The sequence below is a fragment of the Poecile atricapillus genome, chromosome Z, assembly GCF_030490865.1.
Source record: "Poecile atricapillus isolate bPoeAtr1 chromosome Z, bPoeAtr1.hap1, whole genome shotgun sequence".
Lineage (NCBI taxonomy): Eukaryota > Metazoa > Chordata > Aves > Passeriformes > Paridae > Poecile > Poecile atricapillus.
The window spans coordinates 66,047,408-66,179,368 of NC_081289.1; the positions used below are offsets into that span (position 1 = coordinate 66,047,408).

A 131,961-nucleotide genomic window follows, 5' to 3' on the forward strand; every position below is an offset into this window, starting at 1 on the left:
GCCCTGTGCTGCCCAGGCCTGGGCTCACCCTGCCCAGGGTCCCCATGCCCCTGGTGACCCTGCCCAGGCACTGTCAGAGCCACACCATGGCTGGGGAGCAGCCCTGGCTGGTGCCATGAGCTGGGCTCAGTGTGACCCCAGAGCTGGGCTCGGTGTGACCCCAGAGCTGGGCTCAGTGTGACCCCAGAGCTGGGCTGAGAGTGACCCCAGAGCTGGGCTGAGAGTGACCCCAGAGCTGGGCTGGGTGTGACCCCACACCTGTGCTCAGCCTGGCCCCACACCTGGGCTCGGTGGCCGTGGTGGCAGGGCTGTCCCAGCCCCTGCTTGGTCCCAGGGCTGCCGGACGTTCCCCAGTGCTCCGAGCTGCCCATGGGCCCCACTTGGCAGTGCTGGCTCTTCGACTCTCAGAACTTCCCAAAGTGGAAATTTCCTCTGATTAAAGCTAAACCCCTGATAAGCACCTCAGGAAGAGCCTGACCTGGTTAATTGAAGCCATTTATTGCCTCTTTTGCTGCTGCAATTCCCCAGAATTCACACAGACTGAGACACCAGCTCTGTGGGATTGGCTCCTGCCAAACACCACAAATGATACAAGAAAAACCAAAGATCTTTTCAGAATGACAGAAGACATTTTAGCTTCTGAATAAAAGCTAATGCCCTGAGATGCCCTGAGAAGCACTGCTTTGTCAACTTCTTGTCCTCCTTTTCCCATTCCTCTCACATGACTCCTGTGGAAATTTTGTTAACTGAGATACTGTACACAACATTTTACAGGCTGTGAGTACTGAAGTAAATTACAGTAATTTTTGGTTCTTATGTGGCATTGGTAATGGTGTGATAGAAAAATCAGTTACATTTCTCAATTCTAAATCTTAAATTATGGTGATTTCACATTAAATTTCAAGTCTCCCTTTTGTTTCCTATAGCTCCTTTGAGAGATTTATCTAATAATTGTTTTCTGTTTTTGAAGGGTAGAGCTTTCTTCGTTTTGGTCATCTGCTAAGGTGTGCTTGGCTACAATTAGGATTGATGATACTTGGGATAGCTAAACAGAGTACTTGATTTAATTTGCAGGTCCAGATGAAGTGAGTGCCAGTAAATACCAAAGGGTCAGGCTTGGCTGTGTGGTTTCTATAGTGAGTTTGGAGAAATGATCCATTTTTCAGTTGAGGTTTGTTGCAGGCAGTTGCATTCATTGATTTGCAGGATTTCATCTCTCAGTGGTAGGCCTCTTTGGGACCACAGGGACACATTTTTTTGGCTATTTAGAAATCCTCCCAGTGAGCAGTTCCCACCTGAAGTACTGAGATTTGTTAAAACTCATTAAACTATTCAGTAAAATCTATCAACAACCTGCCAGAAATATTTTTAAGGAAGAAGAACATCTGAGCGATATCTGTGGGTGTCAGTAAACAGGGATAATCAAATAAAATCAAAAGAAGAAATCATGTGGATTACCAGGAAATGGCTGTGTGGTGAATTTGATTATGCTGTATGGATTAGCCTTTGTATATGAATTTCTGTATGTAAGTTTTACCTATGGGTCTTTGCCAGTCCCTGGTGAAGTTGTTTATGTCAGTCTAGTCTGACTAGCACATAAATAAATTAATTTGATTTTGTTTCTCTGTGTTTATTCAAATGCTCTCCTAAAATAAAACGTGTTGCTGTGGGGCTGGCAGTGAGACAATAAAGGACAGATGAAGTCAGGTATTTATTCTGGTGGGAAGAGCATGTCTCTGCTGTTCAGCTGTAGCTGTCTTGTATTTTAATATTTTTTCTTTTACCTTCTTTCAGGGATCTGTGTCTCATACTACAAAAACATTTGTAATTTACTGCACTTTCAAGCCTTGTATTTCCCTGTGAATTTGAAGGATATTGGTAAATAGATGATGTGGTGCATCAGAGAGTTGTCATTGTGTTCTGCCATGACAGGGAAGCATCCCAGTGGGAGCAAAGCACCAGGTACTCTCCAAGGTTTCTGTTGTCTAAATGTGCTCTGGAATCCAAGGAAATGCCCCCAAAGACACATTTTCCAAACGTGGTTCTCCACCTGATGTTCTCCCCTTCTCCATCTTCAGCTTTCATTCAAAGTGTGACACATTTCTTAACCTGCTCTCACTGAAATAAAACTCAACACAAGGTGTTTTTTTCAATTCATACCTTCAAATTAAAGCTGAAGTTATGCTGAAGGATTTTAAAACTCATTTAATGACTTGGTGATTAAATGGACCCATCGTTTTCTTCAAGGAAAAAATACAGAAATTAAGAGTGTTGGGAATTAAAAATATTTGGATTCATTAGTTTTTAAAAGTTTAGGGAGAGCCTATTGGAATACATGAATTATTATTACCTACATTATATCCAAGAAATGGGGGGGGGGGCTTTTCCATAGATTTCAGTTTTCATCTGAAGTTTTTTGATTAAAAATGTCTTTCAATTCTCAGACTATGTCTTTTAAAAAGGGTAAGGGTTCTAAGGTAGTAAGAGACCTTACAATAAGAGGAAGTGTTTGGACAGTTGTTTAAAGAGTGAATTATTGATCCATGATCTTGAGCTCTTTTTCTAGCCAAAATATTTAATTTCTTGGAATTTTAATTGAATGCCGATTGTGTTTTCAATTTGTTGTTGTATTTTGATTCTCCCAGACACCTGTTTTTCAGTTTGCTCTTTTTTTTTGGCAGGAATATCTGTTTGCTTCCAGTGAAATTAAAAGTATTGTACTATATCATCTTCGGAAGTTTGAAATTACATATTTTTGGGGTAATTCCATGGTAATTTTCAATATCATGATGCTTGGGCTTAATTTCTTTGAATTCCCTTGAAATACTACAGGGTTTTACAGGTTTTTTGGCCTAACTGCCTTGGCCTGATTCCCTGGAGTTTTCCAGTGATCCCTTCTGTCATTGTTGGTTCCAGTGCCTGGTCGTGTTTTCTCCCCTCGTTGTAGGGAAAAAACAGTCACAGATTCATAATCTCAGTGGGGATCTGCCCAAGCAGAATTGGTGTGTCTTTAAGAGGTGCTCCCATTAATGTGTTTTTAAAACAGATGTACAGATTTATATTTTGAAATGGAGACATTCTTGAGAGAAAGCAGGCTGTAACTCACTCCGTCTGTGAAACACGCATGGAGGTGTTCAAAACTGCTGATGCTTTCGGGGAAAAAAGACAGGAACTTACTGCAGTTCCTCAGCGTGCCTCTGTGTCTGGGTTTCAGGAGCTTGGGAATAAATAGCCCTATGTACATTTCTAGAGGACATCTCTGGTGTTCAGCATAAGATATCAGCGTCATTTTCAAACAGCTGGACAGAAACTTGGGGCAAAACCCCTGGACTGACATGAGATTTGCAGCTGCCTGCATCAGCAGTCCAGGAAATGCCTGGCTCAGGTAACAGGTGCTGCTGAGAACAGGAATTTTGAACATATATATATATATCTATATCTATATCTATATATATATATATATATATATATATATCTATGTTGGGTTATTTTGCAAGAAAGGTGAACTTGTGTACAGGAGTAAAAGACCTGTTGTCTGTCCAAGGGGATTAACAGCTGGGTTTTTTATTGGAATATTTAGTGATGACAAATGGAATTTTATCCCTTTGACTCTGAAACTGGCCCCCCCTGAGCTTTCTTGAGGTGTTTCATTATGACACCTGATTTTGAGGTTAGTGCAGTGCCAGTAATACTTTACAGTGAAAGTGTAAGAATCTTTATTTATTTATAAATACCTTGCTTTAGCTGCGAAAGTAAATAGTTCTGCTGTGTATCACATGCAGAGAGATAAAGATCTTACATGGGATTGATGAGGAAAAAAAAGAAAGTAGTGCCTACTCAGTTTACTGTTTTTCCTGTATAGCTGCTCCAAAATACAGCAATATTCTTTTGGAAGTGCTGAGTAATTCTAAAAGACAAAGATCAAAACAAAGCAATTACTCCTTAAAAGCAAAACCAAATTAAATGTGTGGGGAAAGATATTTTGAAGCCTGTATTTTGAACATTGCACCTTAAACACAACCTTGAAAACTGCTCGTTTACGACATTTTTGTGTAGTGACTTGCTGTTCTTAAATATCTTAAACCAAAATAATGGGAGTTCTTACAAAATCACTGCTTTTTGTGAAGCCGCCAGTCTTTGATTTGAAGTTACTTTCATTGTACGGTTTCACAGCATTTTGCAGAGAAAATGAAGAGCAGAAGTAAAAAAAAAACCTGAAAAAACCCTGGAATTGTTTTTCATCTTTCCAAAGTAAGCAGGTGCGTTTCAAAGCCGCTCTGCTGCGGGTGTGTGGCTGTCGCTGGTGGCAGCAGGGTGACAGCTCAGCCCAGTGTGGCTGTGTCACCGCAGTGCCTCGGGGCTGGGAGCCCTCTGCAGCTGTGGAACAGCCCTGAGCACCAGCCCGTGGAGCCTCCTGGGCCACCAGGGACCCCTGCAAGGGCTTGTTGCCAACCCAGGAGTTAACATCTGGAACTGGGGTCGGGCTGACCGTGCTTTGCTGAAAAGAACATCGGGGTGGCTGGGAAATGTCATGGATTGAGGCTTTAAAGATAACACAAGTGCATCTCTGCTGCACAAGTGGAACCACAGGAAGCTTCCGGCAGGTGGAAAGAGCCTCTCTCACACCGTCCTTTGGACAAATTTAGCTGTATTGGATTAAATCGAAGTAACTGTTCCCATTTTCTTGTACGGAGGCAGCCTGAGAAACACTTCTGAGTGAGTACCTTTTGCAATGACTCATCATTTCCTGAGTAGTGAATAAAAGCATGTGCTTATTTCCATGTTCCCTCTGAGGGGGAAAAAATAACTTTTATTTATTCAGCGTAACAGCAGCAAGAGAACAAAGCTTTTTCCTTTGAAGGTCACTTGTAACAGTAACACAAACAATAATATAAACACTTCACGCTACTTTGCATCACAATTAATCACAAAATACTGGTAACACTACTGAAAATCTTCCCTTTTCAAGACACTGGCCACTTCCCTCTGTTGTCTGAGCATTTTGTAGAAAAATTATGGTTTCGTTTAAGGGAGCCATAGTCCCATATGCATAATTAATTTTAAAATCAGAAGAGCATAAATTGGGCCTTATACCCTCAGCAAAGATACTAGTTCAAACACCTGGTGATAGTCAATTTCTTCTAAAAAATAATTTGTATTTTTTTAAAGTTCTATTTTCCCCTTCAAATATTTAACTTCACTATGAGATGAACAGACGAGAACTTGCCATTTCCTTTTATATTATCATGAAAACATTTGGAAAGTGTATTCTGTGCAGGGACTAATTTGTATTCGGTTAATACTGACATATGTTGTTCCACATAATTTCTGTATCATAAAAGTATGTCCACGTAATCCTTTTTTGTACCTGGTGTACACAGGGGCTGATCCAGGAAAATCTGAAGGAAAAGGCAGAACCTGAATGGAAACAAATACTCCCAAATAGTTATTTACAGAGAGTATATGTTTATAATCCCCTTTAAGTGGTTTAATGTTTAGAATCCCCATTAAATTGTTTTATGGTGATGATCCCCATTAAATATTTGTATGGTTGTGATCCCCTTCAAATTGTTTGATGTCTGTATCTTCTTTGAATTGGTTTATGTTTAAGATCCCCGTAGCACTGTTTTATGCTTAAGATCCCCGTTAAATTGTCTCCTACTAAGTGCAAAGCTGAATAGCATTACAGGCTTTTGTTAGGCAACGTCAGATTTGGTGAACTTTGACTGAAGCTGCAACAAGACAGGTAGTACCCACTGAGTATTTTCAGGAAAAAAAATAACTAACTTCAGTATACTGAAATTCACATTACACAGGCACAATTTCAACACAACTAATTCCTGTAAATTACAACAAAACAGAACACATTCACTTTTTCTCAAAATTTAGAAGATGAGATTTAAATGCTAAATGCAATACCAGAAATCCAGCATCTATGGGATGCACACAAAGGCAAGGGAGATCACAAGACACTAAAGGAAAGGAAAGAAAGATTTTTTAGATTGAGATACTTAAAAATACGCAGTAGCTTGGAGGCTGCAGAGGACTTCTCTCCACTTGTGGGAAATTCTGTCCTCTGTTTCAAATTAGGCAAAATGTGGGTTTCCATCTCCCAGGTGAGCTTCATAAGAAGACTCACAGAATCACAGAATGGTTTGGGTTGGAAACCATCTGAAATAAAAGCTTATCTCGTTCCAAGCCCTCTGCCATGGGCAGGGACACCTTCCAGTAGACCAGGTGGCTCCAAGCCCTGTCCAGCCTGGTCTGGAACACTTGCAGGGATGAGGCAGTCACAGCTTCTCTGGGAAAACCGTGACAGTGCCTCACCTTCCCTTAAGCTGTTGTGTTGTCTGTTTTAGTTCTGTCTGAGCAGGAGGACAGAGCTCTTCCCTGCTCCTAAATGTGTGTCTGTCTGTGTCTGTGTGTCTGTCTGTGTGTGTGTGTCTGTGTGTCTCTGTGTGTGTCTGTGTGTGTGTGTCGGGGTGTCTGTGTGTCTGTGTGTCTGTGTGTCTGTGTATCTGTCTGTCTGTCTGTCTGTGTCTGTGTGTGTCTGTGTGTGTCTGTGTGTGTGTGTCTGTGTCTGTGTATCTGTGTCTGTGTGTCTATCTGTCTGTGTCTGTGTGTGTGTGTCTGTCTGTGTGTGTGTGTGTCTGTGTGTGTGTGTGTGTCTGTGTGTGTGTCTGTGTGTCTGTGTGTCTGTGTATCTGTGTCTGTGTGTCTGTCTGTGTCTGTGTGTGTATGTCTGTCTGTGCCTGTGTCTGTGTCTGTGTGTCTGTGTCTGTGTGTGTGTGTCTGTCTGTGCCTGTGTGTGTGTCTGTCTGTCTGTCTGTGCCTGTGTCTGTCTGTGTGTCTGTCTGTGTGCAGTGCCCCTGCTCACGAAGACAATCTGGGTGTGTCCCAGCGTCCGCACCCTGGTGGAAAGGGCTGCGACTGGGGGCGAATTGCTGCAGCCTGACCTGGGGGTGTCCTTCTGAGGACCCCAGGACTGCAGAAAGTGACAGAGCCCGTTTCAGGTCTCGGCTGTGGCTCCCTGCTCTTCTGAAAGGAGCCGATCGCGGAGGCTGGAGCTGGAGCAGCCCGAGCTGTGCCGCGCCCGGCGGCAGAGTGAGCGGGGCTGGCTTGCGGCGCTCGCCGCTCGCCCTGCTGGGGCTGCTGCGGAGAGCTCCCAGAGCCAGCCGGGCGGCTGGAGCTCGCTGCCAGCCCTGAGCAGCACAGCTCCCAACACGAGTTACCAACTCGGAGCTGTCTGCTCGCTGGCAGTGAGGCTGCTGAGGGCAGTAGACGCTGCCGGTGTGCGCCTGCTGCCACCCACCCCACTGCACGCTGATGTCTCCGGGGTTTCTGCGTATGTACAACCTGGACAGAGGCAGTCTGATGTCCAGCATCGCAGTCAAATGCCTCAGGTTCCCGAATTCCACGTGCTCCACCTCTCTGGGTGCTGAAAGGGTGTGCGTGTTTGGGGAAATCTAGGAGGGGTAGTATTTACAACCTACAATGAGAACTACAAGGCTTAAGGACCATCGTGGGTTCAGTCTGACACAGGCAAGTTGGAAACTTTACAAAACCAGCAAAATAAACGCTCCTTACTTTGCAGAAGACAGCCCCACTAGGTAAGTATTCTCACTTAGTTTCTGAGCTATTCCAGTCATCCTGAGGCAGACACTACTTTACATCACAGACCTGCTCTATTTTGTGATACATACCATTACAGTCAAAGACTGCAGTGAATATTTACATATCATAAAGATCCCCTTTGCTCTCCTGTTAAAGATTCAGTAACTGCTGAATCTGCTCAGACAGTAATCTGCTCATATGGCTTCCTCCGCAGCAGATTGGTATCTTTGGTCCCTTTGGGGAACGCAGATCCTGGTGGTACTAAGTGAGTTTGTCCATAAGAAATCATTCCAGAAACTGTGTTTATGACAGTGAGCTCTGGGACAGGGGGGCGGGAGTTCACATTCAGTGGTGGCAGAAAACCTGAAGCCGGCCTTGTCTGATCCAGCGCTAAGGCTCCTGCACCCTCTTCCTCTAGAGGAGCCTGATTTCTGCCTCTTGGAGAAACAGGAGACATCCTCTCCAGACCTCTTCTCGGGCTTGGTAACAAAGTCTGGTAGGTAGAAAGAATCTCTTGATTTCCTTTTGGTGACTTACTGCCTTTTGTATCAAGAGGGATTAAACTGTTAGTTAACTGAGAACTGGAGATGTTGTAATTCGATTCTCCGCTTCCTTTCTTGATAATACTGCCAAGGTTTGAAAGTAAGCTGATTTGTCCCAAACTGGCATCCATGCCCATGGGAATCTCACTGGGGTTATGCTTCTCTTCAACAAAAGGAGTCTGATAGTTTATTGCATCGCGTAATGCTTTCCTTGACATGGTTTGATCAGAGGTTTTCAGTACCTGAGCGGTGTCCTTCCTGTCTCTACTTCCATGACTGGTGGTGACACTCCTGCATAAGTCAAGGCCAGTCACTTTACAGGAGAGCTCTTCTGTGGGACTGATACCCTGAAGTTCTTGAGAAGAAGTGATTTTCCTCTGCTGAAACACTGCTGGACAGCACTTTAGCCAGGGATCACACTGCAGCACCTGTGTCAGCTTGAACCGTGCTGGTGTTGAGCTGGATTTGGTCATCAGTGGCACTCTTTCAGATGAGTTGTCCCCCTGCTGTCCACCATACAGCTCTTTGTAGCTGAATGGGTCTTCTGGACCCTCGTTCGCTTCTATTTCCGATGGGGAGGTGCAGTCAGCTGGGGAAGCGCATTCCTCGAGGTCTGGAGGAGGCACGTTCAGGTACTGCTTTGTTTTCTGCCTCCCTGATGCGGACTTGTCTGTGGTGATGATGATCACTTCCTTCCCTCGCGCCTTGCAGGCCTTGAGCAGCAGCTCCAGGGTGTCCCTGTCTGCAGCGTTGATGGCGTACACCAGAGCAGAGCAGTTGGAGTGGTCTGGCAGGCTGGGGTCAGCCCCGCTCAGCAGCAGCAGGGACACCACTTCAGGGCCTGCTTTCTCCAGGCAGGCGTGCATCAAGGCCGTCTTGCCGGACTTGTCCTGGATGTTGGGGTCAGCCTTGTTGTCCAGCAGGTACTTCACCATCTTGGCCTTGCTGGCGCTCTGCAGGTCGCTGTGTTTGGTCATGCAGGCGATCATGAGCGGGGTCTCGCCCCGGCTGTTGCTCTCGTTGACGTAGGCCCCGCCGTCGATCAGCAGCCGGGTCAGGCGCAGGCGCCGCTGGTACACGGCTTTGATCAGGGAGTAGCCCTCGGGTGGCACGTCCACCGCCTCCATCATCCTGCTCTGCCCACCTGCACCTTCCTAGCGCTCACAGACACACCTGGCTGCCCCAGAAACCACACAGGTCCCCCAGAGAAAGGGAAAAACAAAACAAAACAAACAAAAAAACTGTAAAAAAAACTGTAAAAAACTGCTGCAAACACCCTCATATTTTGGGAAAAACTATGAAGGGAAGAAGAATAGTTTTCCCACCCTTTAGACTCACAACGAATGTATTACACACTTAAAAACCCCCAAAACTTCAATACAATTATAACAGTTATATAAAATTAACGCATGACTGTCACCTTCTTGCTTTTTGACTGACCTTTACACAGTCCTCTGCCTGAGCAGACAGTATCAGCTCTAGAACAAAAGAAACATTTGACAGCATCAGAGAGAATCAGGAGGTTTCACACAAAAAATTAAGAGCTTAATGTGGCATAAATAACAAAAGTCCTTATATGACTGCATACCTGCAGACATGCAACTAAAACTTCTGTCTTGTATGTGCTTGCTTACCTGTGTGTAGGGAAAACCTTGGGAGAAAAAAAAAAAATCAGTCTTTATTAATCGGCAGAGTAACATCATTTCATTGCAAGATTAGATATGGATTAAGGGATTACATTCATTTATTTACAATATATTTATAGAGAAATAAAAATGTTTAACTGGTTTAACTGTATAGGAAATTAATTAATAATTTTTATTAATCACTGAAAACTCTAGTAATGTTCTGGTGAGTAACTGAAAAGTAGTAATTTCGTTCTGTTTTACTGTGAATACCAAATCTTAATATACTTTGTTCCAAAAGTCCAACAAGCAAAAAAAAAAAAAAAAAAAAAAAGTCAGATTTCCTCTCTGGAAATCTGGGGAGGAAATCTGACTTTGACTGGTAGCTTGTTTTTTTCACCCCTCTATCTTGATAAAACATTTTTAAAAGGTAATTGCATTAAAATTACCTTAAGGATTCACTCCATTATACTGAAAATACAGGACTCAGTACTGTCTATCTGAGCTTTCACTGAAGTGCAAATCATTATTATTATTTTTATGCATACTTTTGACAAGTAATGTATTCAAGATTATTGTAAAGTCTTTTGTAAAAGTATCTGATCAATTTGTGCATTTAGGTTTCCAGAAGGAAACTGTAGAGAAATATCTGGTAGACAACACACATGCTGGAATTTTGATTGTGTTTTCCCCTGGTTTTGACTTACCTGGAAGCTGTTGGTGATTTTATATTTCTTTCCTATTTATCTAAAGCTCTTCTGATACTTAACTGCTCACTTTACTTAAGGGATGGCACATAGCTCTTATTACATCAGCCTTTTCATCTTTCAACCTTTTATGGCCAAAAGAACATTTAATATGAAATAGGCATGCAAAGAAAATGCTACCTGCAGTTGTGCAGCAGGTCAGGCTAAAGGTGAGGCTACTTTTCTGACATCTCATCTAACCCCTCCTGTTGCTTAAATTTGCTGTTTCCTCCGACTTCAGCAGGACTGTTGATCCGAGGGGGGTGAGAGGCTGACCTAAGACAATAGTTGAAGTTTAAAAGTTAGGAGTAAATGGTGTTGGCAGGTATGCCTGGAGAAAGCCTGAGATGTTTCTGTGCAGAGAAAAGTGAAGAAACGATACATGAAATGGGGAAGAGAAGCCCACAAATACTTCAGAAACAGATATTGTACAATGAAAAGAAAGTGTTACAGATTCACAACTGAACAACATAATGTAGAACACACTCCCGAGTGCTGGATGATAGCCACAACTTCATCTGTTAATCATACCTGGACTGGGTACAACCTACTCCAAAAAACCCACAACTGCCCTCTCTGAAGTGAAATAGCACAGGTCAAGCAGATTCCCTAAAATAGTAATTTGTTGGAAAAATCATCACAGGTCGGTGCTGAACAGCTTGAGATGATACAACATTCTAAATGTAATTAACTGCTATGTCAGAAGTACTCCATGAGTTCCTAAGTTATCAGGATTGGCACAGTTGCCTCTCTGCCTTTACCTGTAAACTTTGGTAAAGGTAAACTTTGAAAGCAGTTTCCAGCTTTAAAGCAGTTTGTGAAACGAGGAACTTATGGAACCCAGTGTGTGACACTGAATCATGGACTGGTCTGTCAAATCACCCACAAATTCCTCTAATTCTTGTACAAATAATATTCCTCTACTGTGCTTTCTGCCTAGAAAGTGCTTACTTTTGTTTTCAAAAAATAATATTATCCTGGAAAACTCTGAGACAAAATAGCAGCAGGCACCTCACAGTATGAAAACCTGGTTTTGAGTCTAATAGTCTAATCACAGCACTGAGGGGGAAAGAGCCCATCGATGTTATAACAAATAAGCACAGGCAACAGTGTCATGAATACATGATACAAATGAAGGAGTTCTTGCAAAGTATTCCTCATCTATTTAATGTGAGAGCCAGATTTCCTGCCCTCCGTGCCTCAGCACCCTCACAGTTAAACAAGCTCTCACAGTTGTGTTTAGAGAGTCTAGAATCATTCCAGTAAAATTGTCATTGATTGTCATCTCGGAAAAAAAGAGCCGTGCTTGCACACTAAAAGAGCATGAGCATTTAGGTATTTTTATTATTCTTCATATACACATTAAACCTGGCAAATTCAGCCAGGGCAGTAAAAACTTGTTTTGCTAGTTTAAATTTGCCAGATACGAGTTACTTTTGATTTTAAAAAATTACCGCTCCAACTCTGCCAGAACTACTCCACCACCACCCCAAAGTTTCCACCACAACTTGCAACCTGACAGCTCTGAAGGGCTCCCTGCGAGGAGCTGGGAAAAAGCGCAAACTTCTCCGCGCACGCAGTAACAAACACCACGAACGCTAAGTCAAGGCTGTGAGAATTAGTTTGGATACTTTACCCGAGGCGGCAGCGCCGTTCCCTGCGCGCTCTGCTCCCGGCGGACGGGACGGAGCCGCGGCTCCCGGCGCTCCCGGCGGCGCCGAGCGACACCGGGACACGGCAACGCCGGGACACCGAGCACCGCCCCCGGCACCGCCCTCGGCCTCGGCTCAGCCGCTGCCCCTTCAGCCCCCACCCCCGAGCCCACCCCCGCTCCCACCGCCCCGCCGAGCGCCCCACGGCTGCTCCGCCGGCCCCGCAGCCCTGCAGCCCCACAGACAGCCCCACAACCCCACAGCCCCACAGCCCCACAGACAGCCCCACAGACAGCCCCGCAGCCCCGCAGACAGCCCTGCAACCCCACAGCCCCACAGACAGCCCCACAGCCCCGCAGCCCCACAGACAGCCCCGCAGCCCCACAGACAGCCCTGCAACCCCACAGCCCCACAGCCAGCCCCGCAGCCCCCTCACGTCCCAGTGTCCCCTCACAGCCTCTGCACCCCACAGGTGCCCACAGCTGCTCCCTCTCACACCCCGCATCCACACCCAAGCACCCCTCACACCCCTCATAACCCTCAGATCCCTCACACCCCTCACACCCCTCAGATCCCTCACACCCCTCAGACCCCTCACACCCCTCAGATCCCTCACACCCCTCAGATCCCTCACACCCCTCACACCCCTCAGACCCCTCACACCCCTCACACCCCTCAGATCCCTCAGACCCCTCAGACCCCTCACACCCCTCAGATCCCTCAGACCCCTCAGACCCCTCAGATCCCTCACACCCCTCAGATCCCTCAGACCCCTCAGACCCCTCAGATCCCTCAGACCCCTCAGGCCCCTCAGATCCCTCACATCCCTGAGACCTCTCAGGTCCCACACCACCCTTCACCCCTCCTGTCACCCCACATATCCTCACACCTGCACCCCCTCCTCTCACCCGGTCCCACATCCTCACAGTCCCCACACCCCGTCGCCCCCCCACCTGTCCCCTCTCACAGCCCGCCGAGCAGCACCTCCGGTGGGTTCCTGCGGCATGGAGCAGCCACCCTGGACAGAGACAGCACCGAGGTGTCTCTGACTGCACTTTGTGATCTCCTGTAGGTGCAGCGAGTGGAGAAACAACCCACCAAACACCCTCTTCATCACCACACTGCTTCACACACTAATGGGGTTGAGAGGAAGCTAAGCCCAAGGAGATGCTTCCCTCAGGTGTGACCAAGTTTGACTTTGCAATAATTCCTGGTTATTTTCACAGGCTAAAAGCCTGTGAAATTTCAAAGCACAAAGACACTTGGTTTCCATGCAAGCTTAGGACACCTTCACACAAACATAGTTTGCTTGAGGCTGGAAAGGATCTCTGGAGCTCATGCAGTCCAAGCCTCCTGATCGCCCAGGAGCAGCTAGAAGTCACCTGCCACCATTTCTTGAATGTCTCTAAGGATAGAGACTCCATAACATTTCTGGGCAGCCTGTGCCCATGCTTGGTCATCCTCACAGAGAAAAAGAGTTTCCTGGGATTCAGAGGGAGAGCCTTAACTGAGTTTGTGCCTGTTGGCTCTGTCCCGGTCACCGAAGCTGCTGGGAAGGGTGCAGCTCTGTCCTGCTTGTTCTGCTCTCAGGTACTGGTGTGCAGCAGTGAGACCCCTTCTGGGCATTCTCTGTTCCAGGCTAACCAGGAGCAGCTGTCTGAGCCTCCTCACTTCTGACAAAGGTCCTGTGGGCATCTTCTGGGAGACAGTGCCAGAGGCTCTGCTGAAATCCAGGTGGGCATTGTCCACAGCCTTGCCTTGGGCCACTCGGGTCATCGCAGGAGGGCTGTGGGCTGCTCAAGCACCGCGTCCCCTCGGAGCAGCCAGCCTGGCACTTCCCATCACTGAGCTGGGCACTTCTTCTGTTGCTGGGTGCCCATGGTGGTGCTTATGGAGCATTCTCACATCTGTGAGCGACAGGACTCCCTGATGGTCCCCAGACTCCAAGGGTATTTCCTCAGGGTGTCCTTGCAGACGCTTGGCACAGGGGCTGTGTGAGACCCTGCACGAGGGTCAGGCTGCCCCACTGACCCCATGTCAGCACACAGTGACACTCACCAGGTGAGTGGAGCACACCAGCACGGCAGCTGAGGGTAAACTGACAGCCAAACAAGCCACCACAGTCCTGCAATGAGCAGCGAGTCACAGCACAGCATCCAGCTGCACAGGACTGGTTTCAGCATCACAGGAGAGAGAAGGTTCCAGGAGCAATGTGAAGGGGATTTGTGCCTTGCTATTTTTTAAAAGTGCACGTCAGGATCAATGAAAAGCCTTCATGACTAAGAGCTGGATAAATGGTATGAATAAGCCACTAAGACAAACAACATTCCAAGGGCAGGTTCCTCAGTTACTCTTTAACCTCCTCTTTCAAAAACTAAGTTGAGAGAATGTCCACAGATGTTTTGGGGTTTTTTTGCCTGCAGTAGGATTCTAATTATCTTTGTTTCCTTTCCCTCTCTACCTCATCCACATTCTTAATACTCAGTCTTTGCCATGCAGCCTCAGAAAGGCATGTGTACTGAGCACCCACTCTTCAGTTTACTGCTCTTCATAGTCCTGCTGTTGGGCTAATTCTGTGAGATGGAGAGGCAGTGTACACTTGTGTATATACCAGCACTCCTGCTGCTGAAACAGTACCACTTCTGTAGTTCTTGCAGCTCTAAATGTCCCTTTTCTTATTCCTCCTTCCATCCTTGCCTGCATTGTGCTGTTGAGCTTGATAGCCAACATGAATCATTGACAAAAAAAATAAAAAAAACCCCAAAAACATGTATCAAACCAGCTCTTGGAAGAACACTTTTATGAAGATAATTAGATTTTTTTCTTATAAACATCACCATGGATACTCTTGGTTGGATAGAAAAACAACTATTGGTATCACAAAGTTCCTGCTAAAAGTGAGGAGAGTGGAAAGCCAGAGGAGGGAACACATCCATGTAGCACAAATTTTACCATAAAACAGAGAAGATGTTTGCATATGCACATGGCCTATTTGTTTATCGCACTTCTTGATATACCTCTCCTTTATTTCATTGACAGTTGGGCTACCTGGATATGTACTAGGAAAGTTTCATGGTCGGAGATTTCTAGTATTAATTTTAATTGATTAAAAGTGTTTGTCACAAATGAATGTTTAAGGTTGCTCAAAGGATCACTGGAAAAGGTATTTCCAAACCAGGTTTAATAGAAAGTGCAACAAAGTTCACTGGCATGCTTCACTCTACTACTCACTACATAGTCCAAGCACACAGACCAAAATGTAGACTCAATCAATCTGACATTAAAATCAAACAGAAGTGATATATGTGGAGGCTGAGGACAGGAGGAAGAGTGGGGGGAGACCCAGCCACTGAGTTACGGGGTTCAGAGTGGACCTCCCCACAAAATGTAGCCTTGGACTTGACCAAAGCTTTAGGCCTAGAGATTTTAACAGTACTTACACTTAATGGCACTGAATCGACAGCCTGATTTAAATAATTTAACAAAGGACCCTGTAGAATTTCCTGGAAGCATGACAGTAACTCATAGAATCTAATGCACTGAGGAATTGGAGAGCAGCATTCCTAGTGCATGTGCTGTAGTGACACGCTCAGGGCCCCAGAGCCTGCTCAGGTCCATCCCTGTGGGAAAGCCCTGAGCTCGGGGAAGGTCTCACTTTGGAACAATGTTTGTAGGATCACAACATTAGTCCAGATTGCAGTTCTGCTTGGCAGTTTTGAATGCTCAGTAATGAAAATGTTTGTCTGCCTGGACTTGCTCGTGGGCCAGCAGCAGATCTGGGAGCAGACAATGTCTCTGGTAACTCAGGAAGAGCTCAGCCCAGCTGCTGCTCGTCAAGGCCACACGACCTAATGAGCATTTCTGAGACCACAGTGTGGCCCCAGCCGGGTGATCCTTGACAAACTGTGCTCTAGGATGGGCAGGCAGGCAGGCAGGAAAAGGACATATTCAGTTTTCTGGATGGCAGTTGCCAGCAGGTTGCAGGAAGCCCAGCACTGGGCTGCAGGCCTGGAGCCCAGGAGCCCTATTTTGGGCAGGTGGTCTCAGAGCTGAAAGCCCTGGCTTGGCACCTGGCAGTCCAGGCACACCTGAGGGACTGTGGGGTCCAAGTGTCATCAGCCACGGACGGGCCCTTCCTGTGTCCTTGGGGATCCTGGGCATCAACTAAGTCAGCTGCTCCACTTTGTTTATAGGAAAGCCAAAGAAAGAAAAGGAATGTAACAGTTACATTTGATCTGGCATCCCCAGCCCCTGTCCTAGCTTTGGATTTGGCTTCCCATGAGAAATTGTAAACACTCTGTGGTGTCTGTTTGGTACTGGCCAGCCTTAGCCTACACCAGCAAGAACTCATCCAAGGGAAGGAGCCATGACTGATATGTGATGGTGATTGACAGTGATTACATATGTAATTACTTATATATTAATGCATTGCCATGTGAATTGTTGTACATGATGTAAGTCATTCTAGTAATCCAGTAACTTTATAACATATTAGTGCATAGAATTCCTTTCAAATTGGTGAATGAATGCGAAAATATAGAAGCCTAATTAACTTGGTTATGTTGGGATGAAAAAAAAACCCCAAACCCTGAAACTATTTTTATTCTATACTAATTTGGTACCTTAAATACATTCTAAACCATTAGGTCCAGAGGCAGATGTTTACTGTACTAGAACTGTTTGCTGAGAGGAATGCACTCATGTTGTAAACAACAGTGTTCTTAAAAATATATCTCTTAAATGTAACAGGCACAGCTGCTTGCTTGTTCAAAATCTTGAAAGGGGATTATGGTAGTGATGTAGAGACATCAGTTGAGAGGTCTAAGAGAGAAGTGGAGTGCTATGTTTTGTGCTTCAAAAATAATGACCAAAACCAAACAGAAGGAATTAGGAGCCTATGAAGTGTCTCACAAAATCCCCATGCGTGCGGTGTAAAACCTAGAGAAGTACCTTGTTATGTTATTGGTTTGTTTACCAGGCAATTTGGAGGCGCACGTGGCCCTGCACTGTCCCTGCCAACGGGCTCTGTGGGCTCGTCAGGCTCTGGTGTGACCCTCTGCCTCCAGGCAGATCATGCCAGGGCCCAGGTATCTCCCGGTTTCCGTCACGCGTGTTTTGATTAGCTGTTGATGACATGGAGCTTTCTGCCCGGATAAATAATCTCTCTCAAGTGTTTGGTGGTTTTTTGCCAAGTACTTCGATTAAAAAACCGAGCGTGTGTGGGAACTGCACTTGTGACACTTGCAGGAATAATTGTGGCTGGTGACGGAAGCAGGGCTCCCTCTAACAGTTTTAGAGAATATATTGCAATAAATGTCTTGTTCCATGGGCACAAGCCTTTGCAACGCTGCGCAATTCAAGTGCTGCTTTCCTGGGTGCTATAAATCAGCAGGCTCAGGGGATAACTCTCTTTCGCCAGTTCCCACAGTCTGTGAGCATCCTTAGAGCTGAATCTTTCTCATACACACGTTTATACATTGTTGTTTAGATTGCAGCAGAACGTTGTCTGTACTTTTATGTCTGGAGCAGTTTCCAAAAGAATCTGAATTACATACTAGGAAAAAATATAGTGAATTGTGCAGAAAAAAAGTAAAACTGGTCTGCAACAAAAGGAATAGAATTTACATGATTCTGTTGGAAAGATAACCGTAATTTCATGAGAGACACTGAGAGTCAACACTAAAGAAATCAATTTTGACTGACTGAAATAGCAATATGCACAAAAACACCCAGTGAGTATAGAACTCCAGTCAAATGGGCTGCCTTCTACCATGATAAACAACTGAACTGGCATGAGAAAAGAAGGACTTAAAATTAATTAGAAAAAAAATGTCTTTCTAAACTTAGATATGTTACATTAATGAGGTTTTCCACCTAGGACTGCTGATGGGACCAGATCTAAATTTTAATATTTTTGAGCAAAACCTAACAAGAGGAGGCATAGTGATTAAAAGTTCCTTCTTGCTCTCGTGAAAATGAAGCTCTTTTCCAAGCTGTTTTCACAAGAAATCGTTTCCAGGAGCTTCTTTGGACATGTTCAATGAGCTACTGATGCAGAACTAAAAAGACTAAACACTTCTAAAGTGCTCCTTAGTACAACTCAACAAGCTTTAGTGCAATTCAGAGGCCAAATCCATTTTAAATTATTGAGGTGAAGCAGGGATCTCCAGTGAAGGGCTGGTAATCCATCCACTGGGACAGCTGTCCGAAACCAACGTGAGTGTTCCCAGCAGGGTTTTGTGTGGAAAACTGCATTTGGAGGAAGGATGAACATCAACAGGTTCTGTTTTCATCCAAGTGTCCATCTCAATTAAACCAATTACATAATTTATAAACGATTTTATGGCTTCTGAATAAAGGCCTCTGCTTGGTATTAGGAACTTGTTAAACTGAACTGCTCAAGGAAGGAAAAGACATTGATTTAGGGCTCCATAGGTAATGGGGTATCATTCATTTCCTGTCCTCTCAGGTTCTGTTTATTCTCAGCTTGTATTTACTTTTTACTTTCTCCCCACCATCTTTCTTTTTTTCCACAGCGCACATTCCACAGCACATATTTTCCACAATATTTAACAAAATATTTATTTTCATACCCACAGCTTTGCTTACTTAGGCAAATATATGGCCCAGTTTCAAGAAAAAACACTTCACCACCACTTAATCAGAAGTAAGCACATACTTAGGAAACATCTATTCGAAATACCTACTTCTCTTGATCAGCCCAATTCTCTGAACTCCTGTAAATTTTCAATCCAATGGGACAGCTGAAGATATAAGGGACAAAATGGTGAGGACCACAGCTCAAGGACTGAAGATGATATACAAATGCTGTAGCTAAACCATTAAATAATAAAAAGAGGAAAACAAGATTATGAGAAAACTTAATCTCCTTTAACCCACCCAACTTAATTGGAGATGAACAGGCAAGTTTTGTAAGCTCTTGTCCAAGTCACTTGAAAAAAAGTCCTGAAAATGTAGTCAGAATAGAACTCTGCTTGAGAGCTCATCTATTCTTTTTCCAACCATGTAAATTAATCTAACAAAAGCCCTCTTGTATGAATTTTGCTTTGATGTTGCAGAAAGGAGACAGAATGATCTGCAGAGAACAGAGGGTAGAATAACCCAGGATCACCCCAGAGCCAGCTGAAAACAAGTGAAGACAGGGAAAAGAGCAGGTTTCCCACATGCAGAAGTCCCAGAAGCAGAAGCTGTGCACCGAGGGGAGCAGAAGAGCACCGGGCACAGCGACAACCCCCGGGCTCTGGGGTGGGACTCTCGACCCCGGGTGTGGAGCAGCCACCTCCAGACAGCAGCTCCAGTGGAGGCTTTCCTTGGAGCTGACAAAGGCAGGCACATAAACGCCTCAATCCTGAAAACCCCTCACTAAGGACATTCTTTGTCACAGCATCTTAAAGGTGCTAAACCCTGCAGCACTCTTAGTGTCCTCTTAGTAATTAAAGCTACAGGGCAAACTAACACGGTAGACCATGTATCCTTCTAAGAAACATCAATTTCCTCTTCCCAGCTCTCTTTCTCCTCTTCCAGTCTTCTGTTTTAAGACCTGGCTCTTCAGGTTTTCCAGCCAGCCTTACCCTAACTTGGTTGGCTTCATTCCTACAGCCCTCCAGGGCAAGCACAGACAAATAATGCACACCTGAGTAACAAGGGAGGCATCTCCCAGTTTTGTACTTAACCAGGCTTTGTCGCCTCATCTGTCACCTCTGCTCACCTAATTTTCTGTCCTGATTAAGGAACAATCCTTCCCTGCAAGTCAGCTGCTGCCTCTGCCTGCTCCTACCTTCTTCTGTTAGCGTACCTTTTTAACTACTTAAAAGTAATTTTTTTTTATAACTTTTGGTTTAGGTTTAAGTCCTTAGCAAATTAGCTGTTGTCTGATGAAGACAGCACAATTGTCTGTTCCCCATTAAGATGTCAAGTGCTACCACTGCTCTCCCCAGATAACCTGAATAAGATAATTATTGCCATTCTCCCCTTCCTGTTTCCCCCCTGCTCTTCAGTACAAATACTAATAGTATTTTATTTGCTAAATTAGCTAACTTATTTTTCAGAGTGTACCTTTCTTTTCTATGGATTGCTGTCCACGATAGAGATTTGTTGTTGGAATGTTCCCAGCTCTGACCTTGAATACACCGTGGCTTTAACACTACTGAAAACATCAGCTTTCTACTGCCAAATGGAAATCACTGTCCACTGTTAGATAAGAGATAATGAGTAATAGACAAGCAATAAAAACATTTGTGTTTGTTTTTTGCTTTTTTATGCAAACTCTCTGGTTTTAGCTATTTGTTAAATGTAGTATCATCCTTGAAAATTAATATTTTAATTTGTTTGGAACAGTTTGTTCTCAGGAAAGCATGAAAGAGGGGGATTAAATTATACCTGTATAGACTTTTCTTGGTGATTGGTAATTACACTGTCACTCATGATGCTATTCATTGCACTTAGCTGCATGAACTGGGTAAAAACATGACATTTTCCCCTGTACTGGACATAATGAGAATCTATGGCTTTTCAAGGAATCATTCATCAATGAGGTACAAGAGTAAACAAAACATGGGGAAGATGCATTTGGAACACAGGTTCCACAGTACAAGAGGCTTATTTTTACCCTGGGGACATCAGCGGGGCCAGGTAACCACGCTCACAACACACCCGACAGCAAATAGTCTGCATGTGCCTGCTGAGCACACAGGCTCACTCCCTTCTGCCTACCCATCCTGAGACAGCAAGCCTTTAACCTGGTGTGGGTAAAGAGTGGTGGTTGGGGTGTCTGTCCATGGGGTGAACACCATTTTGGGTTCAGCTTCACTGCACCAAACACATTCTCCTAGTTCTTGACAGGGCTCTGTGTATTGGAAAGCTGTGGAACAAAAGGTGCTGTGCCCCAAATGCAGTGCTTCTCCTAAAAACCACACCAAACAGAAATGCATCTTTGAGGCAGAGGTCCACACTGAAGGAACAGCGTTATGTTCTGAAAAGTTTCAAGTAGGAGACAGAAGTTCGCATTTCCACGAAACACAAATTAACTTAATTTGTTGTTCTATCTGACAAAGGACATAGTTAAATCTGGAGAGGACTGAGTGAGTCCACAAAGAATCAAGAATAACCACTTATGTTCTCAGCAGGCTTGGTTTTGCACCCAAGTTAAAAGTTCTTTGAAACTGAAATGATGCCACAAAACATCCTGGCCTCAGTTAGACATATCTCTATACTTAGGCACAAAGTTTCTAATGTATGTTGGCCTCAGCATTGCATGAAGTCTTTTCTCCCATTTTTAATAAATGCCAGTTGTCCTAAACACAGTACTTTGCAAAGTGTCAGAGCTTTCAACACTGACCTATAACAGGTATGTTTTAAACACTTTGGGGAGGTTATTCTCTTGCCAGGGTCACGGTGACTTGTATTTAAAAAAAACCCATGACATCTCCCTGGTAACAGTCTCTTTCCTCCCCTTCAACAATGTGCTGTCAATTTAAAACTCTGGAGACTTCTTGCTCCATTATGTAAGCATAAACTTGTTTTTATCGATCAATGCAACATCAGTGTACACGGAACAAGAAGATCAATACAGGGAAGTGCTTACAGTTTCAAAGGAAACAGAGAAAACTGAGACAACTCAGAACAGGTGCTGCAATAAATATGTTTTTTATCAGCTAGATGTTGTAGGAAAGTGTGATGGAAAATTCAAGGGGTGCTCATTGCTGATATTCTAAGGGAACATCATTGTAAATTATACCAGTTTATTTAAGATTTTTAGTATTTTTGTATTTAACTATATTTAATAAAGATGAAACAGAACTACTCCAATATTGCTTATAATCCATATTTGTCACATAGATTATTCAAACTCACATGACAAACGAACTGCATCTTTACTGATAATGCTTGGCAGGAACACAGACTTTTCTAAGAAATCAATGTATATTTTCTTCCACTTTGATGTGGCTGCGGTCAAACTGACACAGTGACTTTTTATGAGAGCAGCCAAGCTTTCAGACAGCTGTGAACCTAGGGAAATATTAAAGCTTCTTTACTAGATTTTGCTGGGCTTGCGTGGCCAGGTTTGGCGAGCAGGGGGGGCTGCAGGGGTGGCTTCTGTGAGAAGCTGCTGGAAGCTTCCCCCGTGTCCCACGGGCTCCAGGGCAGAGCCACTGCTGGCCAGGGCTGAGCCGAGCAGCGGCACCTTTGGGATGACAGAGTTAATAAGGTGCAGAGACACCTGTGGAGAACCACAGCTGGGGCGAGAGGAGCTGGGAGGGGAGAGGAGAAGAGCCCTGCAGGCGCAGGTGAGGCAGGAGCGCAGCAGGTGCAGCACAGACTCCCCTCAGCCCCACAGTCCCACCCGCAGCCCTGAGGAGCCCACGCTGGAGCAGCAGAGGCAGGAAGGAGGCTGTGATCCCGTGGGGAGCCCCTGCTGGAGCAGGGGCCTGGCAGGACCCGCAGGGAGAGGAGCCCCCCTGGAGCAGGTTTTGCAGCAGGACTGGTGATCCTGTGGGGACCCACCCTGGAGTGACAGGTGCATCCCTCAACTGCTACGGGACACTTCCTGATTCCCCCTCTCCTGCTGGGCTGGCTTTACCTATACACGGGTACATTTTAAAGGCTGTTACCAATGTATACAATTTGGACACATTTATAACATTTACATCCCATCAGACCTGGGAGGCTTGGTGCTTTCTCAGCCCCGGAGGTTTTGGACAAGGAGATAGATACTAAACCCCTTTGTTTCAGTAGAAAAGCCCTGACATAGCCTAATGCCTTTCATTACCTGTGGAATTGTCAGGGATGCCGCCATGGATTGTATGATCACTGCAAGGTCTCATGCAACCTTTGCTGTGGAATTCCTCAGACCCTCTTCTTCAAAGTGTGGGGTGTGGTTTTTGGAACCATTCACTACTGAGGTATTTCACCATCAGGCATGATTTTCTTCAAAAATTTAATGTATCTTTACATTCAGTAAAACTTCATGATTTAAAATACCTGCCCTTACACAGAAGTACAAAATGCCTCCCTTATTGTGCCACGACAGTTTTCTCATACACCTCAAATTTGTATTGAATCCCATTCTCTTCTTGGATATCAGCAGGGACACCTGGGTACCTAGGGAGAGAGGACAAGAAAAAGCAAAAGGCAACAAGCAGGTAAGAATATCATTATGATTCACCTGTAATTTATCCAATCAACTAGAAAAGCAAGTAGTTTGGAAAAAAAAAAATGAAAACACTGTCTTTAGAACAGGTACTTTTTTAGGAAATATAATAACTTCTATCCATGATCTAAATGCACATCTTTTAGATCAAGAAAGAATACTCTGACACAAAACAACACCCCTATCTTTGGTTAATAAAGAAATACCCAACATTTTTATTAAAGCCTCCAATATATTATTCAAAATGTCTGCCAAGGAAGAAGAGATTATGGAATGCTTTGTTTTTTTTCTCATCTTGCTTTTCCTAAGTTGGTTTAGAGGAAATGCTAAGGACAAGACTTTATAAGTGTGCAAGAGATTACTAAAGCAGGTGACTGCTACCATAGAAAGGGTTCTTCTATATTCCAGGTTTTCTAAACCACTTCTTATTAATAGACGCTTTCAAAAATCTTTTCATCTTCCCGTGAAAGAACAAGGATTTTGTATGAGTAATACGGACTTTGAGGGAGAGATACATTTTAAATTTATTTGGTAAGGTTTGGCATCGTCAGGTTTCCACTTCAGTGAGGAAATTACCTGTTATTTTACAAAATCATGTTCTAACACCAATGTTCAATTTAGTACATTGGCCAAAAACAACGTATAGCTAGGAACAGCCGAGAGAGAGAGGGAGCTTTGGGTCAGATCTCAGGACACTCAAATGAGCACAGAGTAGTTCAGAATATATTGGAGTTGGAGAGGGTGACTCATCCTCCCCACCCACCTCGTCTGTCCCGCATCCCTCTTCCCTGCCCCTGCCTATCCTCCCCCAGAGCTGTGCTAATCCATTCCTGTGTCCCCTGAGGAGAGTTCCACTACTCAGACTTTCTATTTCTTCCATTGCTGGTCTGCAACCAGCTGAGAGCCAAAACAGGAGCAGCAGGAAGAGCAACAGGTCCAGTCCTCCCTGGTTCTTTGTGAGAAATGGAATTGTAGAGGATTCTCAAAGCCTGATTCTATCAAAGATTCTAGATTCTGTCGAAGATCTTCCAACAGTTCTTGAGGCAGGTGTCTGAATTTCTGCTGCCTCCTTACTGCCTGTGGGATGTAATCTTGTTGGACAGGACATAAAAGCACAACTGGAATATGAGAAGGATAATACAGAAGAAACCACAGTGAATGACAGAAACCGTAACTTTTTGTACACCTTCTCCTACTACATTTGTTAGGAAGAAGTAATTTTCTCAATGGGAAGGAATAACCTTAGAAATCTATAAAGCTCAAGCCTCTCCAGTCAAATCCATTTAATTTGTCCCTGGCAATTTATCAAAGACATTCAGAGGCCAAATACTATTTACTAACACCATGCTGAGAGTTACAAAGTTTAGTAAATATTTGAGTAATTCTAAACCAGGAAACTATAAGGAAAACCTACTTTTGAAGAAAACTGACACTGACAATTCTTTACTGTGGAGGTCATAGGAAAGTTGAGGAACACACCAAGTTCCAAGAAAACCCGTGCAGAGCGTGGTGCCATTCCAGGCTGTAAGTAAAGCGTGACTCTGGGGAAAATTTCACCTCAAATTCAAACCATCACGGCCTCCATAGAACTGTTAAAACATTCAAATCAGATTATTCTGAAGACAAGCCTGATACACATTTTGGTACTTACTCTGCTAGAAGCTTGTAGACTTTATGGTCAATTTCTGGAAAAAATGTGTCACTTTCAAATTCTTTCAAGATTCTTGTCACAAACAATCGATGATGAATTGGCTTCTCCATTGCTGCCTTTAGAAACAACACAAACTCAGTCACAATTGTATGTATCACAGGCTTTTAGCAAAGCCATGGAAATTACACTCTGAATCTCCTCTTTTAGACTCTGCTGAAGAGCAGTTTCTAAAGGGATAATTTCACCCTGTGTCAGCTCCACCTGGTAAGTGGCAGCAATACCTATTCTCAGAGCCTGGGGTATCTGACAGAAGTTAAGAACAAAATTTGAATAGCCCTGTGAGAAGAAAGGAACAGTGGGCCTGGTAGCAACAAGCAATTTCTGAATCACACCTCTTTGGGAGACAGGAAGGTTTGAGTGGTGAGAGATGCCCACACTTCAAGGTAATTTGTTCTGATTCTTAATATCACTGCTAGGGATTTGTGCTGTATTTTTTGGAATTCCAGATATCAATCTACACCTTAGTTTAACTGCAAAGTTGGAGCTCTGGATTGTGGCAAATTGGTAACATGTGCTGAAAGATTTTACATTTCCAAGCTCCTTGGATGAAAATACTGTAAGGTAATGTTTGTTAGGTGAGTTTTTCACTAATAAATTCAGGAGTTAGGAATATTTAGGAATATACATTTTGTCTTGAGATCAAAAAAAGACAACTCTTCCAGACTTTGCAGGCATTAAAATAACCCATGAAAAGCTACACTAGGGTTGGTTACAATACATTTTTGAAAAGCTTTAGCTGTTCCTCTCTCCTGCTTAAACTGGCAACGAGCAATGCTCTTTGTGGAAGATGACTCACCATGCAAAAGGCTATTACGTACTACTTGAACAAGCACAGGAACCAAGCAATAACAAATGGAATCCAATAAAATTAATTAACCACTGCTGAGAGGCTAATTTGTGGAAAAGCTGCTCTACTAGAGAACAGTTAAAAATGACAGGGGTAAGTAACAGCACACAAGCATCGAACAGCACTGAACTGGTGTCCATCCAGTTTGTACACAAATACTAGTATTTTTCTTTGTTTAAGGACAGGGAGATAAGAAGAGTCACACCTGCAAAATGACAGAATAAAATGCTTCAAAAATCAAAACATGTGTTCTGTAAAACAGAGACACTTTGGAATTCAGCTTTGTCAAGAACTCTGTACCACCCCAATAGGCCAGAGAAGAGCACAGGGAGGGAGTGACCACAGGTGTTGCAGAGAAAGTTGAATTTAACCCCAGGGAGACCAGATGGTGACCTCTGTTCTAGGGAAATAGTTTCATTAGCTGAACGAACCAACCAGCTGTGTCACTGTCCCCACATTCATAAAAGAAGCACAAATGCTCCCTCAGTTTGTCAGAGCAGCTCTGGAGGCCTGTGTGTGTAGGTGGCCCATGACCAGTAAACAGCAAACAGAAAAGAGCTTGGGGAAGAGAAAAAGGTTCAGGCAGGTTTCAGCCTCACATTCCTCCTCAGCAGCTGGGAGTGCCCAGTGCCTGGCAGTGACCAACATGCTTTTCCATTTCACTTGCTCTTTTCTGTTCAGGGCAACCTTCCTCTGCTTTGGGATTCAGGCAGAGTTAAATCAGCCTGTGCCCACAGCCCTGCCTCGTCACCCCCAGGCCGTGCCTGACCTGGTTATGGTCATGGGGCCATAATGGACCTGTCCCACCAGGCCGGGCCCCTGCCCTCCAACTACTGCCCATGGGGTCCAGTTCCTGCTCCCTTGGGAACATCTGGTGCCTCCTGCTCTCCCAAGGCAATGTTGGAAAACTTCAGAGAAGGAAATTTGGTATCAAACATGGAAACTTCCACAGGTGGAGCCCCCAAAGGAGCTCCATTCAGCAATGCCTGGACTCTGTCTGACATTGCACCAGTGAAATACTGCTGAGGACATGGCAGGGTGGCAAAGAAGTTTCGTCATAATGCTGTCATTTCCACTAGCAATAAAGTAGGTTCTCATTGATATTCAAGTCAGTCTTGCCCATCCAGCCCACACCATTGGTTTCACCATTTTTTTGGAACTGAAAAGAAATTGGAGGAGGCACAGAGCTGAGCTGGTGGGATGCTGACATACTCACTCTACACATCATAAAACCATATAATACATATAAAGAAGTTGACACCTGGGTCTGATGATTTTAGTGGATTTGTATGTGTGTGTTTTTGTTGTTGTTGGTTTTGTTTGGTTTTTTAACACCCTATTTAAGGATGTGATGGACTCACAAATCCTATTCCTAGTAAAACCTCAATGTTGTTTTTGACCACACAGTTTAAACGTAGTTAAAAGAGACTGATACAATTTATACAGAGTGGACTCAGAGTAACCTGGTCCAGTGGAAGGCCTCCCAGTCCATGACAAGAGGCTTGGAATGACTTGAGCCTTTAAGTCCCTTCCAGTCTAAACCATTCTGTGGGCCTCTAACCCCCCCCTAAGATGTCCAGAGAGAAATTTTTCAAAGTTAAGGCCAAGACCTGAACCTCTCAAGAGACAGCACCTTCACACAGGTGCAGCTGTGTCTTCACTTGGAATAGAAACCTGGTTTTGAGATCACAGAATTGTAGAATCTCTAAGGTTGGAAAACACTTCCAAGACCATTGAGTCTGACTGTTAATGGACCTTCCAACTGTCCTCACCCAGCATGCTTGAGTTGTATGTGGGAGCAGGTTTGATACCCATGAATGAAATTTCTTGGGTATGAAACTGAGCCAGAAACTGCTCCAGGACATCTGATGAGCTCCAACAGCCACGAGGGTCCCCAGGGCCAGAGCCAATGAGTGAGCCAGCACCACAAGCCCCAGCACACAAGAAACACTCACAAGCCAGCAGACAGCCCTCAAAAGGTGAAGTGGTCACACAGAATCACACAGTGCCTGCCATCATGTGTAACAGCTTTGTAATTGTTGTAACGTGCTGAACACTGCCAGGCTCCTCCTTCCTCATCCCAACAGCAACCCCAGCTCCTTCTGGAACTCAGGAGATCCACAACAGTGCTCAGGGGATCCAGATGGCACTGCACTAAGATCCAATCAAATTAACCTGTGCTGTCAGAAGTCCAAAAGCTTCCCTGGGGGCATCACTACTGCTCTGTGGCTACCTTAGGAGGTAATAAACCTGATGAGGGGATCAGTGTCCAGTCACATTCAAGATGATGACACCCACACGTGTTTTTCTGAACCCTCACTGAACTGATGGAGCTCTTTTCAATCTTTCCTGCTCCCATTTGCCAATACCAACACCCCACCCACTGCTCCTCCCTTTCCCTGTTGCAGAGGTCAGGTCACAGTTTCCCAGAGTGCGTGAGCCCAGCGTCAGTGTGACCTACACGGGGACTTGGATGGCCACCACAGCTCACAGAGGTCCTGAGGCAGCTGATGCCAATCCTCTCACCCCCTGGAGAGAACTGTGTCCTTGAGATCCAAGGGGCAGTGGGAGAGATGGCCATAACCAACAGAGGGATGCTCTGTGTCCTTATAAATGCTCACAGATTTGGGTCTCCCTCTCCTGCAGTCTGAGGAGGAAAAGGATGTGAACAGCAGCAATCCTCTGCCTCCATCCCACTCCTGGCAGGCAGCATCCTGTGCCAAAATGCCATCCTGGAGCCCATGCTGTAGTACCTTGCTCATAAAGGCTGGACAGGGCACTGCAGCTTGGCCCAGCTCCCTGGGTGACAGCAAGTCTGGCTGGTGCTCCAGCATGGCCCTGGGACAAGCAAAAGGCACAGCAGGACAGTGCTCAGACATCCTGAATAGCCCAGGGCACCCACCAGGGGTGTGGGAAACAAAAACCAGCAAAGGCCTGGAAGGTCATGGCACACTCCCTGTTAACACCATCTTATAGAAACAGGCTTGCAGGACTGTTCCCAGAGCTTAGTGACAACAGCCCTGATCAGGGTGGACCTCCCCAAACCAAACTATTAAGTGATCTGATGGTGCTAAGGTTAGGAGCTGTGTTAAAAGGCTCCACAGGACAAACCACTGTCTCAAATAACAATGTGGACCTTGGAGGCATCTGGCAACGGCAAAGCTGCTGCTGCAGCTTCTGACAGATGCCCTCAGCTGAGCACCCTCACATCCAGTACATTCTGTGTCTGCTTCCTACTCCCAGAATCCCACTCCAGTGGAATGTCACCAGACTGAGCTCACTGCCCAGGACCACAGACCAACCTGGGCAGAGCAGCTGCAGTGCTGTCCTGAGAATCCCCACACCTTCCTCCTTCTCTGGCAGCCACAGCAGCCCCTGACAGGCTGTCAGAGCACCCCAGGGTGCTTCCACTTTGCAGCAATCCCAATGGAAAACCACTGTGCCTCAAGGAGCTGGCAACCCACAGAACAATAACCCTGCACAGACCATGTTCCTTGCCCACAGGATGACAGGGTCAGACAGAAAACCATAACAGAGAAGCTGGAGGCAGACCCCACTGGGAACCTGCAAGTGCTTCCCTTGATGCAGAAGGGCAGCAAGACACTCTCACGTGAACATCCTCTCTGTTTGACAGCAGAAAGTATAAACTGACTTGGTTTTCAGGCTGTAACAGCCTGAATAATCAAAATGGGGTAGGCCTTTCTACAGACATGCACAGACCTGTATTAATGCACAAAATCAGTTCTCAACCTTTGAGCCATGCAAACTAGTGAGATCAAAGTAATGCTTTAAAACCAAATAACTAAAATACTGAATAAAATTATTCACTTCAATTACCAATTACTATTTTACTTCCTACACATTTCTACATGATATAATGGAAATATTCCTGTAAAATCCTTCATGCTACCTTAATACAGACACTAAAAATATTGCTTGCAGTTTTGGTAGACATGTATGGTCCCCATAAAACCCTTTCAATTAACATCACAAAGGTAGCTTGAGTGCAGGAATCTGTTAGATTCTGTTAGATTTCTCCCTAATGTAATTAAACTTTCCTTTGAAATGTCTTGAGCAGATGCTTGAAAGGCAGGGAACAGCTGAAATTTTAGAACCACGAAAGGATTTGGGTTGGACAGAAAAAGCTCATCCTGTTCCATGGGCAGGGACACCTTCCTCTGTCCCAGGTTGCTCCAACCTGGCCTTGGGCACTGCCAGGGATCCAGGGGCAGCCCCAGCTGCTCTGGGCACCCTGTGCCAGGGCCTGCCCACCCTGCCAGGGAACAATTCCTGCCCAAGACCCCATCCAGCCCTGCCCTTTGCCACTGGCAGGCATTCCCTGGCTCCTGGCCCTCCAGGCCTTGTCCGCAGTTCCTCTCCAGCTCTCCTGGAGCCCCTTCAGGCCCTGGAAGGGGCTCTGAGCTCTCCCTGGAGCCTTCTCTTCTCCACACTGGACATTCCCATCTCTCTCAATGCTTTTCCAAGTCCTGGGTAACCAGGTCTCCTATTACTTTAAACATTCCCTTGTACTGATCAGCACGAATAGTACATTCCAATTTATTCTTGATCAAAACTGCCAATTTATATTGTGCGTATTGGTGAGTAATGGTCTAAGAAAAGGCATTATTTTCTTCCAAATATCAGCCAGATGCTGTAAAAATAGTTAAAATAAAAGCCTCCAAGACAGATGCTCTTGGAAGAAGCAGCAGAAGCAATAACTCTTTACAGCTGAGCCCATGGCTGTGGCAGGGAAGGGGCAAACACTGCTGCTCACAGCTGGCTCTGGCTCCTGCTGGGCAGCCCTGCCCCTCGGAGCTTCTGGAGAAGCCCTCTCCAGAAACCCTCTGCATGGCACAGGCACCGTCGTGGCTGACAGCCAAGGACATTTCCTCTGTAGGATGGTATCTGATTAGAGGCTGAATGCATTTGCACATCGAATATATGGTGGACTTCACCACAAGGAATGTGGTTATTACATACGCACCTCATCTTCTGACAACCTTAGCAATCTCTCTTTCTCTGTTTCTACTGTAAAAGATGCATTTCCTCAGACCCAGAGAAGAGGTTCATGAAAAGCACGAAGAGTAAAGGCAACAAGTACCAGAAGAACGCATTTTCCTACCCTGCACAAAGGGCACAGTATCTGCCCTAATTTCCCACAGGTGCGTTATGGCACCGTCATCACACATCAGAACAACAACTGGAGTGTATCTCCCAGCATGCTTGCAATGACTAAAGGACAGCAGCACTGTTTCTTCTATTGTTAAAAAGAATTTGCTTTACAATTCTTGACCTAGGGAGTGGGAGCAGTAGGAGCACTGCTGGATGGGAAAGCAGAGTTAGTGCGACCTTTTGTTGCATGATTATCTCCTGTTATTGCTGACATCATGACCTGTCAGCTCTCTCTAAATCCTATTTTCTCCCCCATTTACATGTATAAAGTGTCATACTCTGACTAAAAACGCTGGAGCATTTTTCCTTTTTTTTCTTTTCACATGCTTTGCAGGGTCAGTCAGCAATCTCGGTAAAATAAACATAACGACATGGGCTTAGTAAAATAAACATAACAATATGGGCTTTCTCTGAGGACCAAGCAATTTAGGTATTTATGAACAGCTCTCAAAAGCACAGCAACAGTGTGACACTGGCCTGTTGGCAAGAGCAATGTTCAGTTTCTGGACGGGTGTTCTCAACCTGAGAGTTGAGATCCTACTCTCTGTCGCAATCACTGCAGTTTGCTGGCAATGTGGAGGAAAAGCACCTCCTAAAGCAGCAGTAATAGGAACTTCATCCTCATCCCATCACGGAAAATGAGTGATTTAGGAGGAGGCTAAATGTACCTTGTACACTGAAGTGCCTCCCACGATCCAAACCATGTCTACTTTACTTTTTAACTCTGGTGAATCCAAAAGAGCTAAAGCATCATCCAGACTTTTCGAAAGATAATGTGCTCCTTTCGGGGTTTCCCTAGAAAAAGCAAAGTTCTATTATCAAATTAAAAAGTTCTATTACCAAATAAATAAAATTCATCAAGATCATCAGCACAAACTAGACACAAAATGTACTTTGTTGAATTAACAAATAACTACATGCCTCACGTCAGTTAATTATTGTCAAGTGCCTGTTATTGCCAAATTATGTTAGAAGTCTCATCTGACTGTAGGATTGTTCAGCAAATCACATCTTAACCACAATTTAGGAGGCATTATAAATTAAAAATCTGGAATTTCACAACATGGTTTTGAAAAAGTGTGACTGGGAAATTTACGTATCTATAAGATAAATACACAATCTCTAAATTAAACATAGATCATCAAATACAGATAATCAAGAAATTAAATGTAGATTTTTACTTGAATTCCAGAATTTTAATATTTCATTCAATAAAACTAGTTGAAAAGCCACTAGTCCCTGTCCACCCACATATTCACCTGCAAATCCACCAACATCCTCCAAAGCAATAAAGCACTACAAGTGGACATTTGTATTTAAAAATATTTGTCTGACTGTGGGTGATGCATTCAAGAAGAGAGTTCTGAAAAAGGACAGCTCATCCACGAATCCTAATGAAAATAAACTTCAAAAAACGGATTAAGGGCTACCAATCTAAGCTGGAACTAGAGAAATACAGTTAAATACATGAGTCAGAAGCACTATTGAAAACTGTCAAATGGTTTGTGAGTAGGGCTAGAAGTACTACTCATGATGCAAAGTAATGACAATTACCCTGTGAATGAATTAAAAAAAAAAAAACAAAATTAAGAGTAAAGTAGTTACAACACTCAGAACCAACAGCAGAGATGCTTTCTAACAAGATAGCAAAAATGCTACATTTGGAACAACTGTATGTTGTAACACTGCAGACATTTTTTGGTGCAGGTTTTTATTTGTTTCACAGGGCCCTTATTTATCATACTTACTTGAGCTCCCTGCTGAGCACAATATTAATTCTGTCTTTTAAAGGACGGTTCTTCTCAGGAATGGAGAACCACGTTTTTTTACCCATTATCACTGCATTCTGTTTACCTGAGCAGGAGAGAATTGATTTGAAATGTTTAGAGACACTGGTGGACCTCCCCTGCCCTTCCAAACCCCCCTCCAGCAGCTAGCAAACACAGGAGCTCAGGCCTCAGCTCTCAAATGAGTCACACACAGATTTATAAACCCACAATAATTTCTAGGAGAAGAAGCAGTCAAATTAAATCTAAAACTGAAGTGCTACAGGAGCTCAATCACACTCCAACCTTCACACACACATATAATTTCTGACCAAGCCCAAGCATTCATAACCTGATTACCTTTCATATGTAAATTTGCTAAGGAAAGGAATGTTTCTCCTTATGAGAAAAAGGAATTATCAGAGAAAAAAAACCACAATGCCAACATGGTCACTCTTTCCATGTTGTTTCCAGGCTGGGACACAACAGAGGCAAAGGTGACATCCCTGGTGTGAAGATTTATGGCAGCATAATCCATTAAGAAGTCTGGTTATGGAGCACTTCACCTGCCCAGCATCCAAGATCACAGCTTATCAAAGGATCTGCGGGCAGGGTAGAGCAAAATGTTTCTTTGTAATTATATTTCAAACATCTTTTTTCTTGATCACAGGTTATTTGTGCCAGGTAAGATGCAACCTGCAGACATCTAAAAAGACTTACAACTGTCAATTGTGTTCTGTCCTTTTTTTATACATACAGGGTTGCCAAGGGCTGGATCAGGTCTCCAAAACACATGCAAAGTCTTTCACTTAGAGCGGCTTCAAAATGAGATTAGACATTCCTTGTGGATTATGGAACAGATATTCAAATCAGAAAACTGAGTAAGTCACCTAACCAAAACAGACATTCAAGGCAGGAAATTAAGGCACCTTATCAAAACAAAGGAATGCATCTGGCTGACCAGAAGTGAGTTTTTACCAAACAAGTGAGTTTTAACAGCACAAAAAAACCATATGCAAACCATGAAAAAGTGGCCGAGTTGACAAATAACTGCAGTATTTCTGCTCTATGCTATCAGCATCGTCTGGATTTTCTGGTGCGTGGATTTGACTCAGCACTCAGAAAACTCAGCAAAATTACTGTCACAAGGGTCAGAGGGGTGGATGGAATGGTCACGGCTGAGCTACAGCAAACAAGGTAGATAAGCTAATGCAGACTGAAAAACCCAAACTACCTCTGCTAATTAGGCAGCTTGTGAAAACCTCCCCATGTTAACTTGGAGTTTCGTGTAAAGGCTTGTTATGTAAACTTTGGAAGTTTTCTATTCTTCTGGTGAAAGAAGGACTTGACAATTGTTTCCTAAGAGTTTGTTTCCTGCATCTCCTCTGAAATACCTGATTCGTCTACTTTCCTCATCTAACCTGAGCGATTACCAAGGGCTGGAATACAGGTGAGACTTGTGAGGGCAGGCAGGGAAATGCAGAATCCCGAGTTTTGGGAGTGCGGCGCCTCACGTTACCTTCCACACGGGACGTGCTCGTCATTCTCTGGAAGTACTTGTACTCATTCCTGCCGGGGAAGCACGAACTGCGTTACAACCTGCCTTAAGAATAAATTCTCTAATTCCTATTTTTTTTTTTTGCAAGTTCTCTAATTTCCACAAAAAACCCCACTCATGATGGGAGTGTCGCCAGAGCGTGGCGGGGAGGCGGTTGGAGGGGGCTGGGCCGGTGCCATGGCCGAGGTGGGACCTTTGTCCCCTCAGCTGTGCTTGCCCGAGGCCACCTGCGGCCACGGCACGAGGGAGAACCCACCCAAAAAACAACCCCACATCCCCGCTCCCGCCGCTTTCCCGCCTCACAAAGCATCCCCTCGAGCACTGCAGCTCCCAGCGCGCCCCGCGCGGCTCCGCCGCGCTCTCCTGCTGCCGCACGGCGCGGGGCACGCTGGGGGCTGTAGTGCGGGCGCGGGGCGCGGCGGCGGCAGGCCGCGGTACCTGAGCGGCGGCCAGGGCAGCCGCCCGTCCTTGCCGATGCCCATGTTCTGGCTGACGGCCACGATGGAGTTGAGCGAGCGCGCCATGGCCGCTCCGCGCCCCCCGCGCCGCGCTGGGGCCGTGCCGGGGCGGGCCGAGCGGGCGCATCCGGCGGGAGGCGGTGCCGCGGCGCGGGGCCCGGCCATGCCGCGGGGCCCGGCCATGCCGCGGGGCCGGCGGGGCGGCGGCGCCGCGCGGCAGCCGGTGCTGAGCAGGTTCTTCGGGGCGGCGGCGAGCGGCGGCGAGCGCGGCCCCCGCAACACGGTGCGCGGGGCGGGGCGGGGCGGGCAAGGCCCGCTATCCAGGTGTCCATCCTCGTGTCCATCCTCGTGTCCATCCCGGTGTCCCTCCCGGTGTCCCTGTCCGGCGTGCAGACACTGCAGGACGCGGTCCCGGGGCCGCCGCAGCCCGGTGCGCGGTGCCGGCTGTGGCACCTGTGAGACGCAGGGCCCTGGTACCCGGGAGCTCGGGGACAACCCGGCAGGAAGGACACGGAGCTGCCGCACAGGGCCCAGGGGAGGCCGCACACAGCATTTGGGCTCTGCAGCAGCTCCAGAGGCTGCGGGAGCCGGGCCCGGCCAGGCCGGAGAAGGGAAGGCCCAGAGGGGATCCCGTGGATCCACACCAACATCTCCAAGGGCTGCCAGAGGATGGGGCCGGGCTCTGCTGGGCGCTGCCCATAATAAAATAAACCCCAGCGAGCGGCAGCCCGGCAGGAGGAAGAACTTGTGTCCATGGAGGGGCAGAGGCCTGGAAGAGCTGCCCAGGGAGGGCCTGGAGTGTCCCTGTGTGGAGCCATGGCAGCCCCAGCTGGGCACGGCCTGGGCTGAGGGAGCTCCACAGGAACCTTCCAAACCTAATAATTCAGAGATTCTGTAACACAGGTTATGTCTGTTTCGGAGGAGCTGGAGCTTGGCAGCGGGTTGGTCAAGGGCAGCACGTTGGTCCATGTTGTTGGGGCTTCCAATATCACTTCCAATAACACTGTCCAGTGTTGAACCCCTGTGCCTTCTAGGTTTGCAGAATGTGGAATATGTTAAGGTTATCATGAGCCAGGATGTTCTCTGAGATGTGATCTTTGTGTACTTTGAAGCCTGATCAGCAGGAGGTGAGACCTGATCAGTGGGACAGGCAGCAGCAGCATCCCGTAGTCAAGGAGTTAACTAATTTTAAGGATGTAAATCCAGCTGTGGGTGTGTGTCCATGCACGCCTTGCACTCTTGCCAGGATGCTCAGGGTGCACAGCTGAACCCCGCTTTTGGGGACAGCCCCAAATCACCCTGCGGCTCCGACAGCCCCTGGCCCGGAGCAGCTGCAGAGCCGGGCTGGGGGCACAGAGCCCCACGGCAATTTAACCCCTCCTGGCCGAGGAGCGGCTCTGGCTGCCTGTAAAGAATGGAAACAAGCGCAGGGAAAGGGCAGTGGGGTGTGCTGGAACAGCCCCAGCAGCCGGCCTGCCCAGCACTGATGGAACACCCAGCCTCTCTCTGCATGGTGTCACTGTCGGCTTGTGGCAGGCAGAGGAATGAATCCCATTTTTGGGCAGCTCTGGCATGCATGGTGCTGGAGCTCAGGTGTCTTGAGGTCTGAGTGCTGGTAGGTGCAAGGCCAAAAGAGCCTGCAGTGATGCACATCCTCCCTTTGCACCCCTGGGAAAAAGTGGCTGTGTCTCAGCAGCTGGATTTCATTCTGACTTTGTGTTTTCCAGTCTCCCTGTAGTTACTGTTTCCAGCCTCTTCTGGCCCTGGCACGGTGTTTGCTTTTTTTACCTCTGACTCAAGTCAGCTATTTTGGTTGCCTTTGGTCCAAATATATTTTGAAAGGCGTTATTACAGCTTTCTGCCCTTGTAGGAAAAGCTTCCTAATTAGTGTTAATTTGGTGGTATTTAACAGTGGGCTTGAAAACTGCTACTCATGTACTTATGTGGAGGTTTTGGGTTTAGTTGGTGAGGCTGGAGTTCCTGCTTAGTTCTAAGGAAATTGAAATTCTATGGTTAAGCCATCTGAGGTTACAATATGAAGTGTGGATGCAAGCTGCTGCAAGCACCTGTGGTGTGCTTCTGTGCAAAGTGTTTATGTTTTGTTGGACCTACAAGTTACTTCTTCGTATTTAGTCAAGCTTCTTGCAAAAGTTCAGTGATGAAACAGTAAAATGGATGAATTTCCTGTTTACATAGTGTTCTAACTGCATGTTTCAAAAGACATCTAAGGAGCAGGATGCCCCAAGCTCTCCCAGCCCAGCCTTGAACAATACCAGGGATGGGAGGTTGGATTATTTTGCATTAATTTCCTGTGAAGTTGTTGGTTGCATTATTCTCTTTCAGAGGACAGGAAACAGAAAAGGTAACTGAACTTATTAGTTTAATTTACGTTTCAGGCTTCTGAATTTGGCACTAAAAGGAGCTCATCTACTGAAAGCAATGAACCCTGTGAAAAGAAGACCAAGGCACGACAAATTACTCTGGAAGAGATCTGTAACCCACTGAAGACTCAGGATAAAAGTGAGTTGACTGTTAGCAAACCTTTAAGCTTTGGCAGCCAGTAAATAAGTTTTTAATTGTCGGCTGCTCCATTGCCTTGGAAATGCCTGAGTTCCATTTGGCTTTGAACAGAGAATTTAATAATGCTGGTATGAAAACCAGTGAATATAAAGTTCATTACATTTCAATAGAAAGAATTAGCCTCTTAAGTTTCAAAGTGGGAACGGTATTAAATTTGTTGGTGTGATGCTTTGAAGTATCACTTGGACACCCTCAAGAAGCAATATTGCCTGCTTAAAAGAATGTACTGAAAGTAAATCTGCTTGGTTCCCAGTATTCTTAGCTAACTTTATGGCTCTGTATTTTCAGTCCAAAAAATAATGAAGCATCTCTTCCCACATAGAAAGAAGCAGACAAGTGAGGAATATTGGTTTCCCAGGGAAGTTAACCAAGCTGCTTAAATGCACAATTCTGTCAGGCTGGCAGAAAACTGCGGTGGGAGAGGAGAGGGAACACAGGGGAGAGGGACATGGAGCAAAATGCTTATGTTCTGTGCTCACTGATGTTCCTCTAATAGACATTCTCTTTTAGAAAATAAGTTGCTAATATGTTTTTGTTTTGAATTTTCATCAAAGAAGACTCTCAGAAGTGTGAGAAGTCCCGTATCTGTTTGCAAACTCTGGACAGGCTGAAAGAGTTCTGCAGTGATTCAAACCAGCAGTGTACCAGAGTCCGGGAGGATGGCTTTCAGGAGAAAGGATCTCTGAGTTTGGAAAAATGTCCCAGTGTTACTGGGAGGAGCTCAGAATTGAGGAACACCAATCTTCCATCTCGGGACACCAGCCCAAAGGTGGCACAGAAGGTACGCAGAGCTCTGCTGGCCCTGTGGTGTGTGCAGGTTGCTTGTTTTGAGTTAAACCAGCAGGCTTTGGCACAAGCTTCCTTTTGTGACATGGAATGGGGCAGCAGAGCCCCACAGACCTGTGCTCATGTACAGATGTTTTCCTGAAGCTCTTTGCAGGGTGAGCAGAGTGGCTGTTCTGGCTCCTCAGTGATACCAGTGAGCAGCAGCACCACAAGGGAACAGAAACCCTATTGGTGCCACCTGTGCGTGTGAGGGAAGCTGTAACTCCCTAATAACACATGTTCAGAGTGGCACTTTGCTTTCATTTCAGTGTGCTTTCAGTCCCACCAGTTTTCATGGGGGCTTTCAAACTTCTAGCAGGCTTTCTTCGCAAAAATTCTGTGTAGGGTTATCACTGAGATGTGGATTAATCTAGTTGCTGGTAAATCTAACTAGTAAAGGTATCACTGCTTTTTTATCTGCAGAAGATAGGGGTAGCTCACAGGAAGAATTGACATTATGGTATGTATGGTGCAAGTCAAGAGACTTGAGTGGAGTCACAGTATTTTGTTTCCCCTTTACTTACGGGTCTAGTTAACATTAGTTACTGTTAACTAATGGGGGTGTGGGGGTCAGCCTGCTCAATTTCACGTCCTCATGGCTTTCTGTGGTAGCTGCTCTTTAATGGAGTTCTGTGTCTGGCTTTCCGAGGGAAGGAGCTTGTATCCAAAGCTGTGCAGCTGATTTTAACCTTCCCTGTCTGAGGGCTGTGGCCTTCAGCTGGGGGTGTCTGCTTTGTGTGAATGTGGGGTCCAAATGCTGAAGTGAGCCGCTCGTGGCAAGAGAATTCTGTTGTGGTGGGCGATTGAGGTTATGAAGATGTGTGGGGAGAGCCCAGAAAACTGATTCCAGGTCTGGCCTACCTTCCTTGGAAGAGGTCCTTTTTGCTGTTTGTGTCTTGCTTTTTACTCAGTAACCTTCCTCCAGCTGCTAACGTACAACCATCTCAACGAGTCAGCTTTTGTGTTTATTTTTGCTCCTTTTTGCCTTGTTTTGTGCCCTTGTTTCACATGCTTTGCCACTACAATTTCCTGTAAAATGAGACAAGGTCATCCTGTTTGGCTGGCACAGACCTTGGACTCAAGACCGCCGTGTCTGTGGGCTGAGGATTGTGCAGCAGAGACATCTGAGCTCCTGAGGCCACCCAGGTTCTGGGTGCAGTGCAGCTTTATTTGTGCTGGGCTGGGTTCTCTTGCTTAATTGTGTGCAGTTGTGGGGATTTTGGAGTTACAGCTAAGTGCTGTTTCCCCCTGTTGTTCTCTGACTGCACTCCTTGTACATTTCCATGACCCAAAGTATATGATTTAAGCTATCTCTCTGTTTTATCTGAATTACCATTGCTGATAAACAGTCTGTTCACTTTGTTTCTCATAGTCTGAATGGGGCCCTTGGTAGAAATGGAAGTTTATTGGATTTATTTGCAGATAGAGAACTTATAGCACAACCTGATCAATTGTGTCTTCAATAGCCACATGCTTTAAGAAATTCTGGAGGGTGTTGTCTTTGTATCTTTCTTTAAACCATATTACCTGTACTTGATCTTTTCATAAGTGAGGAGGAACTTTGCTGTAAGTGAAGCTCTTTTCAGTGTTCTTCTCTGCACTTCTGAACCCATCACTCTGCTGACAATATAGAACAATACAGAGTGGTAGAGCTGAAGTTGCTTGGCAAGAATAGGCTATATAATGTCATTGTAAATGATAAACTGCAGACAGAGTGGGCTCAAAGCCTTCCACATTTAAGGTTTTAGAAACTGTAGTGTAGATTTGCTGTGTTTGAGTTATTCTGGGATATTTGCTGAACTTAGAGAGGAGGTGCAGACTGGAGAAGGAGTACAGTTTTGGTGGCTGAGACGGGGAAGTGAGACTCAAATTGTTTTATTTCTTGATTTACTGTGGGTTTTTGGAACATCATTAGTCTCTTTGTGCTGAAGTTTCTCACCTGTAGAGCAGTAATTCATCCTTATTTCAATGTATATCTGGCCGGTTTAGACTGCCCAGTCTTTGCAGCCTTCATAGCCTTGGTCTGTGCTTTGAGAGCTTATGATACAATAGGGTTCTGATTTCCCCTCAGGTATCTGAGGACAAACCAACTTCGGCTTTCATGACTTTTTAATTCCTTTTCATTTCAAACATACTGTAGTCTGTATATCCTGCTTCAGGAGTTGTGCTGCAGCTTCGGGGCTCTTCAGTGCCAGAACAGTCTTTAGCTCTGTGGTCAGTGCAAGCCAAGGAGGGGGCAATTGACTTGTTTGATGATTCCTAATTATACTTTTCCATCCTTTATTTACAGGAGGGGTTACAATGTAATCTCAGTCAGTTTTCTGCCTCTCTTAAGTCCTATGAAAATTCTCAAAATTCTTCAGATACAAATCTTAATAGAAGAACCAAAAGCATTTACACTCCACTAGAACTCCAATTCATAGAAATGAAGAAGAAGTATAAAGATGCTATTTTGTGTGTGGAATGTGGATACAAATACCGGTTCTTTGGACAAGATGCAGAGGTAATTTTTTTCCGAGGTTATGGAAAGATACTTGCATTAAGCTGATATCATCCTAGATATGTGGTCAGTTCTGGAAGGGAGACTTCTTTGGGGGCACAAATTTTGTTTTGTTTTGTTACTGGAAATCAGGATGAAAAATCTCGGCATGCTGGAAATTCAAGTCTATCCATTACGCACACATTTTTTTGCCAAAATGGTATTTATTATTTTGTAATCACATGGTAGTGCTTGCTATCCTGTATATTGAGAATTTAAGGGGAGCTCCTAGAATAATTTTTTGTCAGAGCTAAAGTTGAAAAACTTTCAGAGGTGAATTGTGTATCGTGGTTCAGAATTCTAATATATATCCAATATATAATTCTAATGTTTGACATTGGGAATCTCTCAGGTTTAAAGGCAGTGGAGCAAATGGTGTTAAAAAGGACATATCAGGTGTACCCTGGGTGCAGAGAGCATCCTGAGTCATGCCTGGATGGGGCACATGTATAGACATGGGACAGGTGGGTAGGCATGGCAGATCTGTAGGAACTGGAAAGGACTGGATAACAAACCTAAGTTTAAAGTGATGGTTCATAAATGTTTCATAATGCTTTTTCTTATGATCTATCCCAAAAGTCGTTGCTACCAACCTTTGTTTGGTGCTATTTCCACACTTGAGACCAGTGAGAAATGTTGCCTGGTTACTGGGAATTCATTTTCCCCATCATTTTTGTGCTGTGTAATTTGTCTGCTCATTTGCTGGTGTACTTACAGCCCAGAAATAGAAATATGCTGTTCAGATAGACGGGTCAGTGCTTGCCTGCAGGTCCTACCTAACACCACATTCTCTGGTCAGTGAACACCTGCCTTTTTGATAGGGGGCAAGAAGACAATAAAAATCACACATGATAATTTAGTAAGTGTTGTTTTAGTAAGTGTTGTTACTCTTTTTTATCAAGTATTCGGTTTCCACTGCTGTTCAATATTGATTTTTCAGAATTTTAGTTGATTGGCCAGGGTAATCCCATCTTTATGACCACAAACTAAGTACTTCCATTCCTGCTGTGTTTTTAGTGGCGTGAAAATCATTTGACCTTTTGCTGAGCTGTGTTCCAGACCCTGTGTTTGCAGTGTGGGTGGTTTACCTCACAGTGGTAAAGATCAAGGTGCAACCTTAAAACCTGACACCTGCAGCCTGTGATAGTGAATCCCCTGTTTATGGCAATGCTGGGACAGGCTTTCTCCTGGAATGTTTTCCCTTTGTCACCGAGCTTTTAATTGTAGTTGTGCATCACTGTTGTCTTAGAGATAAGCTCCTTACCTTCTTAAATTACTTTGTGACCCGTTGTCTGGCTCTTGTTGCAGATTGCAGCTAAAGAGCTGAACATCTACTGTCACCTGGATCACAACTTCATGACTGCCAGCATCCCAAGCCACCGCCTCTTCGTCCACGTGCGCCGCCTCGTAGCCAAGGGACACAAGGTTACCCCTGACTCCTGCTAATTGAGTACAGACCTGTGCTGAGAGAACTTGCACTGCTTGTACCACAACCTGGTTTCGTCTGAGAAGTGGGCAGCTCGTTATCACTGGTTCCTGCAGGAGAAATGGCCAACTTCTCTTTGTTTCAGTTTCTCTGTGCTGGGGGTGTCATGAGCCACTAGCAGATTCCTAGAAGTGTCTTCATTTTTTCAGGAACAGTTCCAGAACAGTTTTTTTTCTCAGTGTTTCTGTATCAAGTTTTTGCATTTAATAAGGAGAAATGTACATATCTGCTCTCTGTTTTATTATTCCTCGCATCCTTGTTTTTCTTATCCCAGCCCATTTTTTTTTACTCTGTTCCTTCCTGTTCTGAATCCCTGTAATTCTGTGGCTTTCTGGTGATAACTTCTTTTTCTGCTTCCTTTTCTAAGAAAAGGACTTGTTGATTCTAAATTGGATGCAAACAGCCATTCTCTAATAAGCAGTGACGTCCAGCTAAATTGTTTCAAAATAGGACGAGAAGCACAGGTACAGAAGTTGAGAGGGCAGTCAGGAGTGGGAAAAGGGTCAGGAAAAGCAGTGCCATATAATCTCATTAGTGGGATTGATGTGAGAGCCCTTTCTGTTGATGATATATTCCAGCTTGAATTATGCATTTGTTGTTTACACATCTTAAAAGATTACCAGATATATAGAATAATAAAAATAATAATTGATTACCAGAGATCTAACTTTGTTTCTTGTTTGTTTGCCTGTAGGTTGGAGTAATAAAACAAATGGAAACTGCAGCACTGAAAGCTGCTGGAGAAAATAAAAGCTCTCTCTTCAGCCGTAAGCTGACTGCCCTCTACACTAAGTCTACACTTATTGGAGAAGATATCCTTTTCAAATAAACTTGGTTTCAGACTAACCTTTGGGATGTCTTGATTCTAGTGTTATCACCAGGATGGAACATGAGCAGCTAGTGGCTGACATGAGTGGCAGCAGGAAATAAAGTTCCTTTAATTTTATGTTGTGGTAAAACATCTTGCTGTCTTTACAAACAATGTAATCTCCTCAGGGCTGTAGCTTTGTTGTGTAGTTGTTTTCTGAAGTCATCCCCAAGTGGGGACTTACCAAATCTGCAGTGTCCTGCAGGTCTTGCCTAGCAAATGTTAAAATGAGAGAGAAACATCTTTTAACCAATGAATTTAATTTCTTTTCTTTGATTTTTTTTTTGTTTTCCTTTATCCCGTCTTATCTACCTCACGTTTTGAATTTAGTTTCTCAGACACACTTAATAGATACCAGGAGCTGAAAGGATTGCTAGATTAATATCTGAGAGTACAACACTTAGGTCTGGAAAAGACCTAATAGTGAATAGTCCACCCAAACCTGTGTACTGTTTTTTTAACATTTGTTACATGTGAACCCTTTGTTGAAGCTGGATGATTCTGTAGATGTTGAAGAGGTAGCAGCAGATGTCCCTGATAACTACCTCCTCTGCATCTGTGAAAATGGAGACAACCTGAAAGACAGGAAGAAAGGTGACACAGTTACAGGCATCGTGGTAAGTTGGTTTCTCAGGAGTCAGTATTTTAGGGTGTGCGTGGGGTTGTTTTGTTATGCGTTTTGGTTTTCTTCCTGGGGAGGTGGGTGGCTGCCTTGTTAAATTCATGACTGTTCTGTCTTTCAGATTTTATTTTGCGGGGGAGTAGGAATTGATTTTTTTGTTTTGTTTTGTTTGTTTTTTTTTACAAAAGAGGCACTTTAGGTAAGATATCTGTGTGTGAACTATGATGGTTTTATATTTGAAAACTGCAGAAAAGATACAGAGTTGATAGCTGAACATTTATCAAACTGGTTTTGCTGCTGTTTCACTTGAAAACATATTAGTATTTTAACCAAATACATTAGGGAAATCACTAGTTCAGATTCTTTACAAATTTCAATGTTTAAACATTTTTACAGTCAATATTTTAAGTCTTGTGAGCACTTTTTGCCTCTACAAAATACGATTCTTTAGAGAAAGAGACTTAGGATTTTTTACCATGTACATTTCAGAGTTGTATTGTCTTTTATGGTGAAGATTAAACCCAGTCCTGTTTAACCAGCAAAACATAGTGATGACTGAAGCCCAGTCAGCTGGTAATGAATTAATTAAAAAGTATCTTGATTGTGTCTCTGTTTGAATGTCATGCTGCTGCTGGGAGAGAGCAACAAAAGCAAGTGTTCAAATTCCAGTTCAAATTACATGTGCATTTCACAGACTTCAGTTAATAGATTTGTCTGCTATTAAAAACTGAACAGCGATGGACTGGTAACAAGAGCACATTCGCATTTGTGAGGTATTGTTGCCACTCACTGAGACAAAGTTGTGTTAGTATTTTGAAGTTCTTGTTGTATCATGGGTTTGAAAAAAAGCACATTCAGGGTTTTTGATTTGCCACTTTGACAGTGTGTAGGGGTGCTGTATAATTTTACACCACAGATTTTCTTTCTGGTTAACAGTTTGAGCCACTGAAGCACTCCCTGAAAACGTGAATATTCAATGGATATATGTGTATATTTTTGTTTGGCAGGCAATCCAGCCAACGACAGGAGAAGTAATTTTTGACAGTTTTCGGGACTGTGCTTCCCGCTCGGAGCTGGAGAGTCGGGTTCTGCGCCTGCAGCCAGTTGAGATAATTCTTCCACCCAGGCTGTCAGATCAATCTGAAAAGCTCATCCACAGTATAACCTCCATGAGGTGAGTTCTGTGGGGGGGCTGTTGTTTGGGGTTCTCTTTCCCAGAGCCCTGGTGGAGCTGAGATCCAGAAGCAGGTATGGACGTGTAGTTCTGTCACAGCCCTTTTCAGAGCGGCTGCGGTTTGCTGCTGGGTTCAGATCTTCCCAAATCCCACTGAGTCCTGGGCACTTGCTCCTAAGTTGTGTTTAGACAGAGGTTCATGGCTTCTGTCTCTGGCCTGTGGAAGATTTGTGCACTTAAACGTTGTCATGGTCCTGCCACCACACTCCTGGTTACAGCATCCGCTGGAATAATTTCCAAGCTCACACACTTACTGTTCAGAACTAAAAGAGGTGTTATGTGGCCTTTTATTCCCTGGTTGTCATAGTTTTGAGGTCTGTAAAAGATGCAAGATTTCCTTTTCTATTAAAGTAGATAGTTGTAGAAAGCCTTTGTAACTGGTGTTTCATCCTGTTTATCCTGTTACACCATCTTGGACTTGGGTACAGACCTGGAAGTGTTGTGACTGATCATCTCTTTGCTTTGAGTTCTCTTGGCATATTTCAAGAGGAAATTTGTTACCTGTTTTCTGTGTAGCAGAGCCAGAGTAGGATGTAATTTTTAGGGTGATGGATGAAGGATGAAGCATGTTTTCTGAACAGAGGGGATGAAATCTTACAGATGCAATTCTTTGAGAAAACTTCAGTTTTTCACTTTTTTCTTTTTAACCATACAGTAGAGAGCTAGTTTAGAGCTTGACATTTCAGTTTTGAATGTGTCATTCTGGTGTGAATTTTGGAGAGTGGTTGTGATTGATTTTTCCTTTTCCTTTGTGTTTTTTTGGTTGTGCACAGTTGAGAATGTTAATGAGTGACTTCTGGTTTTTATGAAGACAAAAAATGCTACCCATTAGCTGATTTTGTGAACAGGGATTAGTTTGTAGTTTTTTCACTTCTCTGGTAATTTGCTAGGCAGCTTTCCAGCCCAAATGCCTCTAATTACATGAAAGTGACAAAAATAGAACATATTACTGTAATACACCTCACTAGCTTTATTTTAAAAACAATTCTTCATGGATTTTTTTTTTCTCTTACCAGAGATTAAGCCACTAGGGGGCTCTGAAGTATTTCATAGTAATTTAAGTGATTTCAATATGCTGCTTTCTTGTTCTTTTAATTAGGTTTGTTTTTTGTACAGTTCCTTTTGTACAGCACTAATTTCATTTTAGTGCGTATTGAGATATCTGTAGTATTCAGGTTTGGTTATTGGCCCAGTACCCAGTGATTTCATCCTTTACCAGCTCTTTTCTAAAACCACTTGTTGAGAATCTCCCATGAGCTGTAAGAAGTTTAATTTCTATAGTTCTTTGAAGACCTTTCTAATTAAATGGGAACTAGATCTTGTGGCTCAAGGCTCTTCATCTCTTTGTGTGTTAGGGATGCAGCAGAAAAACACTGAAATTATGAAAACAGGGTAAAAATTGGAGAGAAAAAGAGTCCAGGAGATTAGAGCTTGGAGAGGTTTGAAAGAAGAGAGGGGAGAGAGAAGAGAGGAGAGAAGAGAAGAGAGAAGGGAAGGGAGGAGAGAAGAGGGGAAGAGAGAAGTCAAGTCTTTCTAGTCCTCCTGTGTAGTGTAAGAATTGCAGCAGGGGTAATTTGGTGTTAAATGTTGCTTACTAGAACTTGGCACTGAGTGAGCAAGGTGATGTGCCCAGCACAAAAACTATGCTTATGATTACCAAAAGAGTGAAATAAAATGTTGAGGTAAGGTAAAGCACTGCAGCTTTGTGAGAGCAGCCCTAGGTTGGTTCAGTGCTCTGTTAACACTGACTAGAGGTGAAAGTCTCTGTGCTTCCCTTGAATTTCTGTGAGAGTTTTGTTATATTCTTCACTATTCTAGGTCAGATTTAATGACTAGAAAATAGTATTCAAGCAAACTGAGCTGGAGGCCAGTGAAGAGCCTTCCCTCAAAAGCAAAGCTTATATTAAAAGTAGGTTACAAAAACTGGCTCAGGACAAACTGTTCTGGTGGGTACTGTGTTGTTCCCAAGCTGTTAGTAACATCTGTTTGCAAGTGCTGACCCACCTGGAGCAAAATCTTTCCATGGTTTTAGTTTTCTTCTTTCTAGAAAACAAAGAAAAGGTCTTGCCTTCAGAAATTACTTGTATTTTTCCTGAAGAACAGAGTTTTGTACTCCAAGTTCTTTCTAGTGGAGGGACAGCACCCACCCTCCTTCACATGTTGGCTGCTTTAAAACTTGGCTGGTATTGCTCTCTTGACATTGTCTTTGAGGTTCCTTTGGGATATTTTTGCTCTTCCCACGTTTTTTCCTTGTTTCGTTGTAAAGTTCAGTGCATCTCTGGAGTGCTCTGTTGTTCCTCTTTTTTCCATTTGCCCTCTTTTTGCAGCGTTTCATCCTGTAGCATTCTTGTGCACCCTGTGAAAACAGGCTGATCGCACCTAACTTCTGACCCAAAGTGGTTCACCCAGGTCTGCACTGCTTGGTTTAGGCTGCAGCTCGTTGCCCTGTGATAACCCCACGGTTCTGAATATGGGGTTCAGGTTTCTGCTCCCTCCTGAGTGCTCCAGTAGTCTTTGCCTTGGAGTTGGTTCCCTGGAATTCCCTTCTCTTTCTGACACATTGAGAGATAAGCCCATCCTCCCTCTCCAGGCACTATGGAATCCATCAAGTAGCTGAACCTTCATCGTTCAACACAAGCCTTTTTAATTTGTGTTTCAGGACCTCTGCAAATATAATTTCGAGCTCCTTCTGTTAAGTGCAGTGCTAATAGCCCTCTGGTTTAGCAGTGGCCCCTGCTTTTGACTGTATTGGGTGAGGTCTCTGCAGGTTTGTTCCTCTCCAGTCTCTGTCATGGTCTCTTAGAGTGAGCTGTAGTGGATTTATTACATTTGGTCAATGGTGCTGTTCAGTGCTAATTGCTCTCATGGACAGAGTTATGGATTTATGGTATCAGTCAAGTAGAAACTCAGCTGGAATGAACTCTGACTTGTAACCCTGTAGAAAATGCTTTTAATTTTGTGGGTCTTTATATGCTGGTTGCTCAGATCAGAGGATGCATTCATGTAGTTAGTGTTGAGGAATTTGTTTTTACTATGAAGGGCATGTGCATTTATTTACACAGCTCAGCTCCTGAGGTCTCTAGGTGAGCAGGGACGGGAGGGCTTGTAGTGGCAAAAACAAGACCCCAAAGGGTTACAGTGAGAGTAAACAGCATTGCACATTAAGTGGTAGAACAGAGGAGTGAAGAGTGTCTGAAGGGCTGGTGATCATAAAAAGCAGCGGTTTCATGGTTTGTGTAGCTTGTAATGTTCCCATGGGTTTTTAAGTGAAAGGCAAGCTGTGACAAACATCTTGAGAATGTTTTGTGACAATGGAAGCTACAAGCAGTTAAATTTGCAGCAGGGAAGAAAAAAGCAGCTGAAGTACAAAACCAGCACGTGAGCTGTTTTCTGTAAATACAAACCCCAAATGCATCAGGGGACAGATGTTTAATGACCAAAGAGGTGTTTTGCACTGCTGAGAATCCAGCCCATGGTCTGTGCAGCCAGCTGCTTGGAGTGGCCATGTCAGAGCTCTCTCCTTTTGAGTGTTCAGGGGAGAAAATTCCACCACACTATGACCACCTCATGCAGTAACCTGGGAGAGTTGCTGGATGGTGTTTTTTGGCAGTTCAATCCTGTCTCAGTCAAGTGTATTTATTTGGCACACCGTCTGGGACATCCTCTGGGTGGAATTACTGTCCTCCCAGGCACATGGAGTTGTTGCTGCAGGGGCATGAAGAGGCACTTGCAAAGCCCTGTGTCCAAATGTAGTGCAGCACACTGTTCTTACCCTGGATGGTGAATTAGATAAAAACGTTAGCATTGCTTTTTACAGCAACAGCTGGCACTTGTAGGCCTTGCCTTGCCCAGCCCTTGTGTTTTTGTAAATTTCCCCCCAGGCCAAAGCTCTGATAAGCTTCCCCAGATTCACACCTGGTTTGAAGGTGCAGTTTTTCTCATGTGACTGCAAATCAGGGAAAACATGCTGTAGCTGTATTTGTGGCAATATTGCACTGATAAGTAGTATTCATGGGTTTGGATTTTTTTTGCCTCCCCTCCATTTGAGATAGAAATTATTAAATGAAGAACAATTAAGTCTCGAGCTTGATGCTTGTTCAGTTTCTTGGTATCAAAAAGTTAACTTTTTACATAGGGAAAAAACCCCTACCTTATAAACAGAAGCAGGAAAAGTAAAACTTTAAAACCTTTGTTTGCATGTTTTGGCAACTGTTTGATTTATTATTACAGGACAAATCAGAAACTGTAGGAGGTGACATATAAGTTATGGTACTTTTTTTGGTCCCCTTTAGTTGTGATGTTGCTTGTTTTTTCTCTCTGTATATATGTATATGTTGTGATTTTTCACATATTCAAATAGAGAATGATTCTTAAGCTCTTAAAACTGGCGTGGAAGTTTAAATATTTTTTAACAGATGAATGTTGGTACATTTCTTAAAGTCCTAGTGTTTTGTTTTAATGAGGACTTCTTTTTCATAAGTTACTCAGCTTTGAAGCTGACTTGGGACATACCTCTTTCCCTGTGAAAAAGTAGCATTGAGGATACCTTGGTTGTGATAACTTCTCAGGCATTACTTCCCCCATTTCCTGCCCTTGTTGTTAGTGCCAGGAGTTAGAAATCCAGCAGATTTAATCCAGGCAGTGATGCCAATGAGAAAATGTGGGAGAGAGGAGGACTGAGGCTTTGTGCCTGTTTGACATGCAGGTAACAGTGGAGTGAGGAGAGTAATGCTCCTGTAGTCATGGTTCCCAGCCCTTCCTGAGCTGGGGAAGAAAGAAAGGCCATGAATTTATTTATTTTTCATAAACCCAGAATGTAATTGTTTTCTTAATTTTGAAGAAAATGAAACTGAAGTGGGTTTTTATGTGCCATCAATCTGCTAAACTGCAGAAAGGAGCAAGATTTATCTTTTGGGCTGTCTTCAACAGTTTAATTTTGTGCTCGACTGACAACGTTTGTCTCTTTTAACAGATGTTCTTTTCTATGTATGGCAGAGGTAAGAGGCTTTTGGTAAATTAGACTCCTGAGGAGTGTGCTTTAGGCATGGACTCTTCCTCTGGGAATTTGGAATAGTACAAATGACTGTTAGATGTTCAGAATTTACGTGAATATTTTCTGGATTCTTAATAGAGAATTGGAAATCACTAGTGTAGTAATTAACTCTGTATTACTTAACAGCACAGTATTTTTTAAAGCAAAAAGATTTTATGTAAGATACTTGCTTTCAGTTTATGTGAAAGACTTTCTACAGAGGGAGATGGATGTACTTAAGAACATTTTCTAGCAAATATATTTGAGTGTATTCCTGCTTTTCACTGTGCCTGTCTGGCTGTTTTCTGTCAGGTGGAAGATAACTGTTTTCCCCTCCATCCCTCCTGCCTGTTGTTTTACTTTCTGCTTTCTGGAGTCTTTGCCACCTCCTCTTGTCCCTGTCCTTCTGTTTATGTGTCTTGGGTGTCCTTGTCCCTGTTTCCAGTCAGATTCCAGGCATTCCTGGCAGCCTGGCACTGTCCTGGTCCTGCAGCCCCCTCTGCAGAGCCCTGGCTGAGGGGACCTTCAGGTGGAGAGAGAAACAGCAGGTACAACCCAGGGGAGGGTACAAGTGACACCCTCCAAGCTGCTCCATCTGTCAGCCCTGGGCAGTGCAGAGGTGTGGAAGGGAAGGATAACTTCCCTGGACAGCTTCCTGGGCAGCCACCTGCCATCTCACTGCGTGCCTTCTATTGCTTTGTGGCTGTGCATCTTCCTTTTTACTGAGCAGGTCTTGTCAGGGCTTGAGGAGGACCCAGGAGAGCCCTGTGATGAGCAAGGTGGTGGTGTTCATATAATCATAGAATCCAGTGGCACTCAGCCCTTGACCACTGCCCTCTGGATGTGCACAACCAACTGATTCCTGAACAGTCCATCCATCAAATCCAGTCCCAGGGCAGTGCTGTATTTGCTATACAAAAAATACCCAAAACAACCAAAACCAAAAAACTTGCTCTTTTGAGAGAAAGTGAGCAAGGAAGAGAGGAAAAAGAGCCTTTATGGGAAACAGTTGTGTAGCTGTCAAAAATCCTTACTTAGAGCGTTAATTGATTTGTTAAGCTGTTTTAATTGTCTGAAAAGATAGCACATGAATTTGCATCTTGAAGTGGGGAAGTTAAGCCTTACCATAAAGCATCCTGTGTATATTGCCAACACACAGTGCACTTGTTCTTCCTCATGGCTTTCAGTACAGAAACCAGCTTGGTTTGCCTCTGACCAACACTGGTGCTTTGAGTTAATCTGGGTGAAAATAGCCCTAATTTCACCTAATAATAGGTGAAAAGCAGTCTGGGTGTGAGAAATTACACGTGGCCCAGATTTTGGACCCAGCACAAACCTGACCTGGCACCAGAACCTGAATGCCAGTGCCCTTGGGCTGCCTAGGCAAAGAAATGCTTTCACACACGTATCATCATCAAATGCACTTGTAATTAACTTCAATTAAGTTACATTTTGGAGTGCTTATTTTGGCATCTGCTGTTCAATACTCAAAGCCATGATGTAATTTTGTGAGCCGTGGCAGAGGGGAAGCTACCCACTCTATCAATTAACCATCCCGTGGTATGTAATTAGCATACTATCAGGTGTTATTAATTGCAGAGTAGCACATTTGGTTTTTAACGTACTGAGGAAAGGAGTCCCAGAGTGGAGTTTCACCAGCAGCTTTGGAGGGCTGCAGCAGGAGATAGAAACCCACAAACACCAAGAAACCTCTTTCTTGTAACATGATCCTTTTTTTTGTTAGTTTTTAAAAGAAAGAGAACTTGTGCTGTGGCTGTGTTGAGAGTGGCACGTTTGGAGCTGGCTGTTGAGAGGGGACTCAGCAGGAACTGAAGTCCCTCTGCTGCAGCCCAGACACAGGAAGGATTTCAAAAATGTGAAGGAATTAATGTGTATTAATAGGGATGTGTTTTCAGATACTTCTGGCTCGTCACAGACCATGAGCAGAATCTAGACCAGTACCCTTCATGTTAAGTTGGGTGAAAGGAATTTTTGGGATTTTATTGGGAACATTGTTTACAGACAGATTATGGCAGCAACTTCTTGCATTTTAAAAGATGGGTACTGAGCAAAAAGAAGGCCCTGTGCCTTGTGAACAAAAATCCTTTATCTGACAGAAAAACTCAGTTTCACTTAGGAGTTTTATTCCTCTACTCTTTCTAATATTGTAACTATTTAATTGGTTGGTAATAATAGAAGATTTATAACTCAGTTTCCTTAGGTCTTCAGTTACAAAATCTAGTAAGTTGGAGTAAGTATCCATTGTCTGTAGAATTAAGATACTATTTTTTTTCTTCAATTTTTGACTTATTTGAAAAACCCCAGGCAGAACAGAGACAAAACGCTGCCACCTCTGTTTTCAGCTCACTTCTTCAGGGATAATGTGCAGCTTTGTGCTACTTAAAACTGTGTTTTGAGCTGAACCACTGCCAGCCCCCAAAGTGTAAACATGAGAAATTGAATTTCAATTTAGAATTCTTTTTCATTTTTTTTCCTTAAAAGCATACCATTTGGTCCAAGCTGCCTTCACCTTTTTCCTCAAAATGTTTTTTTTTTTTTTTTCCATTTGTAAAATAATTTAAGTGGCTTTTTGCAGTTGGGTCCTTAATGGTAAATCCTTGGAAAGAAACAATAAATAGTGCACAGCATCTGTTAAGTTAAATGCTAAATTAACCCATAGGAAGAACTGCCTTGTTTTTTCCTCTTGTATTAGCTTTCCACAGAACACGAAATCAAGGTAAATAACAATTTCTGGTGAAAACATCCCACTCCTGAATTACAGGAATGTTGTGTAAGAAGAAAATATTTCATATAGAGGGTATAATTGTTAACACTCTATTTGTATTTATTCTTCTAGAGATGAGACTGTATTTAAGCATCTTTGTACATCTCCCAGGAAAGCCTGACATGATTTGTTGAAAAATTAACAAGTTCAATTCATCACATTTAATGGACTCTTAAATCTGTATCGGCTTATCCAAGGAGACATTAATTACAAGTGTAATTGACCAGCCAGATGTATTCCATTTTCTGTCCAGCAGCCTCTATTAAAACCCTTACAAAACATGCAGAGCTCTTTATCTGAGGGAGATGAGAGGTTCCCTGTGCCAAATTCTGCTTCAGCAGTGAGATCTCGATGGGGTTGTGTGGGCTGAGCAGCTCTTCCTGCATGGGCAGAGTGATTTGTCCTTTGGTTTTACAGTGTTGGTTCCCAGGCTTGGACAGGGTTGTCCCCAGGTGCCAGGAGGGCTCCTGGACCCGTCCCACGTTTCAGTTTCCCAGCTGTGAGGTGTTTGGGAGCTGCAGAGCTGCCAAAACAGGGGAATCTCTGTGCTCCTGGGGAGGGAGCCACACTTGGTGTCAGAGCCACACTTCTCATTGTGCAAGGCAAGTCATGGCCAAACTCAGCAGCTTCTTCCTTATTTCAGAAACCAGAGCCTGGCCTTCCTGGAAATTGGCACAGAGCTCTTGGGGTTTGAAACCTTATTTCAACATTTGTCTACCATTCAAAGGCCTCTTTTTAAAACATTTTATTAGACTTATAAGAGCCACAATTGTGTTCGAGGTAGAATTATTAAAAATAGTGTGCCATTAATACACATTACCAAAACCTTGGAGCCTCTTCTGGTTTTTGAGTGGAGAATGAAAGCAGTATTAATTGCTAAATTAACACATGTAACCATAAAGGTTCCTGTTCTTTTCTGTCTCCTCTTGCTTTCATTCAGATTACTTCCTAAGGAGTTTCTTGCTCTCTTCAGACTTGGATTCACATTCAGCTCCCTGCTCACATCTGAAAGGTTTTGTTCCAGGTACTGCTATGGTTTGACAGCACTGAGGGAGAATAACTCCAGTAACAGCAAAGAAGAAAGGAGTGGGGTTAGAGCAGAACTTGGCCTATTGTGTTTATATTTGAAGGTAGCATCTCACTGGGTGTCTTTGTCAGCTTGGAATTGGGAGTCTTTTTATTTTAATCATAGCTGGACAGCTCAGATGGAGACATTTCTGGAAGAAAATCAGGGGTAATACAATTTTCCAGCCTCATTCAGCTGTGAGGTCATCAGGGACAATGCACTGGAGCATCACACAACTGGATCTTCCTGGAAAAGCGTAAAAAGGCTTTGCAAGGTCCAGGCCATGTGCAAAGGCAAATTTGGATTGGTTATTGAAATGTCTTCAGAACAGTGGGCCTGATTTTTAGGATGGAGCTGTTTAATACTTGGGGTTATTCTATGGTCTCTGATGACGTCTGTAATTACTGATGCTGACGTCTGGAAGGTCCTGTTGTGGCTTTAAAATTTTTATTTCGGTAGCGTAGAGGGTACTTGAATTTGCTGGCGTCCCAAATGTTGAGCCTCCAAATTGAGGAGGAAAAAGGGAAGGATGAAGTAGTTACATAATCTACCATATCCTTTCAGTTGGGGTTGGTTCAAGTGGTCCTGTTAGTGGTGTGAGAGGAGAAGGAAATGTGAACAGGGAGTTACACTTGCCAAGAACTGAAAGAAAAGATACTTTGTGCTACAGTCTTTGCTGAAGAATATGGGTAAATATTTGGCTCAAAAGGTAGGTCCTGCAGTTCCTGTTGCAGATGGAGCTTTCCCACGGATAAGGGAGGAACAAATCTCTCCCCTTGTAGGTGGGTGAAGTCCTCTGCAGGAGGACGTGTTAAGGGAATTCCTGCATGGAAGAAATGGTCTTGCACAGAGCATCCCCTGCTCAGAGCACAGACCTTGGGCTCCTGAGGTGAGGAGCAAGCAGGTCCCCTGAGGCTGTGGTGTGAGCACTGACCAGGCATCAGACCTGTGTTAGCTGCATTAAATGTTGTGTACTCTGCTCTTTTCTGTGGCACAGAGCAGTGCAGGAGCAGCCAGTCCCTGTGTTCTTGTTCTTGTATGTGCAGCTGGTCTACAGCTGGTTTATAATACACCTGATGACTTGCACAGTTTCTCAGAATAATTTTTTTACTCAAAATCTTGGGATAACTTGGCTTGTATGAGCTTTCTGGGGCTCAGGTGTTGCGTGTTTTTGTCCACTTTGGGAAATGCTCAAGGAAGGAAGCCCCCAGCTTCGCTGTATCACCTGCTTGGGTGTTTAGTTGATCTTGTGTGAGAGAGTGCAACTCATGGCTGCTTGGTTTTGTCCATGCACCTCTCACTAGAGTCTGCTCCAGGCTTTCCTGAATGCCCCCTGGGTGCTAGAAGATGCCCTCTTAACTTTGTCCATGCCAAATGAATTTGATTTCCTTAGTCTGTCCTCATTTGGCTTAGCCCCCCAATAATGGAATGTGATCACCATGCTGTTGTTCTTTTCCTCTGCAGCCTGAGTGAATGTATTTTCCACATCTTTCTTTAATGATGGCCAATACCCAGAGGAGCAGGTATCCAGAGTTTTCAGATTCAGATATAGATCAGGTGCTTACTGTGAATATAGTTAATCATCAAAGATAATAATTCAGAATATCTGTGCAAAAATATCTGGATAAAATTGTCAAAATCCTGAAGATATATTGTGGATTTTTTTCTCCTTTTTATTTTAACTTTTTAGAATAAACAAAGAATTAAACAACAATTGCAGGTCTTCTGCCTGAGTATCATGTGTAACAAGCTTCCAGCATAGCTTGAAAACACAGTGAAGTGTATACATTCCTTCCATGTTTAAATTAAACTGAGGTATTGTGGGCTAATTTTGATTTTATGTTTTCTGATTAAGTCGGTCTGTAATCTTAGGTGATGCCTGAGTATTTATCAACAGGATTCAGCAGGGTGGATTTTATCTTTAGTTGTTTTGTTTATTTTTTGTGTTTTGTTTTTGTTTTGTTTGTTTTGTTTTGGTTATTTTGTTTTGTTTTTGAGGTTTTTTTCTCTTTTTGTGGCCTTTCAGCTCTTCCATCCCCATGTGACAGTGTGTGCAGGGCACATCTGTCTTGGCCTCCCCCTCCTCCAGGCCATCCCTGGGACTCTGTGTGTTCTGTTGGCCTGCAGGACAGCGCTGGTGGGGTTCTGCAGCTCTTTGTCAGTGTCTGTGTGTTCATCATGCGAGCTGCTGAGCCTCTCACAGGAGGCTGGAAATCAGGCAGTGGCACTCCGTGTCTCTGCAGCCCAGAGGAAGCTGTGTAAGAGCCTCAGCAGCAGCTGGATCCTGAGTATGAGCCTCAGTGCCCCGAACATCAATCATTTCAGTGATAGGTGGAAAGTCCAGGCGTGGCCTTGCTGCTTGCAGAGGCATTGTGCTTTCTCAGGGAGGTCTGTATGGGATGTTCGGTGCTCACTGTAAATTTCCACAGCAATTCTTATGCTGATTAAAGAACAGGAATGATGTTTCTGACAGTTCTTGGCAGGTAGAGTAGTGGTAGCACTGTGGGAGGTTACAGATTTAAAACAGAGACATGGACGGACCCTGTCTGTCACCATCTCCATTATTTCTTATGTAATCCGTGGAAATGACATTTTGTAAGCTGGTGGTTACTTATATTCAACTTCCTACTGATGTTGTTAGTCCATGCTTGAACATCTTTTTACCAACTCCCTGGGCAAATCTGATTCCTACTTCAGCAGTAATCCTGTGTTACAGAATCCCTGAATTATTAGGTTTGGAAGGTTCCTGTGGAGCTCCCGCAGCCCAGGCTGTGCCCGGAGCTGCTGCAGAGCCCAAATCCTCTCTGTGGCCTCCCCTGGACCCTGTCTGCCAGCTCCATGTCTTTCTCACCATTCTGGATTTTCTGTGTGTGAAAAACGAGGTTCACATAATTTTTATAGAATTTAAAAGTTTAATAAAAAAGGCAATTAGGAGAAAAAAATAAAGTACACAGATATGGCTGGGTGTCTCTGCATTCAGCCAAGAGAGCATCCCTTACTAACAAAGGATTGTCCCTTAAAAACAGAACCCTACTACATATCCATAAATTCTCATACATATTCAGACATTCTTCTTAGGATCTTTGGTGTTCTTCTTTTTAGTTTTCTCTTGCCCCCTTCCCAATAGATCAATCCTCTTGGCACCATCGAGATTTATATTCCCTGGTAACAGAAATGCAATAAATTCCTCCCCCAGAGTTCTGGTCACTGCTGTCTTCATCTGGATAAGAGAGTTTACAAAAGAAAAAAAGGGTCTCCAGCTATCTTTTTCAGTCTTTGGGTTATACAGACAAAAGTAGTTTTTGTTTTAATGCTATGTCATAGCCTAACATATATGTATTATACCACTATTTCTAACAGAAATTAAGGCAACTATGTTAATACAACAAAATTTCCCATTCTTATACACATAACGTTCATTTTAATATTTGCGAAAAGCCAACAATATAATATGTAACTATAACATGTGGCTGATACATCCTGCAGCTTTCAGCTTTGTTTTGGGGTTCTCTTTAATCCTGTGAAGAAGTAATTAACTCGAGTTTAAGATTCTTTCCAGAAGTATGTTGTGTTGTAGCCATCTGCTTTTAATTTTTAATTCGACAGCCTCACCTAGGAAACGCTTTTGTTTTTTGGACAGAGCACTGTGTGTTTTGCATATGTATGTGTATGACCCACATAATTTCCAGTGTTTTGAGGGCTGGTGCTATTTCAAATACGTTGAAATTAAAATGTCTTGGAGATTTTTGTTCTCACACACAGTGTAAGGGAAGGGGAGATAATTAAAATAGTTAGGAAATATCGTTAAGCACTGAGCTTGGCTTTGTTCAAGCTGAATTTAGACTGTTACTTCTGCTGCCAGAGAAGATATGTCTTTGAATAAGATGTTTTCTACTGACTATTTCCTCCATCAGCTTGATGCTGGAGAGGGGTTGTGATGGTGAGTGCTGATGACAGTAGGTAGAGATTTGACAGAAGCACAATGGTTACGACTTCACTGAGAGATCTGGTAGGTGGGAAGCCTTTGCAAAAATATTACAAGAGAGACAGAGAAAAGTGCTTTGTGCTCATAAGTTTTTGCTGTTGAAAATGAGAGCGTTTTGTGCTCCTGTCAGTCGGGACAAGTATGATCAGACAGCACATGTCCTTGTGGAACAAAGAGCTGTGCAGTCACTTTGGGAGGCTGTGTGATATCCTGATGGTGCTGTGGGGTTCTCAAGAGGCAGTAGAAATGCTGCTGTTTAGAACACGGTGATATTCCCACTTTTGTATTAGAGTCTGAAAAGTAATTCTTTCAAGGCTATTCTGTCATCTTTTCCTTTGCTCTGCCTGTCCAGAACTTTTTGGTTTTTTTTAGTCACACTCTTCTTATTATTTAATTTATTGGTAATATTTTTAAGCACTTCAAAGTGGTTTTTTTTTTTCCTAAAAGATGCAAGGTAAAGTGGTAATAATCTTGAGTTATATAATGTGTAATACAGAACTCAACTTTTCTGTCTGCCAACCTATTGTCTGGTGTTGTAGACTTGCTTTTAGAAGGCCCCTTTTGTTAAAATGCCTTCTAAAGGGTTTGGTAATTCAAAAACAAACTAAAATAGTATTGAGTGGTGTCCCGAATGAGTGTGCTTGAGCTCGCTCAAAAAATCACCAGCAAGGGTTTGAGCAAATGTCAGATTGAATATTGAACTGCAAAGCACAACAGCAGTGGTAACATGAAGAAGAGAAAATCAAAGAGGGGTACTGTGGTAGGCAGAAGGGGCAGTGATGTAAACACACAGAGCTGCAGCTGCAGAGCAACTGAGACCAGACACAATAGCAAGAGCCAGTGTTGAATTAAATGAGTAATCACTCCCTTTTTGTAGTTTGCTTGTCCAGCTGTACATTGTTGTGTGAAGTTTAAGACCCACACTGAAAGAAAATACAGAAAATGACCCTGATGGGAAAGAGCACAGATAATTACCCTTTTATTTATGACTTGGCAAAAAACTTGGGCGACACAGGGGTATGAAATGCTCCATCCTTGAGGGCAAAAAGGGGCGTTTGGAATTTGGAAATGACCTCAAAAGCACAATGTGTAGGGCTCATGTTTCATCACCTGTCAGTGAGGTACAAGAAAAGGAGACGCAGAGGAGCCTTCCACACCCCATTTTAGGATATACAGCATAAATGTGGAGTGTCATTCCTTTGTCACCAGTGCATTTTTCATCTTTGGTGTATAGATCTGGATATGTAGAACTACTTGCATTTACCCATGGGAATAATCCCAAGATGTCGTGAGCAAATGATTGGCTCTGTGTCCTCACTCCTTCCTCACTCCCACTTTAATTCAGAAACAGCTATTTGTCCATCTTGGGGTGTCACAGAAAGAGCATTATTTCATCAGTGCTCATGTAGTATGGCAGATATTAGGCAGGGTTTTCCTGGGCTTTGTTTCGTGGTGTTCTTGTTACCTTTGATTGTTTGTTTGAGTTACTGTTTGATGTTTTTTTCGTTGTTGTTGGTTTGTCTTCGATTTGGTTTGGTATGGTTTTTTTCAGCTTTGTTTAATTTGTTTGAAACCCTGCAAGGACAGAGATTTTTGTTGGTTGGCATAACCCTGAGTGGAGTAACTGCTGATTTTGGGGACACACGTGTGCAGGCTGTCTGTAGCACATCTCTGTCAGAGTGCAGGTGGAGGAGAGCAGTGGGACAATCACAGGGAAGATTTGGTCTTCTGATGAGACCAAACCAGTGTGAGCTGCATCCTCCCAGCATCATGGAAACTTTCATTTTTGCAGAAAGTTGTAATGCTGGGGACAAACTGTTCCTCAGGGGAAAGGTCAAGACAGATTTCATAGATATATGTTTAAATATTTTTGAAGGAAAAACCCCAGCAGTTACTTGCTATGAAATCACTCTTTCATCCCCATTCCATCATGGAAGTGGAAATCAGTCATTGCGGTTATTTTGAAAAAAGTTGTTTGTTCGAAATAAAACTATATTTTCCTGTTTATGTGCTCCCCCTTTCTTTTAATCTGTACGGCTCCTGCAGGACACAGAGGGAAGTGAATATTGCTGGAGGTGTGGGAAGATGCTGTGCTGGCCCTCGGGAGCTGTGGGTCCGATAGCTGCACAAGGCACTGCAGTTCCCTGTAAGCACTGCTGGTCACTGGGCAGTAAACTCTACATGTCTGGGGTGGTGGATGGAAAGAACTTCTCCTACAGAGGTTAGGGCTTCATTTAGCCCTCTGTGTGTTTGTTCACAGCCATACAGGGTGGAGAAAATGGGTGCCTTTTAGGTAATTTCTCTGCCATGCTTCGAGTGGGTTTTTCTGACGCTCTTTGCGGCCGCCTCGGCCTCACGCGGTGTTTGAGTGGGCTGGAGTTGTCCTGCCTGGGGCTGCCTCTGTGAGTGGTGCTGGAGCAGAGAGGGCTCCCAGGGCAGTGCTGAGCTGTGGGGCTGTGCAGAACACTCACCTCATTTCTCAGGGAGCCCTGCTGCCAGCCTGAGTGCTGCTCTCCAGCCTGCCAGCTACCGTTCCGTAAGAGCACTTCCCTGTGAATCATGCTCTGCACATCAGCTGTGAGGACCTGTGAAGCTGTGAAATAACCTCCTGAGATCAAGCAGGTACAGGATCTGCGTCTTCTCTGTCCACAGAATCAGCTCCTCTGCAATTGAGGGATATTAAATTGATGTGGTGGGATTGTCTTATTTCAGTGTTGACTATTGCTCATCCTGGCTATTCCTAGGTGCTAATAAACAGTTTCCTAGCCGTTCTTGATCCTTCCTACTTTCCAAGACATGAGTGCAATGCGTCTCATCCCGTTCTTCAGACAGGCAGATGGAAGAAGCCTGAAGAAGATTTCTTTTTGTGGGTGCAGAAGCTGCTGCAATACACCTGTGCTTGTGTTTTGTCCTGTGCTACCTAATTCTGCCGTCACAGAAGGGATGCGTTCATGCAGAGCCTGCACAGCCCTTTGCTGTTCTCTAACCTCCTTACTCCATTTCTTTGGCAGCTCCTGCCTCTCAGTTCCTGAAGCTAAAAGAGTGTTTTCTTAGAATTCCTTGGTTTCAGGCTCCAGCCTTGTCAGTGTGGTTGGAGTTCTTTTCCTGGGAAAAACAGAAAACGTGTTGAGGAATGTTGGTAGCTTGGATGGAGAAAGGCAAGCAAGGAGTTTTCCTCAAATTTTCCTGTGTGTGTATAGATATTTGCATGTATATATGCATGTGAGCAAGCAGATACACATATATGTGTTAATGTGTATTTAAGGTGTGTCAGAGTTGTTTCTGGCATTCAGGAGGGGCTTGAGATGGGGTGTTTTGGAAGCTGGAGGTCCTGTGGAGTAACATGTTATATGTAACATACTGACAGCATCCCAGTGGAGATTTCTGCTGGGTTTTCATGGGCAGCAGCACTTTGTGTCAGATATTCAGAGAAGGTGACTGTGCTGCTGTTCTCTTGTGATAGCAGTCTCCATCTCTGGCATCTGAAAGCTGCTCAGAGCAAACGTGGGGAAGTGCTTGACTCTGACTGCAGGAAAAGCTGTGCTTCCAAAAATGTGTGTTCTCGGTGCCAAAAGAACAACTGCTTGGAAATGTCCCTGTGGCTTTGCCAGAGAAGCTGCTGCAGCTCCCTGCCAAGGCTCACCCAGAAATGAAGGGTGGTTGTTCTCCATTCCCACAGACCCGAGCCCCCTGAGGTTGGAGTGGCTGGATAACAGAGGTGACACAGTGGTGACAAGTAAAGGAAATGCAGTTTCTGCCAAGCTGTTGATAAGGGAAGGTGGTACGATGTGCTTGGGTATCTGATTGCATTCAGGTTGCCTTGCCCTGCTGGGCAGTGCTGGCATTTCATCTCTGCAGTTATAGATTGGTCATCCCAGCAGAACGAACTATGAGAAATGCAGAGAAAAGAGCAGTTTGAATAAATTGTACAGGAAAAACTAAGGAAATCATTTGTGCTTTACAGATCTGTGCTTAGCATCAGAAGTAAAAAATTCATACTAAATTTTAGGAGCAGACACCTTCCCAAATTCTGCATCATTGGTGTCCTTGTGCTGTGATACAGGGCTGTGCAGGGAAATCTTGGTCCATGCACCCCTGCTTTTGAGTGTACTAAAGCAGAATGAGCACAGCAGGATAGTAGCTGAATGGTAAAATTTTGCACTTGCTTTCCTTAGGAGGACTTGGTGAGCTTTAAAAATACTCAGTTTGGATGTGTCTGTTTTGCAGTAAGTCTTTGTTCACTTTATGTCTGTTTAATTGTGAATTGTAGAGCAGCAATGAAGTGATTCCTGCTTTATTCACCAATATGAATATTGTGCTTAAAGCAAGCTCGTTCTTTATAAAAGATTTTATTATTCTTTAGATATCTTGAGTCAGATTCTGAAAATTAGTTTTATTTATGTTGCTTCCTTTTAGCTTCTAGCATTTTTACAGATGTTTTTCTTAAGAGACTTTTCTGTCAAACTGAGAGCTCTCTTTTAAATATTTTTCCTGCAGCAGTTGTTAAGCAATGAATTTTAAGTGGATGCATTGAATTGTCAGATAAATGGAGGAGTGAAACACAGCAGTGTTGATCCTTTTTCACTTTGCCAGCAGGGTGACAGATAAATCAGTCCCTCCAGTAACAGAATGGCAGAACAGCGTAGGTTAGGATGCACAGGTTACATTATTACATTATTCCATTATTATATACATTTTACATTAGATATCTATATATATATATATTGTACATTATCTAGTCCCAGAAGGAGGGAGCTTTGAGGGGTTGAGTTGATCTCTGAGGAGCTCAAGGACTGAGAGCATGGCTTGTTTTCAGGGAGCTGGGAAGAGTTGAACTGCAGCTCATTTGGAGCTTCTGACAAGAGTGATGTTTACAAAAGTTGATGGTGAATTGACTTCAGATTTAAATAGGCACTGGTGGCTGGAGAGATAAAATAAGCATCGCCATATCATCCTGCCTATAATCAGGAAAATGGCCTTTGGTGATCATCTTCCTGCACAAAGGACACACATGAAAACCTTCTGCAGCAAACCTTGTTTTCATACATCTTGATAAAAATGTAGGTTTTTTTCACACATTGAATCTGTAGCTTTCCGGTTTTTTTACTTTATCTAAAACACCAGGTACATGCCCTCAGTCAGGATGCCATACATATATTTGGTGTTGCTGTACCTAGAATACATAAAATAGGTGAAGATCTTTGCAGATCACTGAGCTAATAATTTTAAATTAGAGAGTAATTTTAAATGTTTCCCCCTCACAGAGTTGACAAACAAAAATACTGTCAGAAGTCACTCAATGTGTATTGATTGTAAGTTAGAGTTCATGCTAAGGGCTTGGATACATTTGGTTATAGATGGGAGGAAAATCACAAATGCATTTAAGAAAATAACACCAATTAATGTTTAAACACTAGAAAACAAAGAGGTGGGGCATGAACCATCCAGTTAAATACACCCCAAAGCCTTTCTTTTTGACTCCTGTTCTACAAATTAGCTCTTGTTAAGCCTTGCTTTTCTGTAGTCATTGCTATGAAGACATGAAGAGGTAGAAATGAAAAATAAAGTCTTCGTTGAAAAATATCTCTGCAGTTCCTACCGGCACATGGTCAGCAGAAAGGCCCTTCTGTCTGTTCAGGTGACTCACAGGTGCTGTGCTGCTCTCCAGGTACCATCCATCACCTCATGAAGGGGTTGAAGGGGTGTTTGCACCACTGCAGTGATTGATTGACCTCGTGCTGATTTACCAAAAGACACGTAGAGCGTGTGATTGCTGGGGTTGGAGCAAGGGGAAAGAGGCAAGGAGGAGAACAGCTGACTGGTGTTGGTATTTTCCTTTGCTTGAAGCATGTTTGCTCATTCTGAGAAGGTTTGGGGAGAGGGGACTCCCAGAGAGTATAATGAATGAAAATGTAATTTGATCAGTCAGTTGAAGCCAAGGCAGGGAAAGGATCACAGATTGAGCACGTGCTGGGACAGGTCTGGTTAGCTGGACACATGTTGTGGAAATTAACTCTCATTTTTAAGAGCTGGGCCTCAGAGATACATTGATCCTTTCAGGTGGGAGTATGTAGAATATAAGAATGCAGAAAATGTGTTTGTTTTTTCCCATGAAGTTGAAAAGCCCTGCTAAAAAGGTATTGATTAACTTCCACACAGCAATACCTACGCAGTGCCTCTTTCTGGCATGGATCCAGTCTGCCCAAAGCACTTGGTTGATTCACATCCCGTGGGGGTGAGTGGGAGCCCTGAGGCCAGACAGGTTTTGTGAAAAGCTCTCCCTGGAGCTCCCTGTGTGGCTGTGCTGGAGGCTGGCAGGAACACCATGTGTTCTTCTTTGTGTCTCTTTAACCAGCTTATCTGTTCAGTGCTTATCAACAGCTGTGCAGATCACAGTGACAAACACCATCCAGTGGTAATTTCAGCAACCAGCTGGGAAAAACAGCCAGGGGGAAACGCTGCACCTTGTGAGGTGTGCTGTGTTTGCTGGCAGGAGAGGGTTATCACTAGTATCACCAGGGGCTGCCTGGGCCGCAATAAGACTAAAAAAAATCCAGCCCTTTAGTGCCACAGCTTTGGAACAAAGTCTTCGAAGACAAATGATAATTGAATATGGTGATAGGATAAGATAATAGCTTAAGTGTTTGATCATCAGAAGTCTGTAAGAAGAGATAAGGCAAAATTACTTGCTATGATTGGTAATGACATGTTTGTGTCTACCTTGCAGGTATTCCTCTTGCATTCCCTCTTTAGACTGTGCTTGCTGCTATTTGGGTTTGCTTTATTTGCACTTTCACAGAGGCTAGAGGAAACATTTGAAAACATACAGCGCACTTGGAAATGTTTTCAACCTACTTTGGTAGCTCATCTCTTCATTCTTTATCCATCAACTCCTAACAAAGCAAAGACAAAAGAAAGTGCACCTTTGTAACATCCTTCAGCGCTCTTCATGATGGGAGTGTAAAAACTGAAAGTCAAATATTTATTTCTTTGCAGGTTACAGTATGACAGAATTAGGATAGAAAGGATGGAAAACCTCAATTTTGAGTACAGCCATGCTTTCCAGAGGGTTACTGACTTCTATGCAAAGGAGGTGCCTGGTACTGCAGGTATGTAATTCGTTTTTTTACGCAAAAGAAGTGCCTGACATTACAGGTCTTTCATTCCAAATATATTTAAAGCATGCATCCTATTAGCCTTTACAGTCATGCAGGCTTTTGGTCACCTTTGCTTCATTTTCTGCACAGTGGGATCTTATGTTGAGCTCAGAGGAAAAGGAACATTATTTAAACAGAAATGAACACAGGGCTACCATTACTTTTTTTCAAAGCTTGAAGGTGTGTGTTTAGGCAGATTTAAATTTCAATGCACATAACAGCTGAGGGGGATTACTCAACATCTGAAATGGTTCTCAAGGTCACAGAATCCCAGAGTATCTGGGGTTGGAAGGGTCCCCTGGAACAGTGACACAGGAATGTATCCAGGTGGGTTTAGAATGTCTTCAGAGAAGGAGATTTTGTAACCACCTTGGGCAGCTTGTTTCATTGCCACCCTCAATGTAAAGTTCTTCCTCATGCTGAGGTTGAACTTGTGGTTTATTTGAATGGCTGCTGCTCCTCATCCAATCACAGGGCACCATTGAAGAGAGTCTGGCACCACCATTTGAGGTATTTATATGGATTGACAATATTCCCCTCTCAGTCTTCTCGTGAGACTAAACAGGCTCAGCTCCCAGTCTCTCCTCATGAGAGATGCACCAGCCTCTTAATCACCTTTATGGCCCCTGCTGGACCCTCTACAGCAACTTCTTGTCCTCCTTGAACTCTGGAGCCCAGAACTGAACACAGCATTCTGGATGTGGCCTTACCTGGGCAGGGCAGAGGGGCAGGATCCCTTCCCTGACCTGTTGGCCATACTCCTCCTGATGCACTCCAGGATCCCGCTGACCCTCCTGGCCCCCAGGACACTGTCAGCTCATGGTCAACTTGTCATCCAGCAGCACCCCTAGGACCTTCTCCACAGAGCTGGTCTCTTATAGGTCACTTCCAATCTGTTCTAGTATTTGGGGTTATTCCTCTCCAGGTGCAGGACCTCTAGCTGCCCTTGTTGAACCTCCTTAGGTTTCTCTCTGCCCAGCTCTCTCAAGCACAGTGTCCCCTTGGTGAATCCCTGCTGGCCACTCCTGACCTTTCTTTCTGCATTCTTGGTGATGACCTCCAGAGCCATCTGTCCCATCACCTTCCTGGGGATGGAGGGGACTGGCCAGAGTGTCCTGGGCCCTCCTTCTTGCCCTCTTGGAAGACAGGAGTATCATTCTTGTTACTGGGTTCTCAAGTTCTTGTTGGTGTTATCTGGGAGCAGAACAACAGCTTTAAAAACATCCCTGAAAGAAGCTGAACTACGTGGTTTTTTAAAAAGACCAGTTTATGTTGTGGTATCGTGGAGTGAGTTTCCTGTTGTTGCAGCTGGAACTGGCTCTGTAGTAGAGCACTGTGCACAAAAATGAGGATCTCAGAACTGCATTTTTAGTTTGTATATTTAGAAGTTTGTTATGCCAACAGTTAGTGGTTTTTTTTGTTTTTTTTTTAATGAAGAAAAACCCATGGAGTCAAATGTTTTCTGTTTCTTAATGTGTTTACACTGTTGCAATGTTCTGCATTATTTGGAACCATAAGTGTTATTTTGGAGCCTTGCTTTATGTTGATTTATAGATGTCATAAAACTGTACATACATTACAGGTTTCTAGCAGAATAAATTGAAAAGCAGATTATGCTTTTTCTACAATACCTTGTAGTAGACTATGAGGTTACCAGAAAATAAACATTTAACAAGAAAAATTATTTTTTTTAGGTTCTCAAAACCTGTCTGTAGTATTGAGCTTGGATAAGCCTGTTATTTGCTCTCTGGCAGCGGTAATTGCATATCTCAAAGAATTTAATTTGGAAAAGATGCTTTACAATCCAAGGTAAGTTGCGTCATATAAATTTCCAATTCAAAGCACCACTCCTTGCACGTCTTAGCCGTGTCCCTGATTGTAATGAAAAACCTGCTAGTGATAAACATAGTCTTTGTAAAAATTACACCTTAACATTTGATTTCCTAATCAGAACTGAAAGAATCAAGGGGTTTCTTTGAGCAGTATTTAATGAAGTATGTTTGTGTAGATGTTACTGTCAGTGATGTGAATGAGCATGTACTGCTGCCAGGTGTTACTGAAAACAAACAAGGTGCAAAACTTGCTAGATACTAGGGAGAAAATTTTAAGGTTTGTTTGTATCAGCTGTCACGTCTCAACCTCAGTTTTATTGTGTCACCAAAACAGAGGGCTTTTCTGGGCAGCTTTAAAAAAACCAAAATTTTAAAAAAATTGCTGCTGCAACTCAGCTTTGCTGATATTGTTGCAGTTTGCAAATTCTTGTTGCAATGTTCAGGCAGTACCCAGCAGGTCTGTTTGAGCTGTTGAATCCAATTATCAGTTTTAAAGAAAACTGTTTAACACATCTTGGCTTTCTCTAAAGTCCTTGGCTGGACTCAGTGGTAAGTAGGAGTGGGGAGAAGGATCATGGCAAAAGCTGTTGCTGGAGCACCTCAATTTGTGCAAAGTTACTGCTAAACCACACAGACATAGATATAACCTTGTCACCTCTTAAGCAGTCCCAACACTTGGGTTTATTAGATATGCTGAGTGCTCACGGTTTGTGATGGGCTTATGCAGGTGGAATCAAGTGAAAATGGAAAGATGCTAAAGCTTCTCTTACCCTGTCCTGCACAGGTATAAAACATTGCTGTCCTACCTGGCTTAGCTTTGAAAATATCATTGAGGCTTGTTAAATAAAACAGCTTTATCTGCTGTGCATCCACTGCCAAATACTCTCCCAGTCATCTCACTGTTCCTCTGTCCCTAAATATGCTGGATTTAATAAAGTCAGTCTGGCTGCAGACTGGAAACTTAGAAATACGTCATGTCACTTGTGGATCATTCACATGTTGTGTGGGATTCTGGGAGTTTGAAGCCTAATTTTGAAAGGCTCTCTCCATTACCAGTTTAGATTACTAGCTGCATTTAAAACATCCACTGCAGGTGCCAGCTTTAAACACTGCTTAAACACTTTTCCAGGTGCCCACCAAAACATTTGGAAATTATCCATGTGTTCTGAATTTTGGGATGGATTTCTTTCCTTAAGTTATGCTTCTCTCCAGGTTGTTTTTGAGTGTTAACAAAAGGTTTGATGTGCTTATAGGCCTAATGGGGAAGGAATTCCTGGGGCATCTTCCCTGCTGACCCATCGAGGGGTGTGCTGATCTGTGGTGTTCCTGCACTGTGGTGTGCCTGCTTATCTTCTTGGGCTGCCTTTTTTCTTTTTTTTTTAAACAACTGTTTTTTTAACATGCTGGCTTAGGTGGAGAAATCTTGTAGAACTTCTGAGGAAGCAAATGAATTCCATGGAAATGCCATTTCATGGTCAGCTTGTGGGTCACTGCTGTCACAGCGCCCTGTGTGCAATCACACAGGAGGTCAATGTTCTTTCAGCTGGAGAAAATGTGAAATCCATCTTTTATGTAGAAGTAATTCAGTAGCAGAGGACAAATATAATTATGTGGAGGCTTATGTAGCAGCAGTCAGTCACATTTGTAACAGCTGCATCCTAAAATCAAGTACATTATAGACTGGGAAGGAAAAGCACTAAATCTTAGCATTGACATTTGCCTGCTGAAGGCTGCTCTAATGGATTTCTGGGGAATGTATGAGCATCTGAGGGAAAAGGCAAAGAAAGACTTAATATCTTGCTGATGTTCTGTGAAGAAATAAAATAGCATTTCTTGTGATAACTTTGTGGTCAGGAGCTTGGATTCTGCTGTGTTTGTTTCTAAAGCCTTTATGCTCTAACTGTCCAATACTGAGTTCCACTTGCTGCTTGTAGTGTGTCATGGGGATGAGCAAAGTGAGCCAAATACTCAAAATTGAGTAAACTCAACTTCAGTGTTTTCCCTAATGCCAGTGAAATGCTATCTAAATACTGAACAATGAAAGACTTTTAAGCAAATGATGTCAGGCTCGTGAATGTCTTGAATTAGGAAATAGAAGAGAAATAACTTCCATTGGAGTGTCAAGAAAAATTCCTAGAAGAATTCAGGTCAGTGAGCATATACAGATGAGTCAGAAAGCATGAAGTGGGAGTTGTGAGGTAGTTTTCAGTTTGTTAATGTGTCACAGGTCTGGATGAAGAAGACCTGTTTGATAGAAGGAATGACAGAAAAATTCATTATACCTCTGTACCTTCTTTGGACAAACACTCTTCTCCCAGCTGAAAAAAAAAATCCATTTCAGTTTACTAGGAAGAGTCATGAAATATCATATAAGTCAAGGAATACTCATTGGTAGGAGGGAAGCGGGTTTTGCCCTAATATTTCAATGAAGCTTTTAAATCTACTTTTAAGATACTTAAAAGAGCAAAACATTGCAAAGAAATAAAGATTTCTACCACAGCTGGACCCCAAACTATGACTAGGCTGCTTCAGAGTTCAGAGTAAAAATACATTTAATAGATTTAATAATGAATGGTACAAGTTTTTGTGAATCGGTGTGTTCTAATACCTTTAGCACAGAGCCTTTTATTAAAGGCTTTTGTCAAGAAGTTAGCACACATCCAGGAGAGGTTTTTAAGTACATTTGAGTACCCAATTTTGTTTGAAAAAATCATCATTTGCATAGCAAATGTGTCTTGGTGTATTTCAGTTTTACCTCAGTGTTTTCCAGCATGTTGGATATGGAGGAGAGAGACTTTAGACAGTAGTTTGTAGGTTTTGAACAGTGATGGAAGAACTTCAAGAAATGCAGGAATTAAACAAAAAGGGGTTCAGATCAAAAGTTCTAGCCCTGTTGAAGTATTCACTGATGAGTTTAAACCTGGTTAATTAAATTCAAAACACAGTCTTGGGCTTGACATCCTTTACTACACAGGTTGTGGTAAATGTCTTTGGTATGGAGCATGAAGGAAACTGGTGCTTCTGAAAAATGGAGAGACTTGTTTTTATTTCTTAAAGGGGATTCTTTTAGAGATTCTTGCATTTCTTGTCTGTGTAAGTTCATTCTGTGGTTTATTCACCCCTAGAGATCTCAAAGCCATGGACTCTAGGGCACTGTAAAAGGTAACTGAGCAAAGAAAATCTATTGCTTCAGGGTGCAGCTCCACTCAGAAACATCAGAGATGTGGGCAATTAAAGTAGTTGAAAATTCCTGATCTAAATAACACGCATTCACTTAGGCTGAGATACCGAGTATGAAATGATACGTATTATCTGCTGTGGAGGAAATAATGAGCACGGCATTAAAGCCACCATTCACTGCAAGCTTCTCGAGAGGCAATATCACAGAATCCCAGACAGGTTTGGATCAGAAGGGACTTCCAAGTTTCTCCAGTGCCCCCCCTGCCATGGCAGGGACACCTCCCACTGTCCCAGGAGCTCCCAGCCCTGTCCAGCCTGGCCTTGGACATTTCCAGAGATCCAGGAACAGCTTCTCTGGGCACCCTGTGCCAGGACCTGCCCACCCTGCCAGGGAACAATTCCTTCATAAAACTAAATCTCTCCTACCGTAGTTTAAAGCTGTTCCCTCTTGTCCTAACTGCCTGTGTAGAAAGTTGCTCTCACTCTTTTTTATAAACCCCCCTTAAGTACTGAAAAAATGGCACAGATGATCCAGTTTCTCCAGTAACACATAACAACTGAAGTCTGGGGATGTACTTGGCTGTCCTAGAGCAGAACAGTAACCTTTTCACACTCATCATCGTGTGGTCCTGCTCTGAAAAAGTAATTTTATGGGCAGGAACCTCATTTCTCGTGAGTATTCCCTATAAAATCCCTAAAGCTCCCTAGAAGCTTCTGTCTGTTTACTCTTTTCCTTTCTCTAAGCCCAGAGATGACTTGACCCTGCCTTGCCATGTTCCTCTGTTACGGGCTTGCCAGCTGTTTCCATTACTTGGGTTTTGTGCTGCTTTGAGTGCTTGAGACTGTTGCAAATCTGTGCTTTGAAACTGGGGTCACAGTGTCACCTACAGGAGGAGTTATGGCCCTGTGGTCCTGTCAAAATGTGATTTCTGAAAGGTGGCTTTCAGCGGGGCAGGGAGGGCTGGTAGCAGCACATTAGCATTTCACACAAGGGCTGTGCTGAGACCTTTGCTGCAAAACCAGCCCTGGCTTAATAGTTACCTACAACCTTCTTCTGCCATTTGGTCTCTAAATTCCTTGTAAAGAATGCGGGGTTTTTTTTACATTTTTATCAACTTCTGATCCCAAGCTGAAGGGAGATGAGTGGGTGGAAGCAAAACATGTTCTGTGCTGTGACATGTGGAATTGTTGGTTGGGCATATCCTGCAGTTGATCTTGACTGTTACTCACGTACTCTAAACTCTCAATTACCACGATTAATAGTAGGGTGAAGTAACTCAGATAAAGAAAACACCTGGGTAATGTAAGACACACGTAATTTATGCTGTGAAAACAACTTCAGCTTGTCTGATCTGAAAGAGCTGTAAATACAGTGTGAAAGAAGAGTAAATCCACTGTGCAGTGGAACAGAGTGAGCTGTCTGCAGGTTCTGCTGAGCAGCCCTGCTGGGAACAGAGTGTGTCCTGGGATAGGTGCTCTAAAGCCAAGAGAAGTGTGGGAGCACCACAAAAATCCACAATCCTGAGGCTCTGATGTGACAGGGAGACAGACCCAGGGGCATCCTCTTGGCTTTGGAGAGGGGGTGGAAGGGCTTGGTTCTCACCCAGCTGGGTGTCAGAGACCAGAGGCTGGAGCAGTGGCAGATTGGGAGACTACAGCTGGTCCTGGGTGCAGAAAGGTGCTTTTGGAGCAGCAGGTGGGATTTGTGAGTGGGAGCCAAGCAGAAATCATTCCCTAATTAATTTTTGCCAGCATCAGCAGTTGTGACTGAAGATAATAAAAAGAAGTATTGTTTTGTTACTTACAATATTGTGTAATTTGGAACATGTTGTTGGTTTTGCCTCCAGTGTTTTCTTTTGCTGGTCAGCTTCCTTGGTTTCTGAAATAGCACACATGGGTACAGTTCTGAGTCAGCTGTACTTCCAAGCTGTCATTAAACTTCTTGAGGGCCCTCAGTTAAATCTGCTTTTTTTTACAATTCCGTGGAAAATACTTCTAATTTGACCCATTATTTAGGAAAAAATTGGTAACAGGCCCAAGCACCTGCATACAACATAAATATATAAGATTAGTCTCTGAATATTTTATATTTCTGAAAGTTTTGGTGCTGTTCTTGTTTTTAGTGTAGCAGCAATGCAGCTGTGTGTGCATAACATGAAAAGGTTGAGCATTCAGATACTTTTCCAGAGGGTTTAAAAGTGAATGCACTGAAAAACTTTTTGTGAAAAGTCAAGAAAACAGTTTTAAGCCTTGCCCAGCAAGTGGCTGTGCTTAGTGTAAGAGAGCAAAGAGTGTCCTAGATTCTGTGCACAGGGCAGTCAGCAGGATGATTAACCCAGACAATCATGACTCCATTTGTCAGAACCATTTAGTGAGGATATTGCACTTCACTGTCCTGACCACTGCGTGTGCGTTTGAGACTGAAATGATTTTCAGATCTCATATGATTGCGCACCTAATACCATTATTTTATTAGTGGTGATTCTAAAGGAGCACAGCCTTTGGGTTGATCTCATCCAGTTCTGTTCAGGAATATCAAAAAGCCAAGTAATTTTGGTCATGGTTGTTTCATATTAAAACAAAAGCAAATAGTTTCAATGTCCCCTATTTCTATTTTCCTGCATAATTGCACCTGCAGGCTGTTTAAATTTGCAGCAGTAATAAAAACTAATATTTGTTTTGATATGATGTTTTGATGATGAGTTGTGTTAAAAATCTGTTCCATTCTTGAAGTATTAATTGTCAGTCCTGTCATTGCTAAATTGTAAATTGAATAAATTAACCGTTTAGTGGAAAACTGTTAGATAACAGAAGGGCTGAATTTTGTTCTGAGCTTTGTCAGAGTCATTGTAGGAAATAGGGAAATGACTGTGAAGTTTTATTTTCCCAAGCAGAAGGTTAAAAGTTAGTGTTCAGTTCTTTTATTTATTTGAAGAGGTATTAATTTCTTGCTTGACTTCTGAAAATTTATTTGCATAAATGTTGAATTCTCTAATGTGAGGAGCCTGACAGTGTTTCAGTTTCCTGCTCATGCCCAAGTTTAAGATACAACATCTGAAATTCCTCTCCCCAGCAATTTCAAACGGTTGTCCAGTGAAACTGAATTCATGACAATTAATGGGACAACAATGAAAAATCTTGAAATTTTACAGAATCAGGTAAGTAGAAATGTATTTTTTTTTTTTTAGTAAGTGCTGAAATGTTCACAGGTGTTTTTCATACTTTGTCATACTTAAGTGAAGTTAATCAAATTTGCCAATCTGACCCATAAAAGTCTTAAATTATTTTAAATGGCATCAGACTGAAGGGAGATAACATTTTCAGAAGCATAAATTAAATTCTTCAGTACTAGCTTCTAGTATGAGTTAGGGACCTTGCTGCACTTTGACTAGCAAAGAACTTTGCTTAAGTTTATTTTCTTCAGCAACTGCATTTGAGTGATGTTTGCAGTAGAGTTTGTTTTTGTGCTCCTGCTCAGAGCTGTATGTACAGACTTATTTTAATTGTGTAATTTATCCTGGTCATTTCCTAAAACCCATTTTCTAGCTAAAGGAAAAACATACTTAAGTATCTTACGACTGCTGGAGGTTCTTTATGTAAGGCATTGTTGAGAATGAAATTGATAATGAGAGTACAATTGCCATCTCTTAAAGCCCAAACACAATGTTCTGAATAATGTCAAGATCCTCCCACTGCAAAGCTAAGTGCTCAGTTAGAAATAATTAAGTTATTTTCATTATTTCAGACTGACATGAAAACAAAAGGAAGCCTACTCGGGGTCTTGGATCATACCAAAACTTCGTTTGGACGTCGAAGATTGAAAAAATGGGTAACCCAGCCCCTCCTGAAATTCAGGTGAGATAGTTCCTTATCCTGAGCTAAACCTCTGTTTTCTAGTTGTGATTTTGAATATGCCAAATGGTTTTGTTTGTCCAGAAGACCTGAGATCCACAGCAGAGTTTGCACAGCAGAAGACACAACAGAGGTGGTGGGTGTTATTTAGGTTTGAAGGAGTGAAACCACTCTTTGGGGCACAGATGAATAGCAGTGGGTTTGGACCAGGATAGAAATGCCTTTGCAGAAATCAGAATGGGCAGGGTTCTACTTCTATATCCCTTTTCAGACAATGAATCTGGATCACCTGGGGCTGGAGGTTGTTTTGTTCCTAAAATTGCCAATTAATGTTGGATGTCTTTCATCCCTCGAAAGTATTTACATCCCTAATGTGTTTAATTTCTTCTAAAGTAGCTGTGGATGCTTTTGTTATCCCTGTATGCAGAGTACTGCACAGGAGAGAGTTCCTTTGTGTTAATCTTGAAATGTGATGATTATTTGGCCACTTCTGTATTTTGACCTGTGCCTGATTTATCAGTGCTTTAGAAATGCTGTGTTTTGTAGCAGTATTGTGCTGGTTTTCATAATTTTGAAATGGACTCCATCTTTTGTGGTTTCTCTTTGCAGGCTTGATTTGAGTGTTGTGCTTTAATTTGTAGTAAATAGCACTATTGAGTCCATGGGCTGCATTTGCCTACATTTTGAGTTTTTGGATCCATTCATTTGAAAATGTGTTTCCTGAGCATTGTCAAGGCAGAGTTTATTGAGGCTGTCACTTTGTTCCCTCCAGTTCTCCCATAAAAGAGAACTTTGACTTGGTTATCTGCAGTATTTTTTCTCCTCTGTTTTACTTTTGAAAACACATTGAGCAGTTTTAATGTTTATTATTTTCTGTCAGGTTCAAATAGTGAGGTATACCAGTGTTTTAGTATCTTGCTGTTGCTGGTAATTTACAGCTGTTTGTTCAGGAGCATTTTTTTTTCCTTGACCAAGTCTGATATGTTAAAGCACTATGCTTCTGTAGAATCACTGCTTACTTTTCTTGTTAGCCTTTTTCTAATGAGTTAATTTCAGTGGCCTTTTAAAAAAAAAAATTATTCTGCTAGTAGCTTTTATGTATGTTACCCACTTCCAGAGGCTTTTGATGTAACTCCCATACTGCACGAAAGTTAATCAGGGCATTGTGCCATGAGAAGCATTTGGCTGGAATTTGGAGGCCACTTTTTAAATGTAAATCAATCAGTTTGTGCAGTTGTCAGCGGAGGGAGCCAGAGCACTGAGGATGGCCCCGGGCAGGACCTGGCTGGGCTCCTCCCGGGCTCCCAAGTGACCACACCGAGTGACCACACCGAGTGACCACACCTGTGGGGCAGCGGCTCAGACACCGCTCCACAGGGAAATAGAGCTCCTACCTGGCACAGCACTACCTGAAACTGCTTCCCCAGAACTTCAGGCCCTCTTTGTTAGCCAGTATATTTAGTTTAAAAGTTCTCCCTTGTCTCAGTATAGAACCAGCTTTAAAGGTTCATAGTTTAGTTTGCTTCTCTTACACCTCTGTTCCTTCCTTCTCCTGGAGAGTGATGCTTGGCATTTTCAGGCTGCTATGGCTGGAGGTGATGGTGCTCCTCAGTACTACTTGAAGCTAAAAAAGCTGTTTTGCTCTGTGTACTTCTCTCTTTCTGACTCTCAAGTTGTAATTTTACATAGTTAGTGCATCAGGCATCTGGCAGTATTGTTCCCAGTAATGCACACAAATGCACTCAGGGAACATTCCGTAATTGTAATTCACCTGAGCCTCCTGGAGTGACATTCTCAGAGGAAGTAAGGCTTCTGTACTGCATCTTTTCCAGTCAGTGAGTAGGTGTATCAAGAAGTGAGAGGGTGTAATTACTGCTTTATGCCTTAGAGTTTTAAATCACTTGGGATGATGACTAAATTTCCTGTGAAGAAACCATACATTAGGTTGAATAAAGATGGAATGTGTACAGACTCATTTGGGCAAACTTGAAGATACTCTTTAAATCATCAGCGATGCAATACATGTAGAGACAAGATGTGTACATTTGGGAAAAAAAGAAATGGCAAAAAAAAAAAAAAAAGTTTAACCAAGAAGAGTGTAATGCCCTCACTTACTCACCTGGGTATACAAAGATAATGAGATAAGAGTGTATCAGTCACTAACAACAGAACTTTTTAGGGGGAATGAAGAAGGTTGTTTTTCTGCAGAAGTTTCATATTTGTGGGCTACAGAAGTGTTATCTTACCTCTGAGATCCAAGTTCCATCGAGTGCCTTTCTCACTTGGTGTCTGTAAGTGGAGTGGAAGAAAAGGGGATGGATGGCCTGGAGCATTTTTGTGTGGGTGAAACCTGCTGTCCCCAGTCAGGCAGTGGGGTTCTAGCAGGAAAGGCAGCAGGGCAGCTCTCAGGGTCCAGTTTTGCAGCACAGTGTGACCTTTGTGTCTTTGTCTGCAACAGCCACAAAGAATTTGTTTCCTGATGGGAAACAGATCTCAGAAGCCTTGAGACCGATGCCAAAGTTACTGCTTTTTCAATATCTGCACCAGGAGGAGAAAGAAAAGGTTCAGATGGGCCTGGCTGAGCACACCTAGCTGTGGTTTCAATCTCTGGTTTTGTTGTACATTTTGGATGTTGTCCTGTATAGATGCTGCCCTGCACATGACCAATCTGAAGCCTCCCCTCTGCAGAGTGCATCCTTCCCTGTCTCTGTATTATCCATGGTTATCCACTGCCTCCCTCCTTCCTTCCAGCCTCTGCTTTGCATTGCCCTTCCACAGGTGTCAGGAGTGCTGATTGCCCATCTGCAGTACAAACTGACAAAAAAACACTGCATCCTTTCCCTGGCTGGGTATTAATTTGAGTCTGTGCCCTGCTCAGCTGTTGAGTCTTGCACAGTTCCTAGGAAATTTGTTTTATCAAACACACAACCTTGTCAGGGTTGGCTGGAGTTGAAAACTGGAAAAAGCAGAGGAGTGGAGCAGCACAACTAGATACATGTTTATTATTTCCATAGTAGATCAGTCTGTGAAGCTAATAAAGCTGTGACTGGGTGTTTAAAACAGAGCTTGAGGCTGATGCATCTTACAGGGCAAGTGAGAGCCAGTGTAGAGGAATATCTGCAGATTCCATTCCTGTGCAGGAGCACTGCATAAGGGAGGTGATTCCCCCACCTCCCACTCTGCTCCTGCACAGGTGGGATGTCTTTTATCAGGATGTGTGTTTCTGGTGCCATGGCCAGGGAGCAGGGAGGGACCTTGCTGTGGAACTGGGAGAGAACCCAGCTGCTGTTGGCCTCTGTTGCAAAAGTGCTTCCTTTGAGCTAAAAGAATTTCTAATGCAAAATTTTAAAAGCTTAGGGATACATGTGGGATAAACTGGGAGGGTATGTGATGTGAACATACTAGTTTACATAATAATCTCTCTCTTTGGGGTGTTCTCTACTGGTTTTTGAGGGTTTTTGTGTTTAAAGTATTTTAAACAGACCGACTGACCCACAAGTGCCTCATTTGTATTTGTTTTGTCTCACTTCGATTTTTAGTGTTACATATGATGTGCCTGAATATATTTGTAGCCAGGAGCACCTGATCTTTTTTTAGTTAAACTGATGTTTAAATCTCAGGAAAGGAGAAAAGTTGTATCTGTTTAGACAGTTGCCAAAAACATGTCAGCCTTTGCTTTGTACTTCAGAGAAACCAAAATTTTAATTACCTCTCAAGAACTGGATTTTCCCCCTGGAATTCCAGTATACTTTGTCCCCCATTTCTCCCCATTCTGGACGAGATGATGCTTTTCTAATATTAAAGTCTTATAGGATGGTATTGATAATTATTATTTCTCTGAATATGCTTTGGCCACAGGAGCTTAGAATGTCTCTCAGTGTAGCAAATTCAGAACTGCACAGTTCAGGACTACAGACAGTTCCTTGTCTGCTCCTGAGGAAGAGGAAGTTTAAATTTGCATTTCTGATGCAACATGACTTGCTTATATATAATAAGCAGGAGGATATATAGTGTAGAACTGGGAAGAAGAGTGTTCCTTGACAGTGAGATTGGCAATGACATTTCTTTTGTAATATAAAATAATGTCTTGGTCTGAATTTTCTCACTTTGAATGTATTGAGTGCTGCTTTATTTATATTTCTATATACAAATTATAATTCTAAAGGAAAAATTTTAAAGTTTGACTTTGTCCTTGTTCTCATAATTAAAGTATCAGGGTGGTAAAACAAACTATCTAAACGTCCTTGAAGAAACACATCTTATTTTGGAATCGTTCCCATTTGATACCCATCTTCATCCAGAGCAGGATTGGAATATTTTCTTTTCCCAGCAGTAATTTGTGAATAAAATCCACTGATCCCACAGCAGGGCTAAATTTTCCTCCTAAGAATAACAATTTTATAGAATCAGTGCCAGTATAAAATGCACAAATGCAGGTTACAGCATATGCCTGAGATCTCAAAATTGTTGTAGGAAAGAAAAAGATTGCAGCATCATCACATGTATTGATTCATTTTTGCTAGCTGTGTTTTGGTCCCTTTGAATGCTGTGTCTAATTCCTTATAAATGGAGCAATCAGGCATTCATTCATGTTGGCTAAAGTAGCTAATTGTTCCCTTTTTAGGCACAAATAGCTGAAATACATTGTGTATGAACATAAACAAAAGTGTTTGATTACCATTTGCATATTTTGGACGTTCTTTTAACAGATGTGAAGCTAAAGTTTAGGGTACTTGTGTACTGCTGTTCAGTATTTGAGATCCATTCAGGGAGATTGTCCTCTCTTGCTGGACCTCTCTTGGAGAGGCATGAGACATCAGGAGTTTTGGGAGTAAATTACTTAAAAAACAAGTTTTTAAATCCTGAAGGATTAATTTTTTTAGGTTTCACTTAAATTTCACTGCACTAATTACGGTATAATTACCCTTCTTTGTACATTTTCGTTGGTGCTAATGGGATAAAATTCTGGTGGTCACGCCAAAATTTAACAAATCAGGGTTCATCCCACAGCTGAGCCAATTTCTGTCTTAGCCAGCACTTGGGTAGGAAGGCAGAGGTAAGGGTGGCATCCCAGCCTTAAGGGGAGGGGGGCAGCCATGGTGGGCAGGGGCTCCACAGAGAACACAGATCTTCAGTGAATTCCACAGCTGGCAGGGAAATCAGACTGCGAGTCCTGAGTGCCATGAGCCCACAGCAGAGGGTCTGAGCAGAGGGACAGGGAAAGGAGAGAGAGAGAGGGAGAGGAGGAAAGGGAGAGAGGGTGACTGTGATGTTCCTGGCCCCAGCGCCGGTGACAGGGTGCCTGGGACCTGTGTGTGCACTCTTGAGGCCCTCCCTGCAGGGACCTGCCCAGGAGAACATCTCCTGCCTTGGGGACGAGCTGCTGGCTTTCAGTGCAAAGCAGTTCAGACAGGCAGCCTGTCCCAGACCTGTCAGAGAGGGACTGAAGGCTCCAGGGGTGTCGTGTGCTCCTGACCCCATTGCTGTGCTGAGCTCCAGCAGGCACAGCACAGATGTTTGTCCCGGAAAAGTGCATCCCTGCCTCTGCTCCAGCCTCAGCAGTCCTTGGCTGGCTCTGCAGCTGTCCCCTGTCGCTGCTGGGGACTCGTGCAGTAAGCCAGGGCTTTATCTGCCTGTTCTTCAGAAGGACATGCTGAGTGCACAGACTGCACACGGGGAGCTCGACCAGGGCCGAGGGCTTTGGGGCATTAATTGCTGGCCATGAGAGGGAGTGCTCTGCAGCAGGGGACAGACACTCTGTACCATTAGACATGCTCTTTAACTCAATCAGCTCATCCAAAGTCTTCATTCGTGGTCTGAGGGGAGGCCAGGAAAAAATCATAATATATTAGTGAGTAATTTAAATGATACATTTTCGTTCTTTGCAGTTAGGAGGCTGCTAGGCTTTGATTAAATACCACAGTCCATGGAAAGCAATGTTTGTTATTTCATACCCTTGATTATGTTTTTTAAAGGGTTGAATTCCTGTGACTGCAGTCAGTTCTGTGCATCACACTTCTCTTAGAATGGATTTAATAAAATTAATTTTAATTGTATATGCTATTCCTGAATTATGTCCTTAGCACCAGGAATGAATTTATACTGTGTGCATTTAGCATAATTTAAGAGATTTCGGATAAATTTGTATTTATTTACCTTGTTTTTAAATAATACCTTACATGAATGATAGTGTCCTTTGATCTTATGTAGCAGTTACATTATCAATTTCACTCTGCTTTAAATGTACTGATATGTTATCACATCTGAAAATGTTAGTTTGCTGCAGGAGAGACCAGCAGATCTCCAATACCACACCAGCAAACAGCAATCCTGTTTAGGCTGCTCAGATGTTAATGTGGTGCAGTGCTTTCATGTCTGCAGCCTTCTACTTTGTCAAAATAATTTTTAGTTCAGGATTCAAACATCTTCTTCGCATTTTCTAATTTTCTGTATTGTTCACTTATTTGGCAGCAGAATAATGCAGGGGAGTATCTCATTATTTCACTTCAAGTAGTTCTTTTAAATGACTGCAGTAACAATTCTGCAGTTAGATTTTGTTATGTTTAAATACACTGAAAAGTGATTTTAGTATTGTATTAATGATGCTATTCTTAGATGGGGGGTATGGCAGAAGTAAGAGTATTGCTTTTAGTTGACTGAATTATGTTACATTATTCCACAGAAGATTGCTTGGAAAATTGAATAAAGATCAGATTGCTGACATGGTTTATACGGATGAGAAAGAACAGGCTAATACTGCACCTAAATGCGGCATGAGGTAGTAGCCAGTTTAGCTGTCTGTTGAGTTTCTTTGCATAATGTTAGATCCAGGTTTTCTGGTGCTGGAATTCTTTTCCACACCATGCAGAGATTGGCAGCCCCAAACTGTACATTACATATGCTGGATAACTGTGCAGTGCAGAACAAATTTCCTTTGGAGATGACTTAGCAGCTGATCAGTGTAATATATATATATATATATATATATATATATATATATATATATATTTGCACTCAATAACATGTTTGTTAATTTAAGTCTAAATATTTAAAGTTTAAAAGCATACTTTGAAATTCATCATCTGTTTTTATGGTATCTCGTCCCAGTCCCTCCTTCCTTATGGGTGTATGGTGTTTTAGACAATTCTTTGCTGTACTTTCTGAATTTTGAAACAGGAATCCCACTAGGTTTTCTTTACAGGTGGAAAAAAAATGGGTCATTTGGTACTGAATGCCATTTTCCTGACCCTTTCTTATTTAGAATTAGGATTAGAGCAGAAAAACTGTGTGGATGCTTAGTTTTAGATTACTGGAGCTCCAGTAACACAGCCATATGTGAGGATGATTAAAGTGCAGATTAAGCTTTGGAGGGAGGAGTTTGTTGAGTATCTGCATCTATTTTACATATTACTGCCAGTTTCCAGTTGGCCACATAGTAATAGTGCTGTTTAAATTAAGTAACAGAGTTCTGCTGCTTACAGTGCTTTTTAGAATGAAAAATAAAGGTTTTTATCCTCTTTAAGGTACATATGTTTATAATTTAACAGTTCAGTACTCCCTCATGTGGAGAAGTGTTCCAGGCTTTCAAGTGGAGTGAGCATCAGTAATTCTCCATGAAAATGGAATTGTGGGTGGTGATACTGACCCTTCAGGATGTCGCTGTAGCTGTTTGCTGGCCTTGGAGCTGTGTGCTCGGGGTGTCCTGTGGCTCTGTCACTGATCTCAGCCCTGCTCAGGTTCCTCCCTGTCTCCCTGCTGTCCCTGGGAGCTGCTTCCAAGTTGCCTGGCTGCCCATAGGAATGGGGGAAATCTCTAAAATCTGTGTCTCGACTCTTGTAGTGTCTGCAACCTGTGGAGGTGCCTAATTTATTTGATTTCCTCATGGACACTATTTATGAGCAGCCACGCTGGCAACTGGCCTGAAACCTTTGCAGTAAAAAACACGGGCAAGGCAGGCAATCTTCCAAAAATCTTGAATTTGGATTGCATCCTTCGTTCTCATCCCTGTGTGCTGGCTGAGCTCTGAGCATCTCGCAGGTCCCTGAGAACGTGGGCTGGGCTGCATGTGCACACACTTGTCTGGAATGTGAAGTGTCTGCACCAAAGCACTGATTTCTCCTTAAACTGCACGGGTGGATGGGCTTTGGATACAGCCACTTAGTCTCACCCTCGGTAGCTCCCCAGAAAGCAGCAGGAAGGCAATTAGGTTGCATAGAAAGCAGAAATGGAGTTACCTCTGCAGGCTGCAGCCAGTCCATGGGTGTGTTGGGAGGGTACAGAGGAGACTGGGGTGAAACTTGGTGGTAGTTGTCCAAGAACTTTGGAATCACCTCTTCTCGTTAAAAAAGTGTTTCCTCACTTCAGGAGGATGTTTCCTTGACTTCAGTCCCGAAATTGGGAGATAAATGTTAGAGGTTTTTGCAAAAAAAAGGTAGCAAAACCAGCACAGACCTGATCCAGGTAATTACCCAGGTCAGGGTCAGACACAGGGAGATAAAATGGTGAGGGGTTTCTACAACCTGCTGGGATAAAGTGTGGCACACGAGTGCAGAGTGAGCTCCAAAGGCTCTGCCCAGCCTTCAGGCACTTGTCTGCAGGTTTGGGGTGAAATACCCAGGATTCAGTGTTACTTGTGCTACTCCTGCCAGGAGCATGCACAGAATTGGGCACTGAGGTGTGTGTTGTGAGCACACAGGGGAGAATGAGCTCATGGCCAGGATCTGGCTTTTGTTTGGAGTGAAATCCCAAGATTCTCTGCATTCCTCAGTTCTTTTACTAATCTACTCTGAGGATGTGGCATTAGTCAAAGGCTGAAACAAATCAAGCCAAAACAAACCAAAGGGAAGAGGTTCACTGCCTCCCCCTTCCCCTCTGAGAAATACAAGTTTTAATTATTGATCTTCTTCTTCTTTTACAGTGAAATAAATGCCCGGCTTGATGCTGTGTCTGAAATTCTACTGTCAGAATCCAGTGTGTTTGGTCAGATTGAAAACCTTCTTTGTAAGCTGCCAGATTTAGAGAGAGGCCTCTGCAGTGTTTTCCACAAGAAGGTATACCCACCATTACATTAAGTCATTGTTTTCTAAACAGCGTCATTCTGCCTCAGTGAACTTCCTTTGGTTTTGCATGTTTGTTTAAAAATATTTTCTGCTTAGCAGGACTGAGGCTGACATATTAAAGGGATGTGGGTTTATAAAAATCAGATGTGGTGAAGTCTTTGTGATCAGTGATATGCTGATAGAAGAAAGGTCTGGGTAGGGTTCTGAAGCACATGCTTTGGGTTGCTAATGATAACAGGAAAACATCTGTAGTACTCATGATTTAGTGTCTGGATTCAGTGAGGCAGGATGGTGCAATAGGCCCTTTTGCCATGACTTGTTATTTGACTTTAAACCAAAGCTTTGCATTCCATATGGTTATCTGAAATCACACGTGCAAGTGGAACCACTTGGCTGTAGTTAGCTGTTTGCAAGTGAATGTTGGTTTGTTTATAAATTCCCTAGTTTGGACCTCACATCCACATTTTAATAAGAATTACTTACAAGTGATGAGACACTGACAGCTCTTAGTTGTAGAAGATTAATGTGCCAGTGGCACCTGTGGAGTACTTCATGTTCATTTATTTCACTGTTCTACTTAGAGGTTTAGACAGTTTGTTTTAGATGAAGGAATAGATGGGTAGAACAAAAGCAAAGCTGAAATTCCTTGGATGTTAGAGCATGAAGTTTTCCTGTCTCTGAAAATCTGAACCTTGGTTATTGTACAACTTTTAGAGCCCTGAAGCGCTGCAGTGTTTGGCTCCTGTGTGTTTCAGTGAGTGGATACAGAGGTCCAGCCATAAGGATGGTTGTGAAAAAACACTTTGCCCATCCTCTAACGTGTACCATATTCACATGATACAGTTGTTTGGTTTCTTTGTCCAAACAACTGCCCAGGAATTAGATAATTCACCTTTCAATGGTTTGACTCATTTCAGGTTCCATACATAGTACTGTTTCTAGGAATGTATCTGCATTTCACAATATCCTGGAACTGCTCTGCTGCTGCCCTGTGGGGTTTCTTTGCTTTGGTTGGTTTGGTTTTGTTTTATTTTCTGTATGCACTTATTTCTTCAGATGTTCCTCCCTGCTGTAGAACTGCTTGCCTTTCCCAGCTTTAAGCTCACTTTCAGGTGGAGCCACGCAGAGATCCTGGGTTTTCCTGTGGTTTTTGAGATGAGGTGACGATGCAGTTTGTCTGAACAGCAGCCACTGTAGCATGAAGATGTGTGTTTAGTGAGTCAGATGTTGTAAGGAAGCTGCAGGAGAGGGGAAATGCTCCAGCAGAATCCCTAAAAATGGTAAATGAGGGGGGAAAGCTCTAAGCACACGCTTCATTTGATGGATTTGCTTCCCCTGGTAAAAGCTTGGGAAGCGTGCAGAGCACTGTGGAGAGGACCTCTGAAGCACTGAGAAATCCCTGAAAACCTTTAGGACTTTGAGGAGATGGCAGTGTCCCTGAGACAGAGGGTCTGTTTCCAACAAAGAATCAAAAGCAAACTCTGGGAAACTGATTCTGAAGTCTAGATGGTGAGTATGGAGCCTGAGGAAAGGTCCCAGCAAAGCACACACATATTCAAGAACATGCAGTAACTGGGTTTCATGGATTTTTTTGTTTTCCCCCACCTCCAGTGAATGCAGCCATTTCAGTTCCCACCACAGAACCCTTTCCAGTTCTGTTAATTCCAGGTGTCCCTCTCCCACATGCTCAAAGGGGGATCCAGTGCCATTTCATTCCATTAAGGGATCCAAGGCTCTGAGTGGAGCAGGCTGATGGCTTCACTGAGGGAATGTGCTTGTTAGCTCAGTGTCAGCTGCAGGGAAAATAGGTGACTGTGACAAGTATTTCATCCTCCAGGCCCTTTATACTTGAGTGAAGTTATTACTTGAGGAGGTGTGCTGTACAAGGAGCCTCTGGAGTGTGCAGAGATGGCTGGGGTATCTCGGTCATTCCAAACAGTCTTTGGAATGTTTTTTACATTCAGTTCAGCCACTGCAGAAATTTTATTGTGCACCAGCAACCTCTGGAGAAGACAGAAGAAAATGAAGGCAGAACAATGGCCTGTAAGTCAGAGCATGCTGATGGGAGCTCTTGTGGTCAAGGACATCGCTGTTTTCCTGGTCTGAATTACTCTTTTTTTTTTTTTTTTTTTTTTTAAGAAATCGTATCTGATAGCATAACTCAACCTGGCAATTGTTAACCTGGCCCTTCACAAGTTCCCATGGCCTCAAAGCACCAAGACCTGTTTCTGATTTACCCCAGGTATAACCAGTCTGGAATTAGAACAGTATTTTTACAGTGGGAATTAGGTATTACCTTGGGGGGTCACAGTTCAGCTGTGATTTTTGCCCCAGCCTGCAAAAGGACTGTGGGAGTGGGTAAGGAGACAAGAGCAATATTGCAGTTGCCATGGAGAGAGGAATTACTTCATAAGGACTGGCTGCTGTTCTCAGTTTCTGCAGGTCCAGCACTTGACACCTCACCAGGTAGAAATGCTCTCCACTGCAGAGGGGCCTCACTCCTCTCTCTGGGAGAAGAAGGGTGGCTGGAGATGACATGTTTGAAGGTTTCTGGTTAGCACTCAGAAGCTGACTGCAAAGGAGTCTGAGAGACAGGGAATTTTAATGAGTTTTGTCTCAGTAGTGCCTGGAGCTGGTGCAGTCAGGCCTTGGTGGCAGAGGTGGTGCTTGGAGTTCTCCAGCAGCAGATCAGCCTGAGGAGAATCACCAAAGCACCCAGCACAGTGTGCACCACAGACATTTCCTTCTGACATCGGTGGGAAATACAAGTGCCAGGACCCTACTTCTTTTTGCCTCAGTTGAAGTGGAGGCTGGTCAGCCTTGCCTTGGAGTGTGGCAAAAGAGGGTCAGTGACCGATGTTTGAGTGGGTTTTAAAACCAGTACAGAGTAAACATGCCATTTGTACTTTTAGAAATCTGTCCTACAGGGCCAACCTGATGTTTCTTGCTGTTTTCATGCCTGTGTTTTCAGTGTCTTCCAAAAGATAAATATTTACACAGGCTCAACTCGTAAGTGTTTATCTTATTTGTACCCTTCGCTCAATAAACATTTTTTTTGACTGAAGTACAACCACCAAAGGAATTATCATAACAATTGGCCATTAAATGTACAAAACAGATTAAAGGGGATCTGTTTACCTAAGGAGGGAGAGCAGTAATCAAACCTTACCACCACAACATTTCAGTTTGTTCTGCCTCTGACTGGAGCCCCAGGCTCTTCACAGGTGGGACACCAGTTCAGGTGTGGATCTGGGGCTCCCTGCCTGTGCCAGGCTGCTCACCTGAGCAGGGTGCAGGTGCTGCCAGGGGGTGTTTGCTGTCTCTCTGCCCCCTGAGGCACTTCCCACTCTCAATGTGTGTTTGGTTATTTCTGGGGCAGGTCAGGCTCCTCAGAGGAGAGGGGTGCAGCTCAGCTGGGTGCCGAGTGTTAAAATCGTCCCCTGGTGCTGAAAATGTGTCCTTCCCTGGAAGGTACTTTTGATAATTCATCAAGGAGGGTGTGATTTTCAGAAGATTCAGAGAAAAATGTAATGGTTTTGGTTTTTGGGCTGTTTTTTCCTTGTGTGAAATGAATACTTCCTACATATACCCAAGACTTTAGTCAGTATTTGTACAGAATATTTTAAATTCATTTTCCCTATATGATAATCCTTTGACTTCAGCTAACATATACCTTGAATGTTTTACTTTTTTTTCCTACTGTGGTAATATCATGCACATCTTGCTTATACTACACTTTTAATCTTTTAAAGAGTCTGCATCATAGATATTTTTAGGCTTGCACTGCTAAATGCTGATTTGAGCAAACTGTTCCCCTTTAAGCTGATTAATATAAAGTCATAACAAGGGCTTAAAATTAAATACCTCATTTTTGCCAAACCAAAGTCTGCTCCCTATGCTAAAGAGATAAAGGTGGGTATTACAATTTGAAAGGAGTGGTAAGTGTATACTCCATTTAGACACCTTTCTTTCTTTGTTTTTTTTTTTTTAATTTGAAATGCTGTTAACTTGGAGCAAGTGGTTAGTGGCCATTAGCTGTGGGTCTCTGTTGGAAACAATTTCAGTAATGCAAACAGGGCTGGATTGCTGTCAGTGTTGCTGAGGGGGTGTTGGATCTCCTTGATCTCTCCTGCATCCATTTTCAGGACAGTTTGAGAAACTGCTGGTTGAAACTATTGTTTGGCATCGCTGTCAACTCTGAGGTTATTTCTCCAGTGCCAGAGAAGTTATGGCTATCATTGGTGTAATCTCAAAATCAGACTTCAAAAATAACATTGGATAAGTTATGAGCATCTTCTGTGATTGCAAGACTGTTAATCCTCCTTTATGTAAAAAATTTTTTACTGTATTTTAAAAGCTTCTAATTTATAACACATTATGTATCTTTTGTGAGGTTACCTAGGACTGGAGTGGAATCAGCCCCACTGTAATGGAGCCCAGATTTTCAGAGTTATTTGGATGTGTTCCAAGTTATCTGTTTGCTTAGTAAATTATTTCTGCAGTGGAGACATGAATTTTTAGATGCAAAGTCCTGCAGTGTGACTAAAATGGAGCGAGGGGAAACAGGAACGCTCTGAATAAGCACAAAAGAGCTATGTTCACCCCCATTCTTGGGGACACTGTTTAATAAGGGTGTTTGCAGTGAAAAATGGTGGATTTCCCTTTCTCCAAAGGTCTGCAGTCACAGAATCAATCAGGTTTTAATTCATTAGGTGACTCTTACAGTGTCCTGTAGGCCATCAGAGTTGCTATGAGGAATTAAGCATGTTTATTAACCATTTTCTGACAAATGTCATAACTTCAAGAGTTGTTTTAGGTGCCTTGAAATCCATCTTTCTTCTCTTAGTGAAGGCTGATCTGCAACAGCCTGACAGCCCTTGTTGGCAAACACCTCAGCCAGGTGTTCTCACCTACACCCCAAACTCTGCCACAGAGCCTGGCCAGGGCCCTGTTTATTTCCTGCTTCAAGAAAAGAGCAGTTCACCCCCACCCCAAGAGCCCCCCTGTGGGGCTGGTGTGTTTCTGGGGTGCATCCTTGCTCCTTCTGTCTGGGCACTGCTCCCTGCGAGCTCCTGGGTACCCTCTGGAGACGTCCAGCAGGATTTTGCCCTCACCTTCATGGATGTGGTGGCGATGGTGATGCAAGCAGGCAGAAAGGGTTTTATTTCACTTGGAGTCCAAGCCAAGGATGTATAATTTGTTTACAGTTTCAGGCCTTTCCTCTGAGCTTTGGCTTCAAACACCACTGACAGATTTACTCTTTTACTATTTTGTTTAATTTTGTTGTCTTTTGCAAGACAGAAGCAGTAAGTCCCAGATTATCAGAACGATGATGATAAATTGCAGCTAGTGCAGAGGAAACCCAGTTTTCATGAGGCAGCATAATGGATAATGTATGAAATGAGACTGAAAGACTTTTTTTTATTGTTAAATTGATGATTAAAGGAGAGCAGAAAGCTTAGACATATTTGAAGGGTGTTAACAGCAAAGAAACAGTTCAGTTAGTGTAATACAAAAGAGTAAAACTAGAGATGTTTGGGTTAATTTAATGGGAAGGAAAATTGTGCTGTCTGATAACACTTTCACACGATGATAGTTGTTGCATTATGGATTAGTTGGTAAGCACACAGCGTCTTGGAATGTAGGGGCCTGAGAGCAGACAAAAAGAAAATAACACAGGAAAAAATGGAGCATTTGCAGGAAAACCTCCTAATGGGTCTCCTCTGTCCCACATAACTCCGTGGTTGTGTAAAATAGGTGAGCTTAGGTTCTCCAGAAACATTCAGGGTGCAGTGTCTGTGGCACTCCTGAATTCCTAACTGTGGTTAAATTGCACTTTGGCTGATACTTGATTCTGTGTCTGGGTACAGACATTCCTTGGGAATAACTGCAGTGTAATAAATGGGAGAATTCCCTTGTTCTTGCGTTTGAGTGTGGGAAGGAAGAGAAATAAAAAAATATTTTTGGGGGAGAAATTGAAAGGCAAAGGATGACAAAATAAAATGTAGATGTGTTCTACAAAATAATGATTCACTGTAGCCTACCTCTTCTGTGAGCAGTGTTGTACTGGTCACCATACAGTCCTGTCCAGAAATCAAATTCCAGATTGCTGTGGTAGAGGAGGGAAAACAAAAAACAAACAAACAAACAAAAAAAGGCAGAACAGAAGGATGTGGTAGACAAAGATTATTATATATCCTACTGCCTTCCTTGCGTCCTCATGTGAGGAAAATAAACTGGTTTTCTTTCAGCATTGTCAGTTGGCTGATAGGAGAATTTCAGAAGGCTAAAGGAGGAATGTTCCTACAGATCAGTAAAAGATGAAAAAATACCAGCATAATTATTTATTTATGGACAACCTTTTCCAACCTTTGTGAAACGGGAATGTGCTGGGAGTGGGACTGAATTGAGCGAGGTTTGGGAGCACTGGGTGTCCACAGGAGTGGGTTTCCATGTGCTGTGCAGCTGAGGTGCAGCACAAATGCAAGCCCAGGGCTGCACAGAGCATTTCAAAGGCAACATTGCCTCCTTGGTGAGCACCTGGGGCAGCTGGGGGATTGGGAGTGTGCAGAGGGAATTGCTCCAGGAGGGGTGGCAACTGCCTGGAAAGCCCTTCCTGAAGAGCAGCTAAAGGTCACAAACTGTGCTGGCACTGGGGAGCATCCCAAACCTAGCAGCAAGGTGCTTGAACCACACCACAGGTAACACAGGTGGTTCAGAAGGGGACAGGAGATGCTCTTTGGAAGCTCCTGGGGAGAAGCTGCTTTGAGGGAGCCAGCGTGCTGCTGCTGCTGCTCTGTGAACGTCACACGTGAGGCTCTGGCAGTGCTCCTGTGCCCCAGTGGGGCATGTTCCCTTCTAGAGAACACCCTGGAGAAGTGCCTGAACCAGGTGGGAGGGTCATCCCTTGTGGTGAGGACAGGGTGGAGGATGAGGAGTGGGCTGGTTGTCCTCTGTCCCTCCTCACGCAGGGCTGGCAGCAGCCATAAAGAGCCCAAGCTGTCAGTGGCTGCAAGCACTTCAAAAACAGAGGATTTCCCTTTCTCTGTGTTTCCCCTTCTCCTTCCTCTGTGTTCCTGCTCCCAGGCTCTTCCTGTCTGTGCCTGACCTGCCAGGGCAGCATGGGGTGCACAGGACGTGTCACCCAGCCTGCTTTGTCTGCTGTTTGCCCCTTTTTCTGTGTCTCTTTCTGCCCCAGCAGAACTCTGGGGATCAGCTCTTGACAAATTCCTCAGGACAAGGGTTGAGACAATTGGTGTGATTAATTAACCTCCTAGTTAATGGGGCAAGATGGTGCAGATCTGTTACTGTCCATACATTTTATTTGCATTCTGTCACATTTTGAAAAAGCTAAAGAAGCTCTTAATAAAAATATAATGCATTGTAATGATTCAGACTTTACTTCCCTCCTCAGTGCTCTACCCAGGAGTTCTTCTTGATAGTCAGCACCCTGTCTCGTCTGGATTTGGAAATTCAAGCTTTTGTCCCAGTCATACATTCCCATGTGAGATCTCCTCTGTTAAAAAATGCATTGCTGGAAATCCCAGACCTTCTCTCCCCAGTAAAACAGTATTTAAAGATCCTTAATGAGGAAGCAGCCAAGTAAGTAAAGACATGATTCTTCAATGCCTCATGGGCTTTCTGAGTAAATGTGTTCAGTTATGCAAATTTTGCATCTTGGTTTAGTGCACCTCAGTTTTATATTTTTTATTTCCTATTTACCTATGTACAGTTCCTTTTAGTTAAAGCAGAGGTTGTTGTTACCTATGGCTTACATTTTATTTTTAAAGTTAAACTAGGTGAGGGAGTATTTTGCCTGGTGGCTGTCTGCCTCAGGCTGAATGATTTTTTGCAAGTTTCTCACCTGTTTCGTGTGATGAATTTACAGGAAAATACATTTTGGATTATGTTAATTTGTTTAACAGGTTTTTGATTTTGTTTTTTTAAGAGAAGCTCTTCCTTTTGAAGAGAGACTTGACCTTCAGCAGAGGGGCAACTCTGCTGTCAGCAATATGCGTTCCATTACTTTTTTGGGAATTCATCAGAGCTCTCTGCCCTTTTTTGACTTAATTATGTCCACTGTTGGTCCTTGAAGAAAAAAAGGCAGAGGAAGAAGATGCTAAATTTGAATTAATACGCATTATATTGGAGAATATCTTTAAATAATTTGCTGTGTACTGTTTGTTCTGAAGAACTGCTGCCTCCACTGTTACCCCTGGATTCTTTGCTGAGGTTATGGCAAAAAGTTTAGTGTGTTTGTTATATGGGGGCGGCACAGCCTTAACTTTTATATTCATATAAAATTATTATACTAAATATTATTAAATAATTATAATTATTTAATTAATAATTAAATAATTTAATTAAATAAAAATTTATTATACTAAAAATAAACATCCACTTTATTTATGTAACGTTTTTTATCTTTTCCAGATGTAAAAATAAATCTAAGAATCAAAGCCTAGAACTTTATTTTATTTGCTTCTGCTTTAGAGATAGGGACCCAAGGTGTATAAATTTAGAAGCTGAGAAGGGCAGAAGGATTTCCTCTGCTCATTGGCATGGTGGGATTATGAGATTTCTGCTGATGCCTGGTGCCCAATTATAGTTGTAACAGTTTGTGCCAAAACAGATTGTATCTAAATTATACCAGATTTACTGTAGGTAGGTTCAAAACCTGGGGTGCTTTCTTCTCTCACTGCACTAACGATGGCTAGGATAGTATACAAGGTATAAATGATCTTTAGAATGGGTGTGTTGTATTTACATTTATTCAGAATCATGAAGCCAACTTACTTTCTGGCCTTTATATATCTGAAATGTATGGGGTAGTATTATTTTTACTCATTTATTTTAAAACATTTCATTCATCAAAATCATGGCTTCTACTCACATCCATGTATGCACACACACACTTGTGCACAGACCATCACATGTCACTTTTGTTGTGAGATGTGGATAGAATCCTATAATTGTTCTCAAAAGTATCCCTTTGCTCCAGTTTGGGTTGTTTTTGTGTTTTTTTTCCAGGGAGTTTGAGATTTTAGGATTTGTGTTTTTGAAACTGTCAACGTTAAAATTTTCTGTGGGCATCACATAGCACTGACAATCTTCACAATCAGCTGCTGGCTACTAGTGATCTTTTTTTTTCCCCCTTTTTTTTTTTTTTTTTTTTCCTTCCATCCCCATGGAAACTAGTCTAATTAGCACAAATTCGTTTCTAAAAATTGGTATTGTACTTTAAAATGGCATCTTTGCTGTCACTTATGTAATCCCAACGACGACAGAGTGCACAGCCAAAGCACAGCTCTGTGTTACCTGCCTTGCCACTGGCTCCAGCTCTAGCTCCTTTTGCAGGCAAAGGGGTAGTGGAGTAAGTAGAATATTAGATTTTTTTATTACTTCCATGTTGTAATAGTTTCAGTTGGCTAATTACTTGCTCTCCACATATTGGTTTTCAAGCTAATTATATAATTAACTTGCAGAGTTCTGTATTGGCTCTAAAATGCAAAGTTATATTGCAATTAACTTAGGGCTGATCACACTGCTTTTTATTGTTTGCCTTATACTTGGGTAAGTTAAATTTTTGTTATTTTTGTTGACAGCTGTATTTTTAATTGCTAGTTCAGCTTCCCAGTTTCAACCATTTGAATGGCATTGCTTGTTTCAGGTTTCAATCCTGAGCTGAGCTAGTGCTGCCAAAACAGTTCTGTCATTTTTTTCTGGCACTGAAATTAGAAAAGGGCATTGTTTTGCATGTACTTAAAAGTAATCTTTTCTGGACAAAAGAAGGAAGCTGCTCTGGGAAAGTACTGATGGCATTCTGCTTTGATGAGGGCCTTCAGGGGGGGAATTTTCCCATGCAACGCTGACAGAAATGTGCCCAAATTTGTCTAAATTCTGAATGTGTGGAAAATCTGTGTTCATGGTGAGCAGAAATTACCTAAAGTTCCACATTTAACTGCAGTGAAGGTATTGTCAGCAGTTGGGGTGCTCTGTACACAAAGAGCCTTTCTGCTCCTGTCCTGAGTACAGCAGCTTTCAGTAAGTGGGCTGTACTGTGACTGAACACCTGAAAATCTCTATTCAGAAGGGAATTAAGCTGATGTTCAAACAAATAAAAAACACAAAATATACGGATGCTGCTGGTAGAACTGAGGTATACATCTCTCTCTTTTTACCATTATTTTGTCTTACATTTCTTATGGGCAGGACTGGAGATAAAACAGAGTTGTTCAAGGACCTCACAGCCTTCCCTGCCATCCGAAAGAAAAAGGAGGAGATCCAGGACGTGCTTTCTAAAATCCAATTGCATCTGCCAGATATTCGTAAACAGATTAAGAGCCCTTCTGCAGAGTATGTTACAGTTTCGGGTCAAGAGGTACTGTGGGGTTTATTATGTATGACTGTACCCATCCTTGCCTAGAAAATAGCTTAAAAGCGGGACCTAGCTGGAGCTCTATTCACTGAGTGTGGTGCTTCATGAGGGCATTTGACTATAATCTTCTGTACAACTTTGAAGAGCAGCTTTCTTTACCGTGTGACTCCTTTATTTGTTAAGTCAATCACTTTGGTGACTTAAATAATAGAAACACATTAGTGCAGTTGAATTTGGTTCAGTAATGCTTTGCTTTTCTGCCTTTGTAAAAACACATACTTCCAAGGTTAATTGTGTGGCTATTAAGTACTTGGAATACTCTCAGAGAACCAGGAAGCACAGCATTTGGTTAATTTGAAGAATGGTTGAAAGGGTTTCTAAGTACTGAGTCAGACTGTAATTTGAAAGATGGGAGAGAAGAGGGAACAGTTTTGAAGACTGATAAGTGTTGTTTTACTTCCAATTCTCAGAAATGGTGTTCTGGACTGGAACTTTTGTTTGTGGATGCTGTACGAGTGTGGGCAGGACGTGATCCAGCCAGCTGAGAGGTTCAGTGGTAAAAAACAGAGACAACAAACCCTGCCACGTTTGTGGGGAAACTGAAAGGAGCAGTGAGGTAGCACTGCTCAGCGTTGTCCTCTGGAACTGAGAGTAGGAAGCTGGTAAAAACTCTGCAGAAAACTGGGGAAAGGAGGGAGCTGGGAGTGAGAGTTGTGAACAGAAGAGAGGAGTGGGTGAGGACAGGGCAGGAAGGGGCTGGAATTTGCCCTGGGGCTCTTCAGAAGCTGAGAAAGATCTAAGAGACACAGGAGGGAGCAAATAGACACTGCTGAAAATGAGGGAAGGGATGAATTAGAGACAGCAGCCTTTGATAAAGACCTGAAGTGGATGTTCCTGTTGAGTGTGACTCTGAGAACAGGAAACACACAGCCCAGGAGTCTGGTGGGCTGTCAGCACAGAGACTGAAATCCAAGGGAAAAGTGGAAAAGTGTGTTTGAGTATTGTCTGGGGCAGAGAAGAGCAGGATGTGAAAGTTTTCTCTCAGAGAACCTGGGTTAATAGCTGCCATCTGTGTGAAGCAAAGGAAAAGACAGGAACTGATCAAAGAGAGGGGCATCTGAGGAAGTAGTGAAAAGTGGTTTCAGAGGCAGCAGTCACTGCACACATTTCAGGGAAGAGGCCTTTGTGGCAGGGCACGGCTCAGAACCCTCTGCAGACAGAGATATGTCTGGGTGCCTTGATGAAAGGAGCTGCAGAGGCTGGGGATAGCTCTTACTTCATGACATCTGGTGTGAATGTTTAGCAGACACCAAAAGAGGCAGCAGAGAGGGGTCAGAGAATACGGCCAATGAGGAAAAGGAGGGTGCCAGAGGAATGGAAGTAATGGAAACTCAATTGTATGGGAGGACTAGAACAGGAATTTATTTGATTTGAGCCCTTTCTTCCTTGGATCTGTATGGTATATTCCTCCTATGTTCTTGTAGCACCCTGATAGATGTAAAATTCAAATGCTCCTTCACAACAGAGAAATATCTTGGAAGTGTTTTGGGTGAATTAAGAGTTAGTGCACCCTGTCCTTGCTCTATTCTTGTGTTGGGATTGTTATCCTTGTTTGTTCTTGAGGATGATTGCTGGCTCCCCTGGAAGTTTCTGGCTAAATCTTATTAGCTACAATGGAGAAGTTTTGCCAGACACGGGTCCTGTGGCTTTCCATAAATGTGGTCAGGTTCTGTGTTAACCTAATCTCTGCAGGAAATTTGTTTTCCAGCTGAATTCTGTGACGTGAGAATGCCTCAGCTCTCTGACATCCAGGACCTCAGGCTATTGTTACAAAGATAGCTGACATGAATCATATAAAATAAACACGTCACGTAAATTTCACTGCACTGAGCATCTTGACACTGCTGCTGGTGCTCCCTGTGCTTCCTTGTCTGACCCTGAGCCCACTCAAACCTGGAGCCAAGTTCTGCAGGTGCAGAAGGGTTATGTATGTCATAACCCCAGCTTTTTTTGGGGAAAAAAGAGCATTCCCCTCCGGTCTGCTCATTCTCTTCAGGCTGAATGTGGTTTTCCTTTGATGCTTGCAGATAAATGATCATTCTGATTCCTGACTTCCCACCATGTGTAACATTACATTTCTGTTATTTCAGTTTTTGATAGAAGTCAAGAATTCCCATAAGTCATCTGTGCCATCTGACTGGGTTATGGTTAGTAGGTATGTAAAATATCTTTGAAGTTTGTTCTGTTTTAATATAGAAGAAAAATCAAGAGGTATTTTGGTATTGCAGTTCGTTACATACATTCTCATTGTCCCGTGTGTTAAGGTTTGTTGGTTTGGCTTTTTTTTAGCTGGAAACCAAACCAAGTTGTAAATCTATTGCTTAAAATGAAAAAAAAAAACAACAACCAAACAAACAAAATTGAGAAAAATGGATTTGTTACAACATTTGTTTTTACCCTCAGGGCACAGAATTACTCACCCAATCCTTCAAGGTGCATGTACTGGTGGTGTCAGATCTATGGCCTAAATTCAGTTGTTCCTGTAGCTTGCAAATCCTTCATATAATTTTGATTGTTATTGTTTTATTCAGAAATATTAAAGTAGATGTGCAGACATCTACTTATACATCTCTGTAAATTCAGTGCATTTAAAATGCCATTTTATTTACTTATACAGACCAGTTCTTCTTGCTTTGGTGCTTGGTGTAATGTAAGCTTGATTTTGGATAATTTTCCAGCAGGTGGAATAGAGATGGACTGATTTATGCAGTTGGCTTTTTTTTCCTTTCAGTCACTTGAATTATGATTAGAATGGTTTGAATACCTGCAAGTCACAATGACCATGTAAAAGCCCCCAGTGTGTAATGTGTGAGAACAGACATCTCTCACCAAGCTGAACTCTGTTGTGATGCTCTGTTCACTTATGCAAGAATTAACACTCAATTCTCTTTTAATTAAACTTCGTTTAATACTCAGAAGTGCACAGATGAGACAGAATTAACATGGTGAACAAATTACAACTAATCTGGATTCTGTAAAAGAATGCCTGGATATGCCAAATTGAGTCCTTAATGAAAATACATAAATAAACAGCAAGTATCTCAAGTGAAAACTAGCAAGACAATCTGCATTAGCTATGTTTATTTCAGGCTTGTCATGAAGTTTCCCTCTTTACCAGCAAATTTGTTTTTGTCAAGTTGTTTGTGTATGAAGCAGTCATGCACTTGTGCAGGTGTTGCTGAGCAGTTTTGTGGAATATGCGAGCCTGGGTGATAATGCCACGCTGTGCTCAGCATTCCAGAGCCTCCTGAGTGGGCACCGCTGCCCTGAGACACCACTTCATTCACAATGGAGGTCACCCAATCTGCGGGCTTTGGTAGCACAATGCAGCAACGTTTTTTTGAGAACACCCATTGAGATTAAGAAAATGAGCCCAATTTTGCATGTGGATGATGCAGCTGATTGCTTGGTAACCTTGATTTCCAGCGAGCCCTTCTTTCTGCAGCACGAAAGCCGTCAGCCGCTTCCACTCGCCGTTCATTACAGAAAATTACCGGGTCCTGCAGCGGCTCCGGGAGCAGCTCGTCCTTGACTGCAGCGCAGAGTGGCTGTGCTTCCTGGAGTGAGTGCCCCAGCAGAGCCAGCTCCCAGCCCCGTGCTCTGCCCTCCCGTCGGAACCCACGCACAAACACGCTCACGGCATAAAGAAACACGTTAAAACTTACCTCAGTTACCCTGTCTGCGGCAGCCCCGCCGGTGGTCAATTAAAATGCTGTTCTTTGTTTTAAAGCACTTGAGGGCCAGACCCCTGAGCCTGAGTCCTGAGACCAGCAGTGATGTTTCTGTGCTTTAAAATTCTGATGAAAATACGCTATGAAGTATACAAGTATACAAGGTGTTTCCCAAAGTTTGAAAAATGATATCACAGCATTAACAATCTGAAAGCGCAGCTGACTCTGAGTGAAACTGAGTCTAGCTATAGTTTCATTGGTTTTATTATATTACTTACTATTATGATGTAGTAGTTTTATTATTTTTTATATTTTGTAGGCTGCCCTGACTCTGAGAGTTTGTTAGAAAGTAGTGGGAGCTTTATTGTCCCTCACATCTGGCGTGTGTGTTTGTCTGAGATCAGAATTTTCAGTGGGGTTATTTGCCTGTTTAGCCAAAGGACCTTTAAAGTCTAAAAAATGCTTTCTGAACTTCTGAATGCCTTTAATTTTTCAGTTGCCTGGTTATCTGTTACTTTTTACCTGTGTGAATTGCAGAACTACTGAAATTGTTCCTCTCATCATGCAGTGATAGTTCACGAGAACCTAACAAGTCCCTGCTCAAGTTGTCTCACTGGATTTGGCTCCCATTAGGAACCCAGAAATTCTGAAAATTGGGTAGAAATTCCAATTCACACTTCTCCAGTCGTGTTTCCTTTGCAGTACTATGGAACAGCTCTCTCCATGCTCGCTTGTCTGTTCTCAGTAGTGCTGTACGAGAGCAGCAGACGAAAAGGAAAGACCTGTGTGTAGGAAAGTGCTCTTCTTTCCCACCCCTCCATTCATTTATGTCTTTGTTTATTAAATTTTGCTCCCCTGCTGGTTTTATATTCTACATTGTAGCTTTGAGACTAGGAGAGAGGGAAAGAAGAAATTCCAGAGGACTGAGAGGTTGAACTCCACTGAAAACTCTGTTCTCCTGATAACATCTTATTGTACTGGGGAAGCAGCACCATAAATTGAAAATGAATTCTTGAATTTGCTGTTGTAGATACCATAATTTGTTGAAATTTTAGACAACTCCTGTGTTCAGACACTCTTAGTTTGGTTCTTTTTTTGACTGTAACATGGTTGAGGCTGAATCAACAGCTGGGATTCAGCTGCTGGTGTTCTGTATAAATTCTGATAAATTGTGGCATTTTTGTACACCTCATTCAGGCAGCAGGGATCAACTGCTGACCCTTTAGGAGCTATCCAATGAATTTAATTTTTCCTGATTTTCTGTGCTTGAAAAATAATTCACTGTTAGAATGGGAGGTGAAGTCCACCTTGCTTAAGGTCCTCATGTTATATCTCATGCACTGCTGGGAGATTTGGATTCAGAGTGATTTAAAGAGCACAGGAACCCTGTGAGGAGCTTGAATGGGGTGCATTTTGGCAGTCCTTTTCTATTTGTACAGTATTATTTCTTTCCCTGTTTTTGTGTAACTTTTCCCTGTTTTGATGTAGCCATTTCAGTGAACATTATCACCCCGTGTCTAAAGCCATTTGTCACCTAGCAACTGTGGACTGCCTGTTCTCATTGGCCCAGGTGGCCAAACAAGGAGACTACTGCAGGTAATAAATTTTTAATTTTTAATTTTTACATACGATTTTATAGGGAATTATAGGAGCGCATTTAAAACAAATTATGTTTTAATATGTTTGCCATGATAAAAAACACTATTAAAATTGTTTAGAGTAGTTTCAACTTAATCTGATTTTGCAGAGCAACGCTTCTGGACTTAATACAAATTTGTAAACATTGCAGTTCAAATTTGACATCCTAATGTTTGTTGTTTCACCTGAGTCTAGTAGATGATACCTTACTTACAAAAATAAATGCTGGACTGTTTTACTGTCTTTTTTTTTTTTAATATTTTTAATTACTTTTTTTATTCTCAGCAAGGTCTGAGCTTATGATATCTTTCTGGTACCTAAGAACCCAGGGTATCTGAGGTGTGTTCCAAGGGTGTATCTGAGGTAATTAATAGATAAATAGTAGTTCCAGCTTGCAGAGCTGAGCTGCTGCCTCTGCTCAAGACCCACACACAGATAGGGGGAGGACCAGAAATCCACTTGCAAGTACTTCTGCTTTGATACATCATTAAAGATGACATTGATCACTTCTGGGCTCTTGGGATCTTGTGTGTCTCTCTATCAAGATCTCTTTGAAAATAATTGCTCACTTATTTTGGTACACTCAGATGAGAAAACAAACAGAAATCTGATTAATTCACTGTGCAGAATGTAAATAATTCACTGAATTTTAGAGTGGCTTATAAACTAGCAGGAAGGAGACTTCTCAGTGAAACCTCAGCTGCAGGGAAGGTGTCAATAATTAATTTTGGAGAGCTGCTGTAGGAAACTGGACTTTAGTGTTATTTTGGAGGAATGTTTTTTTGGTTTGTGAGGATTGTTTCCTATGGCCCTGCCTGAGGCAAGGTAAATGAATCAGGTCAGAGGTGTTGGAGAGAGGTGGGCCCCTCTTGCAGGGTGCTGTGGGGCTCTTCCTTTGCAGAGACAATTCATCCGGGCTCTCACCAGCCAAGTGGGGCTGTTGAGGTCAGCATCTGGTGTTTGAGTGACTGCTCTGCAGACTTCAAGTGAATTTAAGTTTAAGGAATGCTGTTGAAGAAGTGATACAAGGCCTAAGACTGCCCATGTATTGGTTTCATCTCAGCTGTACAACTGTTGGAATTATCTCTGTGCTAAATCCTCCCACCAGGATCACTTTGTACCTCTTTCCCCAGTGCTTTGTGGTTGTAGGATGCCAGCTATTTGATTTCCATTTTCCTTTTAAATTGCTTTGTCATTCTTCAACCCAAGAAAAATCTCACTCCCCACATCTTCCATTTGAAGTCCACCCAAAGTGTTAGTTGATTTCCAGTCTTAAAATTCTGTGGCTTTATTCCACAGATTTTTCTCAGAGAAAGTATTCTTTAGAAAGTATTTTCTTTAGAAATACTTGATGGCAGTAATTAATGTTTATAACTCGTTTTTTTTCCCATGGAAACTTAGATCAGAGGTGACAGTCCTGCAGGCTTCAATTACAGTAGTTTTACATAATCAGTTACAAAGATTACAGTTACAAAACTGAGATTAACCCCTTTCCTTTCTTGCAGACCAGCCGTGCAAGACAATCGTCAGGAAATAATCATAAAGAACGGGAGGCACCCTGTGATTGATGTTCTGCTGGGAGAACAGGATCAGTATGTCCCAAACACCACCAGCCTTTCAGTGAGTACCCAGGAGCTGACTGAGCTCCAAAATCATTCGGGGCAAGGAGGCTGGCCTGAGCTTCTTGGCCTGCAGGTTGAAATTGGTGACTGGAATCACACAGCCTGCTGGGCTGCATTTCAGAGAGGTGTTGCTAGATGTCACCACATCTGTTCTGTCCCTCTGCTGATTCCTCGCAGCCAGATGCTCTCTTTACAACCTTGTTCAGTCTCGAGGCACAGAGAAAAGAAAGGTAATCTCAAAATTAGGAAAATGTGTGTTTCAATCCAATGGTTATGTTCAAAAAACAAGCGAATAATTACAGGGTTTTTAACAGTGTCATCATAGGGAGTCAGCATTTTGTCAAACTCTCATCTAATTTTTGGAATTTTTTAATATGAAAAATACATATTACAGATTCAATTTTCCAGATTAAGTCTAAGATTTCTTGTATTTTTTTGATGTATTTCTCTGTGATGCAGTTTCCTTTCTTTAAGGAAATATTAGTGTCGTACAGCCTTTTTTCCCTGATAAACTGAAATCTGTCTTTTAAATTACATGCCTGTTAGAAGTTTTTAGTTAAATATTTATCTCTCCACATACTTTTATAAATATTAAATATCTATATAAATATTAAATAATATTGTATTATTAAATATAAAAGATATCCTCACAACTTCTTTCTGAGGTGTCTCTGCCTCTTTATACAGTAAAGGTAGGAAAGCTGTGAAATAGCTTCCAGAGTGTAAAAACAGCACTCAAATTTGTATGTATTTCTTGGGGAACATTTTTGAGTGATCCTCTGTACTGAACAATGATACAGATATTTTGTAATACTTCAGAGACTGTTTTCAAAATTATTTGTCAACTCCAAACCAGCGACAGATGGCACTTCCAAAAAAATTCAGCATGTCATGCAGGAATCATCATGCACTTTTCCCTCTTTAGTCCCATTCTTATGCTGGCTTTCTAAATACTGAATATTACAAAACCAAGTGATCGTGGCAGAACCACTTTTGCTTCTACAGTTCTTTGAGTTCTCTTTTTCTTGAGAGAGGTGGGTGGGAACCAGTTTATTAAAGCGTCTCCAGCTTTCAACTGATGTATTTGAATCAGCAGGAAAATACTTCTCTTGTCATGTTTTCAGCTGAAATGTTGTCAAATATCTAACTTGAGGAAAAGCTTTTTTTTTTTTTTTTTTTTTTTTAAAATCCCCTGAAATAAACAGCTTATTTTTCCATTCCCCCTCTGCTCCTCAAACATTTGTGGGTTGTTTCAGAACTTTTATCTTCAGTCACGAATTCCAGTAAGATGTTGGCTGATGGCTGCATCAGCTGTAAGGACAGAGGTGTTCTCTGGTCTGATATTGCAGCAGATGTTCTTTCTGAGAACCAGAACCCTGTCAGAGCAGCCATCAGTCCCACTGCATGGCTGGAGGACACCTGGACAGACAACAGGCACCTGCATTCATGGGTCCTAACAGATGAACTTGTGAACTCATTCTGGTTCTGAGTAGCTGTAAATTCTGTCGTGTTGAGCCCTGACAAAGTGTTAGAAGCAGTGCTGAATTACACTCTGGAGACTGGAATGTAATGAATTTTGTTCTCTTATAGTTATGTGCACTTTATTACATCCAATCCTTTATTCCCAATAATGGCATTTTCTACACTTTGACTGTATTGTGAGTTCTGTATGAATGAGTTGTTTTTTGCAAAAGCTGTTCAGCTATTTACATATAATAGCTTCTGTCCTGTATCTTCTCTAATACCTGAATTATAACAAAAGTGTCAGTCCCGTCTGCACCGTGTGTGTCTGAATAAACAGAATGAAAGCCCAGTCTGAAACCCAGGTCTGCGAGGGTTTTGAGACCTGCTGCATGGAGATTTGTTGGTTGCTGTTAGCACAGTGCCTGCTCAGTGCCAAGTTCCCCACGTAGTGTGACTAATGTCCATTATGCACAGCTTGTGCCATCTCCCTTGTCCCTCCCACGGGGCAGTGGAGAGTGCTGGCTTCTGCTGAGAGCATTGCTCGGTGCATTTCATCAGATGCACCCTGTGGAAAAGTCTGACTGTGTGATGTCCTGGCATAACTTAAGCTCTTAGTTTCGACTCAGGCTGTAAGAAAGCTTTATAGGTTTATTGACAAGTTTTAATTTTGTATCAGCATTTGTCTTGCACTAGAGGAAGACAATTTTATTCTGGAGCTGTAGGCACATAGCAGTACCATGGGGAGTCTTACAGCTGAAATGAGTTCTTGCATCTGATTTAATTTTCTTGGGTCTGGTTTTAAGGATGAGAGGCACTGATGGAGATTGGGCATGGTCTGCTCAGAGCATCTGTGTTGCACTCAGGTATGGCCAGACTCAGGAATGTCTTGGTGCCTTGTAACCACTCTGAATGTCCTCATGTCATACCCAGCCAGGCAGTTATGAATGTAAAGTCTAGGGTAGGTCTTTGCCTACCAGATCTTCCCATTTGACAATGAGAACTCAGACTGGAGAGGAATCCAGATAACAAACAGATTTGGGCTGTGCTGGAAGCTCACGAGTTTCTCCCTTTCTCCAGAGAAATTGCACAGAATCCCAGAATGGTTTGGGTTGGACAGAACCTTAAAAGCTCGTCCCATCCCACCCAGCCATGTCAGGGCCAGCTCCCAGTGTCCCAGGAGCTCCCAGCCCCAATGTCCAGCCTGGCCTTGGGCACTGCCAGGGATCCAGGGGCAGCCCCAGCTGCTCTGGGCACCCTGTGCCAGGGCCTGCCCACCCTGCCAGGGAACAATTCCTGCCCAAGATCCCATCCAGCCCTGCCCTCTGCCACTGGCAGCCATTCCCTGGCTCCTGGCAATTCCTGCAGCCCTTGGCAATTGTCTCTCTCCACCTTTCCTGCAGCTCCTTTGGGCCCTGCGAGGCCACAGGGAGCTGAGGCCAAAGCTTCTCCTGTCCGGGCTGAGCAATGGCAGCTGTGGCAGCCTTTCCTGGCAGCAGAGCTGCTCCGTCCCTCTGCTCATCCTGGAGCCTCCTCTGGGCTGGCTGCATGCAGCCCTGCACCCCTCAGCATCCCTCACTGTTTCCCATGCTGGTGGCCAAGTTCCTTGGTTCTTTCTTGGCTCCTTGATGGAGAACAGAAAGGCTCCCCCTCACTGTGTCCATTTTGCTCAAGAGTAATCAAAAGTTGATTTTGGTGTATCTGGGGCTTGGTAATATCTGGAAATGTGAATGTGATGAACTCCAAGAATGGAGGAAAGCTGTTCATCTAGAGGTGGAATGTTTAGCCCTGCAGACTTGTCCTGTACCCTTCTAAGCACACCAGACTTTCTGGTAGAAGCCCCATGTGCAGGGCAATGTATTTCACCTCTCTTTTATGTTTCCAGGGAGATGGTGAAAGGGTCATGATAATAACTGGGCCCAACATGGGAGGGAAGAGCTCCTACATCAAGCAAGTAGCACTGATCACAATCATGGCACAGATTGGCTCTTTTGTTCCTGCAGAAGAGGCTACAATTGGTGTTGTGGATGCAATTTTTACCAGGTAACCTCTCAAAACTGGAATTCCTACTATGGCAGAGGGTGTGTGTATCAAAGTATCATTTAATTTTTCATTTAGAATTTGAGAATTTATACCTGAAGTTTCCTTTTTAATTTTCATTTTAAAGGCATGTTAGGTTCATTGCTAGGTTTTGATTCCAGTTTTTTGGTAAACTGTGGTACTTGTTTTCTAATCTTTGAATCTTCAAAGGGTAAGAATTTTAATGTGTCTACCTTGATTAACATACAGGTATCTAGCTTACCTGCCTGAATGGATATCTCAGCCAAATTTATGCTGCTGGGTGGTGGCCAAATGCGTCCTCTAGAATGAAAATGATGTCACATTTCCTGCTATGAAGTTCTGTTGTGTATACCCAAAGTACTACAGACTGAAAATTTTGGGCTGCATATATTGTATGCTTAATCTCCTTCCTGTACCATCAGTCCTAATCATACTTAATCCTCACTTGATGTCCTTTTAAGAATGAATAATGAAAGTTACATAAAGTTTATTTCACTGTCTCATTCTTGAGACATTGCTGAGTAATTTGTAAAAATTATCAGTGGAGTCAAAACTCTGTATATTATAATCTAATATGCTGCTAGGGTTTATTGCCCTGTTTCTCCCCCTTTTTCTTTAATAATTACTTTAATCAGTCAAAGTTTTGTGTTACTGGTGGTATTTGAGACGGATTTTCATGTGTGGTTATAAGTTTCACAGGTGCTTAAGCTAGAACCTTTGGAAATTCCTGTTCTGTGATGCCACTGTGCATTCCAGAGGTAACTTTTAATCAAGAACCTGAAGTACTGCTCACCTGCAATTGCTTCATCCTATAAAAGTGTTGTGTTCTTACTTTATGTCAGGACAAAAACAAATGAAAATCACACCTTGGTTTGGGTCAGTGCTAAGCACATTAGCAAACAATTTGCACCCTCTTCCCAGAAGGAACTGGAGATGAGAATTCAAAATGTTCCAGTTATTTTCCCCACCCTGTGTCAGAAGTAATGGAATGGCTGATGGGGGTGAGCATTTCTTGTGGGGGACACTGAGATATCCAGGATTCTGTTACAGAAGGAGCATCACAGCATCACTAAATGTTTGAAGATTATTTTTGTCTTTCTCTGTGTTTTGTAGCTGGAGTACTTCACTTGGGTTTACACTCCTTAATTTCTAATCATACACACGTAAATCAGTTACTCTCAAGCTGAGTATCTGCTTTCCTCTGCATTTCCTAGACTGTCATTGCAAAAAGATGATTTCTGCAGAAAATACCAAGAAATATGACACAGTCATGGGGAGAGGCGTTTTGTTTTGTGCCTGCTTGAGAGTGAATAAATTGGTTTTTTATCTGTGTTCCACCTGTTCCCCAGTGTACTTCCCTGATTCCACTTCGCTTTTCTCTGTATTAGAATAAAACCCAAGTACTTTTCATAACTTTTCTGATAAAGCAGTGTGGTCAGAGGTAAAACTTCTGCTTTTAGACTTAACAGCCAAGCAGACACAGTGTTTTTTTTTCACTCTGTGAGGTTTCAGACCATGTAATTCATAGCCCAGTCACATTCTAACACAGGGAATTGAATTATTTTTTTTTCTCCTTGTCTATATTAGTTTTGGAAGCTCAGCTGGATGTGCCATTCCTCATTTAATGTGATATGTGTCAAACACCAGATGAATATGTGGAAGAATTACTGAAATTCTTGTAATTGCACTAGCAATTAAGAGTAAACTAATTGACACAATATTAATCAGGAAGAAATTGATAATACATTATTAAGATAGAAGTAGTCAAGCATCAGTTAAAAGGTAACAGGAAAAAAAAGGAGAAAAGGAACAGGTTAGCAGATTCAGCTCAAGATATACAGAGACCATCCAAGAAGGAGCCTTTTCTTTGGTTTGGGGGTTTTTTTTTTGGTGGGTCTTGTTTTTTTTTCAGGGTTCTGGGGAAGATCTTAAACTATGTCAGTCCGTCAGGCAGGTTCATGTGGTGTGGCCTTCATGGAGTTTCTCAGCCATAGGAAGTTACCCTTGAAATAGTTTTTAATGTCTGGTTTGAGGAAAGAATCAATAAATCAGCTGCCACATATTAGGTTCTGCTTGAGGTTTAATGCTTTTTTTCTAAATTCTTAGGTTTTGCCCTTTACTCTCCTATGGTCAGGAATGACCTGGAAGAGATCAGGGACTTTCTCTGAACCCCCACTCAATTTTGCCTTTTTTTGTTTTGTTTTGTTTTCTGTGCTTTGTTCTACAGGTAGGTTTTGTTCGGATTTTAAATTTTTTTTTTTTTTTATGATAGCAGCTATGTAGACCTCCTTTCTGCACTGCCACCCCAGGCCAAAAGGTCTTGCTGAAAAAAGCGTGAATTTCCATTTTGTTGTTGTTAGGTTCAGCGTATTTTTAATACTTTAAAAACGTAAGGTGGGAAGGAGTGTGTCTCCAGGGTACTTCATCAGTGCTGTGGTGATGTTTTGGGGGATGCAGGGAGGGATCAGTCAGTGTGCTGTGCAGGCTGGCTCCATCAGGGGCTCTGTGCACCAGGATTACCAGGAGTTCTACGTGATAAAACCTTTTCCAGTTTACTGCTTTATCCTGCGGTCCCTTTTTTTTTTTTTTTTTGCTTTGTAGTCTGCATCTTCCAAGTGTGAATTTATATAGGTTTAAGGGATTTGTATCCCCAGGATTTGTGTCTTGTTTTCCAAGTAGAGTTTCCATGGAAATTGAAAGGTTGCTACTATGGTTATTCCTTGTGATATATCTGCTTATATAGGAGAGCATCTCTAAATTGACTTCAAATACTGGATTACATTAAACATTTTTAAAGATGCAAGAGGAATTGCATACAGGTAGAGTGAAGATAGGAGTGATCTTCATTACTGGGGAGATAAGACAGGGGACAGTGCTGAGCCTAGCCCAGACTAGGGGGAGGACACAGGATTTTGAGGATGTTTGCTGGTTAGTATTTTCTTTTTTTTTTTTTCCTTCTCCAATGAGGCATAATGTTTTCTTGCAATCTTTTCTTAAAGAATTTCAATTTAATCAGGGGCATTCTATTTAAAAAAATTTAGAAGGATTTTGAAGAGGTTGACATCCCATCTACATTGACTTTAAATGGGACTTGGATGTTTAATTCTCTGATGTTTGAAAATTCCCATCCAAGTTTCTCCGTGCAGTAAGTGGGTTCATTTTCTACTTTAAAATTAACCTTCAGTTTTTGTTAGTTCTAATACAGTCATTCAGACACTGAAATTAATGTTCTGTTTCTGTGTGTGTTTGAGTTGAGACAAAGCCAGGGTGGACATCAGTGTATGGAGGAATTAATGACAAGAATTCTGCTGGGCTAATCCTGCCCTTGGGAGAGGTGGTGTTCAGCTGCTGAAGAAAGCTGACCTCCACAGAGGTCCCTCTTCTAATCAATTATTGATAGAATTTCCCATTGCTAGGAGGCTTTATCCTGCTTCCTGTGGGCCAACAGAGCTGATGATGAGGGTCCATGTTCCAGATTGGGAGGGAGAAGGAGAATGCTGGAGCCCTTTGAAGGCAAAACATCTTCAAATAAACAAGCTAATTAACAGTTCAGATTACCAAGTGCCTTCAGGACTTTGAGAATCATTTCTTGGACATCACAAGCTGCCATCAGAAGGAATCCCGTGAAGGAGAGCAACCTCTGCCAGTGCCAGGTGATGGTGCAGGGACAGAGTTATTTTCTTCCTAGAGCACTTACCTGCCTGGGTTTCTGTGTTGAAATAAGAGCTGCTTTCACATACTTCAGGGACCCAGCACAGTCACTGCAGTGACCCACAACTTCCAGTGAGGTTTCATCTCAGCCAAGCTGGGAATACTGTTAAAAGTGCAGCTTCAGTTGTCTGAACTAAGAGGGTGTCCTGTGCGTCACATTGTTTTTTGGAGAACTGCCTCTTGCAGGTGGTCTGCCTCACACTGAAAGGAGCAAGTACAGGCATCACTAAGATGCATGTAGATTATCCTCTCATGCAGTTGGTCTCTCTTCAGAGAGTTTTCTTGCTGTTTACAGGCTCTCAGCAAGACTTCAGCCCTCATGGTGTCAAACTCTGGAGTTGTCTGTGGGGTGCAGAGGAGGCTGGCATTGCAGGTGGTGTGCAGGTGGTGGCTGCATGGAGGAGCTGCAGGTCAGCGTTTGCACCTCATGCAGTCACCTGCACTTGGAGACAACCGTCTTGGGATAGTCCCTTCACATCACATGTTCTGCAGTTAGATGGGAAGAACTTTCTTCTGCATTTTCTCCTTGTGAGAGATGATCTAAATGCATTTTTAACATGGAGTGCGCTCCTCAGTGCTGACTCTGCAGTGAGGAGGTACTCACTTCTTTCAGAGTCCACTATTTATAGGAAAAGGTGGGAAAACAGATGGTGATTGTTCACCCTGGCTAGGGAGGGATGTTTTTTAAATCTTGTGTTACACATCTCTGTAGAGTCCTTCAGACATGGCCTCGATGGAATCCTGCATCTGTGTGTCCCAGCGCTGAAGTTACACCGCTGTTTTGGTATTTTGTTGTTCTTGTGTGATGTTGAACACGTGTAAAAGCTCTTTGTTCAATTAATTCCAGAGTGATAAAAAATCTTTGGACAGCTGAGCACTGAAATAATGGAGGAGTAACTCTCACCCTGGCCTTAGCTGGGTCACATAAATTCCAGCCACCAAGGTCCAGTCCCAGCCATGTACCTTGCAGTGGCTTTTCTGAGTTGGTTGATGGGTTCAGTAAAGGGAAGGGATTTTGATCACTTCAAGCAGCAACAGAACAACTGAGAGCCTTGCCAGGTGAAGGTGCAGTTGAAAATGGCATTTGAGGTCCATGGGAGTGTCAGCTATGTCCTCCCAGCTGTGTCCTGAGGTGACACAGCTCAGGTGATGAACACACCCCTTTGCAGGCTCTAGGAAAACGTGTCCACACAGGCTGTGTCCACCCTTGAGAGGACACCTGGGTGTGTGCATGACTCAGTTTGCCACAGGAGTGTCACTGATCAAGGGTGGGGCCAGTCCCAGAGCAGGGGCTGCAGCTCCTCCCGAGGGCAGCTCCCATCTCTGCTCCCTGGGACAGGGACAGCACCCAGGAACATCTGGAGCTGGGCCAGGGATTTGGGATGCACATCAGGAAAGGCTCTTCCCCCAGAGGTGCTGGCACTGCCCAGGCTCCCCAGGGAATGGGCACAGCCCCGAGGCTGCCAGAGCTCCAGGAGCCTTTGGACAGCGCTCCAGGGATGCCCAGGGGGATTGCTGGGGGGTCTGGGCAGGGCAGGGTGGCACTGGGTGATCCCTGGGGGTCCCTCCCACCTCTGGGGATTCTGATCAGTCCAGCCTGGATATTTCACCCAGCTGAGCCTGTTTTTGTGTGACACTCTGCCTTGGAGGCACCCCAGAAGTGCCCATCAGATAATCCTTCTTTTCCAAAGGAGTGAGGAACGCTCTCTGCTCCTGCCTGCCCAGTGTTTGGACAGAGTGACCATGCTTGTTTTTTACTTACTATGCGTTCCAGGCTAAAGGAAAAACAGTGTTACTTACACATATACCTGGCTTAACATGGTGGCACTGATGAGAGTCAGTCTCTTTTTATCTCTGGGGAGCTGCTGGAGCAGCCAAGACATTTCCTCTGAGTCCCTCTAAGTGGGAGCTCGGTGCTGTTCTGCCAGCTGGGGGCTGTACTCCCCTTGCTGTGCCTCTGCTCAGGTGGGATCTTCAGCTGATCTGGAGTCCACTCCCACCAGGTGTGGCCCATTCCACTGAGTGCTGCACGCTCACCTGGGAGACAGCACAGTGGCATTAAAAAATAAATCAGTGTTTGAATGCCTGCCTGAGTGGTGTGCCTGGTGCTGCTCATCTCCATCATCCTGTGAGCAGAGAGGCACATCAGTCACATGCACTTGGATCCACAGACATGGAAGAGGAAGGGGCATTTCTGTATCCCAAAGTGACATTTCTGGTATGATTTGCCTACAGGCCTTGTGGATCCTCTCACATTTTTTTCCTGTGCCTTGACTGTTGTCACCTAAAAGAGATTTATGGGGCAGAAGAATAAGGGAATGTTTGTGTCTGTGTCCCTGTAGGCTTGTGCAGGATGCATGGAGCCCTCAGCCTCTTCCCCATATCTGGAAAGAGTTGCTGCTAAGGCTTAGAGGATGGTTTAGAGACGGAAGATTTCTTCAAAGCAAACGGAAAAAAAACCCAAGCAAACTCAGTCCTCGTTACTCCAGACTTCTGGAGGGGCCATTAAACAAGCCATAGTACTTTCTTCTGTACAGTTTATTAAAATGTCTGTTTTTCTGATCTGTAAACGGTGGAATTACTCTCCAAAAGGTCAGGCCTTGTAATAGATGTATTGTGAGTGTTGCCTCCCTGAATGCATTTACAGCTATTTAATTCTGACAACTTGACAAAGTCATAGTACTGTTTCACAAGTGTGTGGAGCTGAAAGAAACAAGTAGACAAACATTTTATTTTAACTGGATGGAATGTGCATACCTATGGCATTATCACAAATTTCAGTAAGGTTTAAAGTCATGATGGAAAGCAACTATTGTATGAATATTGCCCCAAGCATTTGGGCAGTTGACTTGGGATGCTTGTATTTTATTTTTTCTTTTCTTCATTGAAACACTGCCATCATTCAAGCTTGAAAGATACTTAAAATGACATGATTTACTTTAGATTACTTTTAGATTTACTTTCAGGTTAAAATGTCCCAAGGCTTTCTAAGAGTATATTTTGTAAGAACTCCTGAGAAGATCAGAAAGCACAGGATGGAGTGGGCATGTGAAGCAGGAAGAAGAATGTTTGTGTCAAACTGGGAACTGAGTGGCAGGTGTTTATAAGTGCTTTTTGCAATACATTGAGGTGAATCACGTGAGAACAAAAGCAAAATAATACTCCTAAGTGTTGATGGATGTAACTATTCCATTGATGTAACCTCTCGTGGAAAAACGAATTCTCAACTTTCTGTAACTAGGCAAACCATGTTACACTTGATTTCATTCAGCCAGTTTCATTGGCTTATCAAAAGGGAGCTGCACAGGAGAAGGAAGCACAGAAGGGGGAAATGGTTGTATTTAAAATAATAAATAACAAGCTCCATTATTAGAAATGGTCTGATTTGCATAGGAATAGGCAAATATTACCTCTCATTTTTATATCACTTGTGAATTTTTTTGGTTTTAACTCTAAAGACCAGAGTCTATATTAAAAAAAAAAAAAAAAAAAAAAAATCTTGGCTTCCATTTATTTCTTTATGAAGCTGTAATGATTTATTTGAGGCTTACAGGGTAAGATTATGAAAATAATTTTTCCTAGAAATACGAGTTAATATCACAACACCTCAGACAAATGAAGACAGTTATCTAGTCAGCTTCTTCATAATCATAAAAATCTAGGCTGTGAAACCAGTGGGGAGGTGACAGCAGTGTTTGGCAGGTTCTGCAGGTGTGTACAGAAATCACCAGGAGATTGATTGCTGAGTCAAAACTGTGGAGGAGTTTATCTCAGCTGAACAACTTGTTTGTACATAACCTGGTTTTGACCAGAACTTTGGAGACTTTTTTTGTTCAGATTCTTTAAACCTGAAAACAAATGTTTAAATCATTCAGATCTTCCTTTGGAGAAAAAAAATAAAATAGAACAAATAGAGCAAAGTCTCTCAATTTGCCTGAGCAGTTAGACTCTGAAAGATAATGGTCAGAAAATTAAGAAATCAAAGGTACTTTTTCAGATCTTTGTTTATTTTGTATGTATGTGGTAATGCTTAGTGGTTTTGCCATGTGTATTGATTTATTTATTGTGCAGAAAAGTAGGGAGCAGTTCTCACAAAGCAATCCCAAGTGAATAGCAAGACCACATGAGAATTTTATATACTGACATGCCAAAAAAGTATTGTTTGTATTGAAAGCACAATGAGTCAGACAAACAGAACTTTTAGCTGTCAATAACCCCAAAGTAATTTTCAGAAATGTTACTTCTTTATGGCACAGTAATTTGTTTCATTTTGTTCCTCCTTAATTGTATTTTTGTTTACTGCCAGAGTAACAAGAATTACTTAAGCCTTTCATTTATGCTCACAATCAATCATGTAATTGCACCTCTGGGGTAAATTGTTCCCATCTTTCGGGGAAGAACAGGGTGCTGTATTAAGTACATTGCACCATTATCACGTGGAGATAGCTTTGGTTTGGATTTTAAAAAAAACAACCAAAAGAAAAAGCAAAAGTTGTAGTTAGTGTTGTTAGATTGAAGAATTATTTTGTTCTTTTTTTTTCTAGAAAAGTTGTGTCTTGGACATATCACAGTACATTTGAGCTGTAACTGCTTCTGACAGTGTTCTGTGGCTCTGTAGGAACAAGTTAAGCCAGGCTGTGCATGTATCTGTAGCTAATTTGGTTTCATGTCTCTGTTCATTTCACAGAAGTATGCATCTGCAGTGTGAGGTTTGCATCTTTTATACATGGAATAATGCCATATTGAACCAGACAGCCTTTGGGGTGCATACATGGTGTTGGGCAAGGTCTGAGTACCAGCAGTCCTTTGTGCAGGGGCTGGAATGGGCCCTGGAAATCCATCTCAGTCAGTGCAGGGCAGGGATGCACACTCAGGAGATGCAGAGCACCTGTGCTGCCCCTGGCAGGGTGCAGAGGATTTCTCCAGCATGCTGCATGGGGCCATGGGAGGAGGAAATCTGCCTGCAGAGCTCACCAGCTGCTTTACAGTCAGGCTGAGTGGTTGTATTTACCTTTCTGAAACTCTTCCATCCTATGACTTGACCCAGTCACTGTTGGAATTGGATTGTCCTTGGTGTCCACAGGTCTAAAGGGGAAAAGTTCACTTGTGCTAAGTGCTTCAGCCATTGTCCCTGTTGCTATAGTTCCTTTAATCCCTCCTGACCTCAATCCTTCAGCTACAAATGGACATTAACTTAATTACCTTGAGTTCCCTCCCTGGTGTCCCACAGCAGTGAGTGCAAACCTGTGTGTATTTGAGGGTCTCTGTTTCTTCACTTTCTTCTGGCTAATACTTATGGCTCTCAAAGAAACACCCTAATTTGAGTACTGCTCTTAAAATTTATAATTTATTGCAAAACGTTTGCATTCACAAGCTGGTCTTTCTATTGACCATCAGGAACATTTACACTGATAATTTAAGAGTGGTGTGTTTGCCCTAGGCAATGTAACAAGTATTTTTAAGGAGTTCAGATGTTACTGAGAGTATCACTGCTGAATTTCAGAAAGCAAGTTTACTGGGTGTTCCTCACTAGGTAATGTAACATGACCTTTTGCAATAACTGAGTTTCTGTTAGTCTATAAAATGTAGGAAAGAGGGATGCTGGTAGCTTCTTGTCATTCAGGGTCTGCCCTGGCTGACAGGGATTCTATCCTTGCAGCTCAGAACTACCTGTTTGGTCAGTCCAGCTGAAGCTCTTGAAAAAATTGAGTCCATGGGTGTTTTCCTTTCCTCTGGCTTTCAGAATTTAAAAAAAAAATCAAATAAAGAAAAAAATCAATGCACTTCACATCTTGAAAGTTAATCCTGTTAGAAATGTTTCTTTTAAAACGCCAGGGTACTGGTGTGTGCAGCATTCCCCTGTGGGCCAGCCTAGAAGGAAAGCAGGATTTCAGTGATTATTTGTTCTGGCTGCTTCAGTTACTTTGTGATAGTGAGAAGGGGAAAAAAAGATGTAAAAACCACTGTGAAACTGAGTATTGAAATCACTTTGGAATCGCTTTTTTTCCCTAGGATAATGCAGACTTTGTATGCCTCAGAGTCATTTAATATCTTCATTAATCTCTCAGTGACTGAGAATATCACGTATCTACAATAATGTACGAGACAAAAATGTATTTTACATGGAATGCATTCTATCAGGCTTCTCAACAGCTGTTCTCCTAAATTAGGTAACACACCATTGGTATTTCTTAATTTAAATTTGCAGATAAGTAGTTGTAGAAATGGTTGAGCACGTGTGCATGTAGACTGAAACCAGGTTTATGTCATGAGCATCCATCCTTTGATTCCTTGTCATCATCCATGTAACTTGGCACACTTCTATAAGTCACCATGAATAATGCAAAAATAATAACTATCCTGATAGCCGTGCTTTCTGTCACACTTTATTTTTTTTTTTCCCTAATTCTGTAATTACAGCTTCTGTAAATTATTTTTTTCTTACTGTCAGTTTTTGGTTTGCATCAGTGAGATCTTGATGGAAATGAAGAGGACGATGTACCAGTAGGTTGTGGGGGAGTGTGAAGCATTATTTTCTTGCCAGTGAGCTGTTAGAAATTTGCACACGCAGTCTCCTGAGGGATTACTTAATACATCTCAGTTGTCCTGCCCATCCCTGGTGGGCTGCCTGTCCCCACTGCCCTGGCCACACTGCTCTGCTGAGCACAGACAGGCTGTGGAGAATGGGCCTCTGCCAGGAAAGGCAGCAGCACATCTAATCCTCTCTTCTTGTAAACGGGTTATTTTAATTTAAATTACTCCTGTGCAAATGCAGTTGATCTTTGAAATGACATTTCAAAGGGGTTTGTGTGAGGGAGTGAGTGGAATTGTGAAGTTGCATTATGAATTTATTTTATTCATGGTGTTCTCAGTGTTACCTTTGAATCACAGAAAGTGTTTTTTGTTGGTGCTGAGAGTGTTCTACACCTTATTCTTGGAGAAAAGAGTAATTTTCTTTAAATATTAATTGTTCTTGAATTAGGTTTATTCTTCTGCAACAGGTTCCATTTTTGCAGTAAGTGTTTTAGGTGAGCTTTGTAATATCAGATATTACTAAAATCAAGTTTAAGCTTGGTGTTTTTTCCCAGCATTAAGTAATCTCTAGAGCTGGGCTCAGTAAGTAGCACTGGGCTGTTGACAGCTGTGTGAAAATAAGGCTCTAGGGAATGGCTCTGCAGTCTTGTTTTCTGGGATTCACATGGTGGAATGTAGCTGGGTTTTGTTACCACTGTGGGCTCCTGGGCTGCTTGTTCATTTTCACAAACCATGTGAGAGATCCACAGTAGAATAAAAGGAGAATGGACTTCCTGGGGCCCACACTGTGATCCTGAAACCAAGCCAACTCTAAGAGCTTGTGGGGTAACTCCTTTTGACAGGTAGCACAGTTATATCCTCTAACTTACTCTCGGAAAACTAATTTATAAAACATTGCCTCTCTATTGTTTTTTTTCTGAGGCCTTTGACAGGAATCTTTGCTACTTGAACTGAGCACAGAAAAGAGATAATCCATCCTCTTTTTTTTTTTTTTTTAGTTTGCATAATAAATGTGTTGAACACCATAAGATGAAGAGCTTTTAATTTTGCAAGATTTAGTTGGCTGTCAAAGAGACATTAAAACAAGTGTTTTCCAGCCAAATTGCATCTGCTGAGGAGTGATGGATCCAAAGAGACACTGCTCACACTGCCTGTCTGCGTGTTCCTCATGGGCAGGATGGGAGGGGAGGAATTTAATGTTTTAATGTATGAAAAAAAACATTTAGGAGGAGATCTGCAATAAAATGCGTATTCAGAACCTCTGAGTCCTGGAGAAGTTTGGTGGGGTTTATTATGGCTATTTTAAATGTGAAAAAAACAACAAAAAAAGGGTTGTTTAGGCAATAGTTTTTGTGACTCAACAACTTAATTGTGTCAGGAATAATAGAGCATAAAGTTAGGGAGCAGTGCATTGCTGCAAATTAACTGTTAGTTTTATAAATGCAATCATCCACTAAGACAGTTATTCCTGCTTATTTCTGGGATAACAGTGCTCAGCATGTATGTTCAAAAAAACAAGTATAATTCTTCTAGTATAAAGGACAAAGGCAGAAAGAACAATTTTATCCATTTTCAAAGGATAACATTTAGGAGGTTTTATGTAATTTAAAAATACACTGTTTTTTTAATCTGTAGTTAAGCCCGAGCTGGATTTGAATGTTTTAAGATGCTGGAAAGAAAAACTTCTTTTCCAGCTGTCTTTAACAACAAGAGAAAGATAATACTAATTTCTCTTTGTATCTTGAGCTTTTAGTGAGGAAGTTCAGAAAATTATTTTTGTGAATGCAAATTAGATACAAAAGAGGCTATAATATTTTGTGGGCTCTATGGAAATGATGCAATCCCAGAGAAAAATGGAAGCTCTGTGTGTAATCATCACAGGCATACAACAGACGGCCTGTGAGATGCTGTCCCTGTAAGGAAAAGCCAAGTAAGAAACGAGAAAATAATAATAATGCCACTAATTGTGGGGTCAGAAACTAAGACTGAAGTTGTTCATTAAGGAGCCAGAGGTTGTTCAAACATGAAGAGTATTTGTCATTCTGATTAATGTATTTGCAGTTAATAGTGTTAAAACAGGCCTAAGATACCCTGTTCTCTGTGGATCTGTGCAATAAGGGGGATTGTTTGATTTTACAGCAGAACCTGGTGTGCGACCCAAGCTGGGAAAGGGGCCACAGGGGTGGTGAGGGCACTGAGAGAAAATCACTGAAATGAGACAAATTCACTAAAATGTTCATCATTCCTAACCTAGCATTTGAAAGGATTACACGGCAAGTGGCTTAATAAAACGTTAATTTCACAATACCTCATTATCCTGAGTTATATATTTCATTCAGAGAAAAATAATGTACAGTTGAATTAGCTTATGGCCAGAATCACCTCTCCTTTGGTGTATGTGGGAGCATAACTTGTGTGTGTGCTTAAGCACGCATTCAATGAAATAAAAAGCTAGTTCTCTCACATGCCCATCAGAAGTAGTTATTTTATCATTGAAGATTTGCTTATTATGCAGTTATGCATGGTACCATGACGGATTTTCAGGGCAGGGACTTGGGAACATATACAAATCATAGCTGTACTGGGTCCAACCTGCTTGTTTTAGTCAAATACTCTTAGTTGTAAGATCCTCATAAAATCATTTGTGGCTTGGTGGTGCCTCAGGAGGTAACAGAAACAATTATGATAGAGACCTAGCAGAAGACAGAGCAAAACAAAGCTATATTGGGCTTCTCATTAAAGGTTCTGATTGGCTTTAAATACTGTTGTGGCCAGCTGTTAAATTTGGAAATGTAATATACTAAACTCATGAGTCAGTTTTTCTTAAATCAGTGTGACTTATATGTAACTATATATTGGCTGATAAGAGTGAATAAATCTAGTTTTACATCCCTCCTCAGTGGCTTGCTTGTGATGGTCTGTCTCCAAAGGGATGCTCTAATGTGATTAATACAATTCAGAAGTAGAAATGCAAAAAATACCCATTCTTCAGTATAGAATGGGTATTACTTGCACAGATAAGGAAATCTGCAGGAAAAGGGGAAACCGGGGTGTACTAACAGCAGGTTTCTCAGCTGTAGACCACCAAATCACAATTTGAGATGAGGGTTGAGGGTTACATGGATCTGAATCAGAGCTAGAAGAGTTGGATGGAATGTGGAGAAATTTGTGTGTGGCGCTCACCTGCCTGGAGGCTGCTAAGAGCTGTGTTTCAACAGAATGAAGAGAGAACTTTAATATACCTTTAAATCTTGTTTAAGCATGCTAGTTAACATTGTGTACCCGTGCAATTAGGGGAAGTAATTGTTATGTTGTTACTGCCTGAAGGAAGCCGCTGCTCTGCTGTTTGCATGCACAAGCACCAGGAGCTTCCACTCTGTGTGCAAATGCCAATATCGGATACCTTTGGGCATTGTCAGCATTAGAAACTTGTACAAATAAAAGCAAAGGAGTGGAATTCTCCTTCACAGCTACCTTTGATGGAATTCTCGTGAGCTGACTGGTCTGAAGTCCCAGGCTTCTTTTTTAAGGAAAAGCCTTGTCCTGCTTGTGAGGGTGGGAGAAGTGTGTGCTGGGAACCTCTGCAAGGGGAATGTTCTGCCTGGGTTCTTCTCCTCTGTTTGGAGCAGCGACCAGAGATTTCTTACAGAATCGTTTCATCCCCATGATTGCTTTGTTTCCCAGCCTTAGCTGAAATTTGTAATGAGTTTTTGTTTTCTGTGTCCCGGTGCAGAATGGGCGCTGCAGACAACATCTACAAAGGCCGCAGCACCTTCATGGAGGAGCTGACAGACACTGCTGAGATCATCAGAAAGGCCACCTCGAGGTCCCTGGTGATCCTGGACGAGCTGGGCCGAGGGACGAGCACACATGACGGCATTGCCATTGCCTACGCTACCCTGGAGCATTTCATCAGGGATGTAAGTGTGGTGGCTCTCCAGCGAGGGCAGGCCGCAGCCTCGGGGCAGGGCGGGCACAGGGCTGTGGAGAAAGGACACAGCTCTGCCCGGCGGGGTTCAGGAAACACAGCCCTTGTTTTTTGTGTGTGTTTGTGCTGCAGGTGCAGGCACTGACGCTGTTTGTCACCCACTACCCGCCGGTGTGCGAGCTGCAGCAGCTGTACCCACACGCCGTGGGCAGTTACCACATGGCCTTCCTGCTGAACGAGGACGACCAGCAGAGAGGTCAGTGCGCACCTCAGGGACGCTCCGGCACACACTAACACTACTTCTGATGCCTTTTTGGGCTACCTAAAATCAGGGTCCAGGCCAAGTGAAGGGAATAAAAAGCAGCTGTATTTGCTGAAGGGCCTTCAGGTACATTTAGGGCAGACAAAGCCCCCCAGGGCTGCACCCAAAATGGAGCAGGGCTCACGGGTTCCCCACTTTTCTAAGTCTGCTCCATTTGCACACTGGGGCTTGATCTCCCAATTGCAGCTGCAGGAATTGATGAAGCCATTCAGTCCCAGTTTGCTGCCCCCAGCTCCCTTTTGTTTGCATTTCTGGGGCCTGAGGCACTGAGGTGTCCTGGATTGCCAGGCCTGGAGAGGAATTGCTGGGTCTGACCCAAATGGGGAAGCAGCAGCTGACCCTGCACATGGGCTTTGGAGTTCTACCCCAAAGAACTGCAGGGTTACAAATGCATGGAAAATACAAAAGCTGAACCCCTAAGATGTCAGTGTGACAATTTACACCTGACCTGAACGTGATACACCCATTCTCACTTCAGTCACACATCTAGGGGGAGTTGAAAATTGGACATCTATTCCTTCTCTGGGTTCAGGAGGATACCTGGGCTGGGGTGGGTGAAAGATGTGCCCATCCCAGCTGCAACTTCCCACAGCAGCCAAGCACAAAGGATTAGGGAGGAGGGATTAGGGATCAAACATATGGCAGCTCCTTCTCTGAAGGATCTCACTGTCTGAAAACATTTGCTATTTATGGGACTTCACGAGCAGGATGTGTTTTGTATCTCCTGTGGATTGGATTTCAACGGGGCTGCCTAATTTAACATCGTGTTCTTTCAGTGTCTTCATCCTACTGTGTCAAGCAGCTCCAGAATTTAGCACTCTATGGAGTGAAAAAACACATCTGATTGTTTTGAAACTGTTTTGAAACATGATGGTCCTGGTTCTTGAATTGTAAGAGGCATCTTAAAGGCCTGTTCACTGAATAATCGTAGATTTTTAAAAAAAATTTTTTTTAAATGACTTGCCATTGGTATTTGCCATCAACCTTTCCCCTAAATAATTCTTTGTATTGTATTATCTGCTTACCTTGTAAGCTGATCAGGACAGGAGACTTGTGTATTTGCCACATAGAGGAGGTTTTGATTTTGGTTTTACTTTTTTAGGATCTGAAGTGGAAGAGAATCCTGAATTCATCACTTTTCTTTATCAAATAACTAAAGGAGTCTCTGCAAGGAGTTACGGGCTAAATGTTGCCAAACTGGCAGATATTCCTGAAGAAATCTTGAAAAAAGCAGCTCACAAATCAAAGGAGTTGGAGAGAATAGTGAACATGAAAAGGTCAGAACAAATATGATTTGTAAAAAAATTATTTCTTTCTGTAATACCTACTTTCTGTAATACCTACTTATATTCTCAGCAGAGATAGTGAAAATACTAATGACTTTAATTTAAAAAGTATTACTTTCTTTGGAACTTGAAATTGCCTCAGCATAGTAAAGCATAGAAGGAAATGTGGACATTCTTCTTCTGGTTTAACTTGAAAATAAATATTTAAAATATATTTTGATTGTCCCCACAAACACCTGAAATTTTTCTGAAAGTTCTCTGATAGCCAGTTTTCATTCAGGGGTGTTTCTACCCTGTATATTAGACTAGTTATGAAAATTCCTGTGTGTATGAAGTGGCATAATGGATTTGTAAATCCTGTAACATTATGTGCACACTTTAGATACTCATATCCATTTTCACTGTTATTTTTTTTTTTTTTTTCTATGGCTGTTGTTTTCCTTGGTTATTTTCCTGTGAGCAAAATTCAAATAGCCCCTTAGGAACATAATGAACCAAGATCTTGGTTGTCTGATGGCTGTACCTAATCCTGACAGGATCATTTTGCATGAGAACATTTTGACTACTAATTATTTATAGGTGCAAACTTCGGAACTTGACAGTACTCGGCGCTTAACGACGTTTTTTATCCCCTCTTAATAAAGCAAAATAAAAACATTTGATGCTACATGACAGTTTATAGGAAAAATAGTGTGGTGGCTTACACTAATTGGAAATACAGTCCATAGCTGGCAAAAGAAGAAAAAAACAAGTCTCCAGCAGTATCTCTGTTGTTCCCAGGCATGGGTCTGGTCGGTGGGGTGGGAACAGGAGTTACCAGCTCTGGGCAGCCACACCCAGACCTGCTGCTAGCACTGCCCTTGTGCTGTCTCAGTACCCATGGGTCTGATGCCTTGTCTTATTTTTTTAAATCACTTTCATATTATTTAAGAAAATCCACTGGGTAATTTCATCCAGTTTTGACATTACTGTCATCAGCAATGTGTGTTAACCCGTTGTAAACGTCTTGTAATTTGTCACAGCTCTTATATATGAAAAAATGCAAAGGAGAAACAGGAAGGATGCGTGCACTCATTTATATTGAAAATGTGTTTTCTTTTTATGATCCTACAAATACAAATTTGTACGAACTGAATGATGAAAATTAAACAGGGCTGAGTGCAATGCTGTTTATTTCCTTTAACAATTTGTTCTTACCATTTTTTATATCATGTTGTCAATGCTGCTGGTGCTGTAACTTAGTTATGAAATTAATTTGTTGGCTGACCTAGAGCAGGAACATGTATCTTAGAAAATATTAACTGGTTGTTTGAAGATCACATAACATTTTGAGCTGTGCTATTTTGGACTGTGTATAAAATTTTGCAGATGACTGTAGGACTTTCAGGGTTTGATGTGCTTCATTTAAAAATGTGGCTGTATTTTGATTAGGGTTTTTCTTTTTTTTTTTTCTCCCACAGGAAAAAAATGAAGTCCTTTGCTGAAGCATGGAAGATAAATGATTCTCAGGAACTACAGGAATGGAAAAATAGGTGTGAGCCTGAGGATGAAAGAAAGGACAATTTTTAATCCTTACATCATGGTTAAAGATGGAAGATACTGGAGGTGCAAAGTACATGTCTGGAGACTAATGCATTTTATCAGGGTGCAGGTCCAGGTGCACTGAGTTGACTTTTTTGCTTTCTGAGAGATAACAGATGCTGCATCATGTCTAATTTCCTCTCTCCACATCCCTTCCTTTTCACCCTTTTCCTTAATTGCAAACTCTCTATGGGGATCGAATCTAGTTTGTTTTAAAAACATGAAAAAAATGTTGATAAATTATAAGGTAAATTTTTAATAAATAAAATAATGTGTTTCACCTCTATTGTACTTCAATTTCTGAAGAAATATTTGTGTGTGTTGGGAAGATGTAGTAGACTAGTCAACTCTGCTCTACAGCCAGCAACTGCTAAACAGTGGATACTATAATGAGACTTTTTTCCTTGTTCCAATATTAATGCATTAAAAATTCACTGATTTTTTAGAGCATCCTTTCTTCCTGATCTTTCCCCTGTCTGGCACTGTCTGGAGAAAGACCTAATTCCAAAAATGATGTTGGGGTTTTGTAAGGGTGAGTGAAAGGGGCAATTCAGAGTCTGCAGCTGGCTGCCCCAGTGCTCTGTCAAATGCAAAGTGAAGCTGCAAAATTCAGAAGAGCTCCTCAATTTTTAAATTTCCAGTTACCACGGCCAAATTCCCTGTGGGAATGTGATACCCAAATGGGGTTTCCCTAAAATAGCCGGACTAAGCACATTGCTGTGAAAATGGACAACGATGCTGACATGCCTAAACCTCATCAAGTAGTCTCAAGTAGTATAAAAACAATGCAGTGGTGGTGTGGGTTTGGCTGCCCTGCAGCCCTGGGGAGGCTGCCACACCCGAGCAGGGCGTCCTGAGGTCCCCTGGGAAGCTCCAGACAGGAGCAGTTTGGTGCAGGCAGGGTTTGTCCCTGAAGGACTGACCCCGCTGGAGCAGCCCCTTCCTGAAGGGCTGCAGGAAAGGGGGTGATTTTTGACATGTTAATCTGAAACAAACCATTCAGGCTCGTCAGGTGGCAGGACATCAGTTAGACAAACTATCTGGCAGCAGGCATCAATGTGAACCTCTCCTCCCAGACTCTGCACTGCGCTGGCATGACCTGGAGGAGCTGAAGAGGAAAATTAATCTTCCAAGGTGTGACTGCAGGTGTGTGTTTATCTGAGGCAGGCATTGTGATGAACACAGTGCTCTGCTGTTAACTGCACAGATACAGAGCTGTGCCTCTGAAGACCTCTGACCATTGTCACCAGAGAGAATGAATGAGCCATTACTAAATTCCTGTATGTGCTAAGTGCACTTCTGGTCCTCACCCTCGAGGGAGCGTTCAGACTGTGCTCTGACAAGGATGGAAAAACAGCCCTGGATGCAGTGAGAGAAATGGAGAACCACAGTTCAGCCTGGGGAGGGGGATTTGGTGTTTCTGGGCTTCTTGTGCTGTTGAGAACAGCCACAGCAGGCTTTGATGTCTGTGGTCACACAGCAGACAAATTGTGATGGTGAGCCCTGCTCTGTCTACAGGGAGCTTTTCTGGCTGTCCCAAGGAGGTTTCTCACAGACATGCCAGGTAATCACTGAAGGCACTGCTGTATTCACTGCTGTGTAATTTCCTAGGTGAAGTGCTAGGTAGAATGCTCTGTGAGGGGATGCAAACTGCTGCTGCTGTGTTTGGTGCTGGTTTTGGGTGCCTGGTTCTGCTGCTGTCCAGCAGGAACCCAGGGCTTGCCTGGGAGCACTCGCAGAGCAGGAGATTTTCCACACAGACAGACCCTCCTCAGCCTGGGAAGAGTGAGTGGGGTATAAAGAAACAAAAACTTACTGAAAAACAAGGAAAAACCTTTATAAGAGGTTTTTGTCTTCATTCTTTCTGCTGTGGTTAAGTTGGAGGTTCTCTGTCTGTCAGCAGAAGTCCTTCTCAGAGAGAGCTGAGAAGCTGCTCTTTTCTTTTTTGTTAACTATTCTTTTATTGTCTTTTCAGTCCCAGCACACTAATCTTCACCTTAAAAACAATGTGAAGTACAGCTTTGGTAGCGGGATCATCTTGGAGATGTGCCCTGTTTTTAAATCAGAGCAATAAGGTTTTGTCTGTGTGCTGAATCAACAGGTTTGATCCTCTAGTATTAAAGAGGAGTGGCCTGTATTAGATGGTGCCTGGTGATAGTGGGAATTCATCCTAGTCTTGGGATGCCTTCAAAAAGGAATGTTTAAGTCTCGTTTCCCAAATACTAAAGTTTTTGGAAGCCTGCAGAGGGTATTGGCTTCTGCTCCCAGTGCATTACTGACATGGTGAAACGCTGATGTGAGAAGTGCAGCTTTGTGCTGCAGATGAAGGCACAGTCAGCCTGTAAGACTTTGCACTTCATGGCTTTCATCCATGTTTTAAAGGCAGCGTTTGTCACTTTACTGACCTTGGTCATTGTTGTTCCTGCTCTCAGCAGAGAAATGTTAATGTTAATGGAAATGTTAATGCCTTTCAGTGACAGCCTCAGGTGAGCAGCCAAACCGGCAGAGCCCCTGGATGGAAGAGAGAGAGGGAGAGGGCTGGCTGCAGTCCCTGCCCCTTCCTGTTTGCTTATGTAAAAAAGTTATTGTAGGATGTGCAAAGCAAAATACATTACCAGGAGCAATTACCTCCATTGCTGCCAGACAACATCTTTCACAGGGAATTCTCCAGAGGATTTTTCTTTTTGTTGCATAGGTTTCCAGAGGTATTTATAGAAGTGACACGAGTTTGCTAACACAAAAGTTTACAATAAATCAATTTAGGGATCAGTGAAATGTCAGCTGAGTCAGCTATAGCAAAAAGCGCTATTCCTGCAATGAAATTAATGTTTGGTATTGATAGGTACCTGAAAGTAAACTACCCAGATATTTATACTCTATGTGAAAATTCTGCTAGTTTAATTAATTTTTTTCAGTAGAACTATGCTAGTAGTTCTGATATAAATTCATGTTTTGTAGGGAAATAAAGGTTTGGTGGATTGACTTGCACAGAGAGAAGTGGGACTTCCTTAATTACATTCTAGATTTTCCCTCTGCCTAGACTTAGGAACAAGTAGAGAGCAAATTATATTTTCTTAACTTCCTAAAAATCTTTAGCAATTTCTGAAATAATCACCTTGATTTGAGATGCAAGTCCTTGCAGGGCAGGCTGTTCACTGTGAGTTTCTGTCTGAAACTGGACTGGTTCAGCCCTAAGTGAGCTGTAGAGAGAGACTTAAGATGTTTATAGTTTTCAAATATTTATGTTCTTTCACACTTGCAAGGAATCTGTAATTTTTTTATTGCCCTCCTTCCAGATGTTTCCTTGCGAGTAAGTAAAAGTGTTTTTTCAGGTGTTATAAGGTTGTTTTATTTAAAATACTTGTGGCTACCCCTAATAACAATAATGAAAAATACTTCTGATGTTAATGGAATTTTTAACCTTTTATTTTTATTTTTTAAGCAGTCAGTTTCTAGGACTTTGCAATGTGCTGTAGGAAGGAGGAGAAATCTCGGGAAAGAAGGGGCTGGAAAACACAACACACAGCAACTTTCAAATACATAATCAGCAATAAGGAAGTAGAAATCAGTGTTGGGTTCTCTGAATTGTAATAATCCCACTATCTAGGGTGAACTAAAACTCAAGAGCGTGCCATGAAGATTTCTAGATATAATTATCTCACTCTTATGTAACACTAAATGAAAGTTTCAGCTGCGTGCTGAGCCTGTCCCTGTGCCTAGGTATGGAATTATTCCTCTCTGCACTGTGCTCTCCACACAGCGCTGTAGGAATTGAGTCTGGGGGCATTCTGAACATTCCCAGCCTGGGGGAGGACACCTCTACAGCCCCTGGGAGCAGGGGCTGGGGACAGGGCAAGGTTCACTGGGCTTGGGGACACAGCCACAGGTGGGACACAGCCCCAGAGCTCCAGCCCTGGGAAAGCAGGAGCCCCGAGGGAGCAGGAGGAGGGGAGTGGGGTCTCATCCAGCAGAACGCCAGCAAACAGCATTTTTGGCCTGGTTTAAGCCAGCCTACCCACAAAGTGCATCACCAGGGAGTGATGCAGCTTGTAGATTGGATTTTTATCTTTTTTTCCCCTCAAAATAATTAAGTTTTAATAATGCAAAATACAGATCACCAAGGTGCCCCGAGCCCTCCCAAGAACATCCTCAGTGCTGAGGCTGTCCCACGGCAGGCAGGCAGCACCCTGCTCCCCACAGCTGTTGCCTGGGCTTGTGTTTTATGCCCACCTCACCTCACTGGAAAGTGTTCCTGCATAAAGTGAATTACCATTTGCAATACTTTGCCTAAGCAAAGGTTTTATTAATGCAATTAAGTGGCTATGTTAAATGAGTGATCTTCCAGGCAAGTTCCTATTCTAATAGCTCCCACATAGGAAAAGAAAACTTTGCTAATCCTTTAATTAAACTGCAAACCAAATCTGTGTAAGCCTTTTGACACATTTTTTTGAGAAGCAATTAAGGCTTAGAAGGGATCTGTGGCTGATGATACCTTTGGTCTGTCCCACAAGCCATCAGACTGAGAAGCTGCAGCTTTCCTTCCTCCCTTTTCCCCAGCAGTGAGACAAAAATCTCCACCAGATTTCTTTAGGATATACCTTTCCTCCCCTTTTTAACTGTTACACCATATTTCTTTTTCTTTTCTTCACATCCAGTGGTGTGTGCTACAACCATCTCATCTACTATTGGCTTTTCTTCCTCCTGACGAAGGAGGCTGCTCAACAGAAATTTATTTTTTTTCTAAAAAAAGCCCTAGATCCTGTAATTTAAAGGATTTAAATTTAAATTCATCAGGAGCTGAATCTTCAGTGTCCATTAAACATATTCCCAGGGACTTCAGCAAGGGGCTGTCTGGGCTCTGGGTTAGAAGTCACTGTTATTTATTTCCCTTGTGTTTCACCAAATCTCAGCTGACATCATCTGTACAGCTGTTTTTAAGTTACACATTTAATAATTTCTGTCTTCTGTATTTTTGAACTGTAGGTAGGAGAACGAGGAGAAGCATTTTGACTCTGTTCCAGCTTTGCACACCAATCCCTTAATGCTCTGTTGATCACCACAGCATTGCAATAGAGGAATAGCTGGCATATTTTCTAATCTCAGTCTCCCTTGGTCTCTCAGGTTTAGGTCCCCAAAGTTGAGACAAGTTCACAGCAAGTGTCCAGTGCTGTGTGTGAGTCTCCCTGAGCTCAGCAGATCTCTGTGGTCACCATCACAGATTTAAAACCTTCCCTTTCTCCCCTGTGCCGTTTTCTTTCTGCATCGCTGACAGCTGCCCTGCCAGGCACTGCCAGAGCTGGGCACAGCATTTGGGCTGGGTTTGCAAGTGAGGAAATGAAGCTTCTGACAGGACCCGAGGCAACACAACCTTTCCTTTGCTGGCAGCACGAGGCAGGAGTGTCAGAATGGTTTATAATGCTCCCAACAGGGAGTGCAGACGAATTATTTGCGAGAGCAAATCCTGCACCAGTGCTGAAGTGGTCTTGGTACACACAGGTTATGAGCTAGACAGTGTGTTCCTGTGAGTGCTTTCTTTAAGGTTTACAAGCTATTGGAAAGAAAGTTATGGACAGAACTGCACTGAAAAGTGCACTTTTTGTTGCCTGACCCTGCTCTTTATTCAGCATCCAAGGGCTGTACATGGTGCACACACCTTTTGAGTGCCCCAGCACAAGCCCTTGGCTCACTTCAGCTCCACTCCGTGTTACACTTATAAAGAAATTCATACTTGGGTAGCCAGACCCAAGTGATTTGGAATTTACAGTTTTGTAAGGTTGGAAGAGATTCTCCAAAATGAAACGCCGTCCTAAGTGAACTGAGGGTGGAATCACGTTTATGAACAATAAAACATTTCCAGCTGGTACACCTCAAAGCCATGAGAACTAGACTTTGTGTTGTAGCTCTGAGATCTCTGCCTCACAGATGGGGCTGGGCATTTCCAGCCTCTCATGCTCTGACCCTGCTGTCCCCCGAGGGTGCTGGGGATGACAGCCCTGGTGCTGTCCCTGCCCTGAGAGGTGCCCTGAGCCATCCCTGATCTGCGCCCTGTGGGCAAGGGAGGGATGTGATCACCACTGATGCCTTCAGCTTTGCCTTCCACGGTTCCCAGGTTGTGCCCTGCCCTGGTGTGTGACTCTGAACTCCACACACAGTGACAGCAAGCTCTCCTCACAGCTCAGGCACACACAACAATCCTTTCCCAGCCCCACAACCAAGGGCAGCGCTGCAGCTTTGGGCCCAAAAAGCACAAGCAGCCCCGAGCTGAGGAGAGCGAGCTGGGAGGATGGGACTGCATCCCCTGCAGCTGCAATTGCACAATTCACCCCGAGCTGGGGATGGGTTTATTCCTTTAACCCTGCCCAGAACCTGCCCCTGGAGCCTCTCCAGACATCCCTGCTCTGCTCTGCCCGTGGTGGCTGGGCTGCTGTCCTCCCTGAGGTGTGCTCTGCTGTGAGGGAACAGAGGTTTGTGTGGGTCGGTGGTTGTTCACACACACACACACACACCTGTGCAGGCTCTGGAGGCTGGGCTCACACCTGCCAGGAGAGATTATTGTGAGCAGACATTGTCCTGGCTGAGTTAGAGCCTTTCTAAATCAGCCATTTAAAAATTCCTGTTGGGTTGGAACCCTGGAAATGTCCCAGGCCAGGCTGGATGGGGTTTGGAGCAACCTGGGACAGTGGGAGGTGTCCCTGCCATGGCAGGAGGTGAAAGGGCTTTAGGGTCCCTTCACCCTAAACTATTCTGGGACTGATTCTCAGCCTCATCTGGGAAGATGCAGCTAGCATCAGCCTGGATGTTTTAACTTCCAGTGGCTGATTGTACCTGAGCCTCTTACCCAAGCGTAATCTACCAACAGCAAATCTCTCTGAGAGGCAGCTTGTCTATTTTGATTCTTACCAAGGCTTTTTTTTTTTTTTTCTCTTCCCCACATTCACCAGGAATTCATATTGTGCTGTAAACAAAATGTAGTTCAAGGATTTTTAAAATTATTTTTTTTTATCCTGAATGGAAGGCCAGCTGATGCTATGCACAAGCTTTCAAGAGGGCAGTTCATCACAACCTTTGTTGAAAATACAAAACTAATATATGCAGCCCTCAGCTGAGGGTTGTTTACGTGCTGCAGCAGTTAACTTGGCAGAAACCTTCACCTCACACGCAAATAGGAGGCAACAGTCTGTCAGTCATGTCCTTTATGAGCAGACATTGTTTGGATAGCACCGGCATCAGTTTCATATTTGTGCAGTCTTGTCAAGGTGAATCTCTCTGGTGTGGGCAGAATGAGTGTTTTAACAATCTTGTGAGCAGCAGCAGTACCCAGAGCACCCAGCCCTCAGCTGGGGTTTGCCACCAGGAATCCAGATTCTGCTCTGGGGATTGCTCCTGGCTGCTCATCCAGCTCAGCCAGGGCAGGTCTGATCCAGGGGCAAAGCAGGGACGTGTTTGGGTTCTGGGATGTTCCTCCTGATGGGGACAGGCAGCTCCTGCAGCACGTGGTGTGTGTGGAAAGGGGTCAGCCACTGCTCCAGCCAAGAGCCAGCCTGCAGGAAACACCTCACACCAAACACTTGTTGCCTGGCTCATTTCTCCACATCACTTCTCATATGCTGAACGGTAAAAAGCAGGACACAATTCCTATGCCAAAACACAAGTTTTAGGCCAAAAATGCCCTCTGCACACAGAGCAGGACACAGAAGGAGAAAATGTCCAAATTTGCCCTTTGGCCCTTGGGTGTCTGCTCTTGGACTCAAAATCCCAGAAAGGTCTGGGTTGCAAGGAGCCCTAAATCCAGGGGCCCTAAATCCCCCCATTCCCACCCCAGCCATGTCAGGGCCAGCTCCCAGTGTCCCAGGAGCTCCCAGCCCCAATGTCCAGCCTGGCCTTGGGCACTGCCAGGGATCCAGGGGCAGCCCCAGCTGCTCTGGGCACCCTGTGCCAGGGCCTGCCCACCCTGCCAGGGAACAATTCCTGCCCAAGATCCCATCCAGCCCTGCCCTCTGCCACTGGCAGCCATTCCCTGGCTCCTGGCCCTGCAGCCCTTGTCCCCAGTCCCTCTCCAGCTCCCCTGGAGCCCCTTCAGGCTCCAGAAGGGACTCTTGGGTGTCCCTGGAACTTCTCCAAGCTGAACAATTCTTCTTTCAGCCTTTTTCCTGCCTTTAAGTTCCCTCCTCCACAGTAAAACTGCTCCTCTGCCAGCAGGTGCAAGAGCACTGTGTCAGTCTGACAGCCCAGGTACCCAACAGCTGCTTCCAAAGGTGGTTCTGCCCCCAGACCACACACAGGTGGGGAATGTGGCTTGTGGCATGTTAGCAGGAGCTTCAGGTCTCACTCCCTGCCTTTGGATCTGACTTTTTCTGTCTTTTTAGGAACTTACTTCTGGTTGGTTCTGAGGACTGTGACAGTCAGAGGCACTGGGGCTGTGCCAAGCCATGGCTCGCACAGGGAGCTCCCAAATCCTTCTTTCAGGCTGTTTTTGCTGCTGGACCAGGATCCTCCCTATGGTGCAGAGGCTTGGACAAGAGTCCATCCTATGTGTCAATTTTTGTGCTGAGTGGTAAGAGGGAATGATGGATTTGTCTTTACAAACAAGCTGTGGGTCTGCTGGTAGATAAAACTAACAGAGAGGTAAAAGAAACAATGGGATGGATTCCACTGATTGGTGAATGGAAAGAGATATTTGCCTTTACAAACAAACTGTAGGTTTGCTGATAAATGAAATGGAATATTGAAAGATGGAAGAGACAATGGGGAAACACCATAAATTCCATAAGAATTAAAAATTAAGAGGGAGGGTTTTACATTGATGGGAATCTTAGGTATCAGGCACTCCGGGAAGTCTGTGCCTCTCAAGTACCTTAGCCTATGGGGAAAGAGAGAGGGATGTGGCTGGGAAATTGGGATAAAAAGGAGGCTGTGCCTTCCAAAAATTTGAGAGACCCCAAGGGAATGCCCCACGGCCTCTCTCTTTTTTTGATTAAAAGGACTCCTCTGTCTCCTTTCTGGACATAAACCTCTGGTGTTTGTGGATACATTTTCCTGTCAGTAATTTTGTGGTGATAGCAATGTGTGAAAATGGACAAGAGAATGTGGAGGAAAACCTGGAGGGAGCGAGGCTGGGAGCCAGCTGTGTCCTGAGGATGTGAGGTGGGACAGGTTCCTCTGTTCCTGCTGGAGCATCGCCCCAGGTGACAGCTGGGACACCTGCTCTGGATCACTGACCTGCAGGCAGTCAGAGCTCACCACCATCCTGCCCAAGGGCTCCCACTCCGTGCTTTGCCTCCTGGAGAGCTCGTGGTGTGAAAAACAACGTTCACATTCCTGGTGAATTTTGAAAGGTTTAATAAGAAAGACAATAGGAGACAAAGACAGGGTTTTATATATATATATGTTATATATATATATATGTATAAATAAAGCAAAGGGTTAAAAGGGCCGGGTGCTTGGCCCTCTGCCAAGAGCACCCCTGGTGTTTTGGAAACACCCTTTATATCCCATTTCTATTGCATCACCTGATGCACATTCATAGACTTTATGCATATTCAAACTTTTCCATTAACTCTTTACATTTTCCAGGAACTGTTTAGCATGGCCACTCCTTGGGTCTGCCTTTTTACAGCATGCCTGTGTCTTGGCTTGTGGTTTTAATCCTCTTCTTCTCACCTTTGAATTTGGGCCTTGGCTCCTTCTTTCCACAGCCGCTGAGTGTTTATAGCAGCAGGGTCCCTATCATCTGTTCACTGGAGTTATCCCAACTGAGCAGACAGTTCAAACAACCTCTATCGACTATTACAGCAAAGCCATTGGAACGTGATACATAGAGCATTCATCTTCATCCTTGTGAAAAGCCAATATTATAATATGTATTTATAGGAGTGGCAAGGCCAGGTCCTGCTGGCGCTGGGAGGGAGCAGGACATTCCTGGATCCTGCAGGGGACACAGGAGTGCTGAGTGCTGCCTCAGGGCTGCTGCACAGCTCTGCTGCAGAGAGGTTAACCATGAGCTCCTGTCTCACAGCTTTACACGAGGAAAAAGGTGCTGCTGTTTGCACACGGCATAAGGGATAGCTCCTTTGGCTTCTGATTTGCATAATTAGGAGTATAATTTGTTTTTTCTTAGCCATCTTGAGAGCCTGTTGTTCATGCTGTTACAGGTATGAATGAGATAAAGCCTGGCTCTGCTCCCACACCTTAAAAAAACGTCATTTTTTTTGCATTTTGGGGGACGAAGTCAGTTCTCTGTGTTCAGGGAGTGGTCAGGGCAGAAAGCAGCTTCTCAAGGCAATATTAATGTCATCAATTCTCAGCTGCCCTCCCCTTAATCACCGGTTGTGGAAGGTGTAAACCAGGAAAAGCTCATGGAGAAAAGGGCTCCAGGCTGATCAGGGACCACCAACACCTGCCAGGGTCAGCCCCTGGAAGTTAAAAATCCAGGCTGATGCAGAAGCACCTCCCCAAACAAGGGGGCTGGGAATGGCAGGCTGGTTTGGGCTGGAAAGGACCCAGAACCAGCTGGTTCCATGGGCAGGGGCTGTGGGGGGCTCTGCAGGAGCCTCTGAGGTTTGGGTAATTCTTACCAGCATGTGAGTGGGTGCTTTTGCAGCAGAAAAGGAAAGTGATTCAAGGTCTGGGTTGTGATTTTTGAAAAGCATGCTGCTTTTCCTGCAGAACTGTATTTGTGAATCAAAAGCACAGATAAAATCAGTAATGAGGGAAACTGAATAATGGGGAGGAGGGCTGGAAGCTGA

At 43.2% G+C, this 131,961-nt stretch overlaps 4 protein-coding genes across 7 annotated transcripts in view; 2 read left to right on the forward strand and 2 right to left on the reverse strand.

Moving 5' to 3' along the window:
• The window catches only part of FAM151B (family with sequence similarity 151 member B), a 9,672-nt gene extending 8,051 nt beyond the window's left edge, over window positions 1–1,621 (forward strand). For both annotated transcript variants that reach the window (XM_058826307.1, XM_058826308.1), the window contains one exon: window positions 1–1,621. This exon is cut by the window's left edge. The gene's annotated coding sequence lies outside the window, so the exon portion shown is untranslated.
• Window positions 1,622–7,232: 5,611 nt separating this feature from the next.
• On the reverse strand, window positions 7,233–9,318 carry ANKRD34B (ankyrin repeat domain 34B). Its single transcript, XM_058826568.1, has one exon. The coding sequence runs from the start codon at window positions 9,284–9,286 to the stop codon at window positions 7,793–7,795; it is 1,494 nt and encodes a 497-aa protein (XP_058682551.1). The 5' UTR covers window positions 9,287–9,318; the 3' UTR covers window positions 7,233–7,792.
• Window positions 9,319–20,953: 11,635 nt separating this feature from the next.
• DHFR (dihydrofolate reductase) lies at window positions 20,954–34,971 on the reverse strand. The gene is made up of 6 exons (XM_058827869.1): window positions 34,842–34,971; window positions 34,365–34,414; window positions 32,828–32,933; window positions 31,748–31,874; window positions 25,001–25,116; window positions 20,954–23,300 (listed from the first exon to the last, which is right to left on the reverse strand). Exons 1-6 carry the CDS (start codon window positions 34,925–34,927, stop codon window positions 23,213–23,215), a joined length of 573 nt encoding a protein of 190 aa, XP_058683852.1. The 5' UTR covers window positions 34,928–34,971; the 3' UTR covers window positions 20,954–23,212.
• A 35-nt stretch (window positions 34,972–35,006) lies between these two features.
• MSH3 (mutS homolog 3) lies at window positions 35,007–121,496 on the forward strand. 3 transcript variants are annotated; one of them, XM_058827426.1, is made up of 24 exons: window positions 35,007–35,144; window positions 37,258–37,381; window positions 37,996–38,222; window positions 40,557–40,769; window positions 42,114–42,230; window positions 42,986–43,103; window positions 43,631–43,776; window positions 44,789–44,955; window positions 64,880–64,992; window positions 66,735–66,849; window positions 73,126–73,210; window positions 73,798–73,907; window positions 82,822–82,954; window positions 90,378–90,565; window positions 93,176–93,344; window positions 95,492–95,556; window positions 96,847–96,963; window positions 98,561–98,668; window positions 100,216–100,330; window positions 103,679–103,836; window positions 117,833–118,019; window positions 118,160–118,283; window positions 119,452–119,626; window positions 121,096–121,496. In XM_058827426.1, exons 1-24 carry the CDS (start codon window positions 35,025–35,027, stop codon window positions 121,202–121,204), a joined length of 3,303 nt encoding a protein of 1,100 aa, XP_058683409.1. In that variant the 5' UTR covers window positions 35,007–35,024; the 3' UTR covers window positions 121,205–121,496. The 3 variants fall into 3 exon arrangements, with proteins under 3 accessions (XP_058683409.1, XP_058683410.1, XP_058683411.1); XM_058827427.1 differs by having other exon boundaries at window positions 37,999–38,222; XM_058827428.1 differs by lacking the exon at window positions 96,847–96,963.
• The last annotated feature ends 10,465 nt before the right edge of the window (window positions 121,497–131,961 follow it).

Excerpts from the sequence above, each read along its gene's own strand:
- MSH3 (XM_058827426.1), top strand. The coding sequence starts at position 35,025 with ATGCCGCGGGGCCCGGCCATGCCGCGGGGCCGGCGGGGCGGCGGCGCC. Across the intron at positions 73,211-73,797 it reads TTGAAATTTTACAGAATCAG|ACTGACATGAAAACAAAAGG; the intron begins GTAAGTAGAAAT and ends TCATTATTTCAG. Across the intron at positions 96,964-98,560 it reads GAGTGGCTGTGCTTCCTGGA|CCATTTCAGTGAACATTATC; the intron begins GTGAGTGCCCCA and ends GTTTTGATGTAG.
- ANKRD34B (XM_058826568.1), bottom strand. The coding sequence starts at position 9,286 with ATGATGGAGGCGGTGGACGTGCCACCCGAGGGCTACTCCCTGATCAAA.
- DHFR (XM_058827869.1), bottom strand. The coding sequence starts at position 34,927 with ATGGCGCGCTCGCTCAACTCCATCGTGGCCGTCAGCCAGAACATGGGC. Across the intron at positions 32,934-34,364 it reads GAGCACGTCCCGTGTGGAAG|GTAAACAGAATGCAGTGATA; the intron begins GTAACGTGAGGC and ends TCTCCTGCTCAG. Across the intron at positions 31,875-32,827 it reads GTGCTCAGCAGGGAGCTCAA|GGAAACCCCGAAAGGAGCAC; the intron begins GTAAGTATGATA and ends TGCTTTTTCTAG.